This window comes from Sander vitreus, chromosome 24 (genome assembly GCF_031162955.1).
Source record: "Sander vitreus isolate 19-12246 chromosome 24, sanVit1, whole genome shotgun sequence".
Classification (NCBI taxonomy): domain Eukaryota; kingdom Metazoa; phylum Chordata; class Actinopteri; order Perciformes; family Percidae; genus Sander; species Sander vitreus.
Window position 1 is genome coordinate 10,454,753 of NC_135878.1, and position 144,179 is coordinate 10,598,931.

Consider the following 144,179-nt stretch of genomic DNA (forward strand, 5'->3'; position numbering starts at 1 on the left):
CGAATCTCAGGTTGAAGAGGAACAATGCGGATTCCGTCCTGGTCGTGGAACAACGGACCAGATCTTTACTCTCGCAAGGATCCTGGAGGGAGCCTGGGAGTATGCCCAACCGGTCTACATGTGTTTTGTGGATCTGGAGAAGGCGTATGACCGGGTGCCCCGGGAGATACTGTGGGAGGTGCTGCGGGAGTACAGGGTGAGGGGTCCCTTCTCAGGGCCATCCAATCTCTGTACGACCAAAGCGAGAGCTGTGTCCGGGTTCTCGGCAGTAAGTCGGACTCGTTTCAGGTGAGAGTTGGCCTCCGCCAGGGCTGCGCTTTGTCACCAATCCTGTTTGTAGTATTTATGGACAGGATATCGAGGCGTAGTCGGGCTGGAGAGGGGTTGCAGTTCGGTGGGCTGGGGATCTCATCGCTGCTTTTTGCAGATGATGTGGTCCTGATGGCATCATCGCCCTGTGACCTTCAGCACTGACTGGATCGGTTCGCAGCCGAGTGTGAAGCGGCTGGGATGAGGATCAGCACCTCTAAATCGGAGGCCATGGTTCTCAGCAGGAAACCGATGGAGTGCCTTCTCCAGGTAGGGAATGAGTCCTTACCCCAAGTGAAGGAGTTCAAGTACCTTGGGGTCTTGTTCGCGAGTGAGGGGACAATGGAGCGGGAGATTGGTCGGAGAATCGGCACAGCAGGTGCGGTATTACATTCAATTTATCGCACCGTTGTGACGAAAAAGAGAGCTGAGCCAGAAGGCAAAGCTCTCAATCTACCGGTCAGTTTTTGTTCCTACCCTCACCTATGGTCATGAAGGCTGGGTCATGACCGAAAGAACAAGATCCAGGGTACAAGCGGCCGAAATGGGTTTCCTCAGGAGGGTAGCTGGCGTCTCCCTTAGAGATAGGGTGAGAAGCTCAGTTATCCGTGAGGAGCTCGGAGTAGAGCCGCTGCTCCTTTGCGTCGAAAGGAGCCAGTTGAGGTGGTTCGGGCATCTGGTAAGGATGCCCCCTGGGCGCATCCCTAGGGAGGTGTTCCAGGCACGTCCAGCTGGGAGGAGGCCTCGGGGGAGACCCAGGACTAGGTGGAGGGATTATATCTCTAACCTGGCCTGGGAACGCCTCGGGATCCCCCAGTCGGAGCTGGTTAATGTGGCCCGGGAAAGGGAAGTTTGGGGTCCCCTGCTGGAGCTGCTACCCCCGCGACCCGACCCCGGATAAGCGGATGAAGATGGATGGATGGATATATGTTGTAATATAAGATGTTGCATTGAAAATGCCAGTATTTTGCTAAGTATTTTACGTCCTAAAGAAATATCCAACCTCAGTTTTTAAAGTAGACAGCCCTGTTAAATGTGAAGAATTGTATATTTTGTGAGAAACAAGTGAAGAGGAATGCATTCAAATTCAAAACACGTCCTATAGTTCCACATTCCTTTCTCTTTTTTTGTCTCCCTTTAGCAGGTTTTGATATTTACACTGTTCTAATTGTTGCAGATTGTTTGAAATAGAGAACCACTTTAAAGTGACAGGAGGATAATGTGAGGAAATATGGGCTATTACCCATTACTTGACTCAGCATTCTCTAGAACCGTTGTACCCCGAAATAACTACAGAAGGCCCCCAAAGCAACTCAACTGTATACTACTGACTTACTGTGTACTTCTACATTGTACTACATTTACCTGACAGAGAAATGTTATTGGCAGATTCAGATTTTACTCACAAAATATCACAAATAAAATATAATGCATTGTTATTCATTTGACTATCCAGGGTTAAATTAGAGTTGAAAGAGCCACCTTGAACAGACATTAAGGTACTTAATAGTTTTACATTTACAAATTTTTTTTTGAGTTCTTCTTCTACCACTGCCAATACCAACATTCCCAGTTAGAGAAAGGGTGAAAAGTAAAGGAAAAAGAAAGTTTTTTTTTGGGGGGGGGAGGGGGTGTCTTCTTGCAGCAAATGGCCACAGGTTGGACTGGAACCCTGAGCCGCTGCGTTGAGGACTGAGCCTCTGCATATGCACGCCCGCTCTACCAGGTGAGCTACCCAGGCACCTGAAAGCAAAAAGCTGTTATATTAATATATATATATATATATATATATATATATATATATATATATATATATATATATATATATATATATATATATATATATATATATATATATTATATTGAACATTTTAGTTAATCTAGTCTCGCCAAAACCAATAGTTTTGTAATTTTAGTCAAACTGATTTCATGTATGATTGGATCTGGTATATCTCATCATTATCTGATGACAGCACAGGTGCCTATACCGACGTTATTCTCACTTCACAACTGAAGTTTAGCAGTTTAGATAACAGACACCCAACTCTCCTGCTATTATTATGGACATGTAATTTAAAGGGGCGCTATGCAGTTCTGGCCATTTCTTCGCTGTTTTCTCACTTTTTGCTGGCAGGTTTCTCTATAGAGCTCCTCCTACAGCTTCGGAATAGATATTTGGCAGCTCCGATGTTTACTTGTGTCTGACTCCTCGCTCGGTCAGCCTGCCGTTTCCTCTTCCTCTGTTCCTCCGACAATGCTTTCCGACGATAGTGTGAAAAACTCCATCACTACCTTGTTAGCTGGTTCCTGAATGGCCGTATGTGTGCAGTGCCGTGAAGCAATTTGCTATATCGCGAGACCTGATAACATGCGATACTTCCTGACGCTGAGGCCGGCGGCTCGCTGCCCCAAAGTTGCAAGGGTGGTTTTTCCGCTCACAGGCACTAGGGGGGAGCGAGACGACCACCATTGAACTCGAAAAAAGTCATATAACTATTCCAATGGCTCCGAAGCTGTTCAGTTAAGGTAAATTAAGCTAAAAAAAACTGCATAGTTCCCCTTTAAGCACAGACACTGTGTTATTACAGACATGTGAAGTACTCACACACAGAATTATTTGCCTCATTCATGGACTCACAGCGGTGCGCCGCTGAAAAATGAAACACTGCAAATTAGATGAATTTAATTATTAATCAAAGGTACCCGAGCACAGTTCCCCAGATGGTTCCGGCCCACTTTAACCCCTGGTTGAATGATTGAGAATGCAGCTTTGCAGTTAGCCTGCTCCGAGTCCTCTTAGTGATGCCTGGCGCATCCGGCACTTTATAAGAGCCAATACGGAAAAATATGTGCTAATCAACCATTTGAACCTGACTGAGTACACAGCATGGATGCATAATAAGACCTGGATACACCAGCGCTCAAGGCATTCATTCCTTTGAGAGTTGCTCAGTGGTGCATGAAGCCAAAAAAGTTCAACTTCCTGGCATAAAATTACCTGCATGATCGACGCTGCTTTTATGGGGCCAATAGACCAGGCGCACTGGAGACCTCTTTGTGTATTCTTTGTGACTTTCTACTGAATGGTACTACACAGTGGCCTTCATGTTTTCTTTTGTACGTTAGCGTGCTATGTGGGACGTCTTTCGCACATGCGGGGACAGACAGAAAGAGAGTCTTGGATTTATAGGTAGATGATTCCCAAACCTACAGCACTCATTCATCTTAAATGAACTCTTTTCGTTTCTAAACTGCAAAACTATATATCATGTTCACTGGAAACATGTTTAATACTTGAAACTGTCTAATAGGTGCAGCAATGACTTTCAGTTGTACACTTTATCCAATTTAGCCTCAATATCATCAGAATCCCCATTTCAGCAAACCAACAAGCTACTGATGAAACCAGCAATCACTGTCATTTGTTGTGTGTGTGTGTGTGTGTGTGTGTGTGTGTGTGTGTGTGTGTGTGTGTGTGTGTGTGTGTGTGTGTGTGTGTGTGTGTGTGTGTGTGTGTGTGTGTCATGGTGACAGATGGATGTGATGCTGGCACAGAATCAGAGAGAACATCAACAAAGAGATCTGAATACATGCACGTACCCACACACTGATCAACACACACGCTCAGAATTGCATTGTGCTGCAGTAGTACTGCCCAGTTAGGTATTTGTACGATAAACCCTTTTAGAGCTGAGGTGTGTGTGTGTGTGTGTGTGTGTGTGTGTGTGTGTGTGTGTGTGTGTGTGTGTGTGTGTGTGTGTGTGTGTGTGTGTGTGTGTGTGTGTGTGTAGCGCTATCTGAGGCAATCTCGTGCCTTTTCGTCATTTGTCATGTCAAACCTGCAGCTCTGTGATGACAAGCCGCCACAGAGAGACTCCCCTCTGTGAAACGCACACATCACACTGAAACAAGCAATAATGCTGTGTGCATTTGTGCTTTTACTGTGTGTATTTCTGCAAGTGCATTTTTAAAATTGCCAAACAATCCAAACAGGTTTTCCCATTGCCTCTCTCAGCCACGACGGAGGACAGAAGCAACAGCTGCAATTAGCCCTTTGTGCCTAAAACCAGTCTGATTAGACGTCTCGTTAGGCATCGTTAAGGCTTTTACTAACGGGGCGCATAGATAATGAGCCTGCCCACTGAACAACCAAGATACTAATCATAGGATAAAACGCCGACGCATTTAATTGGAGGCAGGAGCATGCAGGAGAAAGGAGACACTTTCACAGAGAAAGGCAGGCAGGAAGATGGAGAGGGAGAAACACAAGGATTGATTGGAGGGGAGAGTTAAAGAGAGAAGAATAGAATATGAGAGAGAAAAGCAGGGACATACAAGAAGACAAACACTAGGTGTGAAGTGGGACTTTTATTTATGAAAAAAAGAAGAAAAAAATTACTTATTTAGAAATGTCTCTAAAAGTCTTGGGGGAAAGTGTCCAAGGCCATGTTGTGTGTATCTGCAGTTTGTAACCTAAACCTTGTCAGATTCATAATATCACCAGTTTTGCATGAAAACCTTACACCTACATTTCTAGAGAATTGAATGCCTTCAAATCATAATCAATTATCAAGCATTGGCCATCAAACTGAAATAAGGCTGCATTTTTCATATTGAAGTAGAGGTTGGTTAACACTCAGTGGGATTTGGACAGGAAGACAAGCAAATGAGACAAAATAAAAAAAATATCCGGCTATTATGTTGAATTGAAGCTCAGTAATGCTTACTCAGTTGGGTGTGAATTTAGAGACAAAAACACACCATTTATTCGACTGATATATGACGCACCAGAGACAGAGCTAAGATATTTAAGAAAACTTAATATCAATTTGCTATGGACTTTGTTGACAGTAGAAACAAAGATGATTACAGGCAGCAAAAATGCTGTGACTTCAGAAACAACAAAAATGTTCCTGCCGGCTGGCACTTTCATCTCATAACCCTGTTCCTTTCCTTTTCTTTCTCAGCTGTATGAATGTATGATGAATGTATCCTTTTTGTTTGTTTTTAAAGAAAATTAGCAAAAGTGCCAGCCGGCAGGAAAATTGTTGTTTACCCAGACTAATACACTGTAATCTCCAGTTGACACAGAGGTTACGTGGGTGCTGTTGCAGGGTCAAGTCCCTCCCCACATCAATGCCCAGGTGCACTCTGGGAATTTCTCACAGCTAATCACCTCACGGGTCAAAATGTAATGTTTTACAATTCTCACCACCAAAACAAGTAGTTCAGATATACAGTTTTGGGGTGATGTAGAGAGATAAACGCTGCAGCAGTATATGGACTAATGCAGATGGGCATAATAGTTGCAGTGAGTGTTAATGCGACACATGCTCTCACCTATGTCACCCTCACCTTGTGCTATTATTTCAAGGCCTGCCACATCACACACACTATAATAAGGCATGAGCACAAACCACACACATGTGCCCCTCACACAAAAGCAGTAGCGCAATTTTTTCCCCGATGAAAAACAATGTTAACTTGTAAGCACAGAACAGACATATGCAAATTACTCTGCAGCAATTTACCCAAACAAAGCTGGCACTGCTGTCACGTGAAGTAAAGGGAACAGAGAGTGACGCAACTAACGGACATGTTAACCAAAGGGTGTGTGTGTGTGTGTGTGTGTGTTTGTGCACGCGCACGCACCTGAACTCATTGGAGATGGACTAAAATTAAAGCTGAGGCGATAAAATAGCATGCTCAGTTTTACAGTCAATATGTATTTATATATTTCTATTGTATGTTACGATCCTTTTTGTGTGTGAAGAAGTTTTATTACATAAATACAGGTGTAGACATACTGTGCACATTTTGCATTCTTTTAGTGAGTGAGTCAGCCACAACAAAATCATAAAATTGAGGATGCTCACAGCAGTACACAGATAAAAGATTACCTAGCGAGAGTTAGAAAAAGTGACAAATTGATTGAGATGAAAGGGAGAGAAAGATGCAGACAGACTGGAACAATAAAAATAATAGAGACTGAAAGAGAGATGGAGAGACTACAGTTGTCTCGGCAGGAAAGGTGAGAACACAGGGAAAGGCTAGACATGAAAAACAGAGAGCTAGAAGGTCAGCCAACAGCTCAAATGGAAGACATTTAGAGCTCTAACAAGACTGTATGCACACACACACACACACACACACACACACACACACACACACACACATATTAATACATCTGAGCCAATGTCTTTGCTGGAATAATTGCACGAGTGAGCACATCTGGTGCACTTTGAGATTGAGTTCTGGCTCGATGCAACGATGGTAATGACATTGTGCGTGTGTGTTTGTGTATGGGGGTGTGTGTCCACTCCAAATGCCACTGCAATGCTTTACAGGGTTCAGCTTGTCTCATTGTCACTCACAGGGGAACGGAAAAAGACCTCATAATAAAAAAGCTTTTCATGTGAATGGGAACGGTTTTATTTGTCACAGAATTTTACTTTGTTATAATTCTTTTTCAGGCAGATGCAGCTAAAAGAATATATAATATATAGAATAGAATATATAATGTTTTTTTTTTTTTTTAAAGCATCTTTACTTCACAAAGTCACAATGAATATTTGAAAAAGTAAACAAAGTCTCTTCTCAGGCCTGCACTTTTTTTAGCTGCTCCTTTCTATGCAGTTTACGCTTAATGTAAGTCCTCCTGAATCTGTGGTATGGTTCAAATTAATGTCACGATATTAATACTAACGCATATATTCATCATTCATCATCATTCATTCAAATATATATCAAAATGTTGTACATTTATACAAAATCACAAATAAAATAGTCTAAATTATGTTCAAAGAGATGAACTGTATGCCACTATTATGCATTATATGAGCCTAAACGTATTTATTTGTGTGTGTGTGTGTGTGTGTGTGTGTGTGTGTGTGTGTGTGTTTTCATTTTGTGTTGTTATAGTTCAAATTGGTATTATTTATAGATTTGTATTAACTGAGCCTATGGCTCTATTATTATTATTATTATTATTATTATTATTATTATTATTATTATTATCCGCCAAGGAACACTACACATTTTGGAAAGACAAAGTAAGGGGACCTGATGTCGAGGACTATCTTTTGTTAAACTGCTGTTTTCAATGTCAGCTCAGTTTGTAGAAAAATACCACAATATTATACCCTTACAATGTGTTTCCACTGAAAGCCAAAAAAACAATTTTATTGAATTATCGCCAAGCTGCAGATCAGACTACAGTAGTAGTTTCAGCAGTTCAGTTGTCGTCAGGTTTTCAGGGACACATATTAGTGATTCTTTTTGGCATTACCAGCAGCTATTGTGTATCTTAAACTCAGCCCAGGATGAGGACTGGGATGGTGTTGTTTAGCATTGATGCTAATCGCTACACACTACAGACTGCTGGTGTGACTGCGGCGACTAGCCTCGAGCCACTGAGTAGTGCTGCTGACTGCAAGGCACCAACCTCCTCTGGAAAGGCCTGGGAGGCATCTTAAAGTGCAGTCATTAGGCAGGCACTTGTGTAGGTGTTCTTGCAAGAAATCTTGTCAGGCAGACACCTGCTGTCTAATTAGGCAGCCGGCACACACACTTGCTCAAGGGGAAGAGACGACAAGCACAGTCAGTGGATGTGTAATGTAGTGGGTAGGTCCACTGCTCAGTGTGTGTGAAGGAGAGTGTGTGTGTGTGTGTGTGTGTGTGCGTGCGTGCGCGTGCGTGCGTGCGTGCGCGTGTGTGTGTGCTAATAATGACCTGAGGCTCAACCTGCTGTTGAGAACAGTAACTTGTGAGTCAATGCCTTTGTTCACCCCGTAACATCTGGCTCTGACCGAAGGCTGTGGCCGTGTGTGTGCGCGCGCGTTTGAAATGCATTCAAGCCGAATGGGCCATTGCTCAAAGAGAGTGTGTGTGTGTGTGTGTGTGTGTGTGTGTGTGTGTGTGTGTGTGTGTGTGTGTGTGTGTGTAGGTGTGTGTACTGAGGCGAGCACAGCAAGGACTAAGGCGTGAGGAGTTGAGCATCGTCGTGGAAACCTCTGAGGGAAAAAGGCCTGGAAGCCCCTTCTGTCAGCTGGGCTCTGCAGCGCTTCCCCTCGACTGCCTTTACACACACACACACACACACACACACACACACACACACACACATTCTCGCTCTCTCTCACACACACACACACACACACACACACACACACACACACACACACACACGGTCCCACTGGAGCACCAGATTAAGGTCTGAGTGAGTGTGAGCAGAACAATACCCCAGTGTGTGTTTGCGGAGCCGTGGTTAATTGTGTTCATTTGCTGCTCAAGTTGAGACAGCTAGGACACTGGAGGTGTGTGTGTGTGTGTGTGTGTGTGTGTGTGTGTGTGTGTGTGTGGCAGAGAGAGAATGGATGAGAACAAGAAAGAGTGATATGGGAGGATGGAATAAGGACACATGAGCAACTGCACAAGTGTATGTGTGTTTGCAAGGGGACAAGAAGTGCAATGTGAGGCCATGCAGGTAATCCTCATTACGATGTGGAAGTGTTCACTTGCAAGGTTTGTGTGTTGATATGTGTGAGGTGAGTATTTAAGAGACCTCTAATTTCTCTCTGTACATCTGCCTGGCCTTGCACACATTACACACTAAGTTGCACTCGCTTAGGAAACACACACACACACACACACACACACACACACACACACACACACACACACATGTACAAACACATGCTCGCTGGCATTTCGCATGACTTCACAGCTCATGCTTGCATACCACTTAGAGAAATTAAACCCCTATTTGCCTTAATCTTTGAACAACACATACTCGTCATAACAAACAGAAAAGTAACTTTCTGTTGAAACTTATTAAGAGGCCTGTGTCTGTGAAGCCAGTCAGGCAAATTTACAGTTTTTTACAACTCACACCCGATTTTTGAAACCCGTCACTCAAAGAGCAAAACTAACACACCAAATCTTTTTTTTCAGGCTTTCACTCAGTTTTCAATTGCATAAAACACTTTTTTCAAAACACTACACACAATTCTCTACCTAGGAGACAAAAATCTAACAGGAAGTGACTTGCCTTCCTTTTCCAAACACAACCAATCAAAATGCTACACTTATTCACCATGTCACACACCCACTCCTTCCATATGGAAACACTAACTGCCTAACTAATCACTAACCAATCACTGCTTTAGTATAGTCCTAAAAAAAAGGTCAAATATCCGATTTCCTGTTTTGAACAATGGATGCCAACAATAGACAGAGAGCAAGGGGAGTAGGAGGGAGAGGCAGGGGACGACAGCGAGGATAAGTTCTAAGAGGAAGGGTTGGAAGAAGAGGACGAGGAGGAAGAGGACGATGGCAAAGAAAAGAAGGAAGGAGAGCCATCTCTGATGAGAACAGGGCTACACTTAGTGATCATGTTGACCAACTTGAGTCGCTTTACAGTGCGGTCCATACATCAAACCTGGTTTTATGGTTTTGTTTTCTTGTATGCTACTGTATACAACACTGTGCTACTGCTACAACAGTAATGTTTTGCCAAATATATATTTTCTGTTTTAACATTGCATTGGTGTTTACAGGGTACTTTTCAACCCCACTCAGCAGATGACTTTCACTCTAGAACATTGTATGGACATGTAGATATACGCCTGTGAAAGACAAAAGAGCCTTAGATTTGGAACAACAGTGTGTACATGGTATATGCAAAAATGTACTGTTATTAAAAAAAAGCATTTGATGCAATTGTTTGATTTTAGGATGTGTTTATGGCATTTTGAATGCAGCGTTCATTTTGAAGGAGATGAGATGTGAGGCATTTGCATTTTGCGTGTGCAGTTTGGGGAGTGGTGTGTAGCGTTTTGAAAATGTGTGTAAGCAGTTGTCAAAAACTGTAAAAATTGGTATGTACGTGGATGATGGAAAGGAGATTTGTAATCATTTGATCAAATATAATTGTTATTTACTGTGTATGTTGCTTCGCAGAAAGTCAATTATTCTTCTAGTGATGCTGCTTTAAGTTCTGTAGAGGAAGTTTTGATGTTGTAAAACGAGACTGTGGGAGAGAGAATCAGCACCACAGACAGAGCCAGGGGAGGCATAGGCAGGGTGTTATATGGGAAGGCTATATTGACTTATTTAACACTTTTAAATAAGTTAAGTATACATTTTTAAAGTTTTAAATAAGTTATCAATGTTGTATATGAACAATGAAAGAAATGAATGTGAAAAGAAGTTACTCACAGTGATGAACTCAGATAATTATCCCCCGTCTCTGGAGTTCCCCTCAGCTCTACAAAAGTGTTTTTCCTCACTGCCCTCCTCAAAAGTTACCATGCCAGTACACAATCCTAGAGAAAGTACAGTGTTTACAGCTCATTGACTTATGATTGATAAATTATAATCCAGCTGGGCCATACGTTCACTGAACAAACAATAACCCTGTGCAATAATGGCCATTTCCCACCCCAACCCATCCCCCATCCCCTGTCATGACCAACCACACTACCTCTGGACATTATTTCATTTGTGAACTTTCTGCTATCTTACACATATGTATGCGGGAGGGTGTGTGTTGTCTGGAAGGGATGGGAGGGTGTCAGTCAACTGTCTGTATCCCAGAATACATGTGCTGTATATGTGGGTGGGTGAGTGTGTGTGGGAGAGAGAAAAGAGAGAGTGAAATGTATGTAGGGGATGGGGGGTGTTTGTTTGTTTGTTTGTTACATTTTTCTTTTCTTTTTTTAAAGCACTGATCTGGAGTGGCACCTTGAATTTTGTTGTGTTAATACACTGTATTTATGCAATGACAAATAAAGCTTGATTTGATTAAACTACACTCAATAGAAATGTTTGTCCAAAAAAAGATAATAGTGTCAACCTGTATTTTTCCAAATTAAGATATTGTCTTAGCCGAACAGCAGGACTCAAACACAGAACGCTATACCTGGATCATATGCCAATTTCATGATGTGATTGAGCCATTCCAGTTTCCGACTTCTAAGACTTCCGACTTTGAAGTCCAAGTCACAATTACGACAGGGAAAGTGCAGATATTTTCCAAAAAATGTATCCAACTTTGCACAAAATAATACAAAAGTTGTCATTCAAGATATTAAAATGCTAACTTAATGGATATAGAGCTATATTTATCATGCACAGCGTTTCTAAATGGTCACACAACCTACTCATGCATCATACAACTGTCTTGACTTCTCCAGTTAACTGTAGTTAGATGAAATCATACTCATCTGCCATTCCAGCATGACATGAACCTGACGTTATTCTCATCTAAAGGAATAGTTCTTCCTAATGTCATTGGTAGCCACCCATACATTATTAACATTTTGGGGCCTAAGTATTGTATTGTATTAAGCCCATAAAATACATTGTTCTCATTTTAGGGTTGAGTTTGAACAAAAAACACTTGGCCTTTGGTATGGGTCAGCTTTAAATTTGCAGGCCTGATTTGAGGCATTGACCAAAAACACAGCTGTTTCACCTTTTTCATGAGGGCACGTAGAGTTTGTCTTTAAAAACAGAACAATAGAGGGCAATTGTTGGCACAGTAGTCCCAGTGAGACAAAATACGAAACAGAGGCAAATCAATGGCAAATAATGTCATCTTAGAAGGTCATACCTGGACCTTTCGGCTTTGTCGATACAAACACACACGTGCACACACACTATAATTACGACAACATAGTAAAATGCAAGCAAGCCCTCTGACATCTTTATAACATTTCTAATGATAAAATGACACACACACACAAAAGCTGCAATAATAAACTTACACACACTTGAACTTTGTGTGTCTGTGCCGCCCTCACATGTAAACTCTGCAGGCTACTAAGCGGCATTAAACCTCCCTGCCTGGCCGCGCTGTGGTTTCTCTGACACTAAGTGTCCCTCTTTCCTCCCTGCCCGGGGCGAGCGAAGGAGAAAATAAACAACTAAAGAGACAAACAGCGAGAGCCACTTAGAGCCACTTAAAGCCAAGGCTCCTTCCCACAGTGAAGCACTTCCCTAGGGCTACTGATGTCTGCCTGTCACGCTGGGAGACAGAGGGGTGGAGAGACAGAGAAAGAATCGAAAGAGAGAGGAACATGGAGAAAGGTAGTAAAAAAGTTTCATTGCCAGATGATACACAAGGGAGAGAGAAAAGACGGGAATAGAGAACTCAAAGAGATAATCTGTCATTTTTGTTCTTCTCTGAACATCAGCACACAGAGCCTCCAGTAAGGCGAGGAGAGTCAGCCTGATGAGCAGTGGCAGTTACCTGTGGAGAGGAGACAGCGATCTGAATATAGCCTTACTGATGAGTTAAGACACATACCTTCCCATGCTGTGGGCAGGTGGCACAAATGATGCACCTAACTTCATCTTGGAGAATTTGATTTTTAAAACATACATACAAGTAAATCCTTCAGCTTTTGTTTTTAAGATAAAATATCCAAGCCTTTCGTGTACCAGATAATGGGGTGGAGTTGCTGACTTTTCTTTTCACACTTTCCATTTTATTTAAGTAAAATTGTATCTCTTCTGTCAATGTGGTGTCAAACAAGCCAACAAGCCAACAAGCCTCTTTGGTTGTTTGTATCGAAAAGATACAAGCCAGAGCTTAACAATATAAAAATAAATTTAAAAACAAGTTATGTTTATCTTGTGTATCCCTTAGGTTGAACAAAAGCACATTATGGGAAGAACCCCATAAAACATTTGCAATGCCATTTTGTTAAGATTATTTTAAATAGTTTATTCTTTGTGAATCCAAGGATTTAAATTGTGTCTCATGCATGCTCACACGTGTACATGCAAAGCATTTTCATGGGTTCATATGAAATCGTATGAAAACTTATGCACAACAATATGTATGATAGCCTACAAAATGACGGTGTCCGCCGGCCGGGTACAGGGCAGCGTAAGGCTATGGTCCTTTCAGCAGCTGTTTGTTTAGCCGACAGAAGGTGACTGTCCTGTGGCGACGTTTAAGCACCAAAAGACAAAAGTTAAGATTAGACGGTCTCCTTAAGTAGTACTGCCGGGACACGAAAACCAGTTCCTGGGTGAAAGTCTTGTGTTTTCCCCTTAACTTCTTCCGGGACACAAACTCTGCTCCTCCACTTGAAAGCCCTGTGTTTAATGACCCACCTATCCACCACGACTTTCTTCTCACGCGGATCTTCGCAGTCTTATACAGCAGCAGTTAATGTGCTGCATATAGTAATAAATACATGCAATACTTACAAATTACAGTGCATTTCTTTTCATAGCTATAGGTACAAATGGTTCATGGGAACAGCCTGGTGCATGTTCCTCTTCCTCTCTTCTTGTTTTATACTTTTTCATTCCTCTACTTTCCTTGCACTCCACCTTGTTCTCTACACTCGGCCTCCAGCCCCCCTCTCCCTCCCCTTCTTGTCCCCCTGACTGCGAACCCAAAGGTCACCTCTCCCCTGAGAGCCCTGTTTACCTGAACCGCTCCCCCTTCTTTTTGACATTCACCTACTTGGAGATGGAAGGAGAAAAAGGAAGAACAAATTGAGCTACTCTTGGCTCGACAAAACGTTAACAGGAACAGAAAACCAAATGTCAGTTTTCTGCAGAAAGATTTAATCTAAACACATGACAAATGCACAGTGGATCTTAAAAACATTTCCTACATGGCCACATGTTTTCCTCTTCTAGACATTTTGCACCAATGTTTAATTGTTATACAAGGAGAAATTCATCACTTTACATCCTGCCACATGTTTGGAGTTGGATATGCCAAAAAGCCAAACACCAATGAGTAGCCAGTAAGTATGTCCTCTAACCAATATACTATATATGGCTAAAACTGAAAATGACTAGAAATGTGAAACACGCCAAGGCAACAAAAATATTTTAATGACTTGAAAAAATAAGTTTGAAAGCTAGTTGATTCTATATTTATACATAAAGAAGTCTATTAGACAATGTGTACACTAAGCTGTTTGTTCTGTTCACTTCCAAAGGGCATTTGGGTTTAAAGAGATGCCATGAAAAAAATAAGTGGCCTCTTGAAAAGAGGAAGTACCAGATATACCTACGAGAATGTCTTGCATCTGTGTCTTTGTCCGTCAACATTTTATTGACGAATGACACTTCAAAGATGCAGCAAGTCGAGCTTTATTTTGTTTTTTTAGATGGTTTGGAAGTGTTTTTATCCTTTTCCTTTAAATATACAGCAGATTTGAACGTTCATACATAGTGTAAAAAAAAAACATCTCTATGAAGTACTGCGACGTAGATATTTTCAGACAATCCTTATCATATTCCTGTTCCTCTCTGATTACCTCAGAAGCTTTTGTAAGCATGCAGTGTGTGAGATGTAAGCCTCTGTGCCTTCACTCTCACTTACACTGCTAACAATGTGTGTTTATGTTGCGTGTTATGCATGCTGATGGTGACCCAGACCCCCACAGGGCCTCCCACCCCTTAGCCCCCCCCCCTCCCAGGGTGTGGGCAGCAGGATGGGGTCAAACAGACAAATCTACCCCCCTGCTCCATGGAGGCCTGCCCAGGGCCATTAGTATCCATTACCAGGAGGCATGGAAAACCCCAGCCTGTGGTGCTTAATTTACACACACACACACACACACACACACACACACACACACACACACACACACACACACACACACACACACACAAACACACACACACCCACTCCTGCATGAGCAGACTTGCGGAAAAGACAGAAATCCACATGTGAGTAGACATAGTGAAATTCCCACTTTTACACACATGTGGCTTTATAAGAAATGCATGCAATTAACCACTCAAATATTCATAAATATTGCAAAACAAACACACACACACACACATATGCTTAGGTATGTAAAAATCCAGACAAAGACACTTGACAGTGAATCAGGCCTCCAGCAGCTCACATCAGAGGTCCTTACTTCAAACAGACATTCTCAGAGGGGATGACCTTCTGGGAGCCTGTGGGGGTGTGCCTGCATGTGCGTTTGGACAATGTGGGTGATGAAGGTGTGAGTTAAGTACAGTACAGTCAGCTCCTTCTGACATGTCTCTCAGTCACACACAAACGATGTACACACACCTTCCTAGAAAACAGGTGTGGGCCAAATGGTTATGAATGGGCCGCTGGACGATCCAACGCAAGTTTTTACGGTCGGTAATGTCATTTTAATAGAAACATCAGGAGCAGCGGGCCGACCCATCTGTCTGAGAGAGACATGAAAGTGATAAAGATGGAACAAATGTGAAATAGGGACGAGAAGATTCAGAGAAATGGATCAAATGCCGGAAAAGAAGGACAAAAGAAATATAGAAAGAAAGAGCCTGAGGAAAAATCACTGCATCCTTGGTTGCTCTTCGTTCAGTTCTTGGCTCTTGCAACTGTGTGTGTGTGTGTGTGTGTGTGTGTGTGTGTGTGTGTGTGTGTGTGTGTGTGTGTGTGTGTGTGTGTGTGTGTCTGGCATGTCAGCTGTGGCTGGCTAACAAGCTGGACCCTCAACAGCCTATTATCTAGAGCATGGCAACTGGCCCATACCTGCAAGGTGTGTGTATGTATGTGTGTGTGTGATTCAGAGCGTGGCAGCTGTGTCATACCTGCGAGCGTCTTTGGGACACTCTCCTCGTCCATAATGGAGCAGAAGAGAAGGATTGTGGGAGAGGTGAAGGACAAAAATGATATCTTCCGCCTCCTTGCTGCCTTCTTCTCTCTCTGTCTCGTTCCCACGTGTGAGGAAGGGCGCCGTGGACATTTTCCTCGCCTCCTTGGAGGGCAGAGAGGAGACAGGATGCCAGAGGCCATATGCACACACACACATTCAACACACACTCGCACAGCTGCATACAGACATGTTTGCATGAATTAAATCAAATAAGTCAAGGAAAACAAAACGCTAGTCAATAATTGATGAATTAGATGTTTACAGAAATGATAAATAATAAAGTCCTCTTATTTCAGAGATGTTACAATCATTACTGTTGTCCTTGTACCAAAACACTCAAGTAGTTTTTATTCTCCAAAATGTGATGAAATTCTAAAAATGAATTCTGATCTGCCCCTGTGGTTAAGGTATTGCTACATTTATGCAACTAAAACCCCTTGGTTAATGTTACAGTTTTCATTATATCAAACTCCACTTTGATGACCATTTATGCATTTTTCAGCAAAAGCCAGTAAATGTATTTGCACATTAAAATTACCTTTCTATATATTTTTACAGTTACCGCAGCCGACCTGTCGCTCGCCAACGTGACGTCAAAATACACGTAGATCTCGCTGGCGCGCCAGGGTTGTGAGTGCGCGACCAGATGTCGTGCACCACTCTGTTTTTTCAGCAGCGCACGACAAAGCGGAAACAGGAAGCATGGACGAGTTCGAGGGGAACCGGATGCCAGGACTCTCAGAGTGACTGCAAGTCTCTCTTGTAAACTTACTGGGTCAAGATGAGTTCTTTTATGGCGAATGAAAGGCTTGATCCGACGGAGTAAAAAAATTGCACAGACATTTAAAAGTGATTGAACCAGATACAGTACAGCATCTAAAAAGGTTTGTGTGTGTGTGTGTGTGTGTGTGTGTTTGAAGAATGAGGGTGATAAAGACAAGTAGCACTTCTTGCTGTTGTGCTGTGTTGTTTTTTTTCCATCCTTCCTTTCCTTCTTTCTCTTTCCATTTCCCCTTTTCTCTCACCGTGACCAGAAGAAGTTCTTCTGCACTGGTGCCCCTCCATCCATCCTTCCAAGCAGAAAACCTGCACACACACACACACACACACACACACACACACACACACACACACACACACACATATGGACACTCCTCCCACCTGGCCACACACACCTCTTATGCACATACATACACACCTACGTCCCACCCCGACCACATGCACACACACTCCACCACACGCCACGCCAGAGAAGGCCTTAGGGCTCAGCCATCTGCTGCCCACTCAGTCCATCTCCCCCCCCCCCTCTGTAGTACCCACCTTACCAACATATGCAGCCCTTGCCCTGGGTAAGGTGGCAGGGGCACTGGCCCCGGCCCCGGCCAAGAGATAGGGGTGAAGGAGCACATATGTAGCCCAGACGGTGTGTGTGTGTAAGAGAGAGAGCGAGAATGTAAGGAGGGGGGGGGCACACAGAGACAAATCAAGGATTAGATAGCTCTCTCCTTGAATCTCTACATCTATTTCTCGCTCTGTCTCACCCATATGGCCTGTTTCTTGCATGTTCACACCAGCTCAGTGGCCACCAAGGTTGCACCATGCAAAGGGCTAGTGAGGCCTCGAGCAAGGCAACTGAGAACGGAGAAGAGAAGCAGAGATGGCGGTGGGGTTGGCATTGTCACTGTGACACCTGCTGTTTTTGCGTCCCTTTTATTTATCCTTCACTTCCTCTCTCTGTCTCTTCCCTCTCTTTAATCTTGCCTCAGGGCATTCTCCGCCACAGAAGGCAGAAAAAACGAGCGTGGCACTTTCATCCTCCTATCATCCTTTCCATCCATCTACCCGACCCTCTGCCTCTTCTGGATAAGATGTGTGTGTATGTGTGTGTGCGAAACAAGCGATATGACAGCAGGGGTGGACATTTTGTTTTAGCGCTAACATTAATTACATTGACTATTCCAAAGCCTTCCATATTTCATGAGTGTTCTTTTGCATGCACAGGCGATGCATCACTCTACTATTCTCTTTAGTCTTTCCTGTACCTCTTTACACGTTCCAGGAAACCCAGCGCTCATGTCAGTATCAGGTTGGGTTAGAAATCCAACAGGGAATTGGGCCAAAAATACCTTTTTTAGAAAGTTTACAAAATGCAGTTGTGATAACTGCAGTAGTTTCTGGCAGTTGCAAAAAAACTGACTTATTTTTAGAGAAACAATGTGTCACAAATGTCCTCAACATGTTAGTTCTTTGGACAACAAAAGCAACTAAAGCAGATTGTTGGCTGCAAAGTGAACAATTACAACCTTCTCATTATACCTTGGCCAAAAAACAAGATTGTTCAAAGACAAAATCCAAATGTGCTGATAATTCCCATAAATCACAGTGAATAACATCCATAATAATGATAACATAAAGTGTCTGGGGGCTTACAACACAGTTTAGTTATTGTAAGATCCTATTGTATTTGAGTGTTACCGATTGTCGATTGTTAAACGACAGTGGGCACAACTGGAGTAATGTGCAAAACTCTAACTACAGTCTGCACAGCAGCAGTTCATGTGGACCAAACTCTAGTTCGTTTTTCTACACACTTATCCCATGGCTTTAACCACAACGTGCATAACACTGTGGATTTACAGCACTTTGTTGAAATGCTAACACACTGCTGTCAAAACTGTTAACCACACATTCAAAACAGAATGGATTTCAGTTTTGGTGCATATCAAACACTGCTGATTGCAATTTCAGCTGTAGTGCAGACTGTAGTTAGAGTTTTGCACATGTGGCTTCAGTTGTGACCAGTGTCGTTTAGCAATCGAAAAAATGAATAAAAAATAATAGTAATAAGAGCTCGATCCAAACACCTGCATGCATTTAAAAAAGAAAAATATATGAATGCTAGAAAAAAGATTTCACCTTTATAGCTGACTTTACTCAAAAAGACTCTTAGCCTAACCATAAAAAGATGCAGACTTTGATTGAGTCTTCTCTGGCAGTATGCAGATGCATAGACACAGTGGTGCTTTTAGCCAGATGCTAACATCAGTCATTGCAAACACAAAGCTGAAGTTGATAGGGATGTCATTAGTTTTGCAGGCATTTGGTTATGAACCAAAGTATTGGACAAATATTAATGTGGCTTTAGATTAAAAAGACAGGATATCACCAAAGTTATGACAATTCATCCTGAGGGAAACATGAATATGTGTTCCAAATGTCATGGCAATCCATCCAATACATGTTGAGACATTTCATTAGAAAACCAAAAATGACTGAACTGCAGATACAATCTTTCTACTCTATTTCTGTATGAGAAGCTCAATTGTCTCCTTTATCTTCTGCATTGTTTTACTGTAATGTGATGCAAGATTTAGGCTGCTACACACGTGTGTGTGTGTGTGTGTGTGTGTGTGTGTGTGTGTGTGTGTGTGTGTGTGTGTGTGTGTGTGTGTGTGTGTGTGTGTGTGTGTGTGTGTGTGTGTAAGAGGAAATGTGCGTTTGTGTGTGCGTGCTGCGTCTGATGGATCAGTGATTAAATAAATAATGGTAACCTTTCCTGTAACCTTTCGCCCCCCCCCCTCCACAGCCCCCGTCTGACCTTACAAGACCCACGCACATTAAAGACTCCTCTTTTCTTTAATCTCTCCCTTCTTCCTCACTCCTCCCTCCTCTTTCTTCATCTCTTTTACATAACTCTGTCACTCTTTCTCTCTTCCTACTTTTTTTTACCGAGGCTCAGGCATAGGTCAAATGTATTTCTTCTCCCAAATTCAGAAACAAATCTCAACTCAATGTCCACTTACTTGCTTTTACTCACTCTTTTCCTTGTTTTATTTCCTGTCAGACCAGGGCCACCATCTATTTTTGGTTTCCCTTGTCTGAGGAAATATGATGACATTAAACCAGTTTTTATAGGTAAGAAGACATTATTGCCAATTTTTCAGATTGAGAGAGAAGGAAAACAACATAGCCCACACACCATCTCACATCTAAAGACAGTCTGTCATAATGTCACTCAGTTTTTAGTCACAGATTATAGGATTTTGCAATGATGCACAATTTACAAGACTACAACTAGATTCGTTTTGAAAAAATTAACCAAGATAGCTAGCTACAGCTAGCGTTAGCTGGTAACTTGAGGGAAAGTCTGTGGTGTTGTGTACATGATACGCAGGTATACGCAGTATACCCACTAAGAAAGCTCCAGGTTTTCCATATACCCACTTAAAAATGCACAATGACATGTAACAACGTACTTTCCATTATATTTTTGATATATTTTGAATTGTCATCAAAAAGTGTATCAGAATGCAGGAAATGAAGTCTGTGAAGCTCAAAATTTCCTTGGAGGAGGTCACCCAGACCCCCTACTTTGATATGTCCATTCTGGTCCATGTATTTATATAATACAGTATACCCGTTAAGGTCTATACCCCCTACAGGTCTTCATTTACATGCCTTAAAACTGGATGACTCGCTCAGAAGGGTTGTAAATAGGCAACTTCCCCTCTTTAGCAGTGCCATTGCAACCATAGACAACACTGGCTCTAGCCAACATAATCCATTCATGCTTTAGCCGGTTTGCTGCTACCTGTTTGGTGCTGGAGGGGGCGGACCAATTGGTTGTTGACAATGTTCACGTGATTTAGGGCCTTTTCACACCTAAAACTCTGAACCAAGGTCCGGACCAAGGTTCATGTTTTTGTTACATTTTATACATTTGATCCGGATAGTTTTGGTTTCACACTGCAGTTATGCAAGCGCGCTGACGAACTATACGTGACAAACTACGTCATGTCGTCATGTCGTCATCACACACATGAGCCACGTCTCCCGATACTTATAGTTGATTGGTTTGTAAACAGGTTTCCCTGGCCTCTCGTCTCTCTGTCAGAGTTTTTTCAACTGACTGCCGCAGCTCTTTTTGTTTTGTTGCATTGTTGAGAAGCAAGACACGGGAACTTTACTTGTTCGTTTTGAGGAGCTGAAGCATTTATTCAGAGACAAACTGAAACCTACGCTGTACCTTTAGACTACTAAACTGCCAATTTATTCGCCGCTACGATAGCCGACAGCTGTCTGCTCTGAGCGCATTCACCATCACTTTCTCTCATGTATACACTAGCACTGAGCTTCCCCGGTCTTATAACACGATGATAGCCTGCCAGAGCTTCCTGTATTTGGTCGGAAAGTCCGAACCATCCAAAAAATGCTTTCACACTAGAAACGAACCGGACCATGGTTCAGTTTGATCCGGTCCGAGACTACCTCTTTTGGTCAGACCAAATTTCAGCTGTTTGGTCAGGACCGTGGTCCGGGGAAGGTTTCACACCTGTAATTTTGGTTCGGATCAAACTAAAAAGTCCAAAAGTACGGACCAAAAGAGGTAGGTGTGCGATTACGGAAGGCTTGTGTCATGTGGATGCAACAACAGTAGTGTTGTCATTACTTAGAATTCCTCATGGGGGCAACAGAAACTATGCACTATAGCTTTAACTTCACTACGAAGACTTAAAACTTATGATAATATCAAACACGTTTGACGGGAAACAGACTGACTCGGACTGAGTTTTATGACCACCTTACACCAAACGATTGACGGGAGGGCACCCCTCCTTTAGAAAGACTCTCATGATTTAATTCCAATATTGGAAATTTGTCTGTGACAGTGGAATCGCTAGAAAAGTCGTTTGGTGTAAGATCGACATACTGTATTTGTGTCTGAGCTACCAGCCTACCGAACCAATCAGCATCCGATGAGGAGCTACTGGCAGCTACGGGTGTGGTTGAGGTGTGAGTGACAGTTGTTTCATTCAAAACAACAATTGTGGGTGCGATAGACAGATGAATCATCCAGTCACCTGCCAGGTATTTCTTTTTTTAAAGTGCCTGCCCTTTTCCAATCTGTTTCCAATGACGGCTTTTCATATGGTTCTGTGTAACAAATCAGCTGGTGTGTCAGGTTACTAGCACTGGTAATTTTTCTCTTCACTAGTTTTTCTCTCTCTCTCTGCTAATTTCTCCATTCATCACTGTGATTTTTCTCTCTCAAACTAACCTACTTCCTTCAGGTCTTCGTTTCTGCTTCCCCCACTTCCCTTTCAGCAGTCCAACCCCTTGAACCCCCATGAGCAAAAAAAGGTTCAACTGTTTCCTTCTTTTAGCATTAATCTGTGTGTGGTTGCCGGTGTGTGTGTGTGTGTGTGTGTGTGTGTGTGTGTGTGTGTGTGTGTGTGTGTGTGTGTGATCTTTAAGATCTGCAGGTTCAAACGACTACTCTCACCACGCCTTGCCACTGAACTCACCAAGAGGTCGCTGAGACACCTGAATGTGTTTGAGTGTGTTTATGTGTGTGTGTGAGCTGACTCCCTGCTATCTTGCTCTAATACCCTGAGGACCTTTGGTTCCTTAACTATAGGAGGTCCTAAGCAACCCACCCACACACCCACATACAAACACACACCACACACACATGCACGCACACACATCTTCAGAGGATATCAAAGATTAGACATCAATCATTCTCACCTCTTGAAGTCTTGAAGAACGAGCACCTCATGTGAAAGGTCAGTGTACGCCTGGAGAGCCACGACAAAATCAATATGCAATGACGAAGGCAATGATGAGGATGAATAGCAGAAAGAAGAAGATGGTGATGACAAAAAACAAAGAGGGAGAGGATGTTGGTGGTAAATAAAAGGAGAAGAAGAAAAGAACTAGTGAAAGACAAAGCAACAATAGTTTAACAATACCTTTTAATAGGTATTAATAGGTATCAAGGAGAAATGACATCTACTGGCAAACAGAAAAGTATTATCATGACTCACCTTACCATTTCAGTCCCTCAATATGTGATGGCCTGTAAAGGGCAAAGAAACCCAGTTACAACAGTTTACAACATAAATAAGCAAAGTACTAAACTATTGTATAACATAGACCCAAATAAATGTTGATTGAATGTAAGATGTAATATATGACACTACAAAATACCATCAACATTCGTTCTGTGGGTGGTTGACAAAGTAATTGTTAAATAATTGTTAAAACCCCTGTCAGTCATTTTTGATGTGTAATTAAAGGTCCCATGACATGGTGCTCTTTGGATGCTTTTATATAGACCTTAGTGGTCCCCTAATACTGTATCTGAAATTCAGCCTTGGTGCAGAATTACAGCCACTAGAGCCAGTCCCACAATGAGCTTTCCTTAGGACGTGTCATTTCTGTGTCTGTAGCTATTGAGGAAGAGAGAGGGGGGGGCAAGGTGGAGAGTGGGGGTGTGGCCTTGACCAACTGCCACTTTGCTCATTTGAAAGCCATGATGTCTCTCTCTAATGGGTGGGCCAAATTCTCTGGGCGGGCAAAGCCGAGAAAGGGGAGGTAACCTAGCTCCTTATGAGCTCATAAGGAGCAAGATTCCAGATCGGCCCATCTGAGCTTTCATTTTCTCAAAGGCAGAGCAGGATACCCAGGGCTCGGTTTACACCTATCGACATTTCTAGCCACTGGGGGACCATAGGCAGGCTGGGGGAACTCATATTAATGTTAAAAAACCTCATAAAGTGCCATGGGACCTTTAAGGCATCTTTTTAAATTGTTCTGATAGCTTAAGTTTTGTTTGTACGAAAAAAGAAAACGCCAGGAGGGTATGAAATAAAGCAAAAAGTACCATAAAAGTGGAGGATCCATATGTATATTTTTTAATTACTGTTATCTATGACAGAGTGATCATTCGTTGAGTGATTGCCGTTTTAATCCGGGATGTGCAAATACCGTGATTGTTTGACCATGAGGGTGGCTTGTGTGCCATCAGTGTATGTCTTTAATCACATAGCCACGATAAATAAATGTTTTTAACTTTTGTATTCTGAGTTAGTTTAGCAGAAGATCCATTTCCCTTTCTTGTGTACAAGGCTTTGTGGCTCTCACATTTGGCAGTTCCAGTCCAATACAGATGGGTCAGGTCTTAAAAATGCTCAGCTGAGGTTTGCATCTCAGCTTTAGGCCCGTACAAAACTTACACACACACACACACACACACACACACACACACACACACACACACACACACACACACACATATATTACAAATCTTACGTATTATACTCTTTGCTGTTTCATGTTACTAGCTTTAACAATGGAATATCAATTACAGATCTAAAACTACAACCTCTGTTATTCTCAAGGCCTCAATAACTTTTATAATATTGAGATGCAAGAATAATAGAGCGTTTATCTTCTGCTGGTTTGAACTTCAGTGCAGTTCTGTTGTGCTGAACTTTGTTTGGCCTGAAGTGTTGAATAACTGATTGAGATAGGAGCAGGGAAGCTTATCTCGAAACGCTTGGTGTTTGGATACGTATGATGTCCGACCAGTTCTCATAATGCTGTCTAGGCTGCGTGCACAGATAAGCTTTGGGATCTGGAGAAGGTAGAGACATATGCAGGTAGCAAACAAGACACAATTGAAATTGGAGCAAGAGAAAGGGCCTGTTTCGGTTTGTTTGTTGAAGTGTGTGTTTGCGAGTGTGTCTGATGTTCTTCTACGCCGAGCCTACTTCAGTTCAACGTACTCCCTGAGCAGTGACCGGAGCAGTAAGCCCCTATCGAAGCACTTGGAAACTGGAACTAGGCGAGGAGAAAGAGAGGATGGATGGGAAAGAAAGAGAACGATGCGATGGGGGAGAAAAAGGATGGAGCGCAAAGAAAGAGAGGACAGGAGAAGAGCGGAGGCAGAGACAGGCAGACCGAGCAGCAGCACATGGAACGGAACAAAACGGAAAGAACTGACAAACGAATGGAACCAAACGAAAGGAGGAGAAGTGTTGGATTGAGGGATGAGAGGGAAGGCGAGGCCACCTCTTCTTCTCCCTCTCCTCCTCTCGTCCCTCCTCTTCCCCCCGTGAGAATGCCGCCTGCTTGTGTGTATTTTCCTCCTCGTCAGATCTGCCATGCTTTCATTCGTACACAAAGAAAGGACGTAGACATACCTGGCACAGGGGGATGTGAAGGAGCTGGCATAGGTGTGTGTGTCTCCGTGTGTGTGTGTGTGTGTGTGTGTGTGTGTGTGTGTGTGTGTGTGTGTGTGTGTGTGTGTGTGTGTGTGTGTGTGTGTGTGTGTGATTGTGTGTGTGTGTGTGTGTGTGTGTGTGTGTGTGTGTGTGTGTGTGTGTGTGAGAGAGAGAGATTACCCGATCAAGAGACACTGGCTCACCTGCCTGGCACACACGGGTGCCTGTGAGAGGATGGCCTGTCTGTCTGAGATGTCCCACTTAACACTGATACACACTTAACCCTCTCAACACCAACACTGTCTTCTTCCTTGCTCTTTGCTTCCTAGCGCCAGTGGTGGAAGAAGTATTTAGATCCTTTACTGAAGTAAAAGTACTATTACCACCGTGAAAATACTCCGTTACGAGTGAAAGTCCTTCATTGAAAATGTTACTTGAGTAAAAGTATGTAAGTATCATCAGGAAAATGTACTTAAAGTATTAAAAGTAAAAGTACTCAATGCAGAAAAATCCTCACATTTTAGAAACTGGTAACGATCCCAACAGTTCTGTCAATCAACTAAGTTAATCAGCTAATCATATCAGCTGGACTTGTAGGACTATATAAGTTTAATTTTAATAAAACATTGAATTTTATGTGTTGTTTTGTGTGCAAAAATCTTGATTTGTAAAGTAACTAGTAACTAAAGCTGTCAGATTAATGTAGTTGAGTAAAAAGTTTAATATTTCTCTCTGAAATGTAGGGGAGTAGGAGCAGAAAGTGGCAAGAAAAGAAAAGACTCACGTAAAATACAAGTACCTCAAATTCGTACTTAAGTACAGTACTTGAGTAAATGTACTTAACTACATTCCACCATTGCCCAGTGCTCACATTCATATACACACTGCATCTGTTAGATATGTAACAATGCTTGTATTTCTGAGATGAGGTGTAACTTCTGGTTTGGTGATCGGTTATAATAGCATAGTACTTTAGTACTCACTGGAGTTGTTTGTATCTTAAGAATGCCGATATCGAGTATCGATCCAATACCAGTGGCCTCTTTTCTTTCTTAATTTAAAAAAAAGTGCCCTTTCCCTGTGTTAAACTGATTGGAATCATTTTAATGGAAGGAAAATGAGGCCAGCGATTGTTGTGGCACTAAACACGTCATTTTATAATGAAGAACTGTAGAACTGAAAAACTGTATTTAATGTGAATTCCTCACATTATGTAGCCTGGCTCCGCCCTCCTACGTACTTCCACCTAATTTTCATTTTCCTTCAATACTACGTCTGGGTTTGCGGTATATTCTTCTTTTTTCTTTTCTCTGGCCAAATATTTGGCGGTCCAATCAGCAAACAGAGGCAGTTGCTGAGAACGATGACGTTGAGGTTGTGACGTGCGCTAGTTTGAGTTGTAGTTCCGTAATGGTGGCGGAGAAAGATGCAGTCCGTTGTGGCAACGCTGCCGAATATCCAGAAGTTAAAGCCCGAGCAAGAACAATCTTTGCTGAGTTGTGTTGGTGGCCATGATGTTGTGGCCCTCCTCCCCACGGGGTTCGGGAACAGTTTGATTTTCCAGCTCGCTCTGTTAGTGGTGAAGGAGTTGACTGAGGCGAACGCTAGCGATGCTAAGCCGATAGTTGTTGACAGTGTCTCCCCTCTTGTTAGCCTGGTCCTACCAGACAGTACGTAGGAGGGTGGAGCCAGGCTACCAGAGTGGCTCTGGGCAGATCCAATAGTTTTAAACTTCAACAGAGTACCCGCCTTCAAGGAAGTTAACACTTGTCAATGGAGAGTGGCCAGACTCTCTGTACAAATGAAATGTACGAGAGTCTGGTAGGACCAGGCTACACATTATGGCCAACGCCTGATCTTCTTGAGTAACTTTGGGGACCCTTTAGTTTGTCCAATACTTTGGTTTATGATCAAATACCTGCAAAATTAATGACATTCCCATCAGCCTTAGCGATACTTTGTGTTTAGTCCTAATTAGCACATACTACTACTACTACTACTACTACTACTACTAATAATAATAATAATAATAATGACACCTTTTTCTTTATATAGCGCTTTTCAAGAAACCCAAGGACACTTTACAGAATTACTGTGGCTAAGCTAAAGGAGGTTGTAAGCTGTGGTAAACAGGTGGTGTTTCAGGTGTTTGTTTTTTTTAATGTCTAGGGATGTAGCATTTCGGATAACTGCAGGGAGGGTGTTCCAGAGGGATGGGGATGCAACACTAAAGGCTCCGTCTCCAAAGGTACAGAGTCTGGTGTGGGGAATGGAGAGCAGGCCAGGTTTCGTGGTGGGGTGTATGGATGGAGAAGGTCGGAGAGGTACTGTGGGGCCAGGGCACGGAGGGATTTGTAGGTGAGAAGGAGGATTTTATATGTGATGCAGGACTTAACCCTCCTTTTGTCTTCCCGTCGACCATTAACTTGTTGCCCTTCCGGGTCTAAATTGAAAATGATTTTTATTTTGTGCTTTTTCCAACATTTTAGTATGCTTTTTCTGTCACTTTTTTCAACGCTTTTTTTTATTCATGGTCAAACAAACCTAATTTAAATGAAAGAAAAAAAAGCAGAAACTACGACTTCAAGTTAGAGGATGTTGAGTGGATAGTCACAGACTGGCATATGTTCAAGTTTAGTCAGGATACTGTTTTAAAACCCCTTACACATTTTTTTGAAATGCTATAAAATTGAATAAAACACCCAAAATTCAATGGAAGTAATTATTAATTTTACCTGCGAAGAACGTTGTATGGCTTCTATACAATGCACATACTGTACTGTATGCATCCAAGTTATGTTTGGGCAATTTGGATGAAAGAAACCCATATTTCTGATATAAAAAACTTTGAAAACGGGTCAAATTGGGCCAGAGGACAACACAAGGGTTAATTGGGAGCCGGTGGAGGTGGATGAGGGTTGGGGTGATGTGCTGCCACGTCTTGAGGACCCTGGCGGCAGAGTTTTGGACAAACTGGAACCTGCCTAGGGTTTTGCTGGGGACCGCAGACAGGACTCCATTGCAGTATAGTCCAAACAGGAGGTTATGAAAGCATGAATGAGGGTTTCTGCCACGAAGTCAGAGAGTGATGGCCAGAGTCTGGAGATGTTTTTGGGATGAAAAAAGGCTAATGTGAGTATGGAAAGAGAGGGTGGAGTCCAGGATAACACCAAGGTTGCGGACCTTAGAGGATGGGCAGATGGCGCACCCATCAACATCCAGGATGAGATCTCCAACCTTCATAGTAGTCTGCTAAGAGCCTAAACTAAAGATAGTGAGCATGGTAAACATTACACTTGCGAAACACCAGCATGCTAACAGCATGACAGACCCTTGAGCATGGCTGAAGACTTCTCAGTCTTGTTTTTCAATGCTGAGAGCACCACAAACTAAATTAAAGTAATCACTGTAATGAGGTGAAGGCGGAAATCTTAGATCTTAGACTAATGAAACCCAAACTATCTGTATGGTTGGAAACCACTATAATAGTCTTCCCTTTAAATGTTGGGTACATTAACTGATGCATGTTAAGTATAGTTGCTGTAGTATTTTTAATAAGAGTTCATTTGTGAGAAAAACAGCCTACTAGAAAAAGACAAACATCACTGTGGAGCGAGTGACTGCAGCACTGACAAGAACTGTACTTGTTAAATACCAAAAGAGTTAATGAATCCTTTTAACTGGCTGAAATTGTTTGTAATTTATGTGCAGATAATTTCCTTTCCTTTTTCATAGAGCTGTGGAGTTTAGCTTAGACAAAAAAAGAAAAATTGGCTAAAAAGTCAAATTACTGCCTAACAGCTGCAGCACAATGAGTTTTGACGCGGGAGTGAAAATGTGTCCATGCTAAAGAAATTGGATGGGGTCTGCAATGCGACACAAACAAACAATAAACAAGGAAGCAAACACATTGATGCTCACATGAATACACATACAAACACACGCGCACACACACACACACACACACACACATAGCAATCCGCTATCCTGCAATTAGCTTGTTTTAAAGGAAACAAATAACAGTAATTTCAACAGAACAGCATCCATAACAATTCACCCCTGTAGGAGATCAGCTGTTTGAGCACACACACACACACACACGAGAACAGGATACAGACACACATAGGGATACACACACACACACACACACACACACACACACACACACACACACACACACACACACAAACACACACGGGTATGTGCAAGCAGTCCTATTCAAATACAACAGACAGACAGGCACACACAAGCATGCTAACACACACTTACAGAGCAGCAGAGAGGGTCAGCTCAGTGTCTGAGTTATTACGCTACTTTGTTCTGCCTCAGTGGGAAGGCTGCACCCCGCACACACACATACAAAGAATTATTATCACCTATCAACACTCAAGGTGCAAATATAAAAGGGTTGGTTTGATAATGGATTGAAAGAGATGAATAAAAGATTGGGTAAAAAAAAAAAAGGTGGATGGATGGATAAATGGAGAGAGAAAGCGCCTGGTCGCTGTTTCTTTGCTTGTGTGCAGAAGTTTGGCTGGGAGAATCCGCCTCTGTTTCTCCCTCTTTATATGTCCCCCACCTCTCCGTCCATCTATCCATCCATCCCATCCTCTCTGGTCTGTGTGTACTACAATGGCTCAGAACATCTGCGGCTACCAGGTAATTATGGCCGAGCCAAAAACAGCGGGCAGTGGCTCGCAGACGAGCTCCAACACCCCGCAATTAGCCCTGCATCTCCATCTCCCCTCGCTCCATCTCCCCTCGCTCTGTCGCGGGCCCCCCCCCCCCCGCCCCCGGATGACCAGTGTATTATCTCTCTGAAGAGACAGAGGAGAGTGGAGAGGGAGAAAAAGACATATGAGTGATCTCAGAGGCACACCACCATAACTGTCCAATCTGAAGTTGTGCCTTGTTTTCAAGTCATCATTGTGGCTTACTTTACCAATAATTTACTGCAAATTCAACACCTTCAATTCCTCTGGCACTCAGGAACAGCTGTTTTAGGTTTGTGGCAGCAGCAACAGCATTCATGTCTGGACAGTCATGGAGAAGGAACTCCTTATTCACTGTCAATAAACTGTTAACATTTTTATACTCAGTTCCATCTTTTTTACTAAATACTAGCACGTCTGTAACTGATGAAAGTGTAATTTGGGGTTTTGGGACATTGGGACATTTTTGACTAGACGGACACAAATGTCTGTCTCGTTTTATTTGATTGTATTATCTGAATTTGTTCTTGTGTCAGTCTCATATCTGATTTGACTCTCAGCATAAAAAAGCTATAATGAATCAAGTTGTGATAGCAAGGAGGACCGGGAGTGAAGCCAGCCAGTCATATTGAAGCTCAATAGTTTATAAATTCAAATCCCAGTTTATTCACAAACTTTTCCATGGGGGCAGCTTCCCTCGCCTTCTCACATTTACCGTCCACTGTGTCTTCATTACGTGTGTTTGATTGGTAGGTGCATGGAGTGTTTGTGCGCGTACACATTTACATGTGTCACTGTGTGTTAGTGTTAGCTCTTCTCTGTTTGTGCAATTGTTTGCTTATGCATGTGCACCCCCGAGAGCGTATGTGTGTTTTTGACTGCGGGTGCATTTTATGATGTGTACTTTTTTTCTCTTCCTAGTCCAGGAGTCCCCGTCAGGACCCCTAGGCGTCCCTGTGCCTGCCTGCCAAAAACGTCTGCATCTCCTGGACCCCCTCGAGGCAGGGGATAGCCAAATGTCACTTGGACCCTCTACAGAGTGGTGAGTGGAGGACAGGAAGAGGCAAATGGGAGAGAGTGGGAGGGAAAGGAGGAAAGAGGAGATTTGTAGGAGTTAACTCCATGCATCCTCCGGTGTTGGAGCTTCCTTGCACTGGCAAAGGGCATTTTGTCACTATCGCAAACAAATTAAAGTGATTAAATGTGGTGTTATTACCTGTCACAAGCAAGTTTTAAATCTCTAAAATGAATTGAATCGAGTCGCTGCCTGGCAGCTAGGAAGTCTGCTGGTTTCAGAGACGTGCACAGGCATTTTGCGGGACAGGGGCTTAAGTGAAAAAATGCACTTATAAGTATTTTTTTAAACAAAACATTAAATGTATTAAGGGACCATTATGGAATGGACCACCGGAGGAAAATCCAATCCAAAGGGTCATCCAATTTTTTGTTAGTCTAGGGGGGAGGGTCACCCAACTTTTGTGTTCATGAAAACAGCAACATTTCAAAGTGGCTTGTTCGGTGCATATTTATCCATGCAGCTCTCTCAGTCTCGGCCCCTATCGCTAGCAGATGGGTCCCTTCCTATTTAGTCAGCCAGACAATTTGAACTGTAGCTTTAGAGACCGTGGGATTTCCCAAACTAAATAAATCCCGCTCGCACATATAAACACAAAACTGCTTTGCTAGCTCCATCGTGTTGTAACTAAGACATCTGATGAAAAAAATATTTTATTCATTAGCATGATTGCCGTACTGCTTAGTTCAAAAACATCCAAAACACTGTACGAAAACATAACAGACCAGGTGCAAGCTTTTATTTTGAAAAGTCAAAGCTTGCAGACTGCACCAAGCCGGGATGGCATGAGACTGGAGGTCTCCAGGCTGCAGCCATACCCGACTCAAATATCCTTTCGTTCCCGGTAATATTATATAAATATATATATACATATATATTACAGTGGGGAGAACAAGTATTTGATACACTGTCGATTTTGCAGGTTTTCCTACTTACAAAGCATGTAGAAGTCTGTAATTTTTATCATAGGTACTCTTCAACTGTGAGTGACAACAAAATCCAGAAAATCACATTGTATGATTTTTAAGTAATTAATTTGCATTTTATTGCATGACATAAGTATTTGATACATCAGAAAAGCAAAACTTAATATTTGGTACAGAAACCTTTGTTTGCAATTACAGAGATCATACGTTTCCTGTAGTTCTTGACCAGGTTTGCACACACTGCAGCAGGGATTTTGGCCCACTCCTCCATACAGACCTCCAGATCCTTCAGGTTTCGGGGCTGTCGCTGGGCAATATGGACTTTCAGCTCCCTCCAAAGATTTTCTATTGGGTTCAGATCTGGAGACTGGCTAGGCCACTCCAGGACCATGAGATGCTTCTTACAGAGCCACTCCTTAGTTGCCCTGGCTGTGTGTTCCGGGTCGTTGTCATGCTGGAAGACCCAGCCATGACCCATCTTCAATGCTCTTACTGAGGGAAGGAGGTTGTTGGCCAAGATCTCGCGATACATGGCCCCATCCATCCTCCCCTCAATACGATGCAGACGTCCTGTCCCCTTTGCAGAAAAGCATCCCCAAAGAATGATGTTTCCACGTCCATGCTTCACGGTTGGGATGGTGTTCTTGGGGTTGTACTCATCCTTCTTCTTCCTCCAAACACGGCGAGTGGAGTTTAGACCAAAAAGCTCTATTTTTGTCTCATCAGACCACATGACCTTCTCCCATTCCTCCTCTGGATCATCCAGATGGTCATTGGCAAACTTCAGACGGGCCTGGACATGTGCTGGCTTGAGCAGGGGGACCTTGCGTGCGCTGCAGGATTTTAATCCATGACGGTGTAGTGTGTTACTAATGGTGTTCTTTGAGACTGTGGTCCCAGCTCTCTTCAGGTCATTGACCAGGTCCTGCCGTGTAGTTCTGGGCTGATCCCTCACCTTCCTCATGATCATTGATGCCCCACGAGGTGAGATCTTGCATGGAGCCCCAGACTGAGGGAGATTGACCGTCATCTTGAACTTCTTCCATTTTCTAATAATTGCGCCAACAGTTGTTGCCTTCTCACCAAGCTGCTTGCCTATTGTCCTGTAGCCCATCCCAGCCTTGTGCAGGTCTACAATTTTATCCGTGATGTCCTTACACAGCTCTCTGGTCTTGGCCATTGTGTAAAGGTTGGAGTCTGTTTGATTGAGTGTGTGGACAGGTGTCTTTTATACAGGTGACAAGTTCAAACAGGTGCAGTTAATACAGGTAATGAGTGGAGAACAGGAGGGCTTCTTAAAGAAAAACTAACAGGTCTGTCGGAGCCCGAATTCTTATTGGTTGGTAGGTGATCAAATACTTATGTCATGCAATAAAATGCTAATTATTTAAAAATCATACAATGTGATTTTCTGGATTTTTGTTTTAGATTCCGTCTCTCACAGCTGAAGTGTACCTATGATAAAAATTACAGACCTCTACATGCTTTGTAAGTAGGAAAACCTGCAAAATCGGCAGTGTATCAAATACTTGTTCTCCCCACTGTATATACATACATATATACATATATATATATATATATATATATATATATACATACATATATATATATATATATATATATATATATATATATATATATATATATATATGTATATATAAACGACAAGGCATTTGAGAGTTTTGGATAATGTTCAGCTTTGGCAGCTTTACCTATATGCTAAAATAAACAATGACTGAGGAAGCCTAGTGACGAGTCCATAGCAACCAGTGTTGAATTTGTTATTACCCAGTGTGCTGTGCTGAATGGTCTCAATGTTTTATTTCATGTGAATACTAGTTTACTAGAGGAGTAACTTAGTATTTGAAGTAATGCAGTAATGCAGGAAGTGTGAGTCAGTCATTTAGTTTCCATGTTTATTGTGTTTCCACAACAATGTTAGTGAGTAAATCTACTGAAATGGCCACCACACCATAACAGAGGAGTGTGATGCGTCAGACGAGAATGCAGAGATTTAGTCACGTACATCATGGCTGTAAAAAAAACAATGGCTATCTGTACATCTTTGCCAAACGCAAACCAGTATAGAAGGCATCAATAAATAGTTGGGGAGGGTCTTCCCTTTTTTCCATATCATTTTGGAGGGTCATCCAAAATTTGTTGCTGGTGAAGGGTGGGGTCAGGTCTATTTTGACTAAAGATCCCAAGACTCTTCCGATGGCCCCTGAAATAAATAACAGTCCCTAATACAACTTTGACTTCCTTACCAATTTAATTTAACCGGAACTCAACAAAGTCTAATCTCCCGACCGGATATTTAGATTTTTTTTATTCAATAAATAAATGTGTATGACAGGAAAGCTGTGCAAAAAATATATACATTTTTTAAAAATAAAAATAAAAAAAAGAAGCTCCGCAGAAAAAGGGTACTTTCTCTCGAGAAAGAAAAGGGGCAGGTGCTGTCTATAACCACTTTCCGACTGGAGGGATTTTTGCAGTTCCTAGAACATAACTTTGCTAGAACCCTTTTTTTCTCGTGTTCCGACTGGACAAATTTATGGATTATTAAGTTCCTTTGACCGCAGTTCCTGTAACTCTTTCAGCTCCTACTTCAGGGCAGGGTTTTTTCTCTTTTCCCTTTTCCCTTTTCAACATAAGCCGCTTTCCAACCAAGTAGTTACAGGAACGTAGTTATAGGAAAAGTCCACTTCTAAACAGATCTACTAACTACTCTCCCCCAAAACCAATTGCATTCGCACTGGCCAAGTGGCCATAGGAACTGGTAGGAGGGGTAAGAGAGTGATGCAAGCACGGCAATGGTCTTTATAGTGTTAAAATCAGAAAACGAATACACCAAAAAAGTATGAACTAAATACTAAATCTAATGTATATAGCATATTTGTCATAATTTAAACAAGTCTCCCGAAGAGAAACCTGCATCGTAGCTCTGCTCGGGGTCCTCCACGTCCCACGATGTTTCATTGTTCTACAGAGAGAAGACGATAATTAATACAGCTCCTTGAGTAAGACACTGAGACTTCATGATTCCCATGGCAAATTAGCTCAGTAGCCTAACATAGCTACAAGTTTTAGATAACGTTAGCAGTTAGCTGACGTTAAATGCTAAGTTAAACAGCTTTACTAGCTAGCTAGTAACTTAACACGACGAAACAACAAACGTCTAGTAACCATGCTTGCAACGTAGATCACAGACAATATATATGATCAATACTTACACTTTATTAATCTTGTAGGAATCCGCTAGAGTGGTTTGTGTGTCCTCCAAAATCTCTAACGTTAGCTGCACTGAAACGTCAGGGGGCCGGCAGGCACTGAGCTGTCACTCAAACTAACTGAAGACGAATTAGCCAATGGGGTTGCACCCCTGTAAGACCCGCCCAGGCGATAGCTTTGTGTCAGAAGCGCAAACGAGAAAGCTGGGAGCAAAACTGCCAACGTGCTGGAGAGAGCAAAAGACTGATCATTGAGAAAGAAGCAGAGGGAACTGAAAACAAAAGGTCATCTTATCAAACGAATAAAAGAGCAATAGTTTACGACTACACAAATGTTTTGTTTGCAAGTTTTAAGTTTTACCTTTGAGATGACATTTTTTTTGCTTGAGTTAGTGTCTTTTGTTTGATACTTGAGAAGTTTTGTTTGGAATTAAAGTCACAAAAATAATCGCATAAAAGTGAAGCTAACTAGCCGCGATCTGTACACATAGGATTGAAGGGACAGTAACGAAATCCCTAGCTAATGTTCACAAAAATGCATTAAATTGAAATCGGACACCATTGTTAGCTTTATAAGACCTTGGGGTAGATGTTATATAAGTGGCGTGACGAAATTCAAACTGTAAATATACTCTAATTATGCCGAAAGTGAAGCTAACTAGCCGCGATCTGTACACATAAGATTGAAGGGACAGTAGCAGCTAACGAAATCCCTAATGTTCACAAAAATGCATTAAATTGAAATTGGACACCAGTGTTAGCATTTATAAGACCTTGGGGTATATGTTACATAAGTGGCGTGACGAAATTCAAACTGTAAATATACTCTATTTATGCCGGCAGCTGGCAGCCAGCCAGCGCCGAGCCCCGGTAGTCCAGTAACCGAGAAACGGTGACTTTCACTGGGTATGGAGGTTGCCGTTTTCTCGTCAGACTGTGTGGAGCTCCTAAAGTCCGACACGTCTTACCAAATTTGAAATTAGCCATCAATTTTCGTAAAACGGCTCATATTTGAGTTTTATATAGTTGATTTCTCGCATAACAAAAGTCTCAGAAGTGAATTTAATAACAAAATAGCAGACAAACAATGTATAACTTTGCAGTGTCTGAAATATGAGACTTGCTGTCTAGTCTCCAATGGATGTGTATGTGGTTCGCTCAAACCAATCAGCGCGCAGCTCATCTAAATATTCATGAGCATACCATATTTGGAAGAAAAGCATTTGTTACAAATAGGGCCATATTCACAGGGTAGTTAAGGACCCATAAAATAGCATTTGAGCAATTTTCAGCCCAACCAATGTTACATACCCTATTAGGAGACCTTAAGGAACAGTGTGAAATACCCTATATAATCATTCTATCACCCCTTTAAACAAACGAACCGTCAACGGCGAAATAAAAGCCTCTTATTTACGAGACCGGTCTGAGAGACCTCCAGCTTACAGCGGGGTCTCTGAGCATAACTGGCCGAGCATCGAGCTAGCGGCCAGGGCAGGCGCCTGCTGGCTGTCGCCTCACTTCATGGAGCTTCTCAACTCCGAAAACTTTAAAGCAAATTGTCAATTCGGCATAAATTTTCGCAAAACTGCCTATATTCGAAATCTAAACAGTTAATTTCTCGCCTGTAATGTTGTCAGAAGTGAAATTAGTGATGAATAAGATGGCGAAAATTGTTAAAATGTGCCGTTGTTGGTCTGTCTGTACCGGAAACCCGACCCTCGTTGACCTAGGTTCATATGCTGAAAAGGGAAAAGAGAAAAGACCCTGCCCTGAAGTAGGAGCTGAAAGAGTTACAGGAACTGCGGCCAGAGGAACTTAACAATCCCCAAATTGGTCCAGTCGGAACACGAGAAAAAAAGGGTTCTAGGAATTTTATGTTCTAGGAACTGCAAAAATCCCTTGGGTCGGAAAGCGTCTATAGGGACCCTTAGTGACCTAGCAACGTCTGAAACACAAACAGTACATATTCTTCACTGTCTGTTGCAATTCGCCTACGTATGCTAACTCATAAGACAAACATCACGCATTCAACCAGCTAATTGTTAATGCTAGTTAAACTTACCCGTCGTTTCGTTTGTTGCGCTCTGCTCTTCTATCTTCTTCCATCATATTAATTAGGATCATATTACGCTGGAGCCTTCGTCTTCTGTGTTTCTCTGTTAAGTACCCCACGCCGCCGTTCAAACTCTGTTTATTCTTTATTGTAGTGCTAAAGTCAAGTGACGACGCTATAAAGACCGTTGCCGTGCCTGCATCACTCCCTTACCCCTCCTACCAGTTCCTATGGCCACTTGGCCAGTGTGAATGCAAATCCATAATGCAAGTAAGATTTGTTTTACAGATTGTTTTGTGGTAACGCTTAGAGCAGTGTTTCTCAAATGCGGGTACGTGTACCCCTAGGGGTACTTTGGAGGACTGCAGGTTGAGCTATTTAACAAAATGTTTAATAGTTACAAGGCTGTTGTCCAGAACATTGTTCCTCTTTATCTAGACTTTTTTGTTCCTACCAAAAATGTGACATTTGTTTCGCCTTCTTTGGACCTATTCTTGCCTTCCTTCATTCTACTGTCCTCCTACTGTTTTTGAAGTTTTTGATACTATTTTCGACCTATTTTTGCCTTACTTTAGCGCTGGTCAGGGGGTACTTGGATTAAAGAAACAATTCAAAAGCGGTACATTATTGAAAGAAGTTTGAGAACCACTGACCATTCGTTCTAAATTGTTTGGTGTGTAAGGTAATTATATGTTAAATGCAGTGCAACACTACATGCAGTGAAACAATTCTAAATCCAAATTGCATCTAAATCAGACATCGAAATTACTTTCAGTAATGTTTCTATGGAAGTCAGTGAGGCTGAGGCATACAAAACCAATGCAGCTTTTTTTGTTTTACTTAGCCCCACCTCCCCTATCTCTGGTGGTCCCACTCTGTGCATGTGAATGTGTGTGTCCTTTGCTCCCTGTCCTTGCATGGGGGGCAAATTGAGGACAAGGACAAGACACATAGAGAAGATATTTATACAGTAGACTGGGAATGATTTACTGCGGCCATTCTTAATACCAAACACTCACTTCAACCGTGCTTGTGTGTGCATTTGTTTCTGTGCGAGAGGTATATTGGGAAGATGAAGAAACATGAAGTGATAAAAACACGTCTTATTTTGGGTCACAGCTGCTGAGATGAAAACACACACACACACACACACACACACACACACACACACACACACACGCACACGCACACACACACACGTAACCTTCTCCTTAACCCTGATTCCCAGTAGACCTGCACACACACACATTGTCTACTTTACAAGTCCCCTGAGCGTCCTGTCACATTGGGGGATATAGAGTATCGAACAGGGATGCACATGGAACACGCACATGATAAGAATAGAGCGGCCTTCAAGCTTTTATTCTCCCAATTAATACCAAATGAACATTTCTGCTCTGATTTATGGGTCAAGTCCACAGAGAGAAAGACTCAAAAAATGACAAACAGATGTGATTTTAGTGTTAAAAAAATTATATGGTTCAATGCAGACACAAAAGGAAAAAAACAGAAGCTCTTATTTATCTTAATAAAATTGTGAGGACTCAGCACATGCTTTTTGATTAATTTATTTAAATCACTGTTGGTCTGTTAAAATGCTGGAATAATGCTGCGTTACAAAGGCAGGTAACTTAGAATTAGCAGTAAGACGGGGTGTGTAATTAAACGAGTTGTCGTCCATTTTACAATCCAATACATAATTCAAGCAGCCGTGTACATGAGAAAAGAACGAACTGGCTGTAACTAGTAGCTGGCTCTCCACACAGCACCTACACGGCAATTACGGATGAGAGATAGGTGTGTGTGTGTGTGTGTGTGTGTGTGTGTGTGTGTGTGTTTCTCTGTGTTTATGTGTGCACATCCACTAAGTTAATGGCTGTGTGGATGCAGCAGTCTAAATGTGTTCATCTGTAACATTTTATCCTGGTTCACCTCACTCAGCCACTGCCACGCTGCAAATACACACTCAAACACACACACACACACACACACACACACACACACACACACACACACACACACATATGAGCTCACAAAGCAGGAATGGGTAGGAGGGAGAGACACAGCAACAGAGAGAGGAGGGAGAGAGATCTGCCAGCATGAGTCCATTTTTCAACTGCAGGTATAGTTTTCCAAAAACTCTGGAACTTTTTCAAGAATTCAGGGAACTTTACTATTTCATTGGTCACCCTACCGTTATATATATATATATATATATATATAAAAATAAAAAAAAGGTTATGGCCTACAAATACTTCAGCTGAGATGGAAGGACTGAACAGTGCTGTTTGATAATAAAAAAAACTAGATGTGAGTGAATCTTATACACTTGGTCTTTTTTTTTATTATTATTTTTTGGGGGCTTTTTCCCTTTATTTCAGAGTGACAGTGAACAGGAAAGGGGAATGGGAGATAGATGGGGGACGACACGCAGCAAAGGGCCACAGGATTCGAACCTGCAAAGGCCTCAGCCTACTTGGGGCGCACGCCTACTGGGTGAGCTAGAGGTCGCCCCTACACTGGTCATTTTTATATATTGGCAACCAGCTGTAGACCAAGTGATGGATTGATGACAAAAACATTTAAAAGTCTATCAAAACTCAACTAGGCTGTGCCGGGTTTAACTCAAGAAATTTGAATAGAAATATATATTTTTTAAACCCAATAATAGCAAAAATTGTTCACGTTTTTTACCCCTCCCAATTAATAATAAACTCATCCTCTAGGTTTTTGAGGTGTGCTCAAGGAACTTTTGTTGTCCATGAACTTTTAGAGCCCCTGAAAACTCAAACTGATCTTATACATGACTGAATAATCAGCAATCGAAATTTGATAGAAAAGGTCCGGGTGCTTGGAATTTCAAAAAAGTGTAATGAAGGGTAGGGAACACAAAAGATTAAAAAAAAATTAGAAAGGTCCAATTAAAATTTGAGTTTAAAAAAAACCATTTCTATTATTTGTTGATACTTCATTTGGACTGCATGGGTGTAGTGTGATCATATTTAATTGACAGGGGCCTGAAAACACACACAAAAACCAAGGCCGCAACTGTCATCAGATATTGTTTCAAATACAGCTAAATCCTGATTGGTGCCCACTAAAAAATATGTGAAACAACCAAAACTGGTAAAACAAAACAAAAAGTGGGTTCAAGGAAGTTCCTATTTCCTTCATTGTTTTGGTGGAATTGGAAGACGTTTGTAATAACGAGGCTGCACCCTTGTTACATCCAAACTTTTACTGTTGCATTATTTCCTGAGCTATGAATCCAAGAATCCTAATAAGGGAAGACCCTCAATTGGTCTCCACCATATGATAGCACCACTGGTATGTGGTCCCAGAAATTGGCCCTGAGTTTTAAAACTCATATTTCTATCACTTGTCTCCCCCATGTGGTCATTTACTGCAACTACATCTCCGTCACAGTTAGTTCACTTTCTAAGGAAAGATCTTCTTGAGATGTGCTATTATTCCAAAGATCTTGGACAACATATCTACAAACAGAGGCAAAAAGAACATTACATTAAATTCATAACAGAAAACAAAAACAAAGTGTCTTGTAAAACTGTGAGAAATGGGATTACTTAGAATGCATTTCTCAGTAACCAAGTAGTTTTAATGATTTTATTTTTTTTTATTACTAATGTGTTGTTTGAGAAAGTCATTTTTAAATGCTTCAAATACATGAGTAGATTTATAAATTGTCAACTTGTGTTAATGTTTAGCCAGCAAAGTCGTGTTGTATACAAGATATTCAACAAGACTGTAATGGAATACGGCCGACGTTGTACCCAGTTCCAATTCGTTGTGAAGGGACCTCGAGTTACACTAGTAAGCAGAGTAGGTGAGAGACTTTTATATCAAGTTACGGTATTATTTTATTAGAAAATAAATACTCGTGTGCTATTCCGAAATATTGTAATTTCCTCACCGTGTTAAGTGAGATGACATATTGTATTTAGTCCATAATGTAGTGGTGAATACTTGATTTGGAATTTGGCCATGCTACGGTCCGTTGCGTCCCACCAAAACAGGAAGTTTTCAGAGAGTTACAGGCTAGCTCACTAGCCTGCGGGGTACATACGCATTTTTTTAATGTTTCAACAAGTGTTTAAATCGTGTGGACTATCAGCCGTGCCACAGACGACAAACGATAAGCTCAGCAGTAACTGTAAGTAAATGTGTCCATCGGCTTCTGTTTACGGTATTTAACTTAAACGGGCACTCTAGTCAGCCTCAGTCTGAAGATTAGCCGACCAGCTATCTGATAAGCTAACGTTAGCTTGGTCCCGAACCACATTACTATCTGAGGGGTTAGCTAGCTATGTTTCTGGATGGTTAGGTACATGTTTCGGTATTGAATTAGCTACAGTGCGCTGCAGTTTCTGGTGTCAGTGTTTCGTGTTTTACCCTCTATCCAGCCAACCAGACAGCACCGTAACATGAAGTTATGGAGGAGCGAAAGCTAAAGAGAAAGAGTCCCAGGATCTCCACAAACACCGCGGCTCCGACCGGTGGCTCTGGCCGGAAAACCACCGCTTCCTCCGGGGGACGGCACGTCGGCTCAAGCCATAACGCGGGGAGCCAAAAGAGCAAAAATAGGAGGTAGCAACTCTGCAGCTACGATTATTTTACTAATAATAATTTGATAAAATCTTCCTCAGAAATAAAAGAATGCAAGTAATGTTATGTTGCTAGTCAGACCTGATTATAAATCCTGATTGTTTCTGTCTTTTCCCCAGGGGAGTTAGAGACAAACCCAGGCAGCAACTGGGTTTAGGTGGTAGATCTAATCAGAAGCAGGGCCAAGCAGCACCTACCATCCAGCACTCCTTTCTGACTGATGTATCAGATGTACAGGAGATGGAGAACGGCCTGCTCAGTCTCCTCAACGACTTCCACTCAGGGAAACTACAAGCGTTTGGTAATTTGGACTTAAAAAAGACTCTTCACCAGAACACAAATTGTCCCACATGAGTCTTAAGATGAAAACAACATTGTGCAACTTCAGAGAGTCATATAGAGCCAGACAGTATACATGTCATGTTAACTGAACGTTTAACATCTGATATAAATGCCTAAGCATTTCTGGTGTTTAAACTGAATATGTCTCCCCTCTTTGTGTCAGGCAACGAGTGCTCCATTGACCAGATGGAGCATGTGAGAGAGATGCAGGAGAAGCTGGCTCGTTTGCACTTTGACCTTTACAGCGAGGTGGATGAAATGCCAGAGGACCAGAAGAAAGTGGCCTGCGACACCAACATGGACAAATTACTTCTTAATGTAAGACCGTAATGGCATAATTTGTAAAATGTTGACTGTGTGACTTTATTCCTTACTATGTTTACTTATATTTATGTGTAATAGCATTCTTTAAAATACCCAGATGTTATAGCCTATGTTCTTTTATTAGACAGAACCACAATCAACATTTTTCCCCTCCTAAGTGTTAAACTCTTTGAGTTTAGTTAGCTGCTTGTTGTATGTGACACAGGATCAACTCTAGAAGGCCCTTTACTGTGATCAACGATTGCCAAACAAACTGCTGACATGCATAACAAGATCAAAATGTTCTTTTTCTCCACAGCTTGAGGAGCTGAGTTCTTCGATGTATCCTTTTGATATTTAAAATTCACCGTTCTTCATGCATCATATTAGTCCTTAACTGCTTTTGAATGGCTTTGAAGTGAAAGTTAAACCTCTGCCTTTGGGTTTCCTATTCATTTAGCAGTGATCTTTGATAAAAAAAAAAATTAAAAAAAACTTGAGATGTGTGGCTGTGTTTTCCTTTACCCTGCTTCTCCAGTCAGAAACTGAATCTAGCCGACTCCCAAGAGATTCCGAGGACTGCCAGTATTTGATTTCCTCTCTTCTTCTCAACCCCATCTGCCTCACCCCCATGTCACCTGGAGGGGCTGCAATGGTTACGTTGGATTTGGAGCAAGCTTGAGGCACTATTGCTCTTAAGTTTTTGTGGCAGAAATGGCAAGAAAGCTGTTCACTAGCGTTCCTGGTCTGTACAGCGGGATGGATGTATTGTAAGATGTCACAACAGGGATGCACTAACAGCCTTTTCCCCCCCCCCACTGCTAACAGTGAGTGCTAAATGCGGTGGCTAATATTGAGTATCAAATAGTTCTAATCTTACCTTACTAAACCGCAAGACAACAATAAATAGCTTCCCGAGATATGATTGAGTTTCACCACCATCCCAATAAATCTGATACAGTGTATTCTCTTTGCTGTTCTAATCAGTTATAATAGATGGAGATATGAGAACTTAAGCTACTGTCTGACCTACAGTGCAGTATACTTTACATATTGGCATTGGTGCATCCCTGTCATGGCCTGTTTAAAGTCAAGTTGTTGTCTGTTCACTAATTTCGAAACAGTTTATATTTGCGTTACTTTGCTAACCAAAGTTATATTGAGATAAAGCACCTTTTTTGTCGAACAGTCGATTAATTCACAAGTCCTTAAAAGGACATCTTCAGTGATTGTTTATTAGCTTTGTTTAAAGTGAACTGACTGCAATTTTCAGATATATGTATGTGTGTGTGTGTGTGTGTGTGTGTGTGTATATATATATATATATATATATATATACACACACACACACACTCTGTTGCACTTTGTCTTATCTTATCTGTTGTCACAGGTCAATTGGTGTCTCTAATGTCACAAACTATAAGCTGTGAGACAGTGAATGAATATCCTGATTAGAATGAATTATAGTTCAACTCATTAGATAACACTTAAAGTGCTCATATTATGCTAATGTTCAGGTTCATAATTGTATTTAGAGGTTGTACCAGATACAACCTCTATGTGGTTTAATTTTCAGAAAACACCATATACAGTATTTGTTGTACCGCACATTGCGGCAGCTCCTCTTTTCACCCTGTGTGTTGAGCTCTCTGTTTTAGCTACAGAGTGAGGCATCTCACTTCTGTTCCATCTTTGTTGGGAGTCGCGCAGTTAGTACTGCTAGCTTGTCAGTTGCAGAGCATGAGGGCGCGCCATGCTAGCAGCTAGGCGAGCATTATAACGCGTGTTACAAAGTGACGCACGTTCGTCACGGAAGTACAATAGAGCTGTTTGGAGCAGTTTGTGAACAGTATTTTCTCTGGAAGATGGTAAGTCCCTTTGGGGTGGACTATGGGCTTTGTCACTTTGCAAACCTATAACGTGCACAAAAAGATATATAACGGAAAGGAAAGGAAAGGGGGGGGGGAAGCCAAAAAGCACAATATGAGCACTTTAAACGCACAGTAGATTCTGACCATAGAAACTGCGCTGGATGAGTAAGAAAATGAGCAGTGACCCCAGTTTGTGATTTTTGCATATGATTCCGTGCTACATGTGCGTGGCTTGATGTCACCTCCAACACCTTTTTGTCAGTGTTGAATACAGTATATTTGCACATATCCATGCAACATGCGAAACACACTGCACATTATCACTGGTGTGTTTGATGCTGGAAAATACTTAATAATCCAAATGTTGACATCACAACCATGCCTTAATGTTTCTAATTTAATCATTTTTGCCTTATTGGTTCTAACCTTTTAATTGACTTCCATAGAACACGTGATTCTGTGTTTTAAGATATAATCATTTGATGCTGCTTTAATTTGATGTGATTTGATCCCCTTTGTTTTGTTGCTTCTTATTTTACCAGCGTTGTTGGGGGATGTGGGATTGTTTTTGAAGTGTTTTACTGTGGGATTGTTTTGAAGTGTTTTAAATGTTTGGTGATTTTATTTTTTATTGACTTAATAAATGTGTTGTCTGAAACTCTTGGCCACAAGTCTTTAAACCATACATTTTTTAAACCATTTTAAAGGGAAGAGTGCTGACAAATGACTCAATTTAGAGGGGAGAGGGGGAGAAATGCATGTCCTCTGTTTCATATTAACTTTGTACTTTTGTGTCATAAATTCACCCATAGCCAGATACTTAATTTAGGAGCATCTTTTTCTGTGTATGGTGTGTACATTTTCTTGAAGCTACAAACTTGGAGTCCTGTACTGCAGTTATTAACATTGTAATAGAGCTTGTGCGTTTCAGGTTTTGTGTCCATTCAATAGTCACATTTTCCTGTGGTTTGAGTGCGATGTATGAAAACTATTGGAATGAATGCATTCATTGCATCATAATATGAATAGTTTTGGCATATCATCACGGATTATTGATGGACGTTTGGCAGCTCAAGTGTCTCTTATATATGATTATATATCTAATATGATTTCATGCTTGTATACATATTATTAGTCCATAAATAAATTAACTTATCAAAGAAGTTGGCAAAAGGGTGGCCAACATAAATTGACTGTGATTCACTTGGTGATGCTGAAAACCTGCTGCTTGCTTCATGGTCATCTTGTTACTTATTAATGTGCAGGAGGAGGGATGTGCTGTGTGAAGGAATGTGCACATCCTTTTGTTGATGCGTCTCTAAGGTTACTGGGAGCAGAGCAGCACAATGGCGGCCTGTTATACTTTATAAAGCGAAATCTGGCAGTAAACGGGAGCTCACACATTTAAACAGAAGTCGAGGCGTTTATTCTCAAAGTGTGTAATGCCGTGAGAACATGGAGACTAACGTGAAATCAAGCCCTCAGTCGGTGAAGCAGTGGCAGCTCAGCGGCACCGACTATGACCCGCAGCAAGTCCGGAGCCTGAGGCCCGGGACCCTCTTCAGCACCTGGACTCCTCTGAACAACAAGACGAGCAACCTGCAGGTCAGACGAAACTCGAGGCTCAGTAGTAGTTTTAGCAACATTACATTTATTTGTATTAATAGCCACAAGATGGCAGGACTGGCCAAATTATTATCCAGCATATGCCTGTTTACATTTAACACATTTTCCGTGCAATGACGCTAACATGAAATAACAGTTTAGTTAATTGGCCAATTTACCTGATTTGTAAAAGATGCACAAACTGGCGTAAAGTCCTCTCTTTTTATGCTTCCAGTCGCACACAATTTGACAACAGATAAATGATGCTAAGATACATTAATTAGTTCTATCATTTAGCCAGCATTGCATAATGGGAATTGTGTGCAGATGTGGTTTTTTGGCATCCAGGTTTAAGTCCGCTCGCCCGGATACAGGCGAAGGCACAATTGCAACTTATTGTAGCTGTACTGAAGTGGATCGAAAAAAGTTCCACATACAGTGAGGGCTTTTGTTTTTCTTGAAAGTAAGCTTGTTTTAGTTTGAGCATCAGCATTAATAAAAACGATTGACAGCAGAAACTTGCACACACATAATGGGAGGACAGAGCTCTCAGTCCATGAGAGCATGGTGGGTTTCCTGAAAGGTTGAACGAGATTTCCACCAGACAGAGCAATGATAGCAGTACAGTATGTCCTGCATAAAGGATCATTTTTTAAAGAATATATTTACACTGAGATGAAACCTCCACCCCCCCAAAAAATAAAAATAAATAAATAATGGCCCAATTAGACCAATGTTTTCAGCCGTTATCACACCATCTATCTTACTTTTGTACTTTTTCATTCCTACAGTCTTCATCAATGTTTTGGAAGCCAGCTTTGTAGCTTTTGGCAGAGCAGCCAGCCACTGATGCAATGAGTGTGCACCTTCCATACGTTCTTCACTGACTGTATCAAATTTGTTGCTGTCCTCCCCCCCCCCCATTTCCTCCCAGTTATTTGAGGAGAGGATGAACCTTGTGCTCCACTGGTTTGACCTGTGGACTGACAGACAGAGGAAACACCTGTTGCACTCTCTGCTCACACGCTGCAACAAGTCACAGCTTAAGTAAGGTCTTTCTCTAGCCTTTTGTGTATTTGTGTCAAAACAATAAAGTGTTGGTGTACTACTTTTGGGGCGAAAGAAATGACTTTTTTTTTTCTCAGCTTGAAACCTAGGTTATACACATTTTTTTTTAATGAAAACCTCTGACGATGTGGGCAGGTATTGCAGGGATTTGCTAATCGAGACGGTTCCTGTGACTCAAGTGGACTTCACGGCGGTGCTGCCACGGTTTCTGTCCCTATATGTGATGTCACTTCTGTCCCCTCGTGACCTCTGCTCTGCTGCCCAAGTCAGCTGGCACTGGAGGGTCCTTGCTGAGCAGGTGAAAAGCCCAGAATAGAGATATTTGATTTGACTGCCGTTTCTACATAATTACATTAAGACTCATTTTCTTGCGTTGCCTCTGTCTCTTTCTACCCAGGACTGTCTCTGGGCCGACCGGTGCATCGCAAGAGGCTGGTTCCTTCCCTACACTCCAGGAGAGAAAGAATCTGGAGCGTGGAAGAACCACTATGTCTCCTGCGTCTCCACGCTGGACTGGCTCACTCCCCGGGAGGCGGCCGAGCAGTACGGGACCCTCAACCAACAAAGCACAGGGATTACGGAGGAGGAGGAAGAGAGGTGGAAAGAGAAGAGGATCAGGCAGATGATCAGAGACAAACTACAGGAGGAGAAAAGTGAGTGGAAAAGAAAGAAATCAAAATAGACGACAAGGTGTCAAAATGATAGGAACATTTTTTTAGGTGTCAAAGTTGCGAGTTAACCTTATGAAATATCATCTGGACTCTCATGTTTGTCCTCTTTCCCCTTTACTGTATACAGTGTCAAATGAAGTTTGAGAAATATGCAAAACTTTGTCCTAAACTGCTAAGCAGAAATGGCTTTCAGTTATCTTAGAAAAGTTGTTGTACTTAGAAACCATATCTGTTATATTTACAGGACAATCTATGAGAAACAGGAGAGCCTGGGGCAGCTACACAAAGCCAGAAGGAGCCAGAGGTGGAAGTACCGAGACAGGGAGGCCTAGCTCTGGAAGAACGTTCAGCTCTTGGCCCTCTCTCTCCTGGCCTCCAAGGACTGTTGGGTCTCCCAGCCTCTGGTCTAGCCTGGACAGGGGACAGCCCATGACTGCAGCTCAGACCTTGGAGAGAGTCCAAGCCTCCAGTCCTAGCAGGTGATTGTCTACACACTGACAGTGACATACAGTATTCATTTACCCTCAATGATTTTGGTTACCTGCGTTTTGAGATACAATACATTGAGTTACCTGTTTATTAAGGCTTTTTTTAATGTACTAATGTATTTCTTCTCTTTCAGTGAAAGACTGAGCAAAGCCAGTGCAGCGCTGTCCTCCTTCACCAGCAGACCTGCACTGCCCCACACAGTTTCACCCATCCATCTGACCACTCCTGCACTCTTACTGCTGATCTCCAACAGAATTCCTGCCTACGAGGTAAAAGACAAACAAAGAAAGAGTCAGTCCTAAATCACCATATATTTTGTATGAGAAGAGAGCATCGGCGAAGAGTGTAAAAAGAAAAAGGCCCAGTTGGAAGATGAACATATAATATTTCTCCCTGTCTGCTATTTTTCTTTCCCTATGCTACATCTAGCTTGTGCTGAGTGGTGTGAAAGCAGGAGTGGTTGTGGTTCTGTACGACCACAGAGGGACACTCTCAGCTCTGTTAACCCAGGTGGAGAGGGCTATTTCTGGGCAGAGAGCTCAGAGACTGGGCCTACTAGCACCAGGAGGAACGGAGGAAATCCATCTGCTTCACAGTGAGAATTAATAATCCTGTGTATCTTAATGTGTGGAAACACGGCCATGATTAATTCCAGTCCAACTAGAGCGTCCAGGGCTCTAAGTTTATTTCTCAGGATACTGTGAAGCACATCTGCTGAAACCATTTCATGGCTTATTTTATTATGATAGTACCTCTTTAAAGTCAGTCCCTTGGTTGCGTGTTGGCCACAAGACTAATCATCATGAATCTTGCATTGATTTATGTTACGTATGGACCCACCACACACCAAATCAGTGAGCTATAGTGCGTAGTTTCTGTCGCCCCCATGAGGAATTCTAATTAATGACAACAAAACTGTTGGCGCGTCCACATGATACAAACCCACCCCTCCTCCACACAGTTGCTAGTAGCCAAGGAGGATTTAAAAAAAAAAAACTGTTCAGAAGACGTAATTATCTTCACTTGAGTTTCTGTGCTCGAAAGTTGCCGGACGACACAATCTTCTGAACATAACCATACTGATAAATACTTGGCTTAAATGTAACGGACATTCATTAATATTAAAAACGTACGCACTAAAGCTTTCAAAGACACCTTTCTATATAACAAATTTAAAACACCTTGTCGTTAAAACACAATTTTTAGATACATGCTACGACTCCACAGCATAATTCTGTGGCTCAGTGATTAATGTGCTTAGTCACAGTTATCCGTTTTGCCTGTGAAGTCGCCATTCAGGAGTCTATTTTACTACTTCATTTTTATCAAACCAAATGAGTTAAAGTTGAAAATGCACGTTGCTCAGTTTCAAACTGTTTAAAATCGTCTAAGGAACCTTGTTTTCTCTCGTCTACTAATCCACCTTGTTTTACCTTTGACTCTTCAGGTAGTAGCCTGTCAGAGAGGACTCTACTGACCTCTAAACATAGAGAATTCTGGGAAAAGCTGGGTGGCTGGGTGGCACCAACTGAGGAAGGAGGAGGGATTGACATCTTCACCCCATTGGCTGCATCTGGTAGGTAGACGCAGATGTTAGGACACACACACACACACACACACACACACACACACGCTTTCTGCGTCTGTCTCAATAACTTCCACTCTGTCTCTTGCGTTCTCTCTCTTCCTCAGCATCAGGAGTGAGTCTCATCCAGACTCTCTCTACTCTGACTGGTCTGGAGGTTAGGGCGCCAATGGGTCTTGCCACCGGAAGTTTCCAGAACAGTGAGTCACCCATGCACAAGACTGACTCAAAAACTTCAACTGAAAACTTTTTGTCAGTCGCTCCAAGCTTAGGAATATGCTCTTTGTGACTACTAAAAAAACTACCAATAATTTCTCCAAAAATGTCTAAGCCAGCAGGCGCCTGATGTGATTCTTGGCCCAGTGAGATATTTTGACTTTCTTGAAATACTTATAATTATAATCCTTAAAGTGCTCATATTATGGTCATTTTCAGGTTCATAATTGTATTTAGAGGTTGTACCTGAATAGGTTTACATGGTTTAATTATCAAAAAAACACCATATTATTGTTGTACTGCACATTGCTGCAGCTCCTCTTTTCACCCTGTGTGTTGAGCTCTCTGTTTTAGCTACAGAGTGAGACATCTCACTTCTATTCCATCTTTGTTGGGAGTTGCACATGCGCAGTAGCTAGGTAAGGACTACTAGCCAGTCAGAAGCAGAGCATGAGGGAGTGCCATGATAGCAGCTAGGCGAGCATTATAACGTGTGTTACAAAGTGACGCACGTTTGTCACGGAAGTAAAGGCTAGGCTACAGTAGAGCTGTTTTGTGAACAGGGTTTTCTGTTGGAGATGGTAAGTCCCTTTGGAGTGGACTTTGACTTAATTGGCCAATTAACTAAACTGGACTTTGTTACATGCACAAAAAAGATATATAACAAAATACAAGTAAGGGAAAAAAGCCAAAAAGCCTAATATGAGCACTTTAACATTGCAAAACAGGGGATGGCTTTTATTGTGAAGAAGCCACAGGAAACGCAATGCATGTATTTGTCACTGTGGTTAGCGCTGGCTGCAATGGTGCAAAAACGTGTCTAGAAAACAGTAATGATCTGCATTTTTTGACAAAGTAGATACTCAAGGAGTGTTTGATTGTACTGTAGTATTAAACCACTAAAATCTTAAAGTGACTATATGTAACTTTCAGTTTGTGTTGATTCTAGCGGCCGCTTTGGACAAAAGCGGTACTGTTTTTACCACATCTGCTGTCGTAAAGGTCTTTTCTTTACAGTGCTGTGTTACCCACTGTATTGTAGGAGGTCATTTAGTTGCGATGAATGTTTTGCCCAGACAGAAAATCCTTCATTTACAATAAGAGAATACGTCACAGATGCATCTTTGCATTTCAAGTGCTGTATACGGTAACTTAGCCTACTTTGGATGTATCGTGAGCTAAACCGGTTATTCTGTCACGAGTTAATAAGAACGAATAAGAGTTTGTTGTAGCAACCAACGTAATAATAACTTAGATTTATATAGCACCTTTCATGAAACCCAAGGACGCTTTATTTTATCATTACGTCCTCCTAAATGATAGGGGGACGTAATGTGATGTTGGCTACTGACGTACAACCACATTGCGCATTGTAAAGTTATTTTATGAATGAAATAGACCTGAGGGCCAATTCGGGGTGGGTTTTGAATCATTTACAATCCCGTAATCGTCTGTCTCACACCCTTTTAGCTTTTAGTTGTTCTTCGTTTAATTTCCTTCTTTTCTGCGATGGTCAGGCCCCAGTATCAGCCATACCTACAACAGATAACTTCTAAAATAAATAAAATAAAGTTACATGAAGTTACTTTAAGGAATTCAACTTGTTGAAAATGTCTTTTTTGCTGTATTATTCAGTAGACCACAGTACCCGGCACCAAGTGTAAATTACTGTTAAGCATCATGTTGAAGCCACATAATAAAATAATATAAATAAATAATAATAATAAATATATATATATATATATTTTTTTTAACCCTCTCCCAGTTCTGAGTGAGTGGTCTGATGGCAGTGTGGGCACCGGACTCTTGAACCAGCAACCAGCATCCCCGGCACTGCAGTTTGTGTGTGAGAGTGTACTACAGGGCTGGTGTAGACAGGCTCAGTGGATGGACGAGGCTCTGGAGGAGCTGAGGGGCTGCATGGGGACACAGCTACAGCGGCTCAGCCTCCAGGCCAGGGGCCGAGCTTTGGGTGGGTTTCACAAAAGTATATTTAAATGTACGCATACACACACACACACACACACACACACACACACCCACACACACACACACACACACAGCTGGAGCAATGGCAGTTTTAAACAAATGCCTGCAATGCTTTGTCCTGTAAACGGTTTTTAGGAATCTATTCATATATTTATAGGTCACTTTCTGTGCGAGAAAATCTGCCTTGAGGAGCTTTGTGTGTCCGAAGATCTGAATGAGGCTCTGACTGAGGGACTTACTGCTCTCACAAGACAGGAAGAGATGGAGAGAACTGTAAAGGAGTTTTTTTGTTATACACAAATACAACAGAACAACGGCAAAAAAACTGAGATGATACAAAGTTAGTCATGTTCTTTCAATCATGAACTGTGGATAAGTCAGTGTGTGTTTCTTTATTTCTGCTCTTCCGTCTTCAGACCAGACCTTTGGAGTTTCTTGCCATTTTCCTGACAAAATGGAAGAAGGAGGGAGAAGAGTGTAGTGGAGGGGAAAAGTGGATAAACGAAGGAGCAGATGATTTCTCCTCAACACCACATAGCTCACAGAAATGCGTCAGCCTGATACCTGAGCTACCACAGGTGTGTGTGTGTGTGTGTGTGTGTGTGTGTGCTTTGAACTTGTCCATTCAGAAAAGGTTGGAGGAGCACACTTCATCTTTACAACTCGTTTCCTTCTCTCTGTCTTTAGACAGCGTTGGATTGGAGAGGTGCAGCTGCCAGAGAGCTCCACCACAGCGAGTGTCTTTATCTGGGGAGACTGGGCGCTGTGCTGAAGGTAGCTAATTGGTAGACTATAACATTAAAATCAAAAAGACAGCCAAACTTTCGTTCATTCAGGATATGTAGTTGCTGAGAGGCCATTGTTTAAGGTGCAGTCCCCACTCTACATGAAGTCTAATCAGACTTAGAAATGTTTCCTGAAACTGAACAAATATTAGGTAATGTTGTACAATCAAGTCCAGAAAACAGCCACTGACAATTGATAGGAACTGGGCCCTTTCAGCAAACTATGGGAAGCTTATATAATACCTTTTTTTTTAAACTAGGTGTTGGTTGATTGGTCTGCAGCTGCATGGCCTATTTTGTCCCTGCTTTTTTATTATTATTATAATCTGATTTGGGGAGGATCATTTAGATGTTTTCAGAGCAACCACCAACGCAGCAAGTGTTGTGTTTGTTTATTTAGATGCAGAAAAGGTTGAGAGATCTGTCAAAAATGAAATACCAAGATATTCAACTGATGCACTGATGTATCTTCCTTTGTGCTGAAGGTGTACCAAGAGCCTCTTACAGCAGCTCTTAACTCCAACAGAGCTATCCTCAGCTACACTGACATCCAAATTGTCCTCAGCCCTGTCACACAAATACTGGAGCTCAACAGGTACACACACACACACACACACACACACACACACACACACACTTGTATGAAACTCTTTGCGTCCATATGTGTGGAAATGACATGATAGATGTGCATGTGTTGCAGGGTGTTTCAGATAGATTTAGAAGCCAGGCTGCAGCAGTGGGGTGCAGAGCAGTGTGTTGGAGATGTGTTTGTAAAACTGTGCTCAAAACTCCGAGTCTACACCAACTACCTCAACAACTACACCACTGCCCTCCGTACCACCGACAAGGTACAGTCAAACAATGTGCACCTTACGCTAACTGGCTGGACTGTACGGCCGTCTGAGAAAGCAGTTGGCTCTGCGTGATCACAGAATTTGGTCAGCTATATTGTGACTAAAGCTATACTTTATTTAGATTTATTCAACAGCCCGGTTTAATGTAGATAAACAGTTTATGTGTACGATATGTAAGCACAAGGATGTTATGTGTGTCAGTGCAGAGAGACGAAGCCTCCATTTAGGGCTTTCCTGAAGAGAGCAGACAGAACTCTTGCAACTCACATGCTGAGGTAACGGCACACATATACACGCTCATATATCGTATTTGTTTCCAGGGCAATGTTTATCCATACCTGACCAAAAGACTGTAATGTATTCATTTAAGCAAAGTGCTTTAAAGACGTGTTTGTGTGCGTGTTTGTGAAGCCTGCAGGAGCTGCTGCTGTGTCCAGTGTGGAGAATACAGGAGTATGTGACTCTGCTTCAAGCTCTGTCTTTCCACACACACACCGGTCACCCGGACCACACACACCTGTCCTCTGCCCTCAACACACTGCTGAGATTCAGAGAATTCATACAAAAGGTACAACACCCAGAGCGAGGAGTCAGTACCTCATGCTACTTTTTTATTTTTTCGTATGTGTTTCTGTGCTCATAGCCATGAACACACACAGGTGTTTTCTTCCGTTTCAGTTAAAGCGAAACTCAGAGAGAGACAGGCTGATAGAGGAAACGCAGCAGATGATCCAAAGCTGTCCGGTAAAAACACAGCTCCCTTCTTTTTTTATTCTTTTCACCTTTATTTTTTACAGGCAAGTCATTAAGAACAGGTTCTTATTTACAATGGCGGCCTGACAAGTGGCATAGCCACTTAGGGAAAGGGAAGAAGGGCTACATAATAAATACATTACAAATACACACGGTTTAGAAATGACATAAAATACAATTTGAAATAATACACAGAAAACAACAAACACTTATATTGAGATAAGTGCACAGGTACATGGGGGTGAGTAAGAGAGGGAGAAACCATTCACATATTTAGCTGGGAAAATTATTATGTAAGAGAAGCAACTGCATATGTCCGTGAACAAGGATGATATTATGGTTTTGAAGGATGAAATGGAAATTAGTTTGTCCAGTTTGAGAATCTTTTGCAGAGCGTTCCAGTCACGAGTGGCAGCAGATTGAAAAGATGCGAGAAATGAAAGTGAACCAGTGAATCATACGGCGAATGTGAAGGGAGGGCCAGTTGACAGATGAATATAGGGTGCAGTGGTGTGTATTGAAGGGGGCATTTGTTGCAAACCTGGTAGCGGAATGGTAAAGAGTGTCGAGTTTTTTTTCAAACACTCTCAAAACAAACTATAAAACATACACGTTGAAGTATTTTAATATGAATATGCTGTGTGTGTGTGTGTGTGTGTGTGTGTGTGTGTGTGTGTAGAACCTCCGTGAAGGGAACAGGCAGCTGATAATAACTCAGGATGCTGCTTTGCTCAGGAGCCCTGATGGACAGATTCCAGACTCGCTCAGGTAACAACACAAATTATTCCTGTGTGGTGATTTCTATCCGTTTATATCCAGAAAGGTCCTTTTTTTTTTTTTTTACTTAGTAGATGTATAACAGATCTTCAACCTTTGATTATGTTCGTGTTTCTGGATATTTACCAACCTTCGTACTTATTGTTAGATGCCAAACTGATGTGTTTCACACTAGAGTTTTCACTTTAAACATAGTATTGAAATCATTTTGTCAGAAAGATATATTTACTTAGAAAACAATGGACAAATGTATGCTCAATTTTGGGTTCAACTTTTGCGTTACTTTTGAATAAATAAATTGGGAAACCTTGCACAATTAAGTACTGTATGTTTTAAATGACATCTTTACAGATTGTAAATCTAATCAAGTCATTATTTCCATTCTGTTGATCTGTGTGTGTGTGTGTGTGTGTGTGTGTGTGTGCGATTAGGACCTATGAGCAGGTGTCAGACGTGGGTCTGTTCCTGTTTAACGACGCTTTGGTGCTGACGCGGCGAAATGTACATCACACACCGTTCACGTTGGCTCACCGGAGCACACACACTTTCCTGGCCTCTGTGGCTCTCGCCAGCCTCGCTGTCAGAGAGATCACACATACACACTGTGAGCTTTTACAATATAAAGAGAACAATACATGTTGCCACAGCTTTGATAATGTTCAGTAATCTTCAGCATATGATCATTTAACCCTTGTGTTTTCCTCGGGTCAAATTTGACCTATTTTCAATGTTTTTTATGTCAGAAATATGGGTTTCTTTCAACCAAATTGCCCAAAAATAATAGTTTAAATGGTTTCAAAACAGTATCCTGACTAAACTTTGACATTTAGTCAAAGACCAGTCTGTGATCCACTCAACATCCTTTGATCTTAACAATTAGTCTAAATAATTCATAATTTCACTTTTTTTTTAACTAAAAAATTAAGTATAATGTCATAAATTAGGTTTATTGACCATGAAAAAAAGAAATGTTGAAAAAAGTGAGAAAAACTTTTAAAAAGTGTCAAAAGCATAGACAAAAGCGACAAAAACGTCGAAAAAAAACAACAAAAAAGTTCATTTTCGATTCCCAGAAGGACAACAAGTTCATGGTCGACGGGAAGACAACGCAAGGGTTAAGTCTTTGGACTTTGTCTGAAAATGAAAGAATGTTAATGTCTTTGTCTGTAGATGTGTGCCATGCCTTTGTCCTGGAGGGTCCTTATCGTTCCTGGGTTTGTGCCACTGAAAGAGGCGAGGACAGAGAGCACTTCCTGTCTGTGCTGCGTTCAGCCATAAACTCTGCTCTGACATGACATCATTGACGGCACAAGAGGAGGTTTGGACACCACTGTTGGCCTTTGAAAAAGTTTCTTAAAAATCCAGGAAATCTTAAAATGCAATTATTTTTCCAAGCCACGATAAGATGTACAGGACACGCTTAGATCGTTAAAATAGGGCCCTGAGTGTTTCACTTCCACCTTAAAACCTCAGTTAGAGGCAATATTATAGTCACAATAATTACTTAGAAGAATAAGACAAAGACAAAAATACATTTTAATCCCACAAGGGGAAATTCAATTTTTCGCTCTGTTGTTACAGTTACACACATTACACACAGGCCCAAAATACACACACATCCCCAGGACCTGTACAATGAAGCACAAATGGAGAGATGACAGAGTCTGCACGCACGCCGTACATGGTCCGTATGGGGACTTGAACCGGTGACCCTCTGGGTAGGTTAGGTTGGGTTGCAGTTTTAATGAAGTTGTTTGACATCATATCATATTTGTTTCTTGTTTTTCATTGCACCACTTGTATTTCCATAATTATTGACATACATATAACATACGTTTTCAGTGTTAATAAAACTAAATGTGACGATGCTATTTTTTTCAACTTCATTTTTCTTTCTTTTTTAAATGATCTTTCATTTCGAAATTGTATTAGTTTGTTTATTTTTTTAATCAAAATATGCATTAAGACATCACCATGATATTTTTTTTTATAATCAGATCAGACACATTTGTCTTGTTTTTTTCAGGTATAAAAATTCTTTATTGATAGCCAAAAATAACACAAATGTCACATATTAGAGCTTATAACTATCACGGCGCTGCATTACAACACATAACTTATACACTTATGTACATTATTGCCACTTATTTCAAAAATATCCATGTGTTCCATCCCGAGAATTAGATAAATGGCCGTGTCGTTATCTGAACATCTCGACAGGTAAAGTACTTAAATATCAGTACAAATACTGACAATACAAAGAAACCTTTTCTTTCAATGACATAACACATAACATAACAAAAGTTCTAGTATTACACTTCAGTTGAATTTATTTTGATCACAGTGAAATCAAATTCACAACAAATCTGTGACATTGGAACTACTGTCTTAAATGTTGTGTAGGTTTATTTACAGCTAATACATTAAACATATTGACAGAAAATCTGTTGTATTTTGCAGTCTTCGGAGCACCACGGATGAGGATATGGTAATAGTGGAACAGTTCAAAGATTACAAAAAGAATGACTGCACATTTTTAATATTTATCTCTAGTTATTGTTTTTATACTGATCTTATTGTTTTTCTTTGTTATTTCCTTGTAAAGTGCCTTTGAGTAACTTTTAAAGCTCTATATAAAATAAATGTATTATTATTATTATTAAGCGGTACTTTGACAGCTTAAATTTTACTATTACATTTTTTTATTTTGAAATCACCAGGTAGTCTTTATGCAAAACACAGTGATTTTTTAGATTTTTAGATATTCTATTCAACATGTGAAGTAACTGTGAGGATGATTTTGGTTGCGGTGAAATGTAAGCCGACCTTCAGCCCCTAAAAACATTTAAAAAAAATTAGAGTCTGCGGTTTACTAGATTTGGGTTGTTGTTGTTGATGTGTGATGCTGCAGCAGTGTGTGTGGGCTGCTCTTTCCCAGTGGCTAGATGAGCGTGTGGTGGCTGACTGTTGCTCTGCAGTCCCAGGGCTGCCGCCGTGCTGTTTGCCACTTTCTGGGAGCCGTAACCCTTAGGTTTGGGGATTCTTGTAGGTCCTGGTCGTCGGAATGCTTCGAGAGGTATCTGTGGAAAAACAGACAAACAATGAAGTAAAGTCTGACAAATAGGGTGACCAGACGAAAATTAGAGCAAAGTCTCAAGAGCAGACTCTCGAGTAGTTATAGTCTGATAGAACATTAAAAACTGTTCATGGTGATTGAGTCGTCCTGCAGCCAGCTCCCGTCGGCTGCTCATTGGCTGCAACAGCACGCAGGCCCTATGTAGGCGGCTAGGCGTAAATAGCTATAGCTATTTTTCGTTCATTCATTCGTTCATTAATTCATTCATTAATTCATTCATTGTTTAAATGGAGGCTCAGGCTGGTGTCCCGGGACCCGATGAACACGTAGCAAAAACGTCTCTGCATATACCGGGAGGACTGGGTAGGGAAATACCGCTGGATTACTGCAGTTTTACGTGATGCAAACAAAGCGTTTTGCAATGTATGTAGGAAGGAGTTTGGTATTTCACACAGGGGGGGAGTCAGACGTCAGGCTGCATGCTAGCAGCAAACTACAAATAACTAACAGCACAACTGTACAGACCAACACTTTGGTCTCATCCTTCTTTAAGCGGGAGGATGATTCCATGTATAATAAAATAGCTGCTGCTGAGCTGACCTCTGTGTTCCACTGTGTGACCCACCAACAGTCATACAGATCGCTTGACTGTGCTATGAAGTTAACGCCGAAACTGGACTCGGTTATAGCTAAACACATCTGCTGCGGTCGCACAAAGGCAGAAGCACTTGTCACAAACATACTGGCACCCCTCGCGTCTTGACTTCTCCCAGAGCCTTGAGTCAAAGGATGTGTATTTTTCATGACAAAGAGTGGTAATACTGCAGTTTTAGAGACTTACACTGTCTGTGACTTACAGCAAAGAGAGGAAGACTTGGGGAGAAAATGGGGTGCACAGTCTACAGAAGAGGGTTGTATGCACACAAGACAAGGACCATGAAATTTGACTTTGCTCCACAAGCTGAATTGTTTCCAGTAAAGATCTGATGCAATACTGATGATGACCACTAGATGATGTCATATCTTTCATTTTATGGACATTAACTGACAGTAAATGATCACAGTGCCAAACTTTTGCCGCATGACTGCTCCACTTGCACTTGGCTTCGTGTTTTGGAAGAAGAAGAAAAAACTTTTGTTTTCAGTTTTTGATGGTGATAAGAATGATCTTATAGTAACAATATATTGATGCTGTAATTGATATTGTTCTATTGTATTGTTCAGTTGGTCCAATTGTAATTACATTTTGTGCTAATGTTCCCAGTGAAAAGGAGGAGGTTTTCTTAATTTGCTTGTGTTTTGTCTATTTGCATTGTGTTTCATAAAGTTGTAGTTTGTTTGCCTCTGTCGGCCACCGTACTACTAGCCTTGGAAAACCGTGACGAACTTCCGGCAAATTTGAGATTTGCTCTGCAATTCAGTCTGGCCAAGAGACCATTCAAACCCATTTCCAATTTTTCCAAACCGAGGCACCGATCACAACCGTTGAGGCGGGCTTTACACGGTGACGATAGCGCAGCGACGGCAAGCAGCTTTTTGTTTACATTCAACATGACGGCCACCGAAGGTCAGCAACCCGTTGATGCCGCTGTCGCTGCTACGTCACCCGGAGCGTCGGTCTGATTGGTTGAAAGACTATCCAATTGCGCCCAGAAGGCATTTGAGCGGCGTCCTGTGGAAATGGGCTGTGAATGAAGCTTGCCCAGACCCACTCTCAGTTACAACTGAGAGTGGGTCTGGTGTCAACCAGGCTACCATACTAACGCTTTGGAAAGGGATTACATCCTTTCAACAATGTTGCATATTATTACATGTGTAATATGATAAACATTACTTGTTCCTGTTTATCTTTTGTACGTCATTCACTGTCTTATAAGTGTGCTTTTTCCAAAGAAAAATCCAAATAAGGTGAAACGTGTAAAGCTGCAACAACAAATACTCGATTAATCAGTTCAAATCAAAATAAAATAGCTATTTTTTATAGAGAGCATGTTTCTCTATTTTCTGACATTTTATAGACAGACAACGATTAATCGAGAAGATAGGCAGAAGATGAGTCGATAATAGAAAAGAACACGTTATTTGCTGCCCTATAAATGTTCATTTGAATCATTTACCTCCTGTACTGTATGTAAAACTCCTAATGGAAGAGATTGATGTATTGCATTGCAGATACAAAACTTGTTTCATTGCTGTCCCTAATATAGTCCCAGTGTATCCTTTTATTATTAACAGTGTGGGTTTGTTGCTTAGAAACCAGTGCTTTTGCATCACAACCTGCAAACAAGAACAGGAAATGTCTTGGGAGACATCACATTTCTTAGATTCTTAAACAACTTACTGCTCGGCTGACTGTGTAATCACATTTCAATCAGCGTGTTTACATGCACAGCCAGAATACAGAAGTAGTATCAATCTTGGATCGGTCCTTATACAGTAGAAACAATATCCTGTTTACTGTGATAAGATGTTTCCACAATGTATGAGTAAGCTCAGAACCAGCCAGCATACTGAGCCATGTACACTACTGATTCATTTCTAGTTTTGTGCACTCCTCTGCACATCCATGAGCAGGATTTCTATAAACAGACATGAACTGTTATGAGCCAAAGTACTTGTCATCTAATGTAGTAGTCATGTTTCTAGGATGTTGGCCACAACATTTTCCTTTCAATTTTGTGTTTTTTATATTATATATGTCTCTATATTTCCAAATTATCTCTGTAAATTATACATTTGAAAAAATCCAGAGACTAAATTACTCTATGGCAATACTCGGCAGGCAATTATTCTCCTCAAAGTTATCGAGGGATCTAATTGGCACATAATATCATTTTCAGTCACATTGTCACAGCTTGGTTCTTCCTTCTACTCAGCACCTACTTTTGCAAAAGGCAATTGCATTTTCCAGAATGTGCTGACAAGATGCCCTTGTACAGCACCTGAAATTATCGATTTAAATTATGATCATTGTAGTATTTCAATTATGTGTATGCCTTATGCCTACTAAAGCTACCCCTTTGACAAAATGTGTCATCGATCTGGTCCGCACTTGAGCAGCTGAGTGAAACTGCAACGTTTCAGCGTTTCCACGAGTTTCATCACTTTATTCCCAAGCAACACACCAAACATCTCGCTTGAGAAAAGAACTTGGATATGTTCATGTGAGGCTTGAGGTTTCGAGAATTAACAAAAACCTGCAGTGAACTATAGCCTTAAATATTTATACGGGGGTATAAATTTCAGAATAAGTAGGGCCTATGCTCCAACAAAGGTAATGGGCCAGAAAATCTGTACAGGCTCCATGTCATGGGAGTGTTGTTGATTTTACATGGAAAGAGGCCTTAAAGTGCGGCTTTGTTCTCTCGTATATCAGTGGTGCAGCATGAGTTCAGCTAAGTACTTCCTCTGCCCCGCGCACTGCAATACCGGCCCGGCTGTTTCCATGGCAACCAAACATGAGGTTTGTTTTGGTGCTTGTGTTGCAGTGGGGGAGAGGCTACTTTCACAGTGTCTGTCTATCCTCTCACACGCAGTATATGAAGTCCTTTGTGTAGAGAAAGGCCCTATAACGCTGTTTAATTTCCTTCCCTGGTTTTATTGTGCCTGTCGGTCAAGGTGAGCAAATTCCTGCGGTTATTGTTATTGTGGGCTAAAAGGTGGAAATCCGCTCTCGCCTACAGTGTGATACACAACTTGTCTTTCTGGCATGCAGTGTGCGCTTTATTCACATCAGTAGCTGGTTGTTTAACCCCTGTGTTGTCCTCGGGTCAAATTTGACCCATTATCAAAACGTTTCTATATCAGAAGTTTGGGTTTTCTTACAACCAAATTGTCAAAAGAAATAACGTGGATGGTCCCATACAACGCTCTTCACAAGTAAAATATATGATCAGTTCATAAACTTTCATTGAATTTGGGTGTTTTATTCAATTAAATAGCTTTTTGAAGAAAACAATTGATAAAAGAACGTTGAAAAAAGTGACAAAAATGTCAGAAAAAGCTTCAAAAACGTCGAACAAAGTGACAAAAACGTTGGGAAAAGCTTACAAAACATGCGACTAAAGTGTCGAAAAAAAGACGACGAAAGAGTTGAAAAAAAATGTTGACCCAGAAAAACAAAAAGTTGCCGGAAGACAACACAAGAGGTAAAAACTGCCTCACAATGTTTGGTGGTTTTGATGTTTTATCCCCCCCCCCAAGAAATGCTGCTTTTAATCAGCAGTACCAGTGTGAGTTTAATGTGATTGCAACCGCACTCTCAGCCAATAGAAGCATCACTGTAGGCTTTTCAATGAAATACCCTTTGGCTTCCAGTGTGTCACTTGATTCTCATTTTATCAGTCTGGCAGGAATACCATGAGCAGATCTGTCTTCCTTGGCTGAACCAGATGAGTGCAGTTTATGAATTGAGTAAGTCTTAAGTGAGTCAGGGAGTAATTGAGGTCATAGACAGTAATCCCAGCTGTTGGATGCTTTCTCAAGTGGTCTAATGAATAGCATCTTGTTTAGCCCCTGCATCATTTCATTGTGCCCAGACTGATTTGGATCTGGTTTCTCCAGCTGCGCTCCTTCACACTCATTCAATTTAATGCTTGATTTGTTCATCTCCTCCTTGTCACACTGGTTTGTGTGTGTGTGTCTATTTGGGTTAGGTTCGGCACTTTCCTGCAACAGTTGTCTTGCTCCGTCTACATGACAATGAGGACTTGGTACATAGGATTTTGGAGAGCTCTCAGCTCTCTTCACCACAAATATACCTTTAATATAGATCTGCTTGTTGCACAGTAAAGAGAAATCTTACATCTAATTCAAGCTTCTCTTTTCTTGTCAGCACTATATTCACTATATTGGCTAGATATTGAGCTCAATTAGCGTTCTGGATGTTTATGAAGCAAAGACACTAGCCAGTGTGTAATACATCATCCCAAGATATATACAGTGTATATTAACTTGCTCTGCATCCATTCTTTGAAAACCAGCTAATCCATCTGAAATACTAAGATAAAGTATCAAATGTACGGTAGCTTTTTTATCAGTCTTTGTAAAAAAAAAAAAAAAAAAAAAAAAATGGCATGCATGTGACGCACCACTGCAGTACATATTCAGACCTCTCAGTGGCTTCAGGCTATCAATGTTAATGGGCACATTGCATATTCATATTTTTACTTTACTAATATTATGACTTTGATTCAGATATACCAAAACCTACTGCAAGAAAAACTCTGTGGCTATTATACTTGGGAATTCTTCTCTTTTTAAGATGTCTTTTTCTTACATTAGCTTTGTATTCAGACATGACATTAATGAATGTGCTGCAATATATACAATCCTCCCACATCCTCCCCACTGTATACTCTCCCACATCCCTTCCATTGCTGTCTTTCAGTCTCCGTCCCCTCATCATCATCTTCTGACCTTCGGTACCGATTTCATTTAAACGAATCACACATATGTGGTGACGTTTCCACTGCGGGTACATAAAACCACATGTAGAAGAATGCGTATACATGGAGGAACATTCGTAAGTTGTACTGATGAATCATTGCAAAGGACATGATTTGTGGTAGAAAGCAAAATATAACACGTTTTGGGTTACTACTGAGACTTTCTGCTAAAAGACCACTGAAGTTAAACTGTCAACAAATACATTAGTGTTTCTAAGACCAAGACATTGTCTTAGGTTTTCTGAAAGGGCTTAGGGTGTTTTCACACCTGAAAGTCCGAACCAAGGTCCGGACCAAGGTTCATGGTTTTGTTACATTGTATACATTTGATCCGGTAAGTTTTGGTTTCACGCTGCAGTTATGCAAGCGACCAAAGATCTATACGTAACAAAACTACGTCCTGCCGTCATCACATACGTGAGCTGCGTCTCCAGATACTTCTAATTGATTGGTTTGTAGACGGGCTTCCCGTCCTCTCGTATCCTCTCTCTGTGTCGGAGTTTTTTCAACTGACTGCTGCTCTCCCCTACTGCCGCGGCTCTTTTTATTTTGATGTGATGTTGAGAAGCAAGACACGGGAACTTTCTTTCTGGAGCATTTATTCAGAGACAAACGGAAACCTACACTGTACATGTACTACCACTTAACAAATAAACTACTGATGTATTCTCTGATCTGATAGCTGACAGCTGTCTGCTCTGAGCGCATTCACCGTCACACACTCTCTCATGTAGCCTACACACTAAGCACCAAGCTATTCCTTAAAGGAGCTTCCCCGGTCTTGTAACACAAGGAGAGCCTGCCAGAGCTTCTTGTATTTGGTGCGAAAGTCCGAACCATCCACAAAATGCTTTCACACTATAAACGAACCGGACCATGATTCAGTTTGGTCCGGACTGAGACCACCTCTTTTTATCGGACCAAAATTTGGTCATTTTGATCCGGACCGTGGTCCGGGGGAGGTTTCACACCTGTAATTTTGGTTCTGATCAAACTGAAAAGTCTGAAAGTCTGGACCAAATGATGTAGGTGTGAAAACGCCCTTAAAGTGTGTTTTCTGGGGTGGAAGATTCAATGGCAGTGCTCTCAAAAAGGGGCAACGAAGAACAGTTTTTCTCGTTTTACACCACTAAAATACGTTTTTTCTTTGTCATATACTATGTCGATTGCAGATGGATCCTTGCCCCAGCGTCCAGTAGGGATGAAGTATCTTACTCAAGAAAACATGGTGGACGATGGCCAAGGTAAACCGACAGTATAGCTTTAATAACCACTGTTTTGATCTGCTGCTTATTTAGTTTGTCATTGAAGACCATAGAGAGATCAATTTTTCAGAATTTGTGTTATGTGAGTTTAAAAATCTTGTGATCTCAGCTGAATTGTAACCATGTTTCAGTAAGTCCAGTGGAGAAAAGCAACTGTAATTCTACGAAATCTTTCACTTTTTTTTCAGATTCACCTCCAACAGCAGCTTTATGGAGCACCACTGTGAAGTTATAGAAGTTTCAAGGAGAGTTTCCGTTGTATCATTTAAGAGAACACCTACTTCACATCACGCTGGTTTTCATTCTCGGTCTCTGGGTTTGTCCGCGCTGGATGTAAGAATAAACTATGACCTCAGCCTATGATTTTGACTCAAGCAAGTGGACACACGTGAGAATCCCACGGTCAAGTATAAGCACAAAGGTTTTTCAGACAACTCTTCCACTTGGGTATTATTTAATCAGGTCTAACAAAGTCTTGACAGTGTTAACGTTAAAATCTGAAAAATTCTTTTGACTACACACTGTGTAACATAAACACGTTGGATTGAAATCTCAAGTGTTAAAAAGTTACTGTGCATGCACAACAAAAATCAAATAACTGAGTTCAATCTGATTGCATTTTTCCTTCGATTATATTTTAATTTTACACATTCAAAACATGCTGGATTTAGTGAATAAATGAAATTGGCAGGCATGGATGACAAACTATAAAACATAACACTTCTTTTTGCACACTTTAATTCTCAGAAAACCAAACAACTTAATCATAATGCAGTATGTGTAATATGAAGTATAAAAACTGGTATGATACATCAGTGTGAATAGTCTGACTACATGGCAAATTGGCCACTGAGTACAATACAGTAAGTGCACATAAGTTAAAACCTGGTGTAATGTCAAATTGAATCGACATTTCTAGCGCTTTCAAATGGTATTGTTTTCTCATGCAGGCAAACCATTGTTTGAACTTAATCACACAGAACCAAGCAAACCAACCAAAATTAAAAGGAAACATTCAAACCCTGGTTTAAGACCATAAATCAAGTAAAACAGACATGTAAATGTATCAGGGTATAGAGTTGGGGTATAAGGGTCTATTGTTATAGTGGATATCATGGGCAGGATTCAGTAACAAAGGATGGGATGGAGGGTTTGGGGGGGGGGGGGTTAATCAGGTCAGTCATAGACATTACTTACTGTAATTTGTGATGGCCTTTGGATTGGGGTGGAGGTGGGCTTAATCATGATGCTACTTGTGATTTTGCTGTTGCCTTTGGCAGTAGGAGTGCTGCAATTTGCAAGCACCTGAGTCCTTTGCTCCTGGAGTCCAGGTGTGTGGCATGGACTCAGTGTTTGCGACGGAGTGCTGATGCTCTGAATAAAGGGGCTCCCTAAGTGAATGTGGATTTTGTTGTCCTCCGTGGTGATGACGTTCGGCCCAGAGCTGTTAGACCTCTGGACCTGCCAGCTGCTTTGTCTCTCCGGGGTCACGCGGAAGATGGCGTGCCCTCCAACAACCTCCACAGGCTCTGTGGAGAGTGAGCGCTCAGGGGTGCCTGTTGTGACCGACACAATTTGTATAGGTGACATGGCTCTGTCTGGTGTGACAGAGCCACAAGAGTCTGGAGTAATTGCTCGTGAGTATGTAGCCATAGTGAAAGGTGATAGGGCCCTATCTGGTGAACACGGTTCGTCAGAGATTGGGGAACCTTTCGATTTTGTTGTTGGGGAATTGGATTTAGCAGTAGGGGATATGGAAGCATTCTGGATGATGGTAATTCTCTGTTTGGGTGGACCTCCACTTGTGGGTATGACGGCAGTGCTAGTGAATGACTGGGTGTTTTCTGTGGTTGGGCTGGTGATCTCTAGTGTTGCTGTGTTATGTCCGTGGTCAGGAGTCACTTTAATGTGCAGAGGCTGCCCAGGACTGTGGGTCAACACAACATCTCCGGGCTGAACGTGGTTGCCATTCTGCCGTGGTTGCACTTTACCATTCACCTGACAGGGGGTGTCTTTGTTTTTAAGGAATGGTACCCGAGCTCTTCTCAAGTTGTTTAGATTATTCACGTTATTGATAAGTGAGGGGCTGCATTTGGTGAGCTGAAGCTCATTGCTGTAGTTTGCATTTTCTTCAGCTTCGCTCTCGTCGTACAGCTTCCCATTCACCACAGCACGTTCCAGTGGCGCCATTGTCTTACAGTTGGGAGACATGAAGTCAAGTGGCTCTGTCTGAACTTCCTTGGTGGAAACATGAAGGTCTGAAAAGCGCCTTCCATTCATGCCAGGGCGAAGACTTTTGCTAAAGCGTCTGTATCTCTCAAGCTCTCTTGTGAGTGTCTCCATTTCTCTGGCCAGTTCTTTGTTTCTGACCTCCTGCTGGGTCAGTTTTCTTTGGAGTGTCGAGTGGTCAGTTTTCATGCGGCAAATTGACTCCTCTGTTCCCATGTATTCATGGATCTTCTCTTTCAGAGCTGCTACCTCTCTGGTCAAATGACTAGACTTTGCCTCCTCCTCCTTCAAGCGTTTATAAAGAACATGCTCTTGATTGCACTCTTTCTTTTCAGCCAGTTGGTACTTTGAAAGTTCTTTTCTGGATATTTCCAGCTCCTCCATCAAGGCTTTACCTTTCTCTCGTTCATTGTTGAATCTTTTCTCCAGTGATTCAAACTCCTCTGTTTTTAAGAGGTCACCTTCTACCACTTTCATGTCCTTTAATTTGCGCCTGAGGCGTTCAACCTCCTGCGTCAAATCCTTGACTTTGTTGTCTTCTTGTTGGAAGCGGTTAGCAATGGGTGTTTTGATGTGCTCCTCTTTAGCTTTGCTTCTCACATATTCTCTTTCTATGTTCTCAAGCGATTGCAACCTTTTCTTCATCATATTGATCTTAGACTCCAAATCATTGCTCTTTTCCTCTTCAGCGCTCAACTTGGCCTTCAAGTCATCCCTTTCCTTTGTAGCACCACACATTTTCTCCTCCAGCTCAGCCTTTGACCTCAGTGCTTTCTTGCTCTCCTCAATTAGCTTCTCTGTGACTGATGTAACTTTGTCCTGTTCAGCCTGAAGTTTGCCAGTGCTGTTCTGGACCTTGTTCTCCATTTGCTTTAGCTTTTCAGCCATTGCCTTTCTGTCATCTACAAGCATGACTGTCAGAGTCTTTAACTTGGTTAGATCTTCCTTCAGTGTCAGCTCTGTCTTTCCCAGTTGGCATTCAGCAGTCTCCAGTTCTTTGACCCTGACTTTCAAGGCTTCCAGCTCACTGGTCAGAACCTTTGACACGGTCCTCTCCTTCTCCAGGTTACTTTTAAGTGAGTTGCATTCTTGTTTGCTCTTGCTGAATGCGTCCTCCAATTTCTCTAAGTCCATAATTCTGTGGTTCAGTTTATCGACTTCAGCCTTCAAGCTCCGGCTTTGATTGGCCTCTTTCTCCAGTTTCTTGTTGAGGTCCCTGCAGTGGTCCTCCATTCTGATCAACTCTTCATCCTTTCCCTCCATTTCAAGTACCCTTTTCCGTAACTCTTCAAGCTCAGACATGAGGCTAGAGTTTCCACACTCACCACGGCTAATTTTGTCCCTCAGCTCCAGCAGTTCCTCCTCAGCTCTGCGTAGGGTCTTGTTGGTCTCCTCCAGCTCATCAAGCTGCCTGCTGAGAGTTGACAGCTTCTGGCGCAGCTGCCTGTTTTGGGCATCCTCACTGGTCAATTTGGCAGTCATGGCCTCTTGTTCCTGATGGTATCGACTGGCTTGGTCACGCAGCTCAGCCTCCAAGCGAAAGACCTTTTGCTCCTCACCCTGCAGACGGGCATTGGCTGAGCTCAGCTCCTCCTGGGCTTGTGAAGCACTGGCACTCAGTTCTTGGACCTTTGCTGTTTGTTGATTCAGCTGCTCAGTGAGACGCTGTTGTTCATCCACAACCATCAACGCAAATGACTTGAGTTTTGTCAGCTCCTCCTTCAGACTTGTGATCTTTTTGCTGTTCTCGTCCTCCTTTCTTTCTTGGTAGGCTTTTTCCTGATCAATTAACACCTTCAACCTGTAAAACACAAAAACAAGGCAAACATGATCTTTGAGCAATTCAGAACTTGTATATAGACAGTGTATTATTGCAAAATTGTTACTTTTCCTGCATTTTCTATTAGTTTCACTCAATGCTTTCTATTAGTTGCACTTTTTTCAATTCATTTTTTGATTAACTTCCCATTGACATTTGGAGCAACACAAATTTAAAGCATTGATAAATCTAAAATGTCAGTCTTTTTCATTTGCTTATGTTATACATGAAAGGTGCAAAAGGAACTCTACACCCCCACTGGAATTACCCATTGGGCCCACTTCTCCAAGCACTGACACATCATAAACACTGTTATTTTCCCTGCATTTCTGAGGAGGACTAACATTTTCATGTCATGGAAAATTTAACAGATCATAAAAAGCATTACTTTTAACTCGCTCAGGTTGGTTGTCTGAAATACCTGTGGTTACATTTTTTGATCCCTTGTTGCCAGCTAATTCTCTTGTGGGTTGGAAACCTGAGTCACTGCTGTAAATATTTGGCCTAGAGTTTAACAATCAGTTTCAATAGTAACATATGGCCAATTAAGTCCTCTGGGAAATTATGGGAAAAGGCAGACACAGCAATATCATTGAAGTTGACCCCTGAAAATGATCTCACCATATAAGATAAGCAATACTGTAAAAAGGGTATTTGTGACCAGGATTAAGTTGCCATTGTTTAATGGTAATCTGCATGCAGTTCTTTTGGTCCATCTTTTCAAGTGTAGAGGAGGAGAAATGGTTGCAAAAGAGCAATTGAATGGATAAAGGGCAAGTCCTTGCACGTGGAGGCAGTGACACAATTTAAAACAAAAGTCAGTAAAACAAAATGTATGTTATCCTGAAACGAGGAGCACTTGTGGATAGTCTACAGTTTGTTTAAAATCAATTACTGGGAAAAGTCACCTCTCCAGACTACAAATATCAAAGGCAAAGGTAAAGTAAGATAAAAACTTATTAGAAAGGAGAGAACATGTGATATTTATAGTTCCACAACTAGGCTACTTCTATTTCACTTCTATCTGAAATGATGTCAAGGTGCATTGCACGTGTGCCATTGGATGCATTTGCAGTGGGGTCAGTACATGTGGCACATGCATACATCACCAAGCCAGAGTGCCTACAGCCCCAGGGGAAGGTATGTTATGACTGCTGTGTGTGCAGCTGCCAGGCATTTCCACACATATGGCCCTATGGCATGGAACAATCCTTTAATTAAGGGGTTCCTCTACTACCAACCCTTCTCCCCCTTACCAAAACCACCACCACTAACCCCCCATTTATTTCTTATACATTTAAAGGAATTCCCCCTGCTTTCAAGGGCAATTACAGTCCCACAGAGTTTATACAGAAATCCCCCCACACACACAAACGCACACACTAATTCCACATGTACACTCGGATTGTGGGCCATGATGTAAGTGTGGAAGGGTGGGTCACTTCTCAGCAGCAGTGGAGTGTATGTCATTTCTTTCTCCAGTAGCTGCTAAAGGGTGGGAGCGGGTAGGGGGGCACAAGTAACTGCATCCATGTGTTGCAATTAGGTCCAGACCAAACACTCAATAACATATTATAAGTAAATTCATAAGATTCATTATTAGTGTGGTTTGGGTAGATTAGGAGATGTTGGGTTTTATCGTGGCCACGTTTCAAGAAGCAAATACACTATTATTCTTAATTATGAATTATGCTGTACACTTTATTATATGTTAACTGTATCCTGTTGACAAACAAGGATGTGCCATTCAACCAGGTTAGGGTTAGGGTATTATGTTGAAATGCATTCTGCATAATAAAAAAAGTACTTTAAGTATACTTTGATACTTATATGCAGGACTTTTACAGTACAGAGTATTTCTACACTGCTGTGTGTTACATTTAACTAAAGTAAAATATCTGACATTTTGTGTTACAGGGCTGCCACATTAGGAAGTATGGTTTTTAACAGAACCTGTAAAGCAAACCCTAATCCCCTATAAAGTTTTTGTAGACTTCTTTTTATTTTAAGGTCTGAGTATTCCAGGTGCTCGGGTTATTTTTCTGTCTAGTTTTGTTGAATTTAAGTTTTCCCTTGTGATATACTGGCTGCCAGAAGTGTTGATCAAATATTGTAATCATCTTGACTTTCAAGGACTCTGGATAAGAGTGTCATGCAAGGAACTTTATCTTGAAACATGCATGTGTTGAAAAATTACACTTTCTCTGAATGGATTGTGTACGTAGAAACACTAAGTTGCTAAGCGAAACAAGCAGACATCTCTCTTTGCGAACTGGCTTGTCGCCTATAATCACTGTTTATTCAATCTCTTATCTCAGTCCCCGCTGTTTTCCTAGTGATATCGTCAGCCAAAATAGAAAGAGGAATGTACTTTGTTCCCTAGTAGGACTGAAAACTATGCCTATCACTCTGTGTTAAAATCATTCTAAGTTCTGAATTGGATATTAATCATATGTACTGCATGCTAGGGCATTTTGTGCCAATAAAGACAAATCCTTTGAGAGGAAACTTACATGGCTCATATGCCCAAAACACACCCTCGCCTCACACCAGTGAAATCACTTCTAGCCCTTTATGGGACTATTACGCTATTCCCGATGTACTTTGTGGTACATAAGGAAATGTTGGTCCAGATAAGTTGTTCCTGAACTTTTTCTCATCAGGGACACACACAGTGTGTATTTGGCCAACACAGCCACCTCTAAGACCATTTCTGTTGCTAGATATAATTTAGTGCAGACTTGCAAGTCTGCATAGTTGGTGGGACAATAGATGGAGTGACCTTTGGTGAAAACATATTATCCTGCAGCTGACCCTTAACTAATGCTGTAGACCAACCAAGCATACTTTAACAAGTAGTAGTAGCTCAACTGACCAGCTTTCGCCATCTAATGTAAGTCAGTAAAAGCAGTTGCCATATGTGTTCAGGGAACACATAAACATTACAGCTGATCTACACAGTATTTGTCCACATTTCCCTCCCCGTCATGTTTTATCTCAGCGTCGTTTGAGAGCAGAGATCCGTACAGCTTGAAAGAACATTATTTCGGAGGAGTAAATTGTAAAGTGCTGCCCAAAGCTTTTGACATATCAGTTTCATGGCTATCAACATTACAATGTAACTTACCACCCACTCTGCAGCCTGTACAACCTTTGCAACAGGCACCAAATTTAGATTGGTTTCCTCTAAAAATGAATGCATGACCACCACCGCCGGTCATTAATGTGTCATGGAAAAATGGGTTGCACAGAGTCATTTGGTGGGTTAGGGTGCCAAAGTGGGATTTACTTAACTCTAGAGGGTTGTTTCTGGCTTCGTTGGAAATATATTTTTGCCTTTCCCTGAATTGTAAGCTAACATAAATCCCATCAAAAAAGAAAGAAAAGGAAACATCCAGTTGAGAGCAGTCAGGGAGTCACAACTAGTCACACCGTTACAGCTTTACAGAGGGCTTTCCTCTCTTTACGTGGCTCCCGAAGCTGGAAACTGTGGCTCACCCGCTGCTTAAAGCTGTGCTACGCGTTCCATATGTCATTTCCTAACCACTAAGTGATTAGGTCTCGTATGTACGGACCAATTTATCCTGCGCTTATACACATGGCCACCTCCACTTTAACATGTGGATGGTGGGCCAAATGCCCTCATGTGTGACAAGAGTTTGAAGGGGAGGACGCTGATTGATGCAGTGCATAGACTGTATGTAAAGTCCACACAGGCTAAGTGATATGCCCCCAGAGTGCAATCAACATGTGTAAAATATGTAACTCTGATATTTATTAACTTCCTTGTAGTGGTGATAAGGTTAATGGAGTGCTGTGTTACCAAACGAGACCTAGATGTGATGTTTGTGTCCGAATTACAGGGGTATTGTGTATGAATAAATTAGATTATACAATATTGCTAAAATGCTGAATGTATGTTACGAAACTGTCACTACCTGAAATCCCCCAATCACTATTTCAACACCACAGATATTTCTTAAAACATAGCTGCTGTTTAATGCAAAGAAGTAGAAGTCATTAGTTTCTCATTTTGACATAAAGATTTTCACAACCACTGTCAATCAGGGCAGACAAGACATAAATTAATCTGACAATAAAAAGCCATCAAAAGTACTTGATATCTTAAAATACTTAATGCTTAATAATAATAATAATAATAATAATAATAATAATAATAAAAAAATAATGGGCTGACAGTATATATTTATAATGTAGTATAATCACAGAATATGTGTAATGTAGCATCTGCCATACTGTATTTCTTACACTGTCTTTTTGTTCTACTATACTCATGGGATGCCACATGATCCTTGCACTATTTATCTTTGGTATTTTGTGCATGCGAAACTAAGTTGTCATTATTTCTATGATTATATGTTACCTTGACAAATTCCTGCCCAGTAAATTTGCAGGGACATAAATGTGACATGCTCAATACCACTTTGCGACACAACTGAGATTCATTACTGACAAAATAGTTCTTATCTTTGGTCAAGGTTGTGATGGCATGTTAAAACATTCTTCAGTTTCTGAATTCATTATGTCATATTACTCTGATATGATACAATCCCTTGCTTTGAGACATTAAAAAAAGGTTCCCACTATAGTTTATATACAATTTAACACATTTCAAAAATGATTTAAATCTTAAACTTCTTTGGATTTTTGTCTTCGGAAAACAAAATGATTCTACTGAGTTTTATAAACTTCTTTGACCAGTTTTTAAATATATGATCCTCAAACGTTTAAGAAATAATTCACAGTAACTAAGCATAAAATGAGTAACTCTAAAGCCAAAAAAGTACTATTAAAAAACACACACAATTTGAAACGTAGCATTACAAAGTACACAAGAACACCAGCACTAAAGTATGATCAAGAGATCGCCAACTCTTTTTTTTAAAGTTTTTTTTTCTTCAAATTGAGTGTTTTCATGTAATGTTAAGTGTGCCTACCTGTGCCAAAGGCTTTCCCGGTTTCACTGCCATAAGCTCATTATCTTGTCGTACAACACCCGACCCGCAACTCTTCCTCTCTGTGTGTGTCTGACTCTCTTAGTAGCTGTAATGTGGGCATTCCTGCAGTCAGACCAAACAATAAGGGATGTGCTCCCTGCCTATGGACCATTACATCATCAGCATGTCCTTATATGGAGCTTTGCATTGCAGAGGCTCGCAAGAAGGGGGTGTGCTTGCTCTGATGTGTAAACTGTGTGGTGTGTGAGTGTTTAAGCGAGTCTCCAAAAGTCACTGTTTAACTAAAGGATGTGGCAGACAAGGGGGAAAGGTTTTTCTTGACGTATGTAACGTGTGAAATATCTGCCTGGTCTGTCACTGCTCCGGAGGCATGGCAGTAGGTGAAGAGAGACAAGGAGTTTGAGTTACAGTATTTCCTTCTGGCTCTTGTCAACATAAGTCATTTATTCAGCCTTGGAGGGAGGAAAAAAGAATCGGCTTGCAAAGTTTATAAGAAAAATCTTGGATAGGGATTTGTAACCGAGACCAATGCTGAAGAACAAGACAAGACATGTAACACGTATCTTTGACATGTGAAATGGTTACTCGCAGCCCACACCTGAGAGTAGCATCACCCTCTGAGTCTCACTAAGGAACACTGCTAACATGCTGGGGATGTTTAGGTGCGTCCTTGTGCATATTTTCGTGGTTGGTCCTAAAACTCATAGACAAAAGACGTATTCACACCTGGACTGTCTCTGAAATACAGTGAGCAAGTCAGAAACTGTGGTATTATTTTTGATACCGATCTCAATTTTGAAAATCACGTCACCAATATCACTTAAAAAATAAATCAAGACTTGGAGCATTCATTTCTCAAACTGACTCGGAGAAACTGGTGCATGCATTCATCTCAAGCAGGTTAGACTTTTACAATACAGAATCACTACTAAAAATACTGCTAATAGTCTGTAAAGCACTTAATGGTTTAGCTCCACAGTACATCTCTGGTTTGCTCACTGATCACAACCTCATCAGGCCTCTCAGGTCGTCAGGCAGAGGTCTTCTACCCAGCATCAGATCCAGGTCTAGTGAGGGGGCCTTTAGTTACTGTGGTCCTGCCCTCTGCCCTCTGGTCCATCACAACTGTGTCCACAATTAAAAGCAAACTCAAAACCTTTTTATTTCCTCAGGTATTTCTTTAATTACAGTGTGTGTGTGTGTGTGTGTGTGTGTGAGTGAATTTGTATGGTCGCACTTGTATGTCTTTGTTGACTATCTTGTTGTGTATTACTATTTCTATTTGTTTTAATGTGCATGCTGTTTGTAATAATAAAGCACTTTGGGTTTACGTGTAATGAAAGGTGCTATACAAATAATATTGGCATTGACATACTCATCTTTTCTCTCAACATGGTCCCTTACACAGGCTCCATTCATACCATTCTTTACAGTGAGATTTACTGCATTATGTTAGTATACATCATAAAAGTACAGTATGCATAAAAGTGTTATTATATTAGTATTATACTTAAGTATCTAAAAGTAAAAAAAAGTACTCATTATGCATTAAAGGTCCCTTTATGAGCTATTTTAGTATTTTTTTTAATCCAGAAAATCATTTGACATTTTGCTTTCTTGCTAATAGTGAGATGAGGAGATCGATACAACTCTTGTGTCTGTATGGTAAATTTCAATCTACACCTAGGAGAAAGCTAGTTTAGCATAAACACTGGAAACAAAAGGTAACCTGGCTTTGTTCTAAGGTAAATAAAAAATCCACCTACCCACACTTCATATCTCTATATCCATGCAAATACCGAAGTGTGCAACTTTCAACAAATTGGACTTAAGTACAGTACTTGGGTGCATTTACTTTGTTACTTTGCACTACTGGTATAGAGTTCATCTTGCAGCCAACATTGTGAGAATATCCGAGGCGAGGGTTGGGTAGTTAAACACCTGTGGGTGTAAAAGTGGCTCCACAAACAAAATAATGGATTTTCATGCAGCAGTGTAATCATAGCTTAAACCAGCACACATTGCTCTTTTTCAGTGGCACATTGTTCAGATCACAATGCCTCAGTCTTAATTTTCATTATCAAATTCTCAGGCTATAGCTGGTGACTAAATCCATCTTTTGAAAGTATTAACCTTGCGCGTCATCTATTGTGATGGGAGCACATTTTATAGTGAGGTTATTGCTTAGCTGTCAGTGTTTTTATTGTTCTGAGAAAAAATGTGCCCTGTTTATTGAAACAATAGGACCTGTGGCACTGCATGGTGCAGAAACATATGGTCAACTCAAGTCATTATTTTCTGAAAAACGCAGTGCAAGAGCCTCAGGACCTTGTCGCCTGACAATAAGACAGCAGATTACTCACATAAACATATCAGCCAGTAAAAAACACAAAGTGTGTTCTGTCACTATAGGTGCTTTCCGACCGGATAGTACTTCGAAGTACACTTCGAAGCAGTTCTAAGAACTACTCTCCCCCAAAATCTTTTTTTCCGTTTGCATTCCCACTGGCCAAGTGGCCATAGGGACTTGTAGGAGGGGTAAGGGAGTGACGCAAGCACGGCAACGGCCTTTATAGCGTCGTCACTAGACCTTAGCGCCACATACAACAACAACAAAGCAGCATGGAGGAAGCCGTACATGGCCAGCAGTGCCTGCACCTCCGCATCAGTCCACTTTTCCGAGTTCCGCATTCCATCCATTCTCGTAGTGATTCACGTAATGTTTTGCTCAACACAGACGGGGCTTTATTATACTCGGAACAGACCCCGCCTCTGCCTGCTGCGCTGTGGGCGTGTGTGTGTGTGTGTGAGCCGGCGAGCCGCAGGACACGCTTGTGGAGTTTAACTCCAAAAAGACAGTTAACCGCAGGTTCCCGTTAATCTTATGATGGACATGTGTTGTGATATTTAAACAAACGAACCGTCAACGGTGAAATAAAAGCCTCTTATTTACGAGAGCGGTCTGAGAGACTTCCAGCTCACAGCGAGGTGTCTGAGCAGGACTGGCCGAGCGACGAGCTAGCGGCTGGGGCAGGCGCCTGCTGGCTGTCGCCTGCTGGCTGTCGCCTCACTTCATGGAGCTTCTCAACTCCGAAAACTTTGAAGCAAATTGTCAATTCGGCATCAATTTTCGCAAGACTGCCTATATTTCGAAATCTAAACAGTTAATTTCTCGCCTAAAACGTTGTCAGAAGTGAATTTAATGATGAATAAGATGGTGAAAATTGTTAAAAATGTCCCGTTGTTGGTTGTTGCTCTGTCTGCACGTTCCGAGTTGGCAGTGGGCGTGACTTATAAGTTCGACCAATCAAGTACACATAAGAAAAGGGAAAAGACCCTGCTCTGAAGTAGGAGCTAAAAAAGTCCGCTACTGCAGCCAGAGGAACTTAAAAATCCCCAAATTTTTCCTGCCGGAACGTTTAGTTCTAAGAACTGCAAAAATCCCTCCGGTCGGAAAGCCCCTTATGTTGCGTTCAGGCAGTATGTTGCATTTCTAACTGATCCCAGCCGTGCAAGCAAATAACAAGGGCAAGACTCTTCCTGTCTCATGACAACAAAATGAAATGTTGTCATGGCTTCACAATGACTGAGGTCACTGTTTCTAAAAGTTACGAGTTTGCCAACTAAGCTGATGGACTCGATGGATTTGCCGGATTAGTTTAAAGTTGCACTAGGCAGGATCATTATGTAAAAATACAAATGCGGCACACATCTTTGACCCGCATAAGTAGTCAATCAACGCACTTCATCCAACCTGGCTTCATGACTCAACTGAACATTTGCCAAAAGCTACGCAACACAATTACAAGTCCCTTGTTGTCCCCTCTGTGCTATCATTAATTTCCAGCTTTAAAGGATGTTATCAAACATTAGACATACAATAATGATGGGAAACCAGGCTCAGCTAATTGCACAAGCATCTACTAACCATCTTTACAAACTTCTGGACAAAGTCCAGAAATGTAAAAACAGAAAGCCTTCTTCTCTGGCCAACAGTGTATTCCAAGCAAAACTAAATTAGGTGTTCTGCAAATGTTGAGGAATACAACAATACCAGCGTACACACTGTGACTTGAAGTTGTTTAGTGGCAGATGGAGCAGCTTTCGTGAGTCGCAGCAGGAGCCAGACACGACTCGCAAATTCCTAAAAAGAGGTAAACTGAAAACATGTGGCCAGACGACTTATAAAAACTTGCAATTAATCACAGCCTTTTTGACCAATTAGAAGGTTGAATGATAATGAATGTGTTAAAAAGCTTGGAAGGCCAGCTTGTGCACACAGCGCCAATAGAAGCCAAAGATAGCGTTTCTTTGGGTTTAGGAACACGCCATGTTGCCTGTGCAAACACACCAAATTTGATTTGGTTTGGAGAATACTGCAAGTCTTAAACTTGTCATTCAATACACTGAACACTGTGATGGGGTAGACCTTTCTTTAAGCGCCTGATGGTAATTGTCGCATGTGTTGCTGACAGCTAAAGGCCAGGGGATCAGCGGCTGGAGGAGTTGGGAGCATAACCAGAACGACATGGTTGAGCTCCCTGCTGAGACAGAAGTCTCGCCTCTTTCTCGCTTCTCAAAGAAACCAATTCCTGTGTCTACTTGAAAGTATGACAACTCAAATGCTGAGAGAGACTGTTCCCCTGAAACACTCTGAAGTCTTTAAAGTAGCATTATAATCCTTTGCCACAAGGCCATGGGAATTGGGGAACTGTAGTGCACTCTTGGGTCAAGCAGGATTGATTTCAGGCAATTTAAAACACAATATTTCCGTGTCACAGAGTCCAACCACTGCCGGCTGAGCTCCAACTCTAAACTATGATGTATTTTAGTTTTGTGTTCTCTCCCATTTCCTTGCAGAAAACAGTTTGTTCTTGGAACAAACAATTCGGTCATCCAAAATTAGATTCTATTTCTGTATCTGGACATATTCGGGGCCTGAGTACTGTATACTCTAAACAGATGTCGGGGATCAAACAGAACAGCAGGCCACACAAACATGTTTGCTGTGACAAGCCTCTGCCAAATGACAAATAGTAGGGAGATAAAGATGCATTGTGTAACCTCTATGGGATGACGACCATGCTGACAATACACAAAAGAATGTAGAAGTTTGGCATTTGGTTTGCATGAGCTGCGTGTGCGGTTCGGCAAGGCAGTCGTTAAATCCGTGGGCATGGTCTTCCGGCATTTCCCCATGCCGCCATGTTCTTCTGAGCTGAAGCTTCCTGGAAATTCCAAGAGTGTACAAATTACAAAACATGACTTACATGAATAAAAGAAAGGATGTATTTGCAAGATGAAGCAGCAAACAATTTGTGATTGGAGAAACTAGTCTGTAACCTGCTTTCTAAGGCTGAGTTCTGACCAACATTATTACTGTGTCAAAAATGCAGCCTCAGGGCGTCTTTGTGGCTGAGTGGTTAAGATGCCTACCATACTGTATAATTGCAAAGTTTCCAGTTGATTCTGACTCGAGACCCTCTCTCTGTATCTACACTGTCACTGTCCAATGAAGACAACGTGCCAACAAACTATATACACTTAAAGTGACTATATGTAACGTTGAAATGTTTCTGTAATTTTTTATCTGATGATCATGAATGACCTGTAAAAGCAAACGAGCCTAACAGTGAAAAGAACGCTGTTTTTATTTAGTTTTTATTAATGCCTCTGCCCGGGTCCGATTTTTCCCACAAAGTCACAAAATGATTTACCGCAGGTAGACTGTGCTACAGAGCACATGTTCTGATGGGTCACAGATTTTGGTGTAACACTGGAAAAGCCTGTGTTATTGTATCCAGCCAGGTATAGGGTAGCAGGAGATTTCTATATATAGGTCTAATTGTATTTTAATTTTACTTTAGAAGTTGGATGGGCAAAACCCAGTCAACTTCGGTCAGGCTTCAACAGATGGAGATAATTACGGGATTGTAAATTATCCCAAAACGTCCCAGAATTGGCCCATCAGGTATGTAATATGTCTATTTCATTGACAAAATAACTTTACAATGCGTGATGTGGTTGTACACCAGTAGCCTATATTAAATTACATCCTCCTTCCATTGGTGTTTGGTGTTTTAAGCCCTCAACGTCGTCTTCCAAGCAGCGCTGCATGGAAGGCACTAGGGTTAGGCAAGGGTTAGGGTTAAGGTTAAGGTTAGGGTTAGGTGCCTTGAAGTCGCCGGTCGCAGCGCTGCCTTGAAGTCAACGGTGGGGGTTTAAAACACCATCGAGCCCTTCCATTTAGTGCGGACGTTTTATTTCTTTTAGTTTTCATGTTTGTGTTGGCCTATTTTCTTGTCCCCGTATACCTGTGTAACGCGTCCTTGGTTTTAATGAAATGCGCTATATAAATCTAAGTTATTACTACATTGGTTGCTACAACAATCTCTTAATACTTTGGCTCCTGACACAGTGACAGTGATAACGTTACCCGGTTTAGCTCACGATACATCCGAAGTAGGCTAAGTTACCGTATGCAACACTTGAAATGCAAAGATGCATCTGTAAGGTATTCTCTTATTGTAAATGAAGGATTTTCTGTCCGAGCAAAATATTCATCGCGACAATATGACCTCCCGGTAACGCTAACTCGGTAATCTACAGTGGGCAATAAAGCACCATAAAGAAAAGACATCTTTATGACATCAGGTGTGGTAAAACACTACCGCTGTTGTCCACAGCGGCCGCTAGAATCAACACCAAACTGAAAGTTACATTAATAGCCACTTTAAAGTGCTCGTATTATGAAAAAAATCACTTTTTCTGGGATTTGGGGTGTTATTTTGTGTCTCTGGTACTTCCACATGCATACAAACTTTGAAAAAAAAACCCATCCACGCTGTTTTGAGTGAGATAGGGTTTCTGAATGTGTCCTCCCTTCAGTCTCCGGGTGAGCTGGTCAAAATCTGCACGGCTTTCTACGTCACTAGCCGAGACGAGGGGCCTAGGGGGCTAACCGTTAGCATGCTAGCTCGTTCTCAATGGCAAAACACTGCTACAACACACACAAATTCACCCTAATCTACAAAATACTACATGTCCCTGTTCTGCAGGTATTCCACGCAAAGTTGGAAGTGCGCCCTAGTTTAGAAGAAGTCTCCTGGCTAATCCTGCCTTGTACAGGCCGAAGTTGGAGCTAGCTCATGTAATCCTTACCTAGCTGCTGCGCATGTGCGACTGACAACAGAGCTGTTACAGAAGTTAAGAGGTCTCACTCTGTAGCTAAAACAGAAACGTGACAGCGTGTGAAAGGAGGAGCTGCAGCAATGTGCAGTAGAACAAAAATATGGTGTTTTTTGAAAATTAAACCATGTAAACCTATTCTGATACAACCTCAAAATACAATTATGAACCTGAAAATTAGCATAATATGGCCACTTTAAAGAAAAATGCAAAAACAAAAATGTTGAACCTAGAGCAATTTCTACCACAACATAATAAAACATCATCCCAGGCTGTTTTACCTCGCATTCGGAGGCTAAAATGAAACCACTACAGTATGTGGCGTTAATTTTAAAGTGTCATGGATCTATTCTTGCATTTCCAATCACCTGTTCTTTGTGCTTGTTTTCACTTAGTGCTTAAACAAATGCTGTGGAAATGCTGGAAATTATAAAAACAAAGAAAAAAAGTCAAAATATTGCAAAAATGTTTTTATGCTTGTATTGGCTGAGGTGGAAAAGTTGAAACTTGTATCCATTTGATTTTTTTTCGTCAATTTTCTGGAAATTTGGTTAAGATTAGCGCTACATTTCAATGGAATCTTGACTTATTACTCAAGCTGTTATATGTCTTTGCCTGTACAATAGACCGTATAAAATAGGCCTGTACCTGCAGCAACATGTTGACACAAATGCAAGGGACTATATTGGGTCTGATGCCCACTTACACCTCAAAGACTTGGCTTCTACTTTGGTTATGTGAGTGAACACATGATATAAGATATCCTGATTTCTGTTACTCCGACCAAACGTGACGAAAAGTAAATATGTCATATGAGCGCATTAACGTATTGCATGCAGAAAGACACCTGTGTGAGAGTTTGTAAGTGTGTGTTTGTGTGTGTGTGTGTGTGTGTGTGTGTGCGCAATGGCTGGTACCTGATATCTAGCATGAATCTGATAAACCATTAATGACCAAACCAGATGGAAGCAAGAGATATCCTACCTCTGTGAGAGCTACAGGAGCAAATGCATGTCTGTGTGACACACATTTCCAATTTATTTTTTTTGCCCAGTAGCAATATGTGTGAGATAAGAAGCAACAGAACCAGACAAAGTCTGAGACAAAGCCACACCACACACTCACCCTCTCCACTGAGTGGAATTTTGTGTTTGGTGTGATTTCTGTCAGACATACCACCTCTCTGCAGCCATCACAGCGAGGCCTGGTCTTGCCCCGTACACTCAGCGCTGTCTGACACACACACACACACACACACACACACACACACACACGCAGCCCAGGGCCTGATTACCTGACATACATACATGACATCATCGGCTTGTAATCAAATCCATATGTCTCCTTCCCTCTTCCCCTTCTCTTGGCCTATCTCTATCTCTCGCTGGAATTCTTTCTCTCTCTCTCTTTTTATCCACCCATGACTTTGTCTCCACATTCCTATTTCTGCTTGTTTTTCTTTTTTCCCTTCTCCTCTCTTGTCTCTCTCTCTCTCTCTCTCTCTCTCTCTCTCTCTCTCTCTCTCTCTCCTACACACACAGTCCTGCTCTGTCTTTGTCCACCACCTCTTGTTTTTTTTCTTGTTTCTGATCTCAGCCTGGGCCTCAGCATGGGCTTCACTGTTAAAATGGAACGTGATTTTGATTGCCAGTCTAAAAACCCTCATGCGGACGTTTGCTGGCCTTTTAGGGCCAAAATCTGTTTTCATGGCCATTTGCTAGCTGTAGACCTTTTTTGTTCAGTGTTGTGATGACATGTTGTACAGTCCAAAAAGTTGTTATTAGACAGTAGACATGTTTCCTCTGTGTTTGTGTTCTCCCTCTTTAACCTGCATTCTCTCTTTTTTTTCTTGTATTGTCGCTAGGATTTTGTCTAGTTTTCATGCATGAGTCTGTGAACAAGCACGTATGTTTGTGTCTGTTTTTCTAATGAAAAGTGACTGTGGGGGATGGCCTTAACATCTCACCCCCTCTTTCTGCCAGCTGTAACCCTGGGGGAGGTTTGTAGCACTAAAGGCATGTCTGCTACCCTCTACCAGTAAAAAAGATTTTTCGACTCCAGATACTTGTCACTCACAAAAGTTTCTATATGTTCCTTCAGCAAAACTGCTGCTGATATTTAACTTGACATTCAGACTTCTTTGGGCAGCAACTATTATTTTTTGACTTAAAGAAAATCCAAACATGAGTTCTTTTCTGTTGAGTCTGAATGTCTGTACCTGTCTCCATTACTCACTGTCACTGTTATATAACTAGGATTTTGCAGTCTCATGCAACCTCAAGAGTATTTCACTTTCTAGACTTACCTCCAGTCTTTGTTATTTGGGTTATGTTCTTGTGTGTTTATATGATGACAGAAATCTATGAAATTGACTATAAAATGTCTGTGAAAATAACTCTAGTCTCTTTAAAGAATGCCAGTACACCCTTTTTCATTTGCCATTTCAGTTTACATAAGTTGAATAATTGAGACAAACTGTTCCGTTGTGATGGAGGCACAGCACAAACAACACGTCATACCACCATGGAGTGATATAAGATTATATGCAGGGATCAATCTTGCAGCTTCAGATTGGAGGGCTGGACCAGGTAGACAGGCTGTAATTTACAAACTAAACAGCTATTGCCTAACAAAGGATCACACGTGTAGTGAGAAAGTAAGAGAGGTTGTGAGTGTGTGTGTGTGTGTGTGTGTGTGTGTGTGTGTGTGTGTGTGTGTGTGTGTCTAGTCGACAGGGCAGGCGTGTGTCTGCTGCCTTCAATTGGTACAGCTGATAATCATTACCCCTCCAGCACTTTGAACTTTGATGGAAATCACAAACACTTCAGGAGGATGTTCCGACCGCTGTTTGTAAAGACGTGGTGGATCAACCATCAGGTACAGTATGGCAAAATCTTAAGCATCAACTGGCTGTACATAAAGCATCATAGACTGACAGATTGTATTTGTACGTACATCCAATTTGCATTAGCAAATTTGTTTTGAAGGAAACATAACGCAGACCAATTTTCTTTTAGCATAATGAGGAAATGTTAATTTGCGTATCTAGCATATCTTCAGCACTATATAAATGTAATTTCTAGCAGACAGGGTCGGCAAAAAGAAATGAGACACCTCCTTCACTCCATCAGTCTCAGCGGCTGACATTTCCTCCGAATTTTTCCCATTTCCTTCGCAAAATATTGAACAAAAGACATTTATTTTAGACAGAATCTGAGTATCGCTGTGAGAGTGACTACTATTTTGCTTAATATTCTTTCACACTTTCCTTCATTTCTTAGACATTTGATATGATTTAGACTTAGCTATGGTATTGGACACCCCCCATTATGTTCCTAATGTGTTCATTTTCAAATTGATTGAACTGGATATTATTTAACACTGGAGGGTTACTAGTTACTGCAACAATAAATATGTTTATTTTATTGAATCACAATTTGCATGTTTGCAAATTAGCTGAGCTCTAATCTTTCCATATACCCCCTGAAGACTACTTAAGTACCCCCTGGAGTTCAAGTACCCCTGGTTGGGAATCACTACCCTACAGCATCTATTAAAGTAATTTCAGCTTTAGAGCCAGACTCCTGCTATTGAACCTCCACAAGTACATGTTGGTGATTCCATTAGGCTTCACACCCAACTCTAACAATGGCAATCTTGTAACCTGGCAGCAAATTCACAGGAAGAGGGGACGTGATATACACACATACACACACTAATCTGTCCAGCTGTCAGGTGAGCAGGGTGGCTCTGCCTCCAGAGACTCTTTGATGGTTTCCTGATGGATTAGCATTGATCTCAAAGACTCTGCGGAGGCGTACAAGAGTGGCTCTCTAATCCGATATAAAGGAGCTTTCTCAAGTTGTCAAGTCATGAAGCCTGAAATGTTCCCTGGCATTTTTCACACCTGTGTGCCTATAGCACTACCTGTTAACTATATTATTTTGAGCTATAAATGCTAAACTAATCTATATCATGAACATACACAGCCTTACCTCTGTCCTAATCAGCCTCTCAGCCTGCACAAAAACAAAGGCTGGATCTACTCAGTTAAAGACTTCAAAGCCTTCAGTGGTGAGGCTGTGATTAAAGGTGGGGGGGCTTAAATATCTAAATGCTGGTTTAGGCTGGAAAAAATTACAGTGTGACCACCATCCAATGGAGTAAAGTTTACGGGAAATGCATGTAGTATTTTTATTTAAATTCAGTGTACTTGAAGTAAACTACAGCTTATTTCTCTGAGCTAAAATAGTATTTTGTTTAACTACTCTTTCCAACAAATGTTCATAATGGTTGAGGGCGAACAAACTTCTGTGGAATTTCTGCCATCAGTGCTGCTGTGTATCCGACTTCTACTTAGTAATCTGCCCCATTTATTCATCCTCTGAGTTATCTACAAACACTGTCCAGCATCTTTAAACACAGGAAATGGGGCTCCTAATCTAGTCATTCTTTCACAACTGCATTAATGGAAAAAAAAGAATCCAAAAGCCCAGTCCTCCGCGAAATAAACTTCACTGATAGGGTCGTCACCAGATTGCTATTCCAACACTGGCCTGATTAAGGGGACAGCTCCCAAGGCCGTCATACACACTAGGGTCAGTTTGAGTCAGAGAAGAGTGTAGATGAGCTGCAAAGCAACAAATTGGACAAGGAAACGTTTTTACGTAACAGACATGAGAACACACTTTTGGCATTCAGGTAGTAAGCCTCATCATGCTATATGAGGGAGCTTTCTGTGTAAAAAAAAACCCAGTGTATAAAACTGTGCCTATGTAGGGTGTTTAGCTGGCCCAGAGGAGTTCTTATTCTTTGAGTTGGCACATAACAGGGATTCTAAATACTTGTGTTTCTTACATCAGCAGTCGATTTAGTTTTGTTATTGTGTCCCATTTTCTGGTGCCAACACCTTCTGAGGAAAGCATTCCCCATCTTTATTGTTTTGTAGCCTGTTGAGCCAGTTCAACATAAGTTTGAGCCGATATTGAGGTGTAAGCAACCTTTATAGTTCACCTGGGAGCAGTGGTGTAGTCTACATGATACGCAGGTATATGCAGTATACCCACTAAGAAATCTCCAGGATTTCCATATACCCACTTAAAAATGTGCAATGATATGCAACAACATATTTTTGTGACAGAGCTTTCACTTCAGATATTTGTATTCACAAATACGGGGTTGAGTAATGTGACAGTAAACTAAACTAACACTGCATAACATATCTTTCATCGACCCGCTCCTCACTGAGCGCAGTGTGTAGTGTGTGCGTAGCGACCGGGCCCAAATGCTCCGCCTACACTAACGCCAGTTATATATATATATATATATATATATATAAATAAAAAGTGGTACACTATACCCACTACTACACCACTGCCTGGGAGGTAGTTTGGAATAGTTTAGACATTAACTGTTGTGGTACTAAATTAGCCATCTCAAAGAATGGCTGGCAAGTCTTCCTCTAGTAGGCTGCTAAATTAGGGCTGGGTATCGGTACTATATACAACCCAGTACCAAGTAGTATCGAAACTTTTCCAGTCAAACAATACCTGCATTCGATCCTTTTTGTACCTAGATTTTTTTTTTTAATTACTACCTGTGTGGTTTAATGCAACAATGTGTCATTGTCCAACTACCGCAGCAGCTACAACCCATACAATCTGTGGTGTGGTAAAGTCTAGCACAGTGTATTTGCCAATCTATTTGTATGGTTCAGCATGCCGAGTTGCTAGAAAAGAAGAGAAGAAGTAGAAAAGAAAAAAAACGGTATCAAATAAAGTACTCGATTGGTATTGGTATCACTTTAAAGGGGTGATAGAATGCAAACCCGAGTTTACCTTGTCATAGATGAATAACAACAGTTCGGTGGGTAAAATGGGCATACAGAGAACCTCAAAGTCCAATTGACACCTCTTTCCTATGCAAATCTCACAATTTGAAACTGCAGCTGAAAACGGGAAAATCCCAATGAAGCTAATAGTTGATGTCAACTCGGTGGCTGTACCTTATTTGGCTCTTGTCTGTACCTAAGGTTTTGAAATGTTGACTATATCCAAGTGTTCTTATTACTGTATAGATGTAATACTCCATTGCTACGGAAATAAGCCTGTTGTTCAAATGAACCTGATTATGCCCTCGGGCGCTTGAGTAAATAAATAAATAAAATATGTGGCAGCCGTTGGGTGCAGTAAACTTTCTTCTTTTAACAAGCCTGTTGTACTGATGCGATGACCAGTTATAGTTTTAGTGCTAGTAGGCCTATTAAGAGGTGCGGATTAATTCAGGTAGGACTGTGTGTAGACATATTTTATTATGTGTATTATGAGGTGGTCCGTGAAAATTCTTGATCACAAATAGTGGTCCACACACACAAAAAGTTTGAAAACCCCTGCTCTAGGCTACTCGAAGGAGCTGACTGATGCTTTTTTTTTTTTTTTTTTTTTACTTATGAACAACTAAGAGAATGTAGTAGTCAGATCAAAAATGCCTGTATGCTATTGTATTAGAAATGAGTTATTCTTAATTTATCTAAAATGAGAGGTTGTAGGATTTTTGATGTACTGAAGTGCATTTTCCGTCTGTCCGTCTGTCACTTGTGTGTGTCTCTGAGAAACCCTGAGACACACCCCTGAGAAAAACTCACCAGATGTCCTCATTGGTCATCGGAACTGTCTCATAACGCTTTGGCTCTGTTCTCTTTCAGAGAATAGCAAGACCTCAGATGACACACATCATTTTTCAGAAATAATGGCTCACATGTGAGGGGATTAGAGCGATTAGGAAATGACAGGTGATCTATTACATTTACTGGAGAAATGCTATCAGATTACAGCAAATAAAATGTTCTCGCAACACTATTGGCAGGACTACATGACACTATCCCTCATTCCTGAAAGAGTTACCAAACAACCCATATGACTGTTACATAAATAATTCATACTGTACGAGTGGAACGCCACCTCTGGTTGAGCAACATGTTTTAAGTTTGGAGTCATGGACTTCTTCAATACGACAAATACAAAACTATTGTGCACAAATGTCTGGGCATTCATGCATCTTAATTAAAAACAACACTAATAATGTTTAATATAAACTTGCTTTACAATATTTATTTTAAGGAAGTCCTTCTCTTTCTCATCTTCTTTCTCCCTCTTTTTCCTTTTCCTCCCTCCCCGTCGTACCTTCCTGCTCTTCTCTCAGCCTTTCCATCACAACCAGCCAGCTGCTGGCTCACCCCGGATCCTCCCACTCCTTGCTTACCTCTTTGTGTTCAGGAGGAATGTAAATGATAGTGATTGGGGATGTGGGGTGTGACGCTGGAATTTACTTAAGCGATGGACTGTGATGGACTGTGGGTCTGTGTAATCGTCTGTCTTTGGGTGCGTTAGGGTGACATCACTCCCCTCCTAGAGTGCTCAGAGGAGATGTGACCCCGGCTGGGCGGCGGTTTGGGATCCTGGACACACGCTCTTTCTATTGTCTGCTCACTTCCTGTCAAAGCGTACAGCTTTTATTATCCCAGTTACTTGGCAACTGGCCTGAAATTGTCTCTGACTCTGACTTAAAGTGAGAAGAAGCAGACTAAGGCTCATACCACTTAGCCACCACATCATTGCTTCAGTTTCTCATGGATGTTGCATGTCATCCTAACATCTGTATTTGTTGTCTCGACATTGGCATCCCTATGAGAGACATGTTTTTCTTGGCAGTGTGTCATCCTTTTGTCTCCCGTTGGTTGTCCAGTCACTACAAAATGAATGCAATGGAGAGGGGTGTCACATTTAATTGAATTTAGATGTTGAGGGATGCAAATAATGTGCGATGAGGCAACTAAATAGCTGTTTTCTGCGTATAGATTTTATTTATTTATTTTTTTTATGAGTGGAAAGCACACACATTTACAATTCCACCTCCACATATGTTCACTGAAGCCGGTAAACGGATATCTTTTCTTAATGTTCTTCAGGTCACCTTTTACCCTGCAACCTGGTTCAAACAGGTCAGATCTGCTCACTTTTGTAGCTGCTTTAACCATGACTTTATGCCATGCCCGTCCATAAAATCTGAAACCTCTAAGGGAAGTAAAGGAAGGAGCATGTTAGGGATACTGTGGTAAAGTGCAGCCCTGGTGTTTTTGCGACTCTTGGCTGCATTAGGTTCCTCGTGGCAGAAAACACTTATAATGTTGATGAAGTGCACCGGTGGGAAGCCTCAGTGCATGTCGAGGGGCTGCCTGAAAGGCTCGGATCAGCAGTGTTATTAATGAAAGGCCTGAATGTTGGATTTTAGCCCGTCTCTATTCTGGGTGATGTCACCGCCTGGATAGACACGACTAGTCTCACCTCAGTGACTGAACACAACAGATGGCTCACATCTGGACGGATTCCAGAAAGGCATTTTAGCACTGAGGGTTAGGAGGTTTAGCTTTGTCCACTGACTTCCAGTGTTAATGAGGATTGATGAGGATTTTTTTTTTTGTATGCAATTAGCTCTGGCAGTGTGCTGAGCCTTGAGAGATTTTACAAGATATAAAAAAAAAGAAAATGTGAAAAAAACTGTTGGCGTAGTTGCACAGATCTTTACATACCCTTCTGCCCTCTTGTTTTTTTACATAGTTATCCGATCAAATGTTTTGCAAATGCTAAAGTTGAATTATAGAGATTCTAGTGAGGACAAAGTTTGACGTGCAGCGTCTTTTCATTACAAGCTACCTTTCAAACTTATGTTATTTATGTTTATCAACAGCTATTTATACAAGGAAGGATTATAATTGCATTTTGCTCCTAAAAGTTGCCCAACATGTGGTCTCCCATAGGCACCAAAGCCCTTGAGTTAGGGGAGCCTGATGGGAAAAAAAAGACTGTTTTGGGGAATATATTTGTGTTTTGGCTCAATTAAATGCCAAATCAGTTTTTCATTTGATCCTTAAAACTGCATGAAATCTAGCCCGTTAATCTAGCAAGAGAAAGGCTTCCATTTAAAATGTAATATTAAAATTTGGATGCCGTGCAGTCCTTCTGACACGATGCCAAGGCTTAACAGAGCAAACGAATAGCTGCTAAATCAGATTTTTTATGATATTTTGTTGAGCATAAAACTGGCTGTAATATACGGCTTCTCGAAATGTGAGCTCATAATTTTCTTTGTTTGAAAAAAAAAAAAAATCAGTGTGCCTTAGGAATGAGCTCATGCTATACTTACATTAAATTAGAGAGATCCAGGCATAGCATTTATTCTCTCTTGTGTTTGCTCTTTGTCCAGACCACAGATACTGTACCTCCTCCTTGGCATGCTCAAACTTTACAAGAAGAACCCTTCTTAAATTGTTGGATGCTTTTAAACACATTAGAGGTGATACAAGGAGATATTCTCTGCCTTAGCACTGGGCCGCTATAATACTTGTGGGCTGATAATAAAACTAAATACTAGTGTCTTTCTGAAAGGAATGAGATAAGGAACCTGGCTGTATTCATCCAGGCGACTAGACCAAAGACACCAGAACAAATAAAGCATAAAACATTTAATGTCACTCTTGGCTCTTCGCAGAAGCCTCGAAAGGGTTCAGTATCCGACCTTACTTGTCTCCTTGCTGACATGAATACTTCCCCTTTCTTCCACTTCACTAAACCATGAGAGGCTTCTGAAACTGGATAGACCATTTTAAACCATTTTTCCACCCTTTAGTCATACTACCCACCCACCCTTCCCCACCTCTGCCACTGCCAGGAGGATTTTCTCGGTTTCAAGCCCAAAAACATTTGTCCTGAGATATCAGCCCCTGGACTTTGACAAAAGTGTGATTTCATAAGTCTAATCTTTTTATGGTGTCGTGTGCAAGCAATCTTAAATCCTGCTGCAACCCCATCAAAATATTATCTACCAGACGTCTTCATCCTTTAGTGTTACAAGGGTATCAAACTAAGTGCAAAGCCATTCATGGCTCACTGAGGCGGCAGCTTCTCACCAGGTCAAAACAACATCGGGATAGGAGATTTCGGAGCAAAACTAAGTTGACTGCATAATTTGACCCTGGAAAAAATATAGTGTAATTGAGGTTTTGGGCTTAGATCAAAAAGACCGCTGGTCTAGGACCAGTGCAGTTCAGAGTTTTGGGTGGAGGAAGCGGGATGTTGTTTGTTTTGCTGTTGTGACACTGCAGCTCAAAATGTGTATTCTACATTTTGTGGTCATGAATACAACACATAATAATTAGATTGGCACTGGTCTCGTCTCCTGCCATAAAAAAAGTCTTTGAAAAAAAGAAAAGAATTTGGTTTTCTGTTCAGTCATGCATATTATTCAGAGTTAAATTACATTTCTGCAGTGTTTTTGCAGAGGCTTGGTGGGCTTGTAAATGAGTCAACTGTTCAACATTGCTTCCACATTCTTTTATGAAAATATTTCTCACAACATACATAATGATTACATTTTAATCATTTCCTTAAAATATTTATAAAAACATTCATTACTATTGAGGGAAAAGGTGTGTCTGAAAGGATAATGTTTACCCTCGTATGTCAGCCCTGAAACAGACCAGTGCCAGCTATTCTGCAGTCTCATAACCTTACAGGAAAACCTTCTCATCAATCATCTCCAGCGCCATGCATACAATCTGGGCGGAGGGAATTTAAAACCCAACTGTGGCTCTTGTTTCCTGGTTGGTCTGAGAATCTTGTCAAAGCCCAGGATGCACTGCGGCAGGGTGGTCCCTCTGACGGCTCTCTATTGTTCCCTGCCAAACAGCCAAACCCCAAAGTTTTCAATTTTGGTTTCCATATCGCATCTTGACACCCGACCACCTTAGGTCCTCTCATAAAGCCTTGACATTTTTTTCACTCCCGCAATAACCATAAACTAATTTTTTGCTTTCTCTTTCTCAATATTTCTCTTGCTTTCATATATTACAAAGAGATTTTGACATTTTTAAAGGTCCCATATTGTATTTTCCAGGTTCATACATGCATTTCGGATTTCTAATAGACCATGTTTACATGCTTAAATGTTCAAAACCCCCCCCCACATTGTATTCACCCTCTGTCTGAAACGCTCCGTTTTAGCGCCTGTCTCTTTAATACCCCCTCCCGAAAAAATCCCAGTCTTCTCCGATTGGTCAGCGTCCCTGCTCCATCACTGCTGCCGGGGAATGACGGTAACGGCACTGTAACGGCACTTTCTACCTATATATAGTATATTTGTGAGAACACAACCTTACAGAAGTCCTGACGGCTCGTTTAAAGGTACCATTTCTGAATGCAGGCTTTGTGCATTTCTCTGTGGATTGAGCGTTTTAATACCTTCACAGTATTTACGTAGCGCCTCAACCTGCTTTATAGTAAAAGAGGCATGGAAATCTCACTTTTTACAATATGGGACCTTTAAATTCCTTTGAAAGGTTGTACGAATACTCCCTTAGCGACAAATAAAGAACTGTTTTCACTAGTAACCAAAAACAGTTTCTTTGTTTTTCAGACAAACTTCGTCAGGGAAAAGTAAATTAAACCCTGCTCCCTATAAAAATCCCTAATTAACAGTTACCACCTCCAAATCAGGTGCATCCTAACACCCTGAGAAAGTTACAAGAGCTATTTTCAATTTTTACACAAAGCCCATAAAACCCCTGCAGTGCAGACACAATGACTCAAGAATGTGGATTTGTTTAATGGATGACAAATTATGTATCTAACAATGTATCTATCTTATACAGTTAAGAAACTAATTTCTATATCCATCCCCTGTGTGTTCATACCCAACACTGTCTGCTTGAAACAGGCTTTTCAGTGATGGTTTGACTTTGTGTTGTATTGTTTGTTAAGGTTCTGTTGTTGTACCCTGGCGTTATCAGCTGACTTTAAGATGAGGTGAAAAAGCACCGACATGGGAAAGCAGGGACTGGGTTGTGGAGGGGTGGGGTGGGACTGAGTACCCAGGGCCCTCATGTGAAGAGGGCCCAAAAAGATGCTAGAATGAATAGCTGTGGATGCGGGGAGGGGCCCATAGAAAATGCCTTTCTACAGGGCCCAGAATTTTGTGCTACGCCCCTGTGGGAAACTAAAAGCAACAATAGTGGCATAAATCACTTACGCTGCTACCGCTTGACAGGACGCTATTATTTGCTGCTTTGCTTACACAGCAAGGTGTCCTTCATCAACATGAATGACGTGGGGGATGTGTAAAAGCCATAAATGACAGGGAGGACTTAAGCGTGATTTATACTTCTGAGTAAAAATCTAGCCTGATGTGCACCTCTCGAAAAATGTCGCAGCGACGCACGTCGTGTCTTGACAGCGTTGCATTTCCCCCCCGACTCATTTCCTGGTTCTCCTTCTCCATAAACAACATGAAATCAAGGTGAGGGTGAACTTTTCCTGCTACAGAATTCCCACCGTGGTCAGAAAGCACAGGGGTGACACTTTGTTTCTCCCACCATGACTCTAGAGTCGCTACTCGCTCCGAAGCTAAACGCCGTCACTCTCTCACTTCTCCCTCGCTCTACCACACACTCCCCGCACGCACACATGCCAGCCCGACGCACACACCAACGCACAAGTATAAACTTCACGTACTTTACGTACGGCGAAAGCTCTGCGTGGAGCCTCCACAGAAGCATAAGCATGTGGTCGTTTTTTTCTGCCAGATACAGTCCCATAGTTAAGGTTTTTTTTGCCTGTAAGTCCCGGTTAAACTCACTCTTGAAAAAGGATATCAGGTCCTGAGTAGACTCATTTGCCAAGGTGTTGCCGTAATTTCTTTTTCTTAAACACTTTATTTTATCCCCCCCATTTAGAATTCATGTGCAGGGAATATCAATTAATAAAAAGTTTATGACACACTAAAATGTTGCCAGCAGAGATAGAGTCTTTAAGTGTTTATATAATGTATTTGAAGTTTGCACTGGTGTATGAACATGTTAGTGATTGACAATATAATGTATTTATTAAAGTATTTCAATTTCTATGAATGCTTCTTTGCTCTCCTCAACCACTGATGAATTCCAGGCAATGTGGCTGAAAGCCCTGGTAGAAATAAATGATAAATGATTTGAACGTATACCGTAAAATAAATGTTTTCTACAACATTTATATCACATTTAAGAATTTAGTGTAATCATGCTGCATATCATTACATACGATTACAGCTATGTAATACTTTTACCAATCATCCATTAACTGTTTATACAGTTATAGGTTGACAAGTTATAACCAGTAACAAATGCATTAATAAATACTTATAAATGTCCTGCTTACAACTATATAATGTGTGAAAAACAAAGTGCTTTTAAAATACTAAATGCCTATGTTAAAGTGCTCATATTGTGCTCATTTTCAGGTTCATAATTGTATTTAGAGGTTGTACCAGAATAGGTTTATGTGGTTTAATTTTCAAAAAACACCATATTTTTGTTGTACTGCACATTGCTGCAGCTCCTCTTTTCACCCTGTGTGTTGAGCTCTCTGTTTTAGCTACAGAGTGAGGCATCGCACTTCTGTTCCATCTTTGTTGGGAGTCGCACATGCGCAGAAAGTACTGCTAGCTTGTCAGTTGTTGCAGCAGAGTATGAGGGCGTGCCATACTAGCAGCTAGGCGAGCACTATAACGTGTGTTACAAAGTGACGCACGTTTGTCACGGAAGTAAAGGCTGGACTACAATAGAGCTGTTTGGAGCAGTTTGTGAACAGGGTTTTCTGTTGGAGATGGTAAGTCCCTTTGGGGTGGACTTTGGGTTTTTTCACTTTGTAAACCTATAACGTTCACAAAAAGATATATAACACAATAAAGGAAAGGGGGAAAGCCAAAAAGCATAATATGAGCACTTTAATGTCTTACATTTCTATCATGTTAATGGCCTGCTACAGCAATTGTGTCTTTGTTCAAAAGAAAAGGGCAAAAATGTCACCACATTAATTCACTCTCCCTGTTTATACAATTCATCGTGACCACGTCCAGATAGCCCATTCTACCACAATGGGACATTTGAGTTGGCAGATCCAGGCAGGCTCTTTCCTCCCTCCATATTTCACTCTCTATCTTGACACAGAGTTGGCCGGGAGCACAGGCACAGACTCATTGTTCAGACACTGCAGCTGCCAGCTACCAGGACGTAATGTGCAAGTTTGCTGCCGCTTCCTTCCAGCCTGACAGGACAGGAGGGTAAAATGGCTTCCCTTTGCCATGTTTTGCCAAGCTGTAACTCAAGAAGGCGTCTGCTAGAACAAATGTGAGAAGAAGGTAAATCAGAGAGATTAGCCCTCGCTGGCGGGTAAATATATCCTCTACAATGTCAACTTTACATGTCATTCGTTGGATTTTCTCTGTTGCCTGTTGCAATCTGAGTCTTGCGCCATCATTTGCTGTCTCAACGGTTCACAGCAAGCTTAGAAATGTCATTTTAGTCCTACTATTAGCTACATTTTTCCTCCTTGACCCCCGGCCCTCCGCCCTCGGTGCTATTTCCTTTCACAAATAGAAGATTAGCTCATACATCACTCTGCAGATTCCCAGTCACCAGAATCATTTGTCTATCTCTGTCCAGTTGACCGTTCATTGTTTCTTCTTTTTTTTCCCCAACCCTGACAGACGTTGAAGTTACAAATAAGCTGTCAAAATGCTCTAAGAACACTGTGGCTCAATTATACTGAAAAACATATTACCTGTGTATTTAAACTCACCATCCGTCTTGCCTTCACAAATCCACTGCTCTTCATGTTCATGCAACTAATTGTCCCTGTTTTGTCCCTGTTTGATTGAAATAAGACCTTAACAGACCATATGTAAACCCTGAGGGTTTTACCCCTTTAAAGGAGAAATGCACTCTTGCATAAATACTGGGTAGAAAAAGAACTTTTTTCCACAAGTGAATGCAGAAATTGAGCCTTCATGTGGTAAGACACCTTCTGCACTCCTCTCACTTGAAAATGAGACGCTGATTTAATAGATTTCTTCACATTATTCCACACTTACTTTACAAATTCCGTAAAAAGATCTGAACCAGACCATGTGTTTTGTCTCCTTCTCTCACACAACAGCATGTAAGTGCTATTTTAAGGTTTTCTCCTGTTATAAGTTGGAAAAAGGAGTCTTGCGTCCTTGTGGTCGGTGAGGTCTAATCGCTGCATTCTGTCAGGGAGATGTAATCACATTACGCCATGCAATGACGACTCTCTGGGCCTAATCATCACCTAGTTTGCAAATGCAGGGGAGTAATACTTTGACAGTCTCTCACACACACTTTAAGGTAAGGGTGTAGACATAAAAATACCCTTTCATGTGAGTGGTATCTGTTTTATGTTACTGCCTTTAACATCTTTTGATGCACCAGCACATCTGCAGTGCAGAGTTTGTTCTGCATCTGTGAGTGTTGGTGCTCCTTGTCTCTATGTTTTAAAAGATGACCTTCATATTTTGTCTATGAGATAACTCCCCAGTAATACAAACACAAACAATGACAGATTGTTTATCAGGAAACATGGCCTATAGTTCCTGTGTTCACAAGGCCGTGAACCAGAACCAAACAGAATTTCTATTTTTGCTCAAAGGCACACCAAATCCACGTTTGTGATTTTCTTTTTCCAAAACAGACAGCAGATCCAAAATACAACGCTATGAACTCACTTCTTTCACCTGTGAACAAAGGACACCCACATTTTCTTTTAAAATCATTAAACGTTTATTTCTCTGATCATGCAAATGTTGCATGCTGCTTAAAAGGAAAGCTTTCCGACACTATGTTTTCTTAAATACTGTTATTTTGGTGCAAAAAAACCATGAAAGCGTTGTCAATTTTCTACACTTCAGTTACAACAAAATAAGAAAATGTGGGGTCTGTTTTACTTCAAAACATTTCATATGCAAGTTTTGTTATTCACTCTTAACATTGATCTTAGACTGAGGAAAACATAGTTTCTTCAATAAATCACTCTGCAAACAGTCAGTTTATATATACAGTTGTTCAGTTCAACAGCTTTTAAGGTTAGGCAGGTAGACGGTGCTACAGTAACACATTCCTGATGGGTCACGGATTTTTTTGTCAATGTGTGTATTTCCACTGACAGCGGAACGGCTGCGTTCCGACTCCGTCCCCAGCTCCGGCGGTCCGCAGGCCTCCGGAGCAGATACGCAGAGGAAGTCGAGCACAGACACAAAATAAAACATCCGGTTCATTTTCAAAATAAAATACACCGTGCTCATGGCGGATCATATTTCCCTGCACTACACCTTGAAAACACAGCACAGAGTTGCTTCCCCTCTACTCCGCTGGATGGAAACAAACTGTTGTTGGTTTTGTGGTTCTATTCTACCTGAATTCGTGAGATCTCGTGGGTCCTCGTGACTTCAGCTGTCAGTCATGGCTGCAGCCGTACCGCAACAAATCCGGACCTGGTGGGTATTGACGGACGGCAGAGCCCGAAGCCGTTCCGCAACCGGTGGAAATGAGGAGTAACTTTACAATGCGCGATATGGTTGTACGTCAGTAGTCGACATTAAATTACATCCCCCTTCCATTTAGCGTGGAGGTTTTATTGCTTTTAGTCTGTGTTTGTGTTGGCCTACTATCTTCTTTTCCCTTGTCCCCCTGTAACATTACTTGTGTAAAGTGTCTGTGGGTTTCATAAAATGCGCTACATTAATCTAAGTTATTACGTTGGTTGCTACAACAAACTCTTAATGCTGTGGCTCCTGACACAGTGACAATGATACCCGGTTTAGCTCACAATACATCCAAAGTAGGCTAAGTTACCGTATGCAACACTTGAAATGCAACGATGCATCTTTAACGTATTCTCTTATTGTACATGAATGATTTTCTGTCTGAGCAACATATTCATTGCGACTATATGACCTCCCGTTAAAGCTAACTTGGTTATACAGTGGGAAATACAGCACCGTAAAGAAAAGATCTTTATGACAGCAGGTGTGGTAAAAACACTACCGCTTTTGTCCAAAGTGTCCACCTAGAATCATTACAAACTGAAAGTTACATTAAGTCAAAGAAAAGAAGGATAAGTGTCCTTGTTGCAGTAGATTCAGACAAATGAGCCTGAGGTGCAGGAGACTGTGGAGCAATAGTTATCTGGCCAAAGCAGAAAAGGGAGTGTTGGCTGACCAGCCCCATTAGGTCAGTAGCCACTCAGTGTTTTTCCTACAATGTGGGCGTGATAGTGATCAGCGTCTAGATACACAAACAAAGGTGGTGCAGAGCAGAAAATAATATTCTGCAGAATATGGACTCATCTGTCCTTTTACATTCCCATCCTACCAATATTCAGAGATCATAACAGCCCCCCAAAAACTGAATCTAAACTTTTTAATTTGACTTCATAATTTGATTTGATTGACAGTAAAACATAGTGTACTATGTAGTAAATAGGAAGTGATTTCGGACACAGGTATTCTCTCACTTGGTTCAATAAAGTTCCAACTGTGAAGCTAATCAGTGCTCAGAATGAATACAGGAGGACCAATCAGGTTCAGCTTCTCACCTCACTGCTCTGTGACTGCAGTTAAAGGGGTGATAGAATGATTATATAGGGTATTTTACACTGTTCCTTAAGGTCTCCTAATAGGGTATGTAACATTGGTTGGGCTAAAAATTGCCCGAATTAGGCCCTTAACTACCCTGTGAATATGGCTCTATTTGTAACAAGAGCTTTTCTTCCAAATATGGTATGCTCATGAATATTTAGATGAGCTGTGCGCTGATTGGTTTGAGCGAACCCCATAGAAACACATTGGAGACGAGACAGCAGGTCTCATATTTCATACACTGCAAAGGTATACATTGTTTGTCGGGCTATTTCGTTATTAAATTCACTTCTGAGACTTTTTTAAGTGAGAAATCAACTATATAAAGCTAAAATATGGGCCGTTTTACGAAAATTGATGGCTAATTGCAAATTTAGTAAGACGTGTTGGACTTTAGGAGCTCCACACAGTCTGACGAGTAAGTGGCAACGTCCATACCCAGTTAAAGTCACCGTTTCTTGGTTACTGGACGACCGGGGCTCGGGGCTCTGCGGAGCTCCGGAGCTGCAAGCTAGGCTATGTGTCCCATTTAATCTGGGAGAAAAGATCGTTGCTACACTTTCGGCATAACTTTCGTATATTTACAGTTTGAATTTCGTCACGCCACTTACATAACATGTACCCCAAGGTCTTATAAAGCTAACAATGGTGTCTGATTTGAATTTAATGAATTTTTGTGAACATTAGGGGTTTCGTTAGCTGCGACTGTCCCTCCAATCCTAAATTTACAGATCGCGGCTAGTTAGCTTCACTTTCGGCATAATTAAAGTATATTTACAGTTTGAATTTCGTCACGCCACTTATATAACATCTACCCCAAGGTCTTATAAAGCTAACTATGGTGTCCAATTTCAATTTAATGCATTTTTGTGAACATTAGGGATTTCGTTAGCTGCTACTGTCCCTTCAATCCTATGAATCGCAGCTAGCTGCTGGCCCTGGAGCTCCATCCATCGACATTTTGTAGTCCAGTAACCCAGAACCGGTGACTTTGCGCGGGTATGGAGCGCCGTGGGCTTCCCTTTGTGACGGAGATCCAGCTAGCTCACAGCGAGCCGCAGTCTATGAAGTAGGACACGACGGGCAGCGAGGCAGCACCGGCCGCAGTCACGTAGCCTGCTGAGCTCCTGCGGAACTGCGACACACAGTCGGACAAAATTTGCAATTAGCCATCAATTTTCGTAAAACGGCCCATATTTGACCTTTACATAGTTGATTTCTCACATACAAAAGTCTCAGAAGTGAATTTAGTAATTCAATAGCGGACCTCTGGAGATCTGCATGACCTAGCTAGATTCAGAAGACTAAGCTGACCTCAGGTCAGTGGTGTAGCCTATGCAAATGTTGGGGCGTGACAAAGACTAGGATTTGAGATGCTTACGTCAGCTTTGTTGAGATTCGCCCATTCTCAGCGGCAGTTTCAAAATGTGAGATTTGCAGAGGACAGGGATATCAATGGGATTTTGAGCTTCTATGTATGATCTATTTACCCACCGAACTGTCGTTATTCAACTATGACAAGGTAAAATCGGTTTTGCATTCTATCACCCCTTTAAAGGAGCTGACAAGATATGAAATAGTTTGGCAATTCCAGACCTGTCTCCACAGCGCTGTGGAGTAAGGTCTGGCTACACCACAGATACCTTCTGGGATAGCAGGAAAAAAAAAAGCTCAGGACGCAGTGACGGTGGCTCTGCAAAATAATCTCGGGAATCTTGTTTTGGTGGAAAAGAAAACGCCACATACAATTTTAATTGAGTTAACTGTTCACACAATACAGTAACGTGAGCTTTTTAAACTAGCTGGAAACATGGTTAAACATATAAAGCCATCCCGCCAAAACGTCCCAGTTAGAGATTAAATGCCGTAAACATATTCTTTGTAAATCTTAACAATCATACCCCAAAAGAACCAAGCAGGCCTGTCTTATTGCATGATCCAAAATTTGCCATTTTCAGCATGTAGCTTGCTAGCTTAAAGTCTGTTGTTGTTTACCAAGGCGAACACAGTTTGAGCACAGCGACACACAGAGAGCGGAAGGTGAGGAAATTATCCTGGAAATGTACTTTCATTGATCCAGACTAGGTATGAAATAATGCTCACGCTGAGATTTGGGAATTAATAAATTATAAATGACACTGTTTAAAAAATAAAAAAATGAATTAATGCCAACTAGGCTGCAAGTAATCTTTTAACTAGTTTGAACTGAAAACCTGATTTTCTTAAAATTAGCTATGTGCTAGTCAATTCCACAGCTCGTGCTACTGTTTGTTTGCAAGAATTGTATTGAATTGAAATGTTATCATTAGTAAGTTAAGTACAGTTATCGTGACTACTGTAGAGATTACAACAATTTAGGTAAATTTTTTGTGGAGAGAGTACACAGTAGCATTACATGGATGTAGTAAAGTCATAGTCAAGTATAGAACTTGAGTAAATGTACTTGTTACTTTTTTCACCACTGGCTACTGATAAAATAATCACATGTTCTTTTATGGACACTTAAACTGTAATGTTCTGAGAACTTTTTTCTAATGATTGTCATAAAGGTCAGAATATCACATCCTTGACTTCAACAGCCATTAATTGTTGCACTGTGAAGTCTTTTCCTTCTGTCTTACCCTTCTCTTTCTGGATCTAATTCATCCGTGAATTCAGTGTTTAGTTGCGTATTTGTAGACTAAACTAGAAGACATTCTCATAAAGCTTTACCAAGCAAAGTGCTAAGAGCTCTCAAGTGTCTCGAGGAAATTAAGTCCAGCGATGTGCTGACGCATTTGGCAGAATGTGTTTTGAAAGAGTGTAAAGAGGTGGCTGCATGTCATATGTGTGCTTAGAGGGTGTCGCTGAATGTATCATATATGTGTGATTCCTGACCTCAACATGGGGGCATGCTGGTGGGGCTTCAAAGCGTAACATTTTTTGGAGTAACGTCATATACAGTAGTCAGAGCGAGGAACAGCTTTCCTTCCCATAAAAGGAAGTGTTTGACACAGAGAATCTAAAAACACGTGTGTACTTTCCCATACCAGCATTTAAAAAACAAGACATATTTTCCAGAAGGTTTAGAATTTGAACCAGACCAGACAATTTCTCATAATGCATATATCATCCTCTAATTTATCTTATCAAAAGTTTGAAGCTGGCTTTCAACAGGAATGTATACTATTCACCAGTCTGAAACCATTTTGGGAGGAATACAGGTGTGCTTCTCCTCAGTCAGGAAAGACGTAACAGCCTCAGCAATCGCATGTCAGCTACACTTGATGAATGAGGCAGATTTCTGTCTCCTCCTAGCAGTTATAGGAGTACTGATAATATCCTAACAACGCATAGGTGAAGACAGATCCTGCTCATGCATGCAGAGGAATATGTGTATATACTGCAAAACAGCTGCTTGACAACTTCCAAAAACACTGTATAACTTTCTGCAAAGTTCACAACCTGCCCCTAAGGTAAACCTGCAGAGACAGGAACAGTGATAATTAATAACCAAAAATCAATGTTCTGTTTCGAAGAACAGGGCAGGTCAGGGTAATAAGCTTCTCAGCGATGGTGAGGACATTGCCGAAGAATTTCGATCTGATCCACATGAGTGATGTCACCACCGCTGCAGTTATGTCAACCAGATGGCATGTAGATGTATTGTGTGCCCTGCACATCATTAAGAGGAGGAAGGTCATGTAGTGTCACGTTAGCAGCTACTGTGCTTTATATCTACAATAAAAACTCAGTAATAGTGATTATAACTTATTGTGCCAGTAAATTACGTCAACATACGTTTGTTTCATATGATCTGCGGGCTGTTTTCTCATCACACAATGTTTCTATGGCAAGTTCACAACTATCGAACTTCCCCATTCAGGCCTTGATGGCATTGTGCAAGCATCATGACTAATAAAATGCAGAAGATTTCAAGATTTTTTTTTGTGGGAAAGTACACACATCTTATTAGTGTGAATCATGAAATGTTGCTGAAATAGAGTGACATCAAACACCCACAGACATCTGATTTTAATGATGCACATATGTTTTAGCTGTCATGCATGATCATAATGGCAATAATAGAGCCCGGTTGTAGACCATGCAGTGACAACATAACCAACTCTGCGGTGACTACCACTTATGTACATGTATGTGTTTGGTCAAAGTTAGTTTTTTGTTGAGACTTAAGAAGTTGTTATTACTATAGCCTGACCAATACAGGATATTTTATGTCGATATTTGATTTTGAAAAGTCTGGTAACAATATCACGACCAATATTATATATTGTAAATTACCAATATTTTTTTACATTAACATTACAAGAAAAACACTACAAAACACACTACTGAGCACGACATTTTACAGTCGGCATTGCTCAAACAGCATATCTTTGGCTCGTTATTATGGAACCCACGCAACTTGAAGGCAATAGCATTGACACACTACTATTGGCCAGGCGTCCATGCTTACGCAAGCTAATGTAACCCGATTTGTTCAGGTCCTATCCCCTGACCCATCGGCTATCCTAACCTTAACCACTCAAGGTCAATGGCTAACCCCAACCAATCGAGCTGCTTTGTAGGGGGCGGGACTTGCCTAGAAGTTACGTGGGATACATAATAACGCATCTTTGGCATTCCTGTACTGCAATTTATTCATTATAATTATTTATTATTTAGCCACCAACAGATACTGACAAATCTGCGATAAGCTAATATTGGTCAATGTATCGGCCTGGCTGATTAGCCAGGCCGATACATTGACCAATATTAGCTTATCGCATGTAAGAGCTGACCAATCGGTCAGCTCTTACATGTGGCCTCTTAAAAAATGTAGCGGCCATTACAAATTATGGTTTTGATGTGGACATGATTGACCAAAAAGTGTTTTTTAAGGCATTAATGCAATTTTACAAAAATAAAAAATGACAGAAGTCAGGTTAGAAACATTTGTAGTTGTACATGTTGTAGTTTGTATTGTTGTCTTGTAAATGTCCCTTTAAGTGAGCCCTTATAATAGGCTATGGCCAAAGACCTCTTCCAATGCACATAGAAATCTGAGTATTGTATTATAATATACTTGACTAAAAGTATGTTTAAGTTGATGATTATACGTATCTTATTCCAGGCACTTTTCACCTTTAGTACTGCAGTTTTTTGGTTTATGATTTTGTGGAAGTGTTTATTATGTGTAGCTGCTAAATCAAACTCAGAAACAACTGCATTAAACTATTAAAAAGTGAGACAGCAGCAAAGTGAGACTTCCCATCCCAAAAAAACCTGGATTCAGTAACACTTGACTTTTTGCCTTTCTTCTCCCTTTTGTATAAAATGATCCCAGACCAGCTGGCTTGGTAAACATGAGGGTGCTGTGTGCATTTTACTGCCGTTACATCACAGGACTTCTGCGTATCCAAGTTCATGTTTCATGCCTCTTGCTGTCATCTGGAGACATCAGCATGTGAAGTTGCCTAGTGAAGCTTTAAATGATAATGATAGCAGGAGGCTCATATTGCCATGCAGTCTCTCTGGGTTCACTGCCTCACATCACAACATTAGCTGAACTCCTCACACTAACATCAGTCAGTATGTCCCGAATGTGAGCAGGGGATTTAAGTTTTGTTATGCCATGCATGAAATCAGAGGATGCAGATGGTCATAAAACAAAGGCGAGCAAAATGCCGGCCGTGGCGTAGCTGTATGCAGCGCGTGTGTATGTCTGTGCGCTGAAGTCATGTTTAAAGTCACATCTGTTGATGGTTAGGATGCCGCTCTTGCTCTCACACCCCTGCTGCTCTTGCATTTACCCGGTGTGCGATGAGGTCATCACTCATGGACAGCAATTTGATCGCCAATTAATCATAGGGGAGCCAGGTTCATCCCCAACCCCCTGCCCGGATTTACATGCTTTTTAGGGCTTCCAGGAAGAAGGTCTGTCCACAGTCAGCGGCATCCTGCTATGATAAAAGGTCAGCAGGAGCTGAGAACTTTATAAATGTACAGCACAGTGTGTGTGCTTTTAAAGAGGGAAAAGGGGTTTTCTCCATTCCCAAATCCTACAGGACATTAGCCCAGGATGTAATCGAAACTTCTCAGGATGCGGTAAAAGGAAATGATTACATCCAGCTAAAATGCATCACACAACAATGCATTAACAAAAGTGAAATTAAAGCCTGATGCGACGTGGTGCCTCTCATACTGTACATGTATACCTGCTGTGGCAGCCTGTCTGAAAACATAGGGAACTGTTTCAGCTTTCCTCAAAACAAGTGATATGTGGCTTAGTAGTAGTTTTTCTAGCCCTCTGTAATAATGTTTTGAAAGTAGTGCCGAGCAGAATAGAAGTCACTGAACAAACTCTGGGTTTTGTGCTTGGGCGAAGGACAAGATGTCGTATACTCAAGCCCCTCAGGGATTGTCTGTTTCTTACTGCTTGAGTTAGTCTTGATGACATGTCAGAAATATATCTTCTTTTTCACTGGAAAAAGCACAAAGTACATCCCCATTGACTTTATCACAACTAATAGAAATGATGGCTAATTCTGCAAAATATTACACCCAAATTATGATCAATATCCAGAAAACTGTACAACTATACTGTTCCGTTTCTGATATGAATGCTGCTTGGGCCCTCATTTACTGTATGAACCGTCACATGGACTCTCACTCATGTGCATACACTTACAGCAATACTGTAGTATAACGTATAGTTATCCGTGTGGCGGCACTGAAAAATATAATGTCACGTTATGTCATGTGAGGATTGTCTGGACAAACAACTTAGGTAGAGAATGAGGAAGAGGACACCTCCAAACATACTTTTACTTAAAAACTTTACACATGACACGCACGCTGGCATCTACGACTGTAACGGAGTACTCAGCTACATAGACAAGGCTGGATCCAACCGCTAAGGACAGATGACAATAGCAGATGCTGAACACCCCCCACACAAATGTGTACTTGCTTCTGTACATTTACTCTCGCTGAAGTCCAAACCTGAAAATATACACCCTCATCAACTATTTCCATGGTAATTTGGCATCTTGTTGAACATGCAGTGTGATTGATGCTTTTCACAGCCATTAGGTACGTTTTCTTTTTTTTTTGTTCTCCTTTTACTCGCCTTTTCTCACGCGGTAATTAGCTCGACCCTGGACAGAGGCCTATTTTTCATGGCAGCCTGTCCTTCCTGACAAGCCTGGTGACAAAGCGCAGACCGTCATCACCGCTCGCCGGTCCAACTCAAACATTCTGGTGCAGCTAAAGTGCAATGATGTGATTGTCCCAAATAGGTCACGGGCCGACGTCCAGCTGTGTTTCCTTTGTGAAGTTAATTGCTGAGGGTGCATGTGTGTGTGTGTGTGTGTGTGTGTGTGTGTGTGTGTGTGTGTGTGTGTGTGTGTGTGTGTGGTTTTATGGATGTGTCTGATGGTGTCGTTGGTGAGTTTTTGGGTGAGTGCACATTTCCTCTGTGTGTGTATGATATGTGATATTGCTGAGGAAGCAGTAAACAGAGCACTGCCCAGTGACTGCTCTCTATTTGACATTTACAGAAGAAATCAGTCAGACATGTTTCCACCTCCAGCCATCTTAGCTAGCAATGTTAAACAGCGCGTCCAAATAATTCACCCCAGACTTATCTCACATTACACTATTTTATGGGGCACAGTTTCACCATTGGAGGCGTTAAGACAACATGCCTGTACAGTCATCTAAAATAGCTGTAATGTCTCATAATCCAGTTTAAGGTTGGATAATTAACACTAGCACAGTACAATGCCTCTTAACATTACACAGTTGAAATTACAGCTAAGAGACAAAACATGCTTCAGCATGTCTATAAATCATGCGCTGTTATATTTCATAGCACTTGGTAGCATAAGTGTTACCAGGATTTCTGTTATCGTGCAAACAGTCTACAGCCATGCTAGCGGCTGTGTGAGGCTGCACTAAGGCACTGCAGTGCTTCAAGCTGCCACGAATTTCATGGCAATCCATCTAATAGCTGTTGCAAAACTGTATACGACAAAAGTAGTAGACTGACCGCCTAACACTGACCAAGAACCATGCTACTAGCGTGGCTAAACATCTGTTTGTGGTCTTAGGTCAGTGTACAGGACAGAGGAACAGAACATAGTGCAATTCAAATATATATTTATGATCTTGACCAGTTTAGAGAATTACCACATCATAGCATATTATGAAACTGCAGCATAAACAATCTGATCTTCAAGTGTCCCTCGTTCAGAGCTGCTTTCACTGGCATTGACATGCAGACTTAGCTGGTGGAAAGTTATCCAGGGATATGGTTTTTCACTCTGGTTCACAAATAGCTGCAGTGCTACCATAAAGCAGAGCTGTAAATGTAAAGCTTATTTGTGTATCTAAGCTCGAACCTAAATTATCTGTCGACAAATTCTTGCCTCCCTCTCTAGTTCGCTGGATCATCTCCAGTAAAAACTCTTGGTTCGCTCCAGCTTTGTACAGAGTTGTTCAATAAAAGGTGATAATAAAAGTAAAGGACCTACTACAGGTCATGGGAAAAACAATAATGGAATCCTTAAGGGTTGTTTTCCCTCTGTAAACCTGAAGAACACTTTGATTAAATGCTAACCTTACACAGGAGTGTTAAAACATGTTGGCACCGCTGAATGGCTGAAGTTGGATGTAGGATTCGAACAACTCTTGCACTTGCTGACAAACAAGGCACTCAACTCTCAAACTGTTTTATTTGCCACTATCCTTATCTTCTATTCCAAGATCATGATCTCTTCTCTGCTTCTCTTCATAGTTGTCAGATTCATCAACCAACCCTTATAGAACTGGCTCAGGTTTGCCTTGGACCAGCTCTTATTATAATAATAAGTTATAGTTTTAGACTGCCGGGGGACTTCCTTTGACACACTGAGCTCCTCTCTCTTTCCATCTGTGTGCATCCATGTCCCAGAAATGCTTGTTACTAACTTAGCTCTGGGGAGCTTATTCCCCGGAGTCCTTATGTTTTTTCACCCAGCAGTTTTCCTTGGATTAGGGTGGCACCTAAATCATGGTTGCAGCTGTCGCTGTGGTCCTGCTCTGCGCCCTGCTATGCCCTGCTACACCCTGCTACGCTCTGCAGTGCCCTGCTACGTCCTGCTATGCCCTGCAGTGCCCTGCTACGTCCTGCTACACCCTGTAACGCCCTGCAGTGCCCTGCTACGCCATGAACTACTACAACTACTATTTCTAGTCATAGTTCCACATCTTTATTGTGACTATTATTGCCACTGTTAATCACACCCCCAACACCGCTTAGGTTTCTCCCTAAAAGGAAGTTTTCCTCACCACTAAATGCTTGCTCTTGGGGGAATTATTGAAACTGTTGGGTCTTTGTAAATTACAGAGTGTGGTCTAGGCCTACTCTATCTGTAAAGTGTATTGAGATAACTCTTGTTATGATTTGATACTATAAATAAAATTGAATTGAATTGAATTGAATGACAAAAGATTTAGACCCACCTTCACTCTGTTTACTGAAATAACTCAAGAGGCCCTTCAACTCTGAAGAGCATGCTGACATTGACTAGTAAAGACACTCGTAAAGTGGGGACAATAGAGGTGACAGATATTGCTAAAATAGGAACGCTGCGTCAGTTGTAATTTTGGCTTCAGTTGGATACAGCACTTAGGGGCTGAATTCACGTGTGGTATGTGGTGTTGTCACTTGAATGTCACAATGACAGTTGAGTGCTTTTAGTTCTGCCTGTTTGATCTTAATGGAACATGCAGTGCATTGTCAAGATCTGGGTATGGGATTGTTTTGTTACGTATGTCTATTCCCACCCCATAGTACAATCATGTAATACTGGCTTACTAGTTAGCAGTCAGGCATCGAATCCACTGGTTTATCGAGTAATATTGCATATTTTTCATTTACTTTTGAGTCATCATTTCCCATTAAAATAAAACACAAGTGATGTTTAGTTCAGTTCAGGAGGAAGACTCAGCATTTAAGTCAGTGAAACCTTCCCCTGACACAAAAATTAGATTTTCTGTTATTGCTTTCAGATCATATGTCACCAAATCTCTCCAAGGACGCCAACTTTTTAAAATGTAGACACTGCAGGCATGAAGCAACGATTCTGATTATATTGTTTATTGGAAGACTGGCAGCTCTCGTGTTAAGTCACACACTGACCTTTCGCGCTCCTGCTCCAGCAGGTTGGTGAACTCGTCGCTCTTTTTCATGAACTCTCCATGGTTCCTCTTCTCGTCCTCCAACTTGTACAGGGCCTGTTTGTGTGACTGTTCCACCATCAACAGCTGCTCCAGCATCCGCCGGTGTGTCTCCCTCTGCTTCTCCACTAACTTGTCCAGCTGTGGAGGCAGCACATAGAAAACACCTGTCACGTTTGGACTGCTCTGTGTCAATTAGACACTGAGGGTATTCTTTTCAGAATCTCAATCTCAATCAGATTGAGAGTTGGTGTTACCTCTACCATGGGCTTCTCATAGATGTCCTCCTCAAAGACATCAGCCTTGCCCTGGATGGCGTCCCTCTGCAGGGACTGCAGGACTGTCTGTGGTGTGACAACGCCATATTTGGCCTCTAGCAGGGCCATGTCGATTTTCTCTGCCTTCAGAACTGTGATCACCTCATCTCTTGCCTATAGTGGGGGTAGAAGGTAGATTTGGTTAGATTCAACTTTGTGAAGCAGGAATAACATGCAGCAGACTTTCCAATATGCAGCAGCATGACAGCAAGAGACAAGTCTACACTAAACCAAATATCAGTAAAATAACCTAAAATATTGAGTCAGTGTTGACCTTGTCCCCCTCATCTTTCTCTAAGTCGGGCTTTACTTATGATTTGGAAACATTGCTTAAATGTTTGCACTAGAGACCTTTTCTAAATTATTGTTTTTTTGTAGGTTGGCACATTATCTACAAAAACCAAAGTCTTTCTTTGTATCTATCTACCTTTAACCAGCAATAATTCAGACTTTGCCTTGTTCCTATCACACAACAACAGTGCCAGGGGATTGCTGGATCCAGTGCTGGGATGACAGGAAGTAGCCTCAGCTGTTGGCTGTCCATTAACACAGGCTTTTAGTCAATCTTGAGTGCCCACTGCCAACTGAGCCACTGTGTCTGACTATATGTCCGACTGGGGCCAGTGCCATATTTGCAGGCCTGCGTGCCTGCTGTTGTACTGGCAAAATGTTCCCAGGGCTCAGTCATCTCTTCAGTTTGGATTACCTGCAGCTCTCCCTCCAGCAAGCTCAGTAGAAAGACGAGGTCATCCCGGGAAAGGTCCCTGCTCTTCTCCCTTCGACCTCCCTTTGCAGCGCCGCTGGTGCTGCTATTCCCGCTTCCACTCCCACCAGTACAGGTGCTGTTCTTGGCCGTCTTGTGATTCCGCTGAATGGTACCGGTGTCGTCTGGCGGCTCTCGGTGTCGGCTGCGGCGCTCAGCCCTTCCCGAGGGCTCCTCTCGCTCTGCAGATTGCTTGCGTGTGTCTGCCTGCTTGGCCTTGGTTACGTCCTCCAAACTATTGCTGCGGGACCGCATGTTTCTCTACCTGTTAAATGAATGGAAGACGGAAGGATGAGGGTGTTTTTTAATATCCTGCATGCAGATATGAACACACATTTCCTGCACCATGTGTCTTGTTAGTGTTTAGCTAAGTGTCTTGCATTAGTTGGACACCTTGTCAATATTAATTCTTGTGTGTCTATTGCATTATGTATCTTCGCATTAAGTCAAGAGACAACACAATAAAACAGAATACATAATATGCCAAATTTGAATCCATGACCTTGACTTTGAAGGGCTTAAAAGAACAAAACACTCTTTGATGCTCTTACACTGTCATGTGTAATCAATCTGCGATGTTTGTTGCATTCCAGGAGTTACTTTGTACTGATGATATGTTTTATTTTACATTTTCTGACCAGAGGATTAAAGCATTAGTGGGCTTAGTATCCTAGTCTTAGTATCCTAGTCTCACATTGCCAGACCTTCCTCCACAGCGCTGCGGAGGAGGGTCTGGCTAGTCCACACAGCATTCCAGGATGGGAGAAAAACGTGCTCTGTTTTATTGGCAAAATAGCCTCGGGAAGGAACTTGTTTTGGTGGAACATGTGTACGTTCAAAGGTTGTTTTGGTCGTGCAACAGAAAACCCAGATTGGGCAGATAGTCTAGCTAGCTGTCTGGATTTACCCTGCAGAGATCTGAGGAGCAGTTACCCATAGCCACTAAATAATAGACCGGAGTTTAAAATTACAACACAAAGAAAGCGGAAGTTAATTCCGGAATTTCCGTCCACACCGGAGCAATCCCGGAAGTGGAATGTCGTGGATATAGACTATATACTGTATAACACAAACTGCCCTTAAACAAACCTTGCACATCCCGGGAAATACGATAAATACTCCACCAAAATAACATAGTGAGCACACAATGTAAGGTACATGACCACAACCGAAAGGACTCCACTTGGAGGCTGTGCATGTCTAAACATAACTTTTGTTTCTTACATGTTGGGCTGTGCAGTGGGATCTCGGCCTGCTGTGCTGATATAACCTGTTCTTTCAGCTGAATGTCGTCATAGCCAGTGTTGGGGAGTAATGGAATACCTGTTACGTATTCAGAATACAAATTATGAGTAACTGTATTCCGTTACAGTTACAATTTAAATAGTTGGTATTTAGAATACAGTTACATTGTTGAACTCAATGGATTACATGACGATACTTCTCTGTTTCACCGGTTTATTCACTCTCGCAACTCCATGCATTTCCCAGAAGCCCCAATATGAAAACAAAAAAATTAGCTATTTGCGTGATCACTGATAGAGGTAAAGATGGAGCCGGAACCGGCACAACAGAGCCAGGGCAGGAATGCGTTTCTATCTTGGGAATTCAAACAGCATTTCACATTAAAGAAAGAGAAGAGAGAACGAAATATAACTGTGCACTGCAGTGCAACTTCTGCTTGCCAGCAACCAACTTCCTTTCAGCATCCAAATTACTCCACCTCCAACCTGAAGAAGCATCTTAAAGTAAGTTATTTTTAGCCAAGGGTAGCGTTGAAAGACTAGCCCCGTTTGACATGTTAGCTAAAATTAGCTCATGGTAGCTTAGACTGCGGTTAGATTTTTGTAGTATGCAGTTCGGGACTACAAATACAAAAATCTATCTGCTTGTTTAGGTACACATTCAGCCAGTTGGAACAGAAGAACACACCAGAATAGGCCTGTTTAGTAAGCTGTATGTGATGGCCGCATTCCTAAACTTATAAAATGCAATTCAATGTGGAAGTAATCCAAGTATTCAGAATACGTTACTCAGATTGAGTAACGTAACGGAATACGTTACAAATTACATTTTTGGGCATGTATTCTGTACTCTGTAACGGAATACTTTTTGAAAGTATCCTTCCCAACACTGGTCATAGCCTTCCATGGTATTATTAGTCACTCAGCGGAATAGAGTCATCATCCTTACGTCATACACAGCCACAAAGCACGATTATGGCACAAATTCTCTGACAGTGCCAGAGCCTTTTTGGGCCCGGACCTTAAGTCCTGTCGCAACGCATTACCCAAAGCTGCCGACCACCATTCACGGTTGATGAGTTTTCCCATAACGTGAAATTCTTTACTAGAAAGACGTGGCCAAAATCAGTCCTGCCAGATGATTTAAGCACTGGAGCGTTGTGGTCTTCTTGTGTACGTACTTTGTCTTTTCTACAGATGATGATAGGTGGTCTGATGTGTTTGGGCCTGGGGGGTGATCGGAAAAAGGGCTAACATCAGAGTAGATGACTTATAAATAAAAAGCATCATGGCTACCTACCAAGGTCTGTTTGGAGTGTATATAATGTGTCTTTGTGACATCTGGTTTATGAATGGGCCATTCAGTGACTCTCTGACTATAATAAATCAAACTTTGATAAATAGATGCTGTAAGCTGCAGCCTCACAGGCAGAACTGTACGATCCTTTGCCAAGTAATTCATGACTTTTTCAGCATTATGCTCAGCTAAAGTAAATATATCCAAAAGACAAAGCAGGACTGAGATGAAAACATGCCGAGACTCATTTGTATGAGTGTTTTTGATGTGAGAGAGAATAATCTGCCCAAAGGCATTACATCATTATCCATTCAGCTCGGCTCACATCAAAATGTTTCCAATTAACTGAGCTCAAATAACTGAAACTGAAACAGCTGATTAACATATTAACCTAAACAGATTTTGTAATGTGTAAAATATCTTTAGCAACATCGTTCTTAAGAGTGGTTTATAGAGGTGTGACGAGATCTCGTCCCATGAGATCTCATGAGACGAGATTTCTTGTCGAGGTAAAAATTGTCTCGCGATATCTGTACACAAGTGCAGAGAATGTTAGAGCGTGCTCGTAGAGCCATCTTTATAAGAGCTTTATTTCTCTCTGTGTACTGTACAATGACGAATTTGAGTAGGCCTACGACCCTACCCTACTGGTCTCAACTACTGCCAGAAAACACTTGGTTATGTTGTAACCTTGGTTCTCTGTGTGAAGAGACTAGCTTTCCACCGTACATATCATATGGAATAAGTAACAGTGTAACTGTTAGTTATACAGGAGAGAAGCCAGTCAATTGAGTTTTTGGCAAAACCTTTCAATGCTCGTTTTCCATTTTGTGTCTTTCGAATTGAATAAAGGACTATTTTTCCAGTCTTATTTCTTCATTGAAGTTTTCTTTAAAATAGTGTTAATCTCGTCTCGATCTCGTGCAACCAATCTTGTGTCTTGTCTCATGAGCTGGGTGTCTCGTCACACCCCTAATGGGTTACTTTTACTTTTAATACTTAGTGTACATGTTGTTGTATACTGTTAATACTGTGTTTAATACCCTATTTTTACTTTTGGGGAATTCTGGATGCAGGACTCGTAATGGAGTATTTAATATTGTGATATTGTTGTTTTACATAAGTAAAAGATATGGATACTTCTTCCACCACTTATATCCACTAGCTAAACCTACTGTAAATAACAAAAATGTTAGTTAGTTAATTAAGTCAACTATTAGTTAATCTATCGCCGCAGCTAATCTAGAGTTTTCTAATACACTTTGTGATATAACAACAGTTCACATTGGCAATCACCTAAACTTGGCTGTCCAATAAAAACAAACGTGAGAGTACTTTAAATTAATTCTTGCCACCAAGACAAAAACAAAAATCTCACCACTCCACGCCAATTTGCCTAATTGGACCTTGAACAATGTATTTGAGACTCTTGTGTGTGTCCAGCCTCTGTGTGAGGCCCTCTGACAATTTATGAGTAAGAAAGATGGCTGGGTGATTGCATTGTGCACACTCTCGGCAAGGCGCCACATGATTCAGAGCTGAGGTAATTCCCTGCAGTCCAAGACAGACTCCACATCGGCTTACTCAGAGATCTGGGCTACAGGCGATAGACAGAACAGTGTGTTTCAGAAGTGTGTGTGTGTGTGTGTGTGTGTGTGTGTGTGTGTGTGTGTGTGTGTGTGTGTGTGTGTGTGTGTGTGTGTTTGTACAGGTTTAGGATATAGTTCAGGACATGTACAATATGTAAAGAATACAGAACAGTTTGTGTGTTTGTAACCTTACCCTGAATGTCATCAGCATGTAAGCTTTTTTTAATGAGTACGTAGATATATAATTAACTCAGCTATCACTCACTCCTGCACAACTGCAGCCTGTTGCCATTATGCAACAAACACACAGATGTCAACACTGCATAAACATGCATATAAAACGGTGAGATACAGATTTAAACAGAGATTGTGCAACAAATTCAAAGGTCACAGACATGTAACTCGACCCGCTGGGATTCCTACATGTGCAAATATCACGTATCTGCAAAATCTCCAAGATGGATCAGAAATATGTCACATAGTTCATAAAAAGGTTCATTGGGGGGACGGGAAAATAGCTTTGTATTGGATCTGAGAATCTCCACATCGGTCCCTTACTGTCGATGTGGGAGTCGAATGAATTAGTTTTAAAATCTGTGTTATATCTTTGTTGAGCAATTGTCCTGCTTTTTCTGAACTGAGTTATTGGAACCTTGGAGCAAAGTGGTCAAAATTGGAAACACTCGAATAGTGAGCACAAGTCCAGAAAAGCTGGCCAAAACTGTGCTGATTTTTGTTCAATTTGTTGAACTGTAGTTAAATTGCTCTAAACACCTTTCTTTCATTATCTAAATATCTTTTGAAGATTTGAATGAGATCAACTCAAAGCCTAAATTATACTTAATGCACTAAAAAAATTATATCCAAATGTATCTTTTTAAATTGAATAAAAACAAGACAAACTGTTTATCCTTAAATGGATTGAGCTACAGTAGATATGATAAAACCAAAGCTTCAAAACACATTACTGGCTCTCAGTTTTACAGCATCATAGTCCAAATTTAAATAAACACAAGGTGTAAATAGACTTTGGAAAGCAGCAGTGCCAAATAAATGCACAGCATACACAAAAGAAAAAGCTGTTTGGAAATTTCCTTTGGGCCTTCATTTGCTTGAGGATGCAGAAACACTGGCTCTTAAAACACTTGTTTACGCTGTGTGCGCACATATTTTCTCCATGACCGCGTTGTGTTGTTTGTGTCGTCAGTTTGGAGAAGGTGTGAAGACAAAACTGCCAAAAAACACAGAGTTAATTAGCCACCATCTGTTGCGTGAGACCTCGGATAACCCCGACAGATCCTTACAGGGCATTTGTAGCAGATGAAATCAGACATATTCATTAATTTCTCTGAATATCTGTGACAAAATGAGTGAATGAATATTTAAGGAGAAAACATCTTTGGAAAGATCAACACAGTTCAGTAGTCCTCATGAGGCCACACTATTACTTAACTGTCAACCAATAGTTATCATGTTTGTACCTGTGCTACTGACGCAATAATAATACATCATGATCTCCATCTGTTGAAGTACTCATTGACAACAACAGCTTGAATGAATGGGTGTGTGACATGTGTGAAACTGCCCAGAGATGACTTTACCATGCTTTGTCCTCATACTAATCCCATCCAGCCAGTGTCAGGCGTTTTTGTCAGAGCAGCTTGAATAAACTCCAATAATTTTTCATTTTGTGAGCAGGGAATCAGTGCCAGAAGGTGATGCTATGATTAACAGGTGCTCAGATCTTATACAAGGGACTTGGCTGCTTAGCTCGGTTTTGGCAATAAAGGCAACACATTGAAAAGAATAATTCAAGCACAAGCACGATAATACACACAGGGAGGATTAATAAATGTATTTTTTTTGGTTTAACGGTTTAACGGCTTTATGACTTTTCATTTCAGGTATGCATACATTTATAAGTGGATGTATAACGTGTGCACACAGTAGCTTTTCTAGAGGAGCAGGGTTGTAGCAAGTGGACACATGCACGCACAGGGGCAAGGCAACACTTGTTTTCTATCAAGACTGCCATGCTAGCCGCTCTTTAAGGCTGTACTTTGGCACAGCAGTGGCTAATAGCGAGGCAGTTAGTTTTGCAGGTATATGGTCATAAACTCAAGTATTGGACAAATAAAAATGTCCCGATTATGGCGCTTGTTGAAAGAGGTTCACCAAAGTTGTTGGGAGTCATCCTCCTGGTACCACGGATGTCTGTACAAAATGTCATGCCAATCCATCCAATAGTTGTTGAGACATTTCAGTCTGGACCAAAGTGGTGGACCGCTGCCATCCCTAGAGCCACACTGAAAATTAGCAATTTTAATTAAAAAAACAGCTTATTCATTCATAAGTTCTCTTTCCTTTATTTCTTCCTTCCCTGAGGCCCTTCCTTGTGCTCTGATTAAGTAGTGAGGACAATGTCTGAAGCCAAAAGCAAAGCTGTTACTGGAAACAGTTGGCAGTTTGGGCTTGTCTAGCCGAGACCACCAAGGTTTCTCTGACTATAGCTACCAGGTCAAAAGGCTCATTCATTCAAAGAGTTTTTTATGCAATGAACTCACCAAGCCAGACAGCCAGACAGTCACTAACTCATATATCCTCATAAAGGCTGTCTATAATGGCCATCAAGTAATTTTATCACACATCTGAACACTTCAGAAAGCGATTAAGCTTATTATGTTGGAGCTTTATATTTTTCTGTGACTGTTGGGGCTCACAATCTAAACCAGCACCACACCCCTGCCACACACACACACACACACACACACACACACACACACACACACACACACACACACACACAAAAAGCCTTTCCCAGATGTTACGCAAACATTGTCATTATACCTTTGAGTACACTCTCAGCACTTGGTATATCTGAAAGCTAAAACAAGATGGCTTAATGGAGATGACTTCACTTTTCATGTGAGCTGGAAGTAAAGCAGAGGGAGGGCCGTTAAAGTCAAGAGGGTGAAAGGTGAGGAAGCAGGTGTGCTACAAAAAATATGCCTCTTTATCCTTTTCTCCAACGCACACACACACACAACACACACACACACACACACACACACACACACACATACACTATGCATGGAAACACATGCAAACAGAAGCATGTGTGGAGAGTAACACACAGACACTCGCAGAACATATGCATTGCATGCCATGTACACACCCAACACTGCACAGGCACACACCAATTACAGAGTGAATTCCTGCAGCCTGACATCATGCTGCTGTCAATATGATTGAGGGGGAGAGAAAAGCAGATCAAAAGAGAGCAGAGAAAGGCAAGACGGGAGGGAAAGATCGAGGAGCTGCAGTACATCCTTTGGAGGGTCTGTATGCAGTTTAATGTACACAAAGTGTACACTAAATCACCACTTACAGTCATTTCAAGAGGGGACTTTGGTGTTTGAATTCACATATGAGGATTACATGCTTTCAGGTGGCTTTAGCAGATTATGTAAAACCTTCTCAAAATCCCAGTCGGAAAGATTCAGACATGAACAGTGATGCTTTTCCAACAACTGTTAACCAGCATTAGGAGGAAATATTACTTTTATTAACTAATATACGCTTGTTCCTTTGCATCTGTGCATAAATATCCAAAAGATGCTTACAGGTAGCATCCTAGCACACCTATCTCCACAGCGCTGCAGAGTAAGGTCTGGCCCCTCCACACATACACTCCAGGATAGGAGAAGAAAAAACACTCATTTGGTTTGCATGTTTTTAAACCAATCACAATCGTCTTGGGACGTCTTGCTCCACCCGCCAATCGGTCCCAAAATGTCCCAGTTAGAGAGTAAATGCCGTAAACATATTCTTTGTAAATCTTTACAATCGTTCCCCGAAAGAACCAAGCAGGCCTGTGTTGTTACACAATCCAAATTGTCTTCAAAACTTCAGCGTGTAGCTTGCTAGCTCGAAGTTTGTTGTTGTTTCCCGAAGAGAACGGAGTTAGACAGCGGCAACACACACACATATTATCCTGAATAAGAGTGCATTTCACGTCTGAGGAGACGTACTGCCAGACAGCTAGATATTAAGAAAAGTAGTTACTTTATTAGGCTTCTCTGCCCACTATCATTGCATCTGCTGCCTTAAGGTTAAATTGACTGTTCTGCTGATTTTGCTCATTCTGCTGCCTTTTACTGTAGCTACTTGGTTTTCTTATGTTGCTTGCCTCTTGTCTTTGCTTCTTTTACTGTGGGTTCAGCTGCTTCTTCTACTTCTGCTATGTGTTTTGCTGAATTTTGTGGTCTTACTTAAGCTGCTTACACACCAACCAGACGGCCAACCGTTGGCAGAAAAGGCTGATCAGTCTCCCCGAGTTGGTCAAAAAAATGCCTCAGAACACACCGAAGAGACGAGACGCAATATGTCTCCATAACAGCAGGCGGCGCTAATCTGTATTGTTGCCCAAAAAATGAAAACCGGCAGCTGATTGGACGAACGCGTCATGTGGGTCTGGTTTCTCCAGAATTCAAAGCCAGACTGTCATGGCGGCTTGTTCAGAATACAAACTCATATTTTACTAAAATAGTTCACTGAAATGTGTTTCTGAAAACATTCTAAGCGAGAAATAGGCCATGCAGTTGCTGAATCTGTCTTCATTTCAGATCGACAAAGGTCAGTTTAAAAGATTTTCGTCAGATTTTGAGAGGCTTAGTCACGCTCATTCCGCTCGCCATTTCCGGTTGAGTCCCGACTGCCCTGAGCATGTCAGGTCGGCCAAAATGAAGGCCGACAGCCCCTCCAACGGACGACGGCACGGAACACACCGAACAGACTCGAGTCACCGACCTCGCCAGACTGTCTGACGGCCGATTATCGGCCTGGTGTGTAGCTGCCTTTAAAGTGACTGAAACTGTTTAGGGTAATCAAACTAGCTTAGTGTGAAGTGTGGAGTTTGGGAGTGGTGCTTAACGACTGTCCAGGTTCTTTGTTGTTGAGCTAGGGTGGGGCCTCCTCACCTGTAGCCAACACAATCACCTCCTTGTATTTAATATTGGCCTTTGTGTGAAGCAGCAGCTTTAGCGGCAGTCTCATCGGACGAAGACTCGGAAGTCAAAGACAAAGGAGTCTATGCAGGAGTCTTCGTGGGAGACTAAGTGGGAAGTTAAGTGGGCTTGATATCTGATATCTTACTTGCACTGCTCGGTGTCTTTATCTGGAAATGTCCTGCTTCTCCATTCCTGTCCGTATATCCTATCGGAGATACAACAAACCTTGCATAAGTTCGCAACATTTCCGCAACCCAACCTCTCTTACCTATCCCACCCGCTCCACACACACTCAACACCTTGTTGCAGCAATCCCTTGACTTTCTTGCTCTCACTGAGACCTGGATTACACCGACCAACACATCCACCCTTGCTGCTCTCTCTTCCGCCTACTCTTTCACCCACACACCCAGATCCACTGGTAGAGGTGGGGGTACAGTCCTACTCATTAACTCCAAGTGCAGATTTTCTCTCTACCCACTGCCACAGTTCACTTCACTGTATTTTGAACTTCATGCTGTTACCATAACGCATCCGGTACAACTAATAATTGTTGTTATCTACCGCCCACCAGGTCCTCTGGGAGAGTTTTTGAAGGAGCTGGATGTTCTTCTTTCAAACATCCCTGAAACTGGTCTTCCTCTGGTACTTCTGGGCGACTTCAACATCCAGACAGAGAAGTCAACTGACTTCTTACATCTTCTCTCTTCTTTTGCCCTCTCACTCTCGCCTTCCTCACCCACTCAAAAAGCTGGCAACCACCCAGATCTCATATTCACCAGAAAATGCTCTACATCCAACCTCACTGTTACTCCACTCCATACCTCAGACAATTTCTTCATCTCTTACTCTCTCCCACTCTCCCAAGCTCACAATCATATCTCAAGAGACACTATACCTGTCCGCCGTAACATTCGTTCACTCTCTCCTTCTTCTCTGGTGTCATCTACTTTATCAACCCTCCCTACATCTGACTCTTTCTTACTCATGCCTCCCAACACCGCCACAGACACTCTCCTCTCTACTCTATCCTCCTCTTTTGACTCTCTCTGTCCTCTTACTTCTCGGCAGGCTCGCAAGTCCGCCCCAACTGAAAGATCAACTATACAGGCAGCGGAAAGGAAACTTAAACACTCAGATGATCTGCTTACCTATCAGTCTCTTCTTTCCTCCTTTGCTGCCTCTATTTCTGCAGCAAAAAGCTCTTTCTATCAAACCAAAATTGAATCCTCTTTCTCCAACCCCAAAAAACTTTTCTCCATCTTGTGTAACCTCCTAGATTCCCCCAGTCCACCTCCTCCCTCCTACCAACCCACTTTGTCAACTACTTTGTAAAAAAGATAGATGACAAACACTCTTCATTCTCCACCACACTTCCTGAAATCATCTTTTCATCCATCACATCCAGTACTCTTTCCACTTTCACCCCTCTATCTCCCAATCAAATTCTTACTTTGATTACCTCCGCCCGCCCAACCACCTGCCCCCTTGAGCCTATCCCTTCTCACCTTCTCCAGTCTGTTGATCCTGACCTTCTTCCTTTCCTCACCCATCTCATCAACATCTCCTTGTCAACTGGCTGTTTCCCCGACGCCCGTCAAAGAGGCAAGAGTGACCCCATTACTCAAAAAAACAACACTGGACTTAAGCTGAACATCAGCTCCCTCATCAAGAAAGCACAACAGATGATGTACTTCCTGCGGTAGCTGAAGAAATTCAACATGCCAAAGACAATGATGGTGCACTTCTACACAGCCATCATCGACTCCATCCTCCATCACCATCTGGTACGCTGCTATCACTGCCACTCCAGGACCTGTACACCACCAGGACTCTGAAGCGTGCTGGAAAGATTGTGGCTGATCCCTCCCACCCCGCCCACAAACTCTTTGAGTCACTCCCAGGGGCGCCGTATAGGGGGGGAAAGTTAGGACAATTCCAAGGGCCCCAAAAAATAGGTAAAAACTAATATAAAATTATTAAACCATCATCATTCAGTATATATATTTCAAATATAATAATAAAATGAACGATCTCTTTGTTTTTACTTGTTTTTGGCAGTAAAAGTTAAATATCCCCATTGACCAAAAAGTAAACATCCATATTGACCGACCACCCCCCTGTATCTGCATGAAATGGTTTGGTCCTGCCGTAGCGCACTCAGACGGTGTTTAGTTGCAGTCAGTAGATGCGCCAGAATTACAGTGACCACAAGGTTTTCAAAAAAGGAAAGAGAGAAAAGAGAGAGAGGAAAGACAAAGGAAAAGGAAAGGGTGTCAAACTGTAACCCAGTTTTTCACCAAGAAACGTGGGTAGCCTATTGTCTGTGAGTGTCTGTGAGCACCATTGCAGGGAGTCTGTGGGGATTTCTCTGTCTCTCTTGCTCTTTTTACCATTACAAAAAAGAAAATGAAATATTTATTAATGACAGAAATTCAAACACATTGATAACAATTATTTTCTCACATAATGATCATTATGAAATAAAATTAAAAAAACAACCTACTGTCTGTACTGGATGCTGGACAGTTGGAAACAGTGAGTAGCTTACCTGAGCCTGCAAGTAAGATACAGACAATATTAACTGTATTGAACTACAAGAAGCAAAACAGTTGCAAGCCTTTAAGTAGAGTTATGTAAAGCTTTTGATGGGACAGTTAGGTCCTAGAGATGTGGTGACAACAGCTGCGCAGAGGAGGCCCAATTAGATTTTTTGTCATGGGGCCCAAAAATTACCTCACGCCACAAGAACAGTTTTTTCCCTCTAGACAAATCAACAAGGCCCGGAACCCACCCTGACACTCTCCACACTCCACCTCTGGCTCTACATGCCACTGTACTTACTCTTAATAATAGTTTAATACATACTGTGTATATATATTTATACGTATATTGTTTATATTCTAATACTTGATTTTCTTAACCTTCTTTAGAGAATGTGTGACATGCACCTACTACACTAAAACAAATTCCTTGTAAAATATGTGTAAAAAATTTACTTGGCAATAAAGCTTTTTCTGATTCAGATTCTACAACTCTCTACTTATCTCCACCAGAACAACCTTCTTGATCCCCACCAGTCTGGCTTCAAGGCTGGCCACTCAACAGAAACTGCCCTCCATGCTATCACTGAGCAGCGTCACATCACTAGAGCATCCTCTCTCTCTTCTGTTGTCATCCTTCTGGACCTTTCTGCTGCCTTTGACACAGTGAACCACCAGATCCTCATTTCGACACTCCAGGATCTGGGTGTCTCAGGCTCTGCACTCTCTTTGCTCACATCTTACCTGACAGACCGAACCTACCGGGTAACTTGGAGAGGATCTATCTCAGAACCTTACCCACTCAAAACTGGGGTTCCTCAAGGATCAGTCCTGGGTCCCCTCCTCTTTTCTCTGTACACCAACTCTCTCGGGTCTGTCATGATGACACCCAACTAATTCTCTCCTTTCTGAAACGCAAGTAGCAGCATGTATCTCGGCCTATCTGACTGACATTTCTTCTTGGATGTCCACACACCATCTGAAACTCAACCTTGACAAGACTGAGGTCCTTTTCCTTCCAGGGAAGGGCTCTCCTACCCAGGACCTTACTATAACAATTGACAACTCTGTGGTAGTAGCCACCCAGACTGCTAGAAACCTGGGTGTGACACTTGGCGACCAACTCTCCTTCACTGCCAACACTGCTGCAACTACCCGATCGTGTAGATACATGCTGCATAACATCAGACGGATATGTCCCCTTCTAATGCAGAAGGTGGCTCAGGTTCTAGTTCAGGCTCTAGTCATCTCACATCTAGACTACTGCAACTCCCTCCTGGCAGGCCTGCCTGCGTGTGCCATCCGGCCCCTGCAGCTCATTCAGAACGCAGCAGCTCCACTTGTCTTCAACCTCCCCAAGTTCTCTCACACTACACCGCTCCTCCGCTGTCTTCACTGTTTACCAATTGCCCTGTACCCCAACCCGCCCACTCCGCTCTGCATCAGCCAATCTGCTTGGTGCCCCCTCACAGCGAGGGACAACTAATCATTCAACGAAATCCCGACTGTTTGCTGTCCTGGCTCCTAAATGGTGGAATGAGCTCCCTATTGGCATCAGCACGGCCGAAAGCCTACGCATCTTCTGACGAAGGCTAAAAGCACATCTCTTCCGACTGCACCTTGGATAAAAAAAAAAAAAAGATATATATATATTCTTAAAGCTGCACTTTCATATGGCTCTTTGTAGTTTTGCTTATTTAAAGCTAATGCACTTGCACTTACTACTTGTTGTCTGGAGTTTGCACCTTCAAGGTTGAAAGCACTTAAATGGAAGTTGCTTTGGATAAAAGCGTCAGCTAAATTACATGTAATGTAATGGAGATCCAGAGTAAGCACAGTCTTAGGCTTGAATAAACCAACTCTGGTGAGAAAATTGCTGGCTTTTACATGTTGTGCTTAAGGAATAGTTTGACATTTTTGGAAATAGGTTTTTTGCTTTATTGGCGAAAGGTTGATACCACTCTTGTGTCTGTATGGTAAGCCACCGCCAGCAATCAGTTAGCTTAGCACAAAGATTAAGAAATAGGGAAACTGTTAGGCTAGCCTGACTCAGAGGTCCAGAAGTAACAAAATCAACGACATGTCACACAAACTGGTCCTCTTTGAACATATTTCAAGCTTTACACAGGCTGATAGAAGTTTGTTTCGTTTGCACAGAGCCAGGCTCGCTGTTTCCCTCTGTTTCCAGTGTTCGTGATAAGCTAACAACTAACTAGCTGCTGGCTGTAGGTTCATATTTTATGTATGAACATTAGAGAGGCATCAATCTTCTCATCTAACTCTCTACAAGAAAGCAAATAAGCATATTTTCCAAAATGTTGCACATGAAGCTGGTACAACTGATTTTTAACTGAGGTACCAGAAATGTTATGCTGCTGAGGCCTTTTTATATTCTGTGAATTATATCACAGCTACAGGAGCAGTCTGTCTCTGTCAGTAACCCACACAATCTGTTTGTGGCCCATGAAAAATTGATCATCTGGAGGAGAAGCTGGTTTTCAAAGAGAGGAAGGTAAGGCAAATTAGATTTAAAACGCTTGTTTTCATTCCAGCATCATTGACTCAAAGCAACACTGTAACGTCATGCATCAATACTAGAGGCAACTGACTACAGTAGGAGACTTCAGCAAAGTCTGATCCATGTAAAATCAGATCAAATGTCGCTCATTTTTCACACCATTAAAAGTGTGTGTGATGAACATGAGGGGTTCCAATGAAGGTTGCACTCATAGCTAATGTCTGTTATATATATACAGTATATGTACTGTTCTTTGCAGTATTTACCACACATGCTTGCATTCTGCACTAGTTATTCAGTTATTCATCCGTTATTCTTAATATTCCACATTTTCATCCATGCACATCATTATTCACAATCATGTTTATGTCTTTGCATGTATGTGAGGCCACACACAGAAAGAGCGAAAGAATGAGAGAGATTACAAAAATAAAAAAAAATAAAAAAGTCAAATTGTCAGTGATGATTATACTACAAACTTACAGAGCCACAGGAGGTCAGAAAGCCCTGAAATCCAAAATCACCACTTTTCCTTTTGGCTCAGTGGAAGGTTCAAATTTATTTGGCAGGGCAGAGTAAAAACATCTTGAAATAAGCTTGATAAGAATATAAAAGAGAGTTCATTTAATACTTTTCTTGCTTTTATGGTGCAGGAGTTGGCTGTTTTGCTTTGAGCTGTTACAGCTACAAACTGTAGTCACGGAAGACTTAAGACAGTGAGCTTTCAGAGCCCATTAATAGGCTACAACCGATAAGCCAGCCAATAAATAGAATAGCACCTTGATGTCTCAATGACGTATTGTGTGTCAATGGTTTTAGTAATGCCATTAAGTGGTAATAGGCTAAATATGTTTTAGGCAAATACTTTGGAAGAAGATGTAGGGCTTCTTGAGACTATTTCTTTCATTAAAATATAAATATAATTCTAGAGTTGTATTGTTTCACTTAAAGTTGTGTTAAAATCATCAGTAATGCTAACAGCACCCAAAACATGACTGTCAGAAAGTAGCATGCTGTGCTGGAGGGGTTTCCATCATCTAGACGGGGGGAAAAGAAACAAGTTAAATGTTTACAAACAGTGCAGGGGTTGCCGCAGCAACAGGTAGCGATCAGCCTTCAGGCCTCGAGGTTGGACGAGGAGCCATAAAACCGTCGGAGATATTTCCTGCGAGCATTAGCGCTGCTGGACTGTAAAGCAATGAGAGAAGTGGTTTGCGAATTCCTGCGCACTTAAGTCGTCCGCAGCTCAGGCCGCATGTCTCTTAGGGCCGCAACTCCAACGGTCAGGCACACAAACAAAGATGTTTCAGCTCAGCCACGCTGTTATTCAAAGCTGTAGGATGTATGACAGCTGCTGCAGAGCTTATACTGTAGCTGTTAATGCAAGGCATCAAGGCCTGCTCTTTGCTACATGATGCAATCCCAGGAAATCTTTGGATTGGCCAGAAACTTTGACAGTGTCAGCTTAGCACACTTCCCCTGCAAGCATGTCTCAGAGACAGGGATCATATTCTTAACAGTGTAGCTCCACTGTGTATTTGTAAACATCTTCCAGCTGGAATAAAGCAGTGATAATATATTTCAGTGGTGCACACAAAATAACCATGTAATCCATGCAAGCAGTTGTACAATATCTTAGGACAACTTGCATGGATAGGCGAACCATCTGTTTTTCACCAGGGGGCGCTATGTTGCCATTACAGTAAAGCTTGAACCTTCAAAACTCTTAAAGGAGAATTCTGGTCGATTTCAACACATAGCTCTGTTGTTTGTAAATTTGGAGTGCTGTCAGTAGTGAGAAAAATGAAAACAATCGGTGCTGCCTACACCGTGTTGTCCTCCTGCTAGCGTTAGCACCCAGGAGGCTGAAACCGGGCAAGTTTTAAACGTGCTTTTAGCCTCTTAACATGTTCAAAACGTCATTAAAAGTGCCTACCCATGTGAAGTGATTCCTTCCGAGTGAACACAGTGAATCTGACTGCAGTAGATGTGAAAGAAATGCATAAAAGTTGTGCTAATTCAGCTCTGTTTAGTTCCAGTGTTGAGACGGCAAGATGAGTGCTTAGGCACCGTCTACAAACTACAACGCCGAAAAGAGATACAAAAATATTTTCAAAAATAGGCATATGCTTATTTTTTAAAAGTAAGTGCTGTAGTACAACTAGCATGAGACAAGTTATAATTGAGGTAAGTTTGGAGACACTACCTTATTTAATCATTAAATTAATAAATATTTTTGTATCTCTTTTTCGGTGTTGTACTTACATGTTGAAATTAAGTCAGTCAAGGGTCCTATGTGCAACAGAAATACAGCCCTTACATGAGAAGTGGGAGTGAACCCTGCACATTGAATCTCAAACATCCAAACGAAATAACAATAAGCAAAGCACATTTTTGAGTGGAGCGGGACTTTAATATTTTGCTTTTTGATTCTCCATATTGTAACTATACTACTGTTACCTTTGTTACTTTTTGTATCAAAAATGTCTATCTGTGCTAGAAGAGGGATCACTCCTCTGTTGTCTCTTGAGCTTTCTCCTGTTTGGGTCATTGTTAAGGTTTCTTTTTTTGTGGGTGGAGTTTTTTCTTAACTGAAATAACGGAGGGTGTCGTATCCACAGCTATTGAAGCAAAAACGTAAATAGTTGCAAAGAATTTGCTGCTTTTACAGTATTTGTCTCAAATGATAGTATACTAAATCTCTTTGGGTTTTCTGAATGTTGGTCAAACAAAGCAAGCAATTTGAAGACTACTTTCTGACATTTTACAAACCAATCAAGGATAAACAGAAAGTTTGCAGACTAATTGATAATAGTTGCAGCCCTAATGCCTTACAGTATATGTACTGATTGCAAAGAACTCTTAGAGAAAATATTGTAATGTAATGTATTGTAATATTGTAACATTATATGTAAATTCAACTTCCTTGACCTGGCTTAAGGTTGTTAAACCTTTTTTCAGACTGACACGGTTAAAGAAAAACTATTTAATGTGGAAACAAAACAACAATCTCAGATGAACCTCAGGACAAAAGAAAGTGGCACACTCAGAGCCAAAACAAACCAAGGAATCTTCTTATGATCTCTTAGCTCATCCAGGTACCATGCCATGAAGCTGTTGACTGTAAGGACAGTGGAGGTGATTAATCCTCTGGCAATAAAGGAGGAAAGACGCAGCGTGGATGGGGACTCATGCTTCCTCTACCGGGTTTACAGTTGAAGGAGTTTTCAGTCTGGGAGGAGAGCCAAGTCTGATGTTAAACCATGAAACGTGTCCCAGCATACATGCACTTAGTCTTACTTGCTGTACTGAATGTGTAAATGCACATGCTGTGTGGTTGTTTGTGTGCTTTTGAGCAACAGTTGTGCCACGTGAATGTCTTTCTCATGATCTCATGGCTGGCTCTAAATGCTGCGTTTTACAGTGTGTGTGTGTGTGTGTGTGTGTGTGTGTGTGTGTGTGTGTGTGTGTGTGTGTGTGTGTGTGTGTGTGTGTGTGTGTGTGTGTGTGTGTTCTTGTTTAACTACATTCTTGGGGTCCAAAAACCGGGAATACAGTATACTTGTGGGGTCCCGACAGCTTTGTGGGGCCAAAATACTAGACCCCACAAGTTTAAAGGGCTGTTTGAGGGTTAAGACTTGGTTTTAGGACTAGGGTTAGAATTAGGTTATGGTTAGGGTGAGGGTAAGGGTAAAGGTTAGGCATTTAGTTGTGATGGTTAAGGTTAGGGTAAGGGGCTAGGGAATGCATTATGTCAATGACGGGTCCCCACAAAGATAGTAAGACGCACTATGTGTGTGTGTGTGTGTGTGTGCGCGTGTGTGTGTGTGTGTGTGTGTGTGTGTGTGTGTGTGTGTGTGTGTGCATGTGTGTGGGTTTGTGTGTGTGCGTGCATGCATGGGTCACATCTGTAATTGTGCAAATCTTCACTGTATATTATGGATTTACCTCGTGCCAAGGTCTTCACATTTAACAAGGTCAAGCTGGTGAAAACAAAAACAGACAGCAGTACAGAAGTTCAGCAACCTCTCAACCAGAACTGAGACCAAATGACTTTTTAATGGGGCCAGTAATTCTGTTGGATTCAAACATCAGCGCAAACGAACATTATGCACATGAAGTTAGCCTCATTCTCTTGTTGTTGCTCTTTGGCTCTATGTATAGCCCTGTTGGACTCCCATGTCAGCCTCAATGCATGTTCTAAACACGCCCGATATATTTAATATCCTATATCGACTTTCATGCCGTGGCAGGTTCTCCATGCTCAGTGTCATCAGACTGTAACCTTGTCTGTTTTGGAGCAGGTGATTATGAGAAAGTGAAGCTTTGAGGACTGATGGGGTTTGAGTTGGCCAGGAGCTGCTGGGCAGTAGTAATATCATACATATGAAACTATACAGTAAGTGAAAGGTCATCCAGTTCAGTGGCAGGCAGGCTGCTGCGTCTCAGACGGTGGCATGACTGCAACGTTGGGGAGGATCATTCAAACCTGCACTAATTAGTCCCTCCGGGATTTTTGCGATGTCGCGATCGCAACAATTCACGCAAATTCAACCAATCACCGCAACTTCACCGCAAATTTGACCAATAACCGGAGTTTCCCGCAACTTCGACCAATCCCAGCAGTCCCCCGTGCCAGACTTTGCGTCAGTATGTGACGCTGAGAGCCACTGACCAAGCGGGAGTGAGAATGGGTTGACACATGTACGTCGCCAAATTCATTTCCTTGTTTTCTGCTATGAAGACTGTGTGTGACTCGAACATCTCACATTTACCGACAAAACGTACACCGAACATCAATGTATGTGAAAAGCTGCTGCTGTTTCAATCCTGTCGTCTCTCTCAGTTCCCCCCCGTGACTGACGCGCGCGCGCACACACACACGGTGGATGCAGGAAAAAACGGAGATGAGACGACAAGATGACCTAAATTGAGGACAGCTACATTATTGTAAATGCAATGATAAGTTAAAGTCCAATAAGTACGTGTCCCAGGTCAGGATAGGAAATGAACTAACAACGTAAAGATCAATAAAGCCACTGACATGAATGATTCATTCAATACATTATTATTATTTATTTGTCTTAAATCCACCAGCCATTTTCATATTCTACCAACATTTGCAGCATCCTGAGCCTTTTTGGTAAGGTTACTAGGAAAACTCAGCCCAGAGCAGTTTTATTGTCCCCGAAATATTTGTAAAGAAGTAAACCAACAAAAAGAAAATGACTATGATGGAAAAGGGACGCTCAGAGTGACAAATATAGTTATGACCTCTCGTCAAACAAGCAGCTGTCCACTACCTGCTCATCACCACACCACAGACAAACATAGTAAGCAACTTCCTGGTGAGCACAGTGGGGCATTTAGCTAGCCCCATCTGTTACCTTACTACTCTATGTGTGTTACGACCTTGTCTTTTGAGTAGCTGTTTGTTGATATGATATCAGTTTATTGTCTTTTGAGTAGTCAGCTAATAGGGAAATACTGAAATGTGACATGAGGAGGGCATATGAGTGCAAGGTTTGATAAGCCAGATGCGCATGTGAGTCAGAGAGATTCATGCTACTAAGATAATGATGGAGAGTCACAGTCACAGTTACATGCACACTAATATTCCACTATTATTCGAATATTACAATATTGCGAATTTGATACGGGTCATGTAAACAGCATATTCCGGTTGGATTTTCCGAAAAAGGCCTTTTTCCGAAAATAGTATTTTCCGATTAAGGCATGTGGGATATTCCGGTATTATTTGTAAATCTTTTGTAAATACACCTTTTTAAAACCACCTGAACGAACACAACGAGGAAACGCTGTGGCTGGCCATGCCCAAAGAGAGATGACGCTGGAGAAGCTCATGAGGAAGCTGTTCGCTATCGACTGCCGGGGGGGGTTACAGCCGTTTTCCGACAGTGACACTATGCAGCTTTGGGTAGGTCAAACTTGACACAGCATGCCCCTTTAGAATTAGGGAAGACCTACACTCACTCAGTCAAGTTAGTCTCATCCTCCCGTTAAACGTGACACGTAGGGACAAGGAGACACAGGGTTTAGTGTTACCGGCTGAGTTAACCTTTAGCAGCGGTGTTTTGTTGTTTAACGAGCCCGGTTAGCTTAGCCGCCCGTAACAATATGTTACTCTGTGATATGGTGACATAGCGCTATAGATAAATTTCAGGTAAAAATGAAGGTTTACCTATAGTAAACCTTCATTTTTACCTGAAATTTAGCTACATGTTGCCTTTTAAGAAGTAATTTACTATTAAATTGCATCTGATTCTTCTTTTATTTTCCCCACAAATGTATTCCCTGGAGTAATATCTGTAATTACACTACATATTTTGCTATGCTTTTACTGTTTGTTTTTCTAGAAATATATTTGTTTACTTAAACCTGTCACTTCGCAGATAGGTGACAAAAGGAACAGAAAATAAATTGCACCTCCTACATTGGTTACAGGAAAAGCTCTGCAGTTACTACCTAAAAAGATCAAATAAAGCAACACATGAAGCAAACTTGCATCCACGTCAAACGCTGCCGGAGCTGCTAAATGTGTTCCTTTTGAAATGAAATTGTAGGAGCTTGCCATTGCCCAGGCGTTCAGACTTTTGTTTTCCCTCATTAGGCAACATTTTAAAAACATCCAGATCTTTGACCTCCAACTCACCCGGTAAGAGTGTGCGCCCCCTCTAGGCTGAGTCCTTTGCAGCGGCCCAGGTTCGAATCCAAAAAATAATCGAAAAAAAAATCCGATCCTGCTTCCCTCTCCCACCCCCCCCCCCCCCAAAGTGCCCTGTGTTCCAAGCATGACCGAGCAGCTCCAGGCAGATCCGATGGTAGGAAGGTGTGAATAGCTGGAATGATCTGTCACCACAAGGGCCACCAGGGTGAAGACGAATCACCTAAAAGCCTCGACATATGAACACCGTGATCCTTTCCGCTTTATCCCAAACATATACACACAGATAAACACCAACACTGGCAGATCAAAATAATGTTGAGTAGCAGCAATTTGAGGCACAAAAATGCCATTTTTTCAACAAACCCAGACCCACATTGCTTCTTCCTAATATGGAGTTTTTCTTCACTATAGTCACTGATTGTGCTGCTGTACGACTTTAGTCACCCTTATGGGAGTGTTTTTCTTCAGTGTATGACAGTGTTTTTTAATATCTTGCATCCATATAAAACTCAGGTTATGATAAGAACTGTTAGAGGTTACATGTGTCTTTATTGAGACCCTTAGCTCTGTTCAGCCAGCAGAGGGCAGCACATTTTTAGTTTTGGAAGTGGCCTTTTGGAGTTTTTTGTACCAGTACATACAATCAAAAGTTTGGACACACTTTGTTATTCACTTGAATGGGAAAGCGTGTCCAAACTTTTGACTGGTACTGTACAGTTTTTTTTGGACTACTCGTGTGCATATAAAACTTTTGGGGCTGGTTTTAATGCAGCTGCACCAGTTATGATGCAAACCTGGTTAAAGAACAGTGGCCTGAAAGAGCAAATCACAACCATATTATCACTAAACCAATTTAACTGGGATGCAGATTAGCAAAACAAAAACAAAGTGCCAAAGTAGGACCTAATTTGCAAGTCACAAAATTAAAAACATGATGGGTAACACTTGTTTTGTAATTTGTATTTTCTAGTGCTGTCAGTTAAACGCGTTATTAACGCAAACCCATTTTAACGGCAAACTTTGTAGTTTTTTTTCACAACGTTAGAAAAACTACAACACCACACCGGATCTAGCTAGACCGGAAACAAAACAACAGGCACGCCGCACACCATGCGCACACACTTGTTTGGGCATGCGAGCCGGCCAAAGAGTAGTAGGCTAACGTTACGTTTTGAGTGGATGGCGAGGGCGAGAGACGCCAAAATGGATGCCAATAAGATTCTGAATGGAAAGTTTACTTTTAAAAAGTTGTCGAGGGGGACAGTAGTTTCTCGCATACACAGCCTGTACGACACGGAGAAAGCAGCCACATTGGAACTGTTGCAGAGTGCAAACGCTGTCTCATTAACCGGTGATCACTGGACATCAGTGAGTAATCCAAATTATTTCGACTGCTTTTGTCATTTGGGACATCGTCCACCCCCTTTTCTGTCCAGGAGAATTGTTACATTCCCTATTAGAAAAACGTAAAGGTTACAAATGTCCTGCTGGCATCCGGTTTTTGGAGCATTTTGTTTGTACTGTATAAGCAAAGTGTTAGCGTTACATCTCAGTTAGTAGGTTAGGTACTTATAGGAATTGTGCAATAATGACAGATTCACACATTTTTCTTTTGTTTACAGTAAATAAATAATAAACAATTACAAATCTTAAAGTCAAGTTCATGAAGTAACTTTCTTTGCATTCATTTGATTCCCAATCAAGATACACTGGTATGAATGGCTTTCCATTGTTAATATGTACTTAAAAACAGTTCTGAAATGCAAAATAATAGAATGTAATTCATGTGAAAAAACATGCGATTAATCGTGATTAACTATAGAATAGCCCTCCTCATGTCACATTTTAGAATATTTTCCTATTTCCTCATAGTATTTTTGCGAACATATTTTCTAAAACGGGTGCGTTTTGCGTTTCCAATCTGCCATGGCTTAGTTTACTCTGTATGTTAAATGGATCAGTGTACTTAACGCATTGCAGACATCTTTTATCATCAAAAGCCTAAAATGCTGTCAGATAAATTAGCTGCTAGATTGTTATATTGTGGTTTTGGGGGGTTTTTTTTACAAATGAGAGAGAGCAATGGATTTTGACAGAGTAGCATACTGCGATTTTACAAGGGAACAGCTACTGTCACCTGGTGCAGTGTTTGGTTGAGATAAAAACATGCATGTCCCTCTCATGTCATGGACCCCACGGTTTTAAAGTTACGTAGGCTCAGGATTTTATAAATTTAAAGAGGCAGCTGGTCAGCAGGCTGTCACTTTGTCTGCAATTGCCTCTAAGCTATATGATCCCAGAAGTCATGTACAGTAAATGTGCTTATCTGTCTCACCACCCAGTATAGAAATAATTATATATGAGTATGTCTGTTCAGCTAACCTCTGGCCCTTCACTAAATGACTGTCAAGAAAAGGTACAAGTAACTCAGACAAGCACTGACTTTAACAGTGACTACTGTACTGACAGTACTGTGTTCACCTTCAGAGAGACAACAAACCCCTCAATGAAAAAGGTAGGCATCAGCATGCACTCATTTATTAACCGGTGCATTCCCAGTCTGTCCATCCATCTGTGTAGTGACAGAGGCTTGACAGTGGAGGATTACAGGGTCAAAGCATCCATCAGATGGTCCACATGCTGCCAGACACATACTGCCTCTCGTTGGAAGATTCAGTCGGAAATGTCGGTCAAGTTATCATTGATTCATGTATTGACTCAAAGTGTGTAATTCTTTAAATTGTCATGCCGTCACTGTCACCTCTGCTCTGTATCCACATTGTATTGAATGTAAACGTTTAAGTTCTACAGAATCCCAGAATCCGTGTTACAATGATAACACACTTCTCAAATGGAAAAGTGTATAACAATGTACGCAGAACATGCATCATAAAATGGCAGGTAACATGCATAATAATCACGTCAGCCAGCATACAGATGGCGATCTCGGTCAGTCCACCACTTTGGTCCAGACTGAAACATCTCAACAACTTTTGGATGGATTACCGTGACTTTTTTATTAAAACATTTTTTACAGCTATTCAGGATTTCCAGAGGATGAAGTCAACTTACTTTGGTTAACCTCTGACTTTTCCACTAGTGCCACCAGCAGGCTGACATTTGTGGTTTTGACCAGTTTATTTCCCTACCCTGTGTTTATGTGCATGAGCTTGAGTTCAAATAATCCTCATCAGTGGCTGCACAAACACGGACATAAAATATCAAGTCACAAATGAAGCAGAGATATTTTGATATTCCTTATTATCTCCCCAACTAATGAGTGTTGCGTCCCCTTCCTTTTTGCCTGTAATCCAATATGTCCAGTGGGCGACAAACCCCAGGCTAAAATTAGAGGCCATCCAATCCCCTGCACAGTATAGAAGCAAGGCGAAGGCAAGAGCTGGGACATTGCCTGGTTGGTGTTGGACCACATCCTGCTAAGGACCTGTACTGTAGTCTGCTGCATTTGTCCTTCAGTGGCCAAGGTTTCATGTATCAAGTGATAAAGATACTTTCCACCTATCAGCCTAAATCACAAAGTACAGTAGGCTGGTATTGAGATACTGCAGATTTGTCCTATATTCCAAAATGAAGCGTTTAAAGAGAATTCAGCACTGTCACTTTAACAGCAGTAAGTGAGCACAGCGTTCAAAGAAAACCTGAGTCCGCGTGGATGGCTGAGTCTCCTCCGCGCCTTTAGCCACAAAGACATTTACGTCTAAGGAAGATTAAGTGGATCTGTGGCTAAAAGTCAGTGCTGCAGCTGTATGTTCCAGTGGTTACAGGAAGATCAGCTGCTTGTTGACACTGTTCGCTTCACTCTTAAAACAAATAATCTTATAGTTTGTTTTACTCTGAGGTGTTACTGGAGCTGTTTTTTTTTTTAAAGCAGTAAGATGCTCCTGCATTTTCTTCATGCATTACATTGTGAGAGAATATGGACACAGCTATAGTTTCCCTAAAATGGCAAATTTTTGGTCAACATACCAAATCACTGACCCGTACATGTTTCTTTCAATTGAGAAACATTGCCAAACCTTAGAGCTGTTCTTCAGCAATCTGAGCTTGAGATGTTCATTCGTGGTTTTATATTATCCCGGCTTGATTACTGCAACTCCCTTTTCACCTGCCTCAGCAAGTCATCCCAGGACCATCAATTGGTCCAGAATAGGGGTGGGAATCACCAGAGGCCTCACGATACAACATCATCACGATACTTATGTCACGATACGATATTATTGCAATTTTAAACATATTGCATAATTCTGCGATATATTGCAACGTATTACCTTTTTCCAACTTCACATTTTTCCCAATTTCAAATTATGTCTCCAAAAGGAAAACTTTGTTTTATCTAAAAAGATAAATGTATCTGTTTGTTCATCTCAATTCAATTTTATTGCTGCAAAATGGAATTGTCAAGCAGACAAACTGACCAACACAAATATAATAATAGATCAATACTTGGTGTCTGTGTATCGATACAGTATTGCCACGAAAAATATCTATGTGTGATACTATGCTGTATCGATTTTTTTCTCCCACCACTAGTCCAGAATGCTGCTGCAAAGCTGTTGACCAGGTCCAGCAGGACGTCGCACATCACTCCCATGTTATCCTCGTTACAGTGGCTTCCTATCAAGTTCAGGATCCATTTTAAAGTTCTTGTTCTGACATATAGAGCCTTGTGTGGTCAGGCACCTGTTTATATCTCTGACCTGCTCCATCCTTAAGGCTCTGACACACCAACCCGACGGCCGACCGTCAGCAGAAAAGGCAGTCGGACTGATCAGTAGGCTCCCCGAGGTCAACAAAGTGCCTCAGAACACACCGAAGCGATGGCATACATTATGCGCGTGTGCGAGACGTAATACGTCTCCATAACAGCAGGCGGCGCTAATCTGTATTGTCGCCCAAAAAATGAAAACCGGAAATGATGGAACATCTCCTAGTAAACAACAGAGCACAGAGCATGCTGTCGTCAGTCATTGTTTCATCAGAGAGTGTTGATAGTAGTCAAGAATGATCGTTGTTGTCATTACTCGCTAAACGGAAGAAAATACGATGGCTAGTAGTAAGAAGATACTGGCGTTGTCAGCTCACTGGCCGATTCAACAAGTCAAATCGGCCAAAATGGATGCTGACAGCTCCTCCGACTGACGGGGGGACAAGGGAAAAGAAAATAGTAGGCCAACACAAACACGGACTAAAAAGGAGAAAAAAACGGGCGCTAAATGTTAGGGGGATGTAATTTAATATAGGCTACTGACATACAACCATTGTGCATTGTAAAGTTAGTTTATGAATGAAATAGGCATATTACATACCTGAGGGCCAATTCAGGGTTGGTTTTGAATCATTTACAATCCCGTAATTGTCTCCATCTGTTGAAAGCCTGACTGACATTAACTCAGGTTTTCGCCCGTTGTCTGTCTCTCTCCCTTTTAGCTTTTAGTTGTTATTCGTTTAATTTCCTTTTTTTCTGTGATGGCCCTGCCCCAGTATACAACAGATAACTTCTGAAATACAATTAAAATACAATTAGGCCTATATGAAGACAACTCCTTTTACCTTTTACCCCATAGGCTTTTCCGGTGTTACAAAGAAATCTGTGACCCGTCATCCCGTTACTGTAGAGCCGTTCTACCTGATGTAAATCATTCTGTGTCATTGTGGGGAAAATCGCACCCTGGCAAAGGCATTAACAAAAACTATATAAAAATAGCGTTATTTTCACTGTTAGTTTCGTGTGCTGTTACAGGCCATTTATGATGATTAGATGAAAAATTACACAGTTACAGAAACATTAAAAAGTTACATATAGTCACTTTTTAATATTAAATGTCTTCATCCAGGGAGCAAATCTCTGCCGATGCGACTTCTGAATTAAACACATCAAAAAATATTTAAATTTGTTTTAATTAAATGTAGGCTTAGATATGCTTCTTTTCATCTTGTTGTCCCTGCAGGCCTGCCCCCACCCCAGTTGCCCAGCAACCTCCTTAATAAGATATGCGATGAGTCACACTTTGGGCTATTTACAAGCCAAATGTCTAAGCTGTAGTTAGAGCATCGACTTTATAGTTGCGTGCTATTGAGTGCCATTGTCTCCAGGATAATGCAAATCAGCAGTTCAATTAGGTGGACTGTATCGAATTTACAAACAAGCAGGTTTCTTATAATGAACAATTATTGGAGTTTGTGCATCTAAAATGTCCTAAAGCATCGTGCTGGCACACTATTACGGGGGATCCAAATCTCATTATCTAGCAGCATATGAATGTCTCGAGGGGATGTGTGGTGATTTCAATATTATCTGTGATGGTCAGTGATTTAAATCCCATTCGGAGCTTAAACGTCTGTGATTTCTTAATAATTACAGCTCCAATTTTTTGCTTCTTCAAAGTTCAGCAGACAGTGCTATAACTGAAGAAGAAGAAAAGGATTTCGATAACCTGATAGGAGTTCAGTTAAAGTGACTATATGTTTCTAAAGCTCTGTCAGTTTTCATACAATGGTCTTAAATGACCTGTAACAGCAAACGAGACTAACAGTGAAAAGAACGCTATTTTTATATACTGTAGTTTTTCAAAGGAAGGCACCTGCCCAGGTCCGATTTTTCCCACAAAGGTAGACAGCGCTATAGTAACACATTCTGATGGGTCACAGATTTCTTTGTAACACTGAAAAAGCCTGTGTTAGCGTATGCCAGCGGAGCCAGGTAAAAGGAAGCAGGAGATTTCTTAATATAGGCCTAATTGTATTTTAATGTTATTTTAGAAGTTATCTGCTGTAGTTATGACTAGTACTGGGGCAGGACCATCAAAAGAAAGAAGGAAATTAAACCAAGAACAAATAAAAATTAAAAGGGAACGGGAAAGGGAACGGGCGATAATGTGAGTCACACTCAGTCGGGTTTTCAACAGATGGAGACAATTATGGGATTGTAAATGATTCAAAACCCACCCCGAATTCAGGTATGTAATATGTTTATTTCATTCATAAAATAACTTTACAATGCGCGATGTGGTTGTACGTCAGTAGCCTGACATTAAATTAAGTCCGCCTTCCCTTTTAGCGTGGAGGTTTTCCTTTTGGTCCGTATTTGTGTTGGCCTACTATTTTCTTTTCCCTTGTCCCCCTGTAACGTTACTTGTGTAAAGCGTCCGTGGGTTTCATGAAAGGCGCTACATTAATCTAAGTTTTCACGTTGGTTGCTACAACAAACTCTTAATGCTGTGGCTTGTGACACAGTGACAGTGATACCCGGTTTAGCTCACGAGACATCCCAACCCAGTCTCACGTTATTTAAACTATTGATTTGTGTACACGGACACGTTTATGTAGTTTTTTTTCGTGGTGGTCAGCACATTATTTAAACTAATGTATTTCAATGGGAAGCATCTTTCGTGATCACAGCACGACTACGGTAGCGAGTAGTATGAAATGCCGAAAGTTAACACAGGACTTTCACCCCGGAGACCGGGGATCGTGTCCCGCGTGTGGTGTTTCATTACCCCGTTGTTCTTTTCATAAACCCAACCGTCCCGTTGTTGTCGCACGTCCCCCAGAGACAGCGGCCGTCTCGCGCTTGTGACGTTTCCTTTCCCCGTTGTTCTTTCCTAAACCCAACCTACGTATAGATGTTTCCCATTACGTGCTGACCACCACGAAAAAAAACGACATAAACGTGTCTTTGTACACGAATCAATAGATTGAAAATAACGTGATCATTTCACGAACTGCCGTGAGACCGCGTTGGACATCCAAGCTCAGTAACTCAGTACTATACAGTGGGCAATACAGCACCGTAAAGAAAAGACCTTTACGACAGCAGGTGTGGTAAAAACACTACCGCTTTTGTCCACAGCAGCCTCTAGAATCAACACCAAACTGAAATTTACAATCTCACTTTAAGACCTAATAAAAGTATAAAAAGTAATAAGTCAAACCCCTAAATAAGACCAATGACAAAACTACTACTGGCCTGGTGCATCGCATTATACCACAAGAGACAGAATTTGTCCCAAGGTAACCCCCCAACGTGAAAATAGAGAATAACAATGCAATTATCTGGCTCTTTCTCTAGCTTTGTTAATATTCAGATGTTGGGCTGCTTCCAAGCAGCAAAAGTAAGCTGAGTCATGTTTTCTTTTTCAAAAAATCTGTGTACATGCTGTGCTGAGGTTTTGTCCTTCAAGTCAGCTCCTTCAGAATGAATGGATCTTTCTGCACACAGTAGCATTAGTTCTTTTATCTAGATCATGTTGAACAGCATGTACGTGTGCAACATGTTGTGCGCAAATGTCTCTCTTTAGGTAGAAAGATGTAAACAGCTTTCAAGAGGATGCAAGATTGTTTTGAAATAAAAACACACCACTATCAGGATGAGCTGCCCAAAGCCACAGTTCATCCTTCACAACTTGGACACCAAATCTCTGAAGCACTATTGTGGCTTTGGCCCCCTGAACTGCTTATGAGTCATCTTGGCAGATGGGTTTAATGCACCCTCCTTTACCCTCACCGACATAATATATGCTGTTGGGCCTCCTTCTAGCAGCACTCCTGCCAAACACAATCCCACTCTGTACAAATCACTCCCATTTAAGACGTTTCCCAAATCTGTCCAGTGTAAAATAAATCAACTGCCACCGGGTGCACCACTGTAACACTCCTGTCCTTCCCTCCTCTGTTCCTTTTGCTCTCAACATGTCTCTTAAATAAAAGGGAGCAGGGAAAATGTTAGTGGGTCAGCAGAAAATAGCCTGATAATTGACCCTGCCATTTAGCAAATGCAAAAGGCACGCAGTATCACAGCGCCATGCCAAGCCCTCTCATCTCAGCTGGGTCCATTCCTATAGCAACAGTAAACACAGAGAGGGGCAACAATGGGAGCTTAGCTCAAAGAGGAGTGTTCGCAGCAGGGTTTTCTTGTTTTATTTTTTTCTCCGGTGCATATTTAGAGTCAGGCTGTCACTTGCGTCGCTTTATCCAATCATGTAACATATGCCAAGAATTTCACAACCAAAGCTGGTGGGATTACAATGCAGAAATAGCAGCGAGATGTGAGCTGGTTCACATTGGGGTTGCCATGATACAGACTAGGCCTACTGTAAGGAGTTGGTTAACATAATGTATGGCTACAAAGCAAGCTCAGCTAAGCTGCACCCATGGAGAACAAGCTACTCTTTGCTAGGATGCAATTTTAGCAAACTTGTAGTGTTAAATCAGTAGTTACTAACATGATTTAGTGTGCTCAGAAGGTGACTACAACATGCTACATGTTGATACTTTAATTAAAGGAACAGTTTCACATTTTAAAACATCTGCTGTCTTGCAGAGAGTTAGGTGGGAAGACTGATACAACACTTACATCTGTCTGGTACTGTAAATATAAGGCTATAGCCAGCAGCCGGTTAGCTTAGCTTAGCTTACCATAAAGACTGGAAAGAAGGGGAAACAGCTAACCTAGCTCTCTCCAAGTATTAGACTGGCACATGACCCCCAGTAAACAACAACGTGTTAATTAGTGAGCTTTAGAGGTGTTTGTAGGTGGACTTTGTTACCATTGACAGAGCCAGGCAGTTTTCCCTTGTTGTGCTAAGCTAAGCTAAGTGTAATCTGCTACTTAAAACTGCAACATTGTTGTAAAATGCAACATTTGGTTTCTATTCCAGTTCTGCAAAGACTAGCAAATTGTGACCTCTGACCCCAGACCAGCACACCAGGCCTTACTGTTCTTATATGGATCACATCTTTTCCTCAAAAGAGTAGACTCTACACATGGTAAACTGTGCAGAGCAGCCAACAGCGGCTGAGGACTATATTGTGCACATGGCCCTGAAAATTTCTGCTGCATCATGGAAAGCATTGGCCATGTCAAACAGTTGACTTCAGTGGGCCCTTGTTGTATATTTAACAGAGAACCTTGGCACTAAATAAAGTAAAGGTGAGCAATGTGCATGACGAACATCTGTGGGTGGTTGCCACAAAAATGGCCTGGCCACATCGATGTAGAACATTTTTTGTTCAAGAACAAAATAAGAAATAGGGACTCTTCATTGTTGCTGATTCTACCATCTCCTTTTTATTTGTGACGCAGAACCGGCTCATGAGAGGAGGCACAAAGTCTTTATTTGTTCTTCTCTCGCTGGCTCTCCTTCCTGTTTTGTTTTTCTTGTCACAACATGATGCATGGGGAGTGCTTTCAGCTTTCATCCCCTGCTGATAGTTTTTAATGCAGCTCAGGCAACCACCCATTCCTAATACTGATGCAGCACAAGCGTAACTCACTTTTACACAGATACTGTGACTGTATCTGCTGCAGCAAACGGCTTAAAGATATGTACGTGAATTATTTATGTACCTCGTGTCAAGCTGTGTCTGTAGTAATGCACCTGGGGAATGAGGTGTCAGCAATAAAATGCAACATAGAGATACTGGAACGGCTATCCACAGGGTGTTTTATCAAATGATATATAACCGTAGAACATCCTGATGACGCTTTGAGCTGACAGAATGTTTGGCTCTTTAAAAATGAAATAACTGCTAGCAAATATTCAGGAAATAATAACCTTTTCTACATTTGAAAAAAAAGTGACTAAATGACTGAAACGCATTCTTCCTAATACAGACCTTTCCCTTTTTATAGTTGTATGTCCCCCAGCCTCAGTCCAGTCTTCACTTGCTCTCATGGGAACGGGTTCTGCGAAAGCACTTTTCAGGTGATCTTTAAAAGTCCATCCCAATGGACAAACTGATCTCAGCTGACTTATTTTCACTTCACTTGACAGCAGAAGGCTGCCAGTCAAGCTGCGAGACATAGCGAGAGACTAATGTGGGACAACATTGCGCGGTTCTCTTCGGTATATATAGTGCAGTTGGTATTCTGTAAGAGAAACAGGATCATCAGGACTGAAACAAGTCACTGGTCCCACAGCCAAACGCCATAGGTCCCTCAATTAACACTCTTCTTCTATCGGTCGTCCCCACTTCAACACTCAACATTTGTTTGTAGTTTTATGAGTAAGGAAATTGATTCAACACGTTTTTTTAGCTTTAATTTCTCCATACATTATTTATATGCATTATGACACAATACAGACTCTTTGAGCCAGTCAACAGCAACACATCACTGCATTCAATTCTAAATTGCAACAATATATGTCTTGATATGAAGACAGTACTATCATGCTTCCAAATGTAAACAAATTTAGGAATGAAGCTTTGATATACAGCTTAAACCTAGTTGGCCTGACAACAGCAACTAATACAATTATATATTAGCATTAAATAAATATACAGTTAATATGGTTTATGGTATAAGTATTTGTCAACAAATTATGTAAGTTAACTGTATATCTTTTTAAAAACGTATCAGAGTATGTGTTATAAATGTACGAATGATAAGTAATTTTAAGTGGTAATGCAGGCAAAACTCAGTCTTTGCTACGTGTCCCTAAATTATTTTTCTGCCCCATCTATTGTACACAGTATTTACATATATGTATGTATATATATATATATATATATATATATATATATATATATATATATTTATTTATTTATTAATTTTTTATTTTTTGATGGTAGGTGAATGGAAATGAGCCAGTCCATTCTGTAAATGCACAAATAAAATACGATACAATTGATTACCCTAGTCACAGCTCACCTCAACAACTGATCTCATCAACTAAAGGACAGACAGCTCTGGAATTCTGATTACCCTGAGCCAAGTCTCATGACACCCTGATCCAAAAATGTAATGTGACACTTTATTTATTCTTTTGGAGAAGCAGTCTTTTCTCTTGGCACACCACTAGCACAGAGCTTTAGTATCCTGCTCAAGGAGCCACCGCAGAATGACATGTTACGACCCATGAACTTCATGCCAACCGCCTCCTCATATCAAGCCACTGTTATCTGTTTTGTGGAACATGTGTCTGGGTGCTATGTCAAGATATGATGTGAATATGAGAACAATGAACTGTGGGAAAGCTCTTCGAACAATAGAGTGTAGAAATAATGGATGAAGCTTTCGGGCCTGAAAAGGGAAGCCAATGCGGAAGTGCCTTAAACCTGCATTCTATCTATTTTCCAGCAGGGGGCGATTCCACTGGTTGCAAAAAGAAGTCAATTTCTATAGAAGTTAATGCAAAAATGACCCTACTTCTCACTTGATTTACATCAATATAAACTTTATTACCTCAATAAACCCTTTCATAATGAGTTTATGGCCACACTCACTACTTTCACGTCTTTGTTAATACAGCGCGATGTTCTTTTTTTTTAAATGATAGTCCCATTTATTTTCAAATTGACGATAAAGCAAAGGATGCTTTAAGGCCTGGCTACATGCCGACCTGTCAATCAGGACAGAGGTTTAGCATTGCTAACCATGGCACTTTAGCAACTTAAAATGCAGTTTTTTGTTGTAATGATTTCACTGTGATTTACTCACTAGAACAACTTGAAACGTGGAGGACGATGAAAAAGCATGATGGATCTGTTTTCTTAAGGAGAAATTTGCTTTGATTCATTCAGACACACACTCAACGTAGTGTGGCACACACCACCAAGCTCTCCGCATTGATGAATCAAACACCTCCAATAAAGCCTCAGAGCCAGGCCTTCTAATCCCTCCTACAGCTGGTGAAGCTCAAGGTGCCTAAATCCGTGTCTCTGCCCCACTACACCCAAACTGTCAATCACCCTGGAAGAAAAGAAGTTTGCAGCAAGTTGTTCTGCTGCAGAAAAGTCAAAATATTATCAAGATTTTTGCTGTAATGCAGCATACAAATACAGCCAAAGGTAACTGTGACACCTTCTTAGCAGTTCAACCAAAAAGTGATATCACAATTGTCATATTTGAATGATGTTCAAAGCAGAAAGAGGTCAAACATTATGAATGAAAGGACATTCCCAACGTAACAAGCATTGGTATGACCATAGACGTGTAGAAGAATTCTTACACAATCTGTTTACCCTAAACTTGCTGATCAATCTGTTGGTCAGCCACCATTTTGTTGGCTTACAACAGATTACCAGCACCAGAAGGCTGTGGCTCTCCGTCTCCTATGGTACCTCCTTAAACAGATTAACCTGTCACTTCTAGTCACATGCCAAACCCAAGCCTTTTAAAGCTGCATCTGAAGCATGCTGGGTTGTCCTTCTGTCAGCCCAACTATTTACTCACAGGAGGGAGGTTTGTGGGAGTCTTGGAGGAATGCTTCAACACCTGTTGATTCATTTCATGTTCATTGTAGTCAATTAAATGTCAGGACCCAAGGGGGGAAATGGTTAGGTTACATCTTTAAATTGCTTATACAGCCCAAAACCAAAAGTAGTTGATTTGTAATACAGAGAAAAGCAGCTATCATTCCTTAATGTAACAATAAATGCAGCTGTAGGCTTAATTTATTCATAACCTGTGAGTAACTGCAAACCTTAATGCATGGTGGTGCTCGGTGAGAGCCATGCTAATCCTTTTTACTTGGTAGCCTCTCTCTTTTACTATGCTGACCACCACATACCAATGCATCATCAAACAACCGATGTCAGTGCAGGACGTCCCTTCTGAGAACGTGATAATAAC

The 144,179-nt window shown here is 41.4% G+C and overlaps 3 protein-coding genes and 1 pseudogene across 6 annotated transcripts; 2 read left to right on the top strand and 2 right to left on the bottom strand.

Annotated features, from left to right (window-relative positions):
• Window positions 1-40,708: 40,708 nt before the first annotated feature.
• ccdc28a (coiled-coil domain containing 28A) lies at window positions 40,709-42,921 on the top strand. Of its 3 annotated transcripts, none has more exons than XM_078243795.1 (6): window positions 40,709-40,804; window positions 41,382-41,565; window positions 41,703-41,884; window positions 42,089-42,243; window positions 42,548-42,570; window positions 42,767-42,921. In XM_078243795.1, exons 2-6 carry the CDS (start codon window positions 41,411-41,413, stop codon window positions 42,819-42,821), a joined length of 570 nt encoding a protein of 189 aa, XP_078099921.1. In that variant the 5' UTR covers window positions 40,709-40,804; window positions 41,382-41,410; the 3' UTR covers window positions 42,822-42,921. The 3 variants fall into 3 exon arrangements, with proteins under 3 accessions (XP_078099921.1, XP_078099922.1, XP_078099920.1); XM_078243796.1 differs by having other exon boundaries at window positions 40,720-40,800; XM_078243794.1 differs by lacking the exon at window positions 40,709-40,804 and adding an exon at window positions 40,822-41,131.
• Window positions 42,922-45,554: 2,633 nt separating this feature from the next.
• Window positions 45,555-56,186, top strand: ect2l (epithelial cell transforming 2 like). Its single transcript, XM_078244028.1, has 21 exons — window positions 45,555-45,704; window positions 46,639-46,751; window positions 46,908-47,070; window positions 47,170-47,425; window positions 47,688-47,922; window positions 48,066-48,201; window positions 48,362-48,527; window positions 49,380-49,508; window positions 49,625-49,717; window positions 51,499-51,705; window positions 51,880-51,995; window positions 52,139-52,300; window positions 52,410-52,496; window positions 52,993-53,102; window positions 53,208-53,355; window positions 53,563-53,636; window positions 53,773-53,929; window positions 54,040-54,105; window positions 54,794-54,882; window positions 55,323-55,495; window positions 56,062-56,186. The coding sequence occupies exons 1-21, from the start codon at window positions 45,555-45,557 to the stop codon at window positions 56,184-56,186; spliced, it is 2,955 nt and encodes a 984-aa protein (XP_078100154.1).
• A 1,442-nt stretch (window positions 56,187-57,628) lies between these two features.
• filip1l (filamin A interacting protein 1-like) lies at window positions 57,629-73,816 on the bottom strand. 2 transcript variants are annotated; one of them, XM_078243811.1, is made up of 2 exons: window positions 65,877-68,707; window positions 57,629-57,971 (listed from the first exon to the last, which is right to left on the bottom strand). In XM_078243811.1, exons 1-2 carry the CDS (start codon window positions 68,592-68,594, stop codon window positions 57,747-57,749), a joined length of 2,943 nt encoding a protein of 980 aa, XP_078099937.1. In that variant the 5' UTR covers window positions 68,595-68,707; the 3' UTR covers window positions 57,629-57,746. The 2 variants fall into 2 exon arrangements, with proteins under 2 accessions (XP_078099937.1, XP_078099936.1); XM_078243810.1 differs by lacking the exon at window positions 57,629-57,971 and adding an exon at window positions 73,686-73,816 and having other exon boundaries at window positions 65,123-68,709.
• A 34,720-nt stretch (window positions 73,817-108,536) lies between these two features.
• On the bottom strand, window positions 108,537-109,952 carry LOC144513088 (filamin A-interacting protein 1-like pseudogene; annotated as a pseudogene).
• Window positions 109,953-144,179: the final 34,227 nt, after the last annotated feature.

Excerpts from the sequence above, each read along its gene's own strand:
- ccdc28a (XM_078243795.1), top strand. The coding sequence starts at position 41,411 with ATGGAGGAGCGAAAGCTAAAGAGAAAGAGTCCCAGGATCTCCACAAAC. Across the intron at positions 41,885-42,088 it reads AGGGAAACTACAAGCGTTTG|GCAACGAGTGCTCCATTGAC; the intron begins GTAATTTGGACT and ends TCTTTGTGTCAG. Across the intron at positions 42,571-42,766 it reads GAGGAGCTGAGTTCTTCGAT|TCAGAAACTGAATCTAGCCG; the intron begins GTATCCTTTTGA and ends CTGCTTCTCCAG.
- ect2l (XM_078244028.1), top strand. The coding sequence starts at position 45,555 with ATGGAGACTAACGTGAAATCAAGCCCTCAGTCGGTGAAGCAGTGGCAG. Across the intron at positions 47,426-47,687 it reads CAAACTACAGGAGGAGAAAA|GACAATCTATGAGAAACAGG; the intron begins GTGAGTGGAAAA and ends TTATATTTACAG. Across the intron at positions 49,718-51,498 it reads CACCGGAAGTTTCCAGAACA|TTCTGAGTGAGTGGTCTGAT; the intron begins GTGAGTCACCCA and ends ACCCTCTCCCAG.
- filip1l (XM_078243811.1), bottom strand. The coding sequence starts at position 68,594 with ATGGTTGTGGATGAACAACAGCGTCTCACTGAGCAGCTGAATCAACAA. Across the intron at positions 57,972-65,876 it reads AAAGGCCATCACAAATTACA|ATACCTCTCGAAGCATTCCG; the intron begins GTAAGTAATGTC and ends GTTTTTCCACAG.